General features: G+C 42.2%; 6 protein-coding genes and 1 long non-coding RNA gene across 9 annotated transcripts in view; 1 reads left to right on the top strand and 6 right to left on the bottom strand.

Annotated features, from left to right (window-relative positions):
• The first annotated feature begins 12,168 nt into the window (after positions 1-12,168).
• On the top strand, positions 12,169-52,965 carry adamtsl2 (ADAMTS-like 2). 3 transcript variants are annotated; one of them, XM_021313529.2, is made up of 19 exons: positions 12,169-12,349; positions 23,120-23,225; positions 28,570-28,712; positions 31,005-31,080; positions 33,397-33,499; positions 34,034-34,179; positions 36,310-36,433; positions 36,646-36,726; positions 36,843-37,018; positions 37,104-37,407; positions 40,245-40,575; positions 42,854-42,957; positions 44,848-44,974; positions 45,052-45,265; positions 45,528-45,653; positions 47,853-48,023; positions 48,188-48,364; positions 50,275-50,419; positions 51,738-52,965. In XM_021313529.2, the coding sequence occupies exons 2-19, from the start codon at positions 23,121-23,123 to the stop codon at positions 51,854-51,856; spliced, it is 2,772 nt and encodes a 923-aa protein (XP_021169204.2). In that variant the 5' UTR covers positions 12,169-12,349; position 23,120; the 3' UTR covers positions 51,857-52,965. The 3 variants fall into 3 exon arrangements, with proteins under 3 accessions (XP_021169204.2, XP_036000188.1, XP_012713136.2); XM_036144295.1 differs by having other exon boundaries at positions 12,192-12,349; positions 31,009-31,080; positions 45,498-45,653; XM_012857682.3 differs by having other exon boundaries at positions 12,193-12,349; positions 45,498-45,653.
• A 1,665-nt stretch (positions 52,966-54,630) lies between these two features.
• Positions 54,631-66,293, bottom strand: LOC105921717 (protein FAM163B). Its single transcript, XM_012857576.3, has 3 exons — positions 65,566-66,293; positions 57,307-57,422; positions 54,631-55,533 (listed from the first exon to the last, which is right to left on the bottom strand). The coding sequence occupies exons 2-3, from the start codon at positions 57,397-57,399 to the stop codon at positions 55,102-55,104; spliced, it is 525 nt and encodes a 174-aa protein (XP_012713030.1). The 5' UTR covers positions 57,400-57,422; positions 65,566-66,293; the 3' UTR covers positions 54,631-55,101.
• A 19,097-nt stretch (positions 66,294-85,390) lies between these two features.
• On the bottom strand, positions 85,391-93,199 carry LOC105921682 (natterin-3). Its single transcript, XM_036143746.1, has 3 exons — positions 93,191-93,199; positions 87,837-87,909; positions 85,391-87,592 (listed from the first exon to the last, which is right to left on the bottom strand). The coding sequence occupies exons 1-3, from the start codon at positions 93,197-93,199 to the stop codon at positions 86,484-86,486; spliced, it is 1,191 nt and encodes a 396-aa protein (XP_035999639.1). The 3' UTR covers positions 85,391-86,483.
• A 5,062-nt stretch (positions 93,200-98,261) lies between these two features.
• On the bottom strand, positions 98,262-99,908 carry LOC105922588 (natterin-3). Its single transcript, XM_036143747.1, is given in 3 exon segments — positions 98,262-98,320; positions 99,225-99,500; positions 99,503-99,908. Coding segments are annotated over 3 exon segments (741 nt in total).
• A 19,948-nt stretch (positions 99,909-119,856) lies between these two features.
• Positions 119,857-122,763, bottom strand: LOC118564903. Its single transcript, XM_036144296.1, has 2 exons — positions 120,177-122,763; positions 119,857-119,977 (listed from the first exon to the last, which is right to left on the bottom strand). Exon 1 carries the CDS (start codon positions 122,692-122,694, stop codon positions 120,400-120,402), a length of 2,295 nt encoding a protein of 764 aa, XP_036000189.1. The 5' UTR covers positions 122,695-122,763; the 3' UTR covers positions 119,857-119,977; positions 120,177-120,399.
• A 10,638-nt stretch (positions 122,764-133,401) lies between these two features.
• Positions 133,402-133,888, bottom strand: LOC118564904. Its single transcript, XR_004932083.1, has 2 exons — positions 133,722-133,888; positions 133,402-133,522 (listed from the first exon to the last, which is right to left on the bottom strand). It is a non-coding gene; the product is annotated as an uncharacterized LOC118564904 (long non-coding RNA).
• Positions 133,889-140,475: 6,587 nt separating this feature from the next.
• The window catches only part of LOC105922587 (natterin-3), a 9,366-nt gene continuing 5,662 nt past the window's right edge, over positions 140,476-144,179 (bottom strand). Inside the window, exon 4 of the mRNA XM_036144297.1 lies at positions 140,476-141,611. Within this exon, the coding sequence (XP_036000190.1) occupies positions 140,512-141,611 (1,100 nt within the window). The 3' untranslated portion in view covers positions 140,476-140,511. The remainder of the gene's footprint in view (positions 141,612-144,179) is intronic.

Raw genomic sequence — 144,179 nt, forward strand, 5'->3', positions numbered from 1 at the left:
AATGTCTGTGTGAAAAAACATACTGGGGTTCTCAGGTACCGGTTGTGTTGTGTTGTTATGAGAACCCAGAACTGAAACTGTAAATATTTCTCTGCCTTTTAGATTAAATACGGTAAAATATTGTTACGGCTTGAAGAGTCTTTTTATTACTACAGAAGTCTACTTTAGAAACACCACAGTGTCAGATAAAAGAACCTGGGGCGACCGAGAACAGGTCGGTAATTTAACAGCATTTGTTGTTACGTTTTGTTTATGGTATTAAAAAGCATGGCAACACATTTGGAAGTTCCAGGATACGTTCCTGAAGGAAAAGGGGTCATGTGATGTGACATTACCCACAATCATACAAGTTCATGCCCATATTCAGAGCTGTACACAGACAAATATGCAGACACCCAGTTTCTAACGTTGAAGGAATGCCAAAGTGGTTTTGACAAGTTTTTATGACATCACACGTTCATTTAGTCATGACGTTCATTGCAATGGGAGTGATAAAATACATAAAAAACATGAGTTAGCAAAAAATGCCTTTTTGCCCATTATTCCCATAATAGAAGCAAAAACTAGCTGTATAATTTAGTTTTTTTTTAACGAAAAGATGTCTGACAGGATTAGAAATTCCTTCATTAAGCGATGAGGGCGTTCTTCTGGTCCGTTGTGATGAAGAGGAGGGTACTGGTGCAGCTATGTGCCGACCCTCGGCTACGAACATGATATTTGGGTCATGATTTAAAGAGAGTGAACCCAGATAAAAATTATTGAAACTACCTTCCTCTGTGGGGAGGCTGGACTCAGTAGTTATGTTTACATGCACAAAATTTCACGATCGGATTAAAATATACTTGGATTAAATAATCGGATTGTACCGTTTATTTGGGCTCACAATCAATTAATCCAATCATAATGTGTGTGTATATGCGCCTGACTTTATTCAGAATAGAACCACTCTGACATGTGCCGTTATCAAATTCCCCTAAAAAAATCACAGAAGAAGAACTTCCATCTTTGCTAAACAATAAAAAAGTAAACAAAGCAGTTTTATACAAGTTTATTTGTCTTCTTAGCGCCCAGGCTGGATTTGCACGATGTTCTAATTACGGTTGAAATGTTACTGAGTAAAGCAACGATTTTGATCTTTTATTTTTTCAAATAGAAAGGTTTTATCGGGAGCTCCGATAATTTTACTTCCAGACGTATTTCCGCCACTCACCAATGCGGAAATATGTCACGTTTACGTTGTATTCCGATTAGCCCTTTATTCTTTTTACTTTTGTTCATGTAAACATAGATTGTGTTGGGGGTATAATGAGAAGCTTGGAGGACACCTACTGCTCCTTCACTAGTAAACTTTGGTGGTTCTGGGAACTGATCGGGTCGCTTTCTGGACCCCAGAGTACACCCAGAACTCTCTCAAAGGTCTGTATCTCCTTCTATGCTGGAAACTTCTGCTGGAGGAGCTGGAGAAAGGGATATTTCTACTGGACATCTTACTCCATGAGCTGTTCTTGGAGAACTGAATAACAAAAACAAAAAACAATGGAGGGACAAGCTGGGTGAGAACACAGATGGATAAATGAATGTATGGACAAAGGGAAGGATGGACCCATGGATGGACAGACAACAAGCCTGAAAAGGTTTCTAATCTACATGTTAACCAACGGTCACACTGAGCCGAGCTGCACAGAGCAGGAACAAACAAAGCCTGAGGACAGCAGGACACTGGTCAGTCTGCAAAAATCAGATTTAAACCTGATTTCAGTCATTTTTGGAGAAATTATCCTAAACTGGTGGCTGTTCTCGTCTGATTTCTGTGCCACACAGGAGCTGTGGAGGCCATGTGTGACTGGGACATGGACACCAGTTTATAGAGTCTCATTCAAACGCCCACATTAGGAGAAATTAACTACCATATTGCAGCAATAAGGGTGGCAATATTTTGCCTTATGCAAGCTTTGTCCTGCAATTATAAAAGTGGAATTTTAACCACTTTACTGAAGCCACTCTGAAACTTGTTGAAACATTTAAAGGATTTTTACCCATAAAAACGTTCCCAATGAGCCATGGTCCTCATGGATGAGCAGGAAGAAACTGCAGCTCGTTGTGAATTAAAGAAAATGTTTCTGTAAAGAAAAAAAAAAAGTTTCTCTATATTCATTTGTCCTCTGAGTCAAATCTTCAGAGTCATTCTACAGCAGTGCTTTGAGGCCAGTCTGATGATTTATGTCTACAGGAGAGAAGCGTAAGAAATGCAGAGAGTGAGCGAGTCCAACTTTGCTACTTGGAGGGAATTTGTAGTTTTTATTTGTCACTTCCTGTCGGGGAGGAGATTTTATAGCCTGCTTCGCTCTGCGGTTGCTCGTCTCGGGCTCGTCACATGGCTGTATGTCTTCATTATGGGGTTTATAAGTGTTGAGCTGAAATCCTGCTGAGTTACGCCCCTGAAAGTGCAGACGTCCGCTGGGTGCTCTGGGGAAACCTTCTGCCGCTCCAGGAGCGAGAGGAAAACCGTGTCACAGAGGAGTTATTTAACTTTTTATTGTTATTTTTTGTTGTATTTTATTTTCAATTCAATTTTATTTATAAAGCGCCAATTCATGACACATGTCATCTCAAGTCTCTTTCCAAAGTCAGACTCCATCAGATCCTCCAGGTTGGTCAGAAAGTTTCCTCTCTAAGGAAACCCAGCAGGTTGCATCAAGTCTCTCCAAGCAGCATTCACTCCTCCTGAAAGAGCGTAGAGCCACAGTGGACAGTCGTCTGCATTGTTGATGGCTTTGCAGCAATCCCTCATACTGAGCATGCATGAAGCGACAGTGGAGAGGAAAACTCCCCTTTAACAGGGAGGAGAACCTCCAGCAGAATCAGAGCCAGGCTCAGTGTGAACGCTCATCTGCCTCCACCCACTGGGAGTTTATGTTTTATCACTGCGCAACACTTTGGTTTAACAAATTTCTTTTAAGAAGTGTGCTTTATAAATACTATGGATTTGTATGATTACCACAAACTTTAGCAATCAACTTCATGGTTCTTGGTTTTCTTGGAGAAAGAGAGGGAATTAAACCAATTACATTTCAGTTCACCCACACTATTATAAACAGAAGTTGATCTTCTTTCCTTCAGTTTCACACAGAACTTATCAACATTTAAAAGAAAAAATAAACACTTAAAGGAGGAATGTCACCTCAGGTATCATAAAGATGAGACAAGTAAATAGATTACAAAAACTGATAAAATATATATTTTCAGAAATTTTTGACAAAATCTCCAAACACCATTTGATACAGCTGTATGACTACCGGACAGTTTATATACAGAGGGACGAGTGGAGAAATGCACGGTAACACAGGCGGCAGAAATGAAGTGGAAGATGAGGAACAGCTAAAATCAATGAAGGCAGAGGAACTGAGGGGAGGAGAGTAATGAGCAGGACCTGAGAAGAGGGAAACAGAGATGATCCAAAATACAGAAAAAACAAAAAAAAATTACTAAGAATCTAAAAAAAAAAGGAACTAGAATGACAACTAGAGAAAAGAAACAGCAGAGAAAAACAGACAGAAAAGAAACCCAAAAACTCAGAGAGCACAGGATCACGACAGACTAGTCTGTTTCCAGTGAAGATGGAAAAACCTTTAAAAACAGAGTAATGTCATAGTGCTACAGTGACCCAGATCAGACATGTTTGGGTTCAGAGGGACTACAGCGTGGGGACCATTACAGACACACCAGGAAGGTTTGAAAGATTTTAAACAACATTATGCAGGGAAATGGATCTTCTGGGTTTCCAGCGGGTTCTGGGTTCTGCACAGAGGAGAAGAGGCAAGTGTTTAGATAATAACTAACAGGTAATGATGAAGCAGGCGGCGGAGGATTCTTACTCCTGGTGGTGATGGAAGAGGTCCAGGAGGAGGTGAGTAAATCCACAGCGTCTGGGTTTGACAGGCGGATAATGGTGGTTCTGTAATACTGTCTGTTCTGCTTCCTTCCTTCCAGGAATGGCTTGTGGAAGAGCCGGTAGCATCGGATGGTGGACAGGCAGGTGAGTGTGTTGAAAATAGCCGAGTGATCTGACGTCTGAAGGACTGCAAGAGGAGGAGGGAGGAGATTCATGGAGGGGATCCAACCATCAAAGGAGTGAGGACGCAGAAGAACCTGAAGAACTTTTCCAGGATTAAAGGACTGATGTCTCAGCAGGATCTGGAAAAACGAATCCATCCGTTTATCTTTAGTAGAACTGATCACTGCAACGGTGTTTTCACAGGTCTGCCATGTGAAGCAGGGTTACCATGAACCATTGCAATCATCATTTACCACAGTAATCCGTCCAGGGGCAGATAGCACCTGCTTCTAACCAGTCTAGACACCAACCAGTTTGACCGTATGATGTTCAAAACTGTGTAATGTTTATAAGCACCATGTGACACATCAGGCTAATCGGGGTTTACCTCGTCCCAATGAAGCCGTATTTGACTCTGATCTGCCCAGGAAGGATTTCTAAACACGGCGTGGCAGCAGTTGGCCACTGCTGCTCCCCACTCAGCTGCTGCACCTGCTCAAAGGCCCGAGGCAGCAGCACAAAGGGTCCAGTATGACAGGAGTCTCACCACATGCCTCAGATTCCCAGGGGGTTTAATCTACCAGAGCTGGCAAAGGACGATGGGCGACAAAGCTCGCGGGTTTGATGGTTTAGGAAAGGCTGCCGAGGCTAAACCGCACCATCTGCCGGGCATTAGCTGCAAATACGGACGCGAACAAATTTGTTGGGAGCTCTGGTAAGGATGTGTTAAAAAAAAAAAAACAATCTTCCAAGGTAGCAGCAGGGTCTCTCTGTGAAAACTTGACACACTTTTAATCCGACTTTTAATTTGAGAACATTTGGTGAAAAAAAAAATCTATTCCAAAAAAACTGATTTTCAGCAAAATCACTGGTTGCACAGTAACTATCACCCCTGGTGTCAGTACTTTGTTGCGATCCTGTTTTCCTCCCAAGACTGTACTTTAATGATGGTTAAAAAAAAACCTGCATCTGACCAAAGTTAAAGGCCCAGAAAAGTTTAGCAAACTCCACACATTTACATGTGTGACTGCACGGCTGTAAGCCCTTTTTGGGGAGTCTAATGGTTGTTGAGAAAACCCGTAGACCCTTAAAATGCTTCTCTTTGGTGCAGTTCTTCTTATTTATACCCCATGAAAACAGAGAGTCACGGATTATCAATTAGAAGTTCCCAGGAACTCTGAGTGACCTGAACTAAATTCAACATCCCTCTATAAACTGCTGTGATCAGTTGGACTTTATTTTTGTGTGTATTTGTTGTCAGTTTAGTAATTGACTCCTGTGTTTTGTTACATCTAGTTTGTTTTACTTGGGTTTAGTTGTTCTAGGCCTTCCCAGTTCCCCTTCCTCCTGTTTTGTGTTCATTATCTGTAATTTTAACCACCTTCTATGTTCCATTAGATGTTTATGATTTGATTCAGTGTAGCTCCTGTCTGCGGTTGGGTGCTCTAACAATTAAAAAAACGTGACAAAACATATTTTAATTTTTCATTTATGTAACAGGAATTCTTAGGGATGTATACCATCATTTAAGTAATTGTATATTCCTTTGCCGATATGTTTTCCAGTAATTTGTCTAATTATTAGAGGGGAATAATAATAACGATCTAAGGATATAACACTTATTTACCTGTGGTTTTATTAAATTGGCCCTTTTCCATTTCAGGGACATTGAGCAATTACCCAGGATTTTGAAGGCCCTCTGCACATTTCCACACAATTTTACACAAACCTCCCCAGTTAAAAGGTCCTGGTGTGGAGTTAGGACTTTCAGATCAAGCGGGGATTGATGAGAGGCGTGGTTGAAGTGGATTGTTCAAACAAAAGCACAATGACAGAAGACCCTGGGATTAAGGTTTAGTATATTACACTTTCTGTGACACAAATAAAAACCTTTACAATGTTATTAGGTGGGAAAATAGTTGTGTAAAACTCACATATCTGCTCGGATTATCAAGAGATTGTTCGTCCAGCTCTGTTCACCAGCTGTCAGATCGGATCTGATCAGGAGGTCCAGGTCAGTTATACCCAGAGAGAGCGCTGGATTCTTCACACATCGCATTCAAACTCCCACTGGTTTTCACTTCTGAGTGGAAGTTAATCACTGACCACTGAGGACAATTTAGTAGACCTGATCACTGCAACGGTGTTTTCACAGGTCTGCCTAAAAAGTGGATCAGAACGCTGCAGCTGATCCAGAACCTGCTGCCCGCGTCCTCACTAAGACTAAGAACGTAGAGAACATGGACCCGGTTCTGAAGTCCTCACTAAGACTAAGAACGTAGAGAACATGGACCCAGTTCTGAAGTCCTTCCACTAAGACTAAGAACGTAGAGAACATGGACCCGGTTCTGAAGTCCTCACTAAGACTAAGAACGTAGAGAACATGGACCCGGTTCTGAAGTCCTCACTAAGACTAAGAACGTAGAGAACATGGACCCGGTTCTGAAGTCCTCACTAAGACTAAGAACGTAGAGAACATGGACCCGGTTCTGAAGTCCTCACTAAGACTAAGAACTTAGAGAACATGGACCCGGTTCTGAAGTCCTTCCTCTGGCTCCCTGGATCTCAGAGAATAGACTTTAAAATCCTTCTGTTAGTCTATAAATCCCTGAATGGCTTAGCACCTAAATCCATCACAGACTTTAAGTACCCGTCTCTCGTCTTGGTGGAACAAACTTGATCCACTGTTGGCACTGTTACTTCAGAGTTCCCTGTTGAGCTGTTTTTTTTCAGTGAATATTACTAAATTACTTTTTTTAAATGAGTGGTGAATGTAATTTAGTTCAATTTTTTAACAGTAAAGCTTCATAAGCTTAAATGCAAATGGTTTTAACTGTGTTTTATCTCACATCCAATAGTTGAGCAAAGCCAATTTTCTTCCTCTGAATATTTTTCTCTGCGGTTCAGTTTATGACACATTTAATTGCTCTTTGTCTGGAGGCACTAACCCTAATGACTCCCAACACTTTGCATGCTGCTAATGGGCACACACTAAAACACACACCCATGGGAGTGTTACTAGTTCCCGTGCAACACGTTTACTCAACAACTTTCATGAAACTGTCACATGCAAGGTGGCAGGCCTAAATTAATGGTGACCGTGACCAGATCTGGTGGACGGTCTGAACTGCCTCCGTCTGCATAAACTAGTGACAAAAAGCTGAGCGACAGACTGATGTGTGTGCATATGTAAAGCCCAACAGTGATGCTTGAATCTTGTCTTTTTCTAATATGATCCTTATTCAACCTGTTTGGAGGCAAAGAGGAAGTATTAATTGTTCCTGCTTGCAGCAAAATCCTCCTTAGAAAAAACCCAGTGACCTTTTATGGGCTGAAAAGTGTCTATAAAAGCTGTCTTTCCATTTGTCCCTCCATACATTTGTCAAAATGTTAAGAGTTTAAAAAAAAAAACGTGTCTTAAGCATGAACCAACTATGACCTGTAAGGTTAGATAAGCACACATTATTTTATTCTAAATGATAAATGAAGAACTTGTTTGCACAGCAAACAGCTCAGGGAATGTCAGAAGGAGAGAGGAATCTAGGTAGAGGAGCTCAGTAAGTACTGCAAAATTTTACTCGACAATACACAGACCAAGAAGCACCTTGGATGCTAAAGACGAAGATTTCACTGGAGGACAGGTAAATGCCAGGAAGTTGATGGTTTGAATCCATTTCCGGATACATATGAGGATAGAGAAGAAAGTTGAGGCAAGTGGTTCAAACATAGAAGACCAGCAACGCACCTTGTGGAGTGTGGTGAGATTCCAGGTGAGTACCTCAGACGACACCAGTGCAGGGTCAAGCATTATTCCCTAAAAACACACCAACCTGAAAGTCTAGATCCTTGCAACTATAGATGGACAATCTTTTGTCACTCTGCTTAGTTCTCCTACTGCTCTCCAATTTGCATTGTTTGTGCACTTTTTGTTCTCTGTCATTTTTCTCTTCATAGAAGGTACACCTGGTCTGGCGTTCTGTTAGCTGTGACATCATCACGGGAGGCAGATCATCCTCTATTACCATCTAACATAGAAAGTACTCCTGGATCAATGTGAGCTTCTGAGCTTTCTGTGTCTCTGCTCTGTCTTCTCTAAGCCCCAGTGGGTGGAGGCAGATGAGCGTTCACACTGAGCCTGGTTCTGGTTCTGCTGGAGGTTCTCCTCCCTGTTAAAGGGGAGTTTTCCTCTCCACTGTCGCTTCATGCATGCTCAGTATGAGGGATTGCTGCAAAGCCATCAACAATGCAGACGACTGTCCACTGTGGCTCTACGCTCTTTCAGGAGGAGTGAATGCTGCTTGGAGAGACTTGATGCAACCTGCTGGGTTTCCTTAGAGAGGAAACTTTCTCACCAACCTGGAGGATCTGATGGAGTCTGACTTTGGAAAGAGCCTTTAGATGATATGTTGTGAATTGGTGCTATATAAACAAAATTTTATTGAATTGGCACAGACCGAGACTCCCGCTGGTCTTCTTAAACCAAGCGGTCCTGATGAACCAGATATGTCCACAAATCCTTTCTCCAAGAATCAGAATTAGGTTTATTGGCTCGTGCACAACTAAAAAGATTAGAGTTTGGTTTTACATTCTCACAGCATAGACATTAGGTATAAATGTATAAACTTTGAATGAAAGAGAATATCTTAGCTGCCCCTGTTCTGACCTTGGACCCGTGCAAGTCCTGGATGGAGGGAAGGGGAATATTGATGATCCTCTCTGCAGACCTGAGTATTCGTTGCAGTCTGAACCTGTCCTGCTGTGTGGATGACCCAAACATAGTGGTGGATGAACACAGCACAGACTAACTGTTGGCTGTGGAGAAGATTACCAGCCGCTTGTGGGTAATGCTGCACTTCTTAAATTGCTGCAGGAAGTCCAGGCTATATTGGGCCAGTGGATCAGCCTCTCATCTGTATGCAGACTAGAACCAAACATGGATTGACCAACCCTCTGAGTAGATTTAACACATCTGATGCATGCACAATCCTGATATTAAATACTTTGGGATCCAATTTGCAAATTGCAGCCCGAGATTGCTGATTAATGTGTTCAACGTTTCCTATTATAGTGCCTCCAATGGACCTTGATGTCAGCTAACAGTTCCAAATTTACACAAACTTTGAATTAAATCACTTATTTTCATTTACAGTAAATATGTTTGTAAAATGTACCCAACATCTTCATAAATTTGTCTGTGAAGAGCAAACTTTGAGCCCTGATGACTCAGTTTCTTCCTGTCTTATGAGTTCCTCTGTGTTCTGTACACGGGTCAACACATATTTTTTAGGCAGATGATACTCAGAATTACTAAGTCCAAAAAAGACGAAAGGGTTCCCTTAATAACCTTATTTTTGTCAAAAACCTTCTCGAAACAAAATATGTGCAAATATTCTTAATGTATGTACACATGTCAAGTTATTTAAGTTCACAGACATAAGACACAACTGAAAGCAAGACTGTGAAACATAAAATTACGTATAGCAAGTTGAACCCAGTGAAAAGACAGCTGTAGAAACAGAGGAGTGACTGAGGGCGACCGAGTGAGGAAAGGAACGTAGAGAGAGGAAGAGGGAGTGGTGAGAAACAACACCAGAGAAAAAGACACAGAAGATGAGCTGAAATCATAATAAAACACCAAGGAGTGAGACAGACGGGACAAAACGGAGGAGAGGACGACTGGCTGGAAAGACACGGTGGTCCTCAGACTTCTTGTCTTTTTTACGCCACTCACTGCTCGCCTCTCTGGACTGACTCCTGAGATTCTGAGTGTCCCTCATGTATCCTGAAGAATATTTCACAAAAGGAACGCGATGGGCCAATTTAGATTAACAAATATTGCACATTTAATGAATCCCCAAAGGGTATTAGAAGAAATAAACGAGACACAGGAGCCGATAGACCCATTAAGGTTTACAAAGAAGAACCAGACCCCTTGCTGAATTGGGGAAAGTTCTGGTCAAAATCCCACAGATGAAAACAGTCTGTAAAATGATATGCATTTGATTAGACAACTGATTGCTTTTACATTGATAAGATCTACAATTTGGACCAGTCACCTCACTGTCATCATTTTTGGCCCTTTATTAAGTTTTAGTTTTTTTCCTCATTGTATTTTTGAGACTCCGGCTTCCTCCCACAGTCCAAAAACATGACTGTTAGGTTAATTGGCTTCTCCAAATTGTCCTTAGGTGTGAATGGTTGTTTGTCCTGTTTGTCTCTCTGTGTTGACTGGCGACCTGTCCAGGGTGTACCCCGCCTCTCGCCCAGTGAACGCTGGAGATAGGCACCAGCAACCCCCGCGACCCCATGAGGGATTAAGCGGTTTGGAAAATGGATGGATGAATGGATGGATGTATTTTTGAGTTAAAGACCAGAGCAGAAAGTTGCAGCTGTACGGTGCCTTACAACAGTTTTCACGGCCCTCAAATAACCCTAACCCGTATTTTGTCACAATTTGAAACAGATATCGACATCGTCTTCAAACCCATCAAGCAAACTCCAATGACCCACCTCAGCAGTTTTGTGCGAGTAAACATTGATCTGCCCGCTCCTCGTGAATATGACGTTTAAACCTCCTTCCTGACAGTTTTCCAGTGGAGGCTGAGAAACGTGACGTGTTGACTGTTCAGATACCGTCTCCAGAGACCACCTCGATAGTCTAAAATTATTTCACTCTTCTCTCCGACACTGAAGATTTTAGTCAACAATACAGCTCAGCAATGTCCAGAACCTTCAGCGTCTGATTGAGAATCTCCTCTACTTCCTGCTCCCTGCATCAACAGGGGTTAAAACCAGCTAGACAGCCTCTGTCATCATGATGGCATCACCTTACCCAGAGTCCTCAGAGCTTGCCTCCACCACAAAGGATGACCAGACTGAGACGACAAACGGCTCTTTCCAACCAAAGATAAGGTCAGTCTAGGTCAGTGTTCATCCTCATCAAACCAAACACAACCTGGGGCGCTGCCTGCTTTCCCTTTAGGCCTCGTTTTCCTGACTTTTTGCTTCTGCAGCCACAGAAGCCACAGGCACTTTGCATTGTCTCTGTACTGTAATATAATAGTAATATAGTAATATCATCTTTATTGTCATTGAAACATACATTACAACGAAATTTGTTCTCTGCTTTTAACCCATCACCCTTGGGGAGCAGTGGGCTGCCATATGCGGCGCCCGGGGAGCAATTGTGAATTGTGCTATATAAATAAATTTGCCTTGCCTTGCCTTACCTGTCTGCTTAAGTCCGGGCCCTAAAGCGAAAGTTAAGCTCGATGGTTTTTACCCCATATTCCAACTTCCTTGCTAATCCTTTACCGCCTCTGCAGTGATCGTTGGACTGATCACAGGTAATAGGATGGGAACAAATAGCAACAATTCGTCCCCCACTGCCGACTTCCCGGCGTTTCCTGGTCCTTCCACCTCTCTGGAAAGTCCGCCACTAAGTCAAAAAGCGGAGTCTCTCTGATTGGTTGATGCTTTGTGTCCAGCAGCAAAGGTTCAGATTTTCCAACTCTAGCATCTGCTACTTCGGATGCTTGAAATCTCATAACGTGCTGCAGGACCTCTCCACGCTCCCAGATGTGCGTCCACTGTAGACTTTGCAGGTAAACCCGTTGCCCCTGACGCTCCAAACCAGTTTGGTGTGAACTCGCCATTAGCTTCGCAAGATACAGTTATTTATTTATTTAGTATTTATTTAACCTTTATTTGGCCAGGAAGGTCTCATTGAGATCAATAACCTAATTTTCAAGGGAGTCCTGGCAGCAAATTTTACACAACAATCACAACTAAACGGTTAAAATAGCAAAGTAAGGAAAACAGTTAGAATTTAAAGAGGTCATCTCTCAGTCTGGGCTTAAAAGTACTCAATGAAATAAGTTCAGGTAATTTCTTGAACTTTTCCTGAAGTTCTAGTCAAAGTAAACTAAGAGCACAGGCTGTGAGACGAATAAAGTGATTATTTAAAAAGTATCAGTCATAAAGAGAGCAGAGCAGTGAGCCAGACTCACTCCTCTGGTCCTCCCACCTCCTCCTCCTCCTCCTCCTCCTCCTCCTCCTCCTCCTCCTCCTCCTCCAGCCCAGACAGAGGAGAAGGAGGAGGAGGAAGAGGGATGCAGGGAAAGCACACCTTACCTCCCTCCCTTCCTTCATCCCTCTTTCTTTCCCTCCTCGCTCCACATTGACAGCAGCTCATCACCACAGCTCAGCGGTGCTGAAGCACATTCAAACACACACGCAGACTCTGAGTGGCATCTTCAGCGCACACCGGGACGCCCTTGGACTGCTGCAGGCGAGGTGAGTAAATATTTGGAACCTCCTGTGAGTGCTGCTGCTGTGGCGTTTCTGTGGTTTCTGTGTCGGTTCTCTGGATGCCTGCATGTGCTGTTGTGGTTTCCCCCCCGGCTCTCTGTGTGTGTTTACGAGGCACGCCGGAGCCAATGAGGCTTGTGTTTTGCACCAGACCAAAACACATCTACCAAATAATGCTGACTCGCTCTCAGAGGAGTGTGTGTTTCTGTGCAGGCATGCGTGCATGTGTGTTCCTGGAGAGGCCCGGAGTCTGACTGGAAACTTGTCAGCTGTTGGGAGATGTGTGAGTGTAAACCGGTGAGGTGGAGGCTCGCTGTGGAGTTAAAGGGATACAAATCCTCTCCTTCCAACCTTTTCAACCAAACATTTTCTGCCTGGTGCAGAAAAGTCATGTTTGCTTGCAAAAAAGAAACTTGTGTTGTTTAGAGAAAAACGCGTTTCTGGTCATAATTAAAGCCAGTCAACACAGATATGATGCTCAGTTTTAAAATATAATATATAAACGTGTCTATGAAGACATTAATCTGATTTACCATTTGCTTACCAGAAAAACTTATTTAATTATTATCTAGACAGCATTTAACATAATCTGGGAAGCTTTTATAAAGCAGAGTTATTTATGGTACTTATGAGTAGACAGTATCTTACCTGTAGTGCAGATTGGACAGATGGAGGATAGTTTTAACGCTCAGAAAGCTCCTAAAAAGCCGACAGATCTTTGTGGTTCTTCTGTGTAAAAGCGTAAAAGATGAATCCACCTCAGTCCAAAAGAATGGTGTCCTCTTTGGATCTGCAGGTCAAATTTCATCTATTACAAAATCCACCTGCTTAAAACTCTAATCATTTAGAGGCACAAACATGTTCGATTCAGTGTCTCTGAGCTTTGAATTTAAAAGTTCAGGTTAAGCGAGATTTGTTGGTGCGCTTTTCACGCCTCATGGCCGGGCTGCATATTCACCTTTGCAGGTATTCCCACTTTACGCCAAGGTGAGCTTCTACAGGAGCCCGGCCGCAGAGTAAGTCCAGAGCTTGGCTTGCAGGCCGAAAAAAAGGAGGAAAATGGGGTTTTAACAATGAAACCATTTTACAAGACAAGGACAAATGTGATATTATGTTCATAATATGCCGTGCTGTAACAAATGTTTTGGGAAAAATCAAGAATCTCCATTTCTTTTTCTTCTCCATTGTGAGAGCTGCTTTTTTTTTTTTTTTTTTTTTTTTTTTTTATAAAAGCAACTTTAACCTACATCTGACTAAAGGGAGTTTGCACTAAATGGAGTGAGACTGGACTCAAACCTTGGAGCTTTAGAAGCTTCAACACTGCTGAACAGAATGTCTCTAACTGTCACCCGCTGATTTTTCAGTAAATGGTAAACAGCTTCATTAAGTTCAATGACCCTAAAATTGCTTTACACTGCAGTCGTTCACACCCTGACGGTGGTGAGCTATGTTAGCAGCCACAGCTGCCCTGGGGCAGACTGACAGAGGCGAGGCTTCCATATAACGGGGCCACTGGGCCCTCTGACTAATGCCAGCAGGCGATCCGGGTGAAAGCAGGGGATTGAACCAGCAACTCGCCAATTGCAGGACAAACGCCCCTAACTCCTGCACCACAGTCGCACCAAGTAGAAGACAACAATGCTACAGTGCACTGGTCCTTCAAAGTAAAGGCTTCACAAACCCCAAACTGTGTTTTAACAAATCTTTAATCAGTGTGATATAATTAAGCTCAGGTCTGAACTTTCCATATGTCGAGAGTTTTATGCTCATCTACGATGATTCCATCTCTAAAAAGCACTGTAAAGATTTATTTAAGCCTAAAGGTGTTGAATGGCAGGAATCAGGCTGGAGCAAACTCAGGATCCACTGAAAGAGAGAGATCAGATTAGCGGCTGTGGGGAACCCAGTGGATTGTAGAAAGGTAGCCACCAACCTTCCCTGTATCCAGGAGGTGGCACTGGATCCGATGTGTGGGTTCAAGGGCTCCACTTCCTTGTTGCTTCAGAAGAGCAGCACAGGCCTGAGATAGCTAGTGAGCAGCGTGTCCAGGGAACAGTCCAGGGTCATAGAGGGAGAAACCGAGGCTGGCAGAAGTACCAGAGGCCAAGGCAGGATGGCTAAACCAGAGAACGGTCTGGGGTTTGTTTCTCAGGTATCATAAAAGCAGAGGTATCAGAGGGAGAGAGGCTTGGTCAGAGTACGTGCGGCAGGTTCAGTGTCCAGAAGCAAAAAGCCAACAGGTGAATCCGCCAAGGGCAAAGCAAACAGTCACAGGAAGGCAATCACTGGATCGTCTACTCACACAGAGAGCTTTCAAGAATCTGGCAGTAGCAGAGTCAGGTATTTATAGAGCTCAACTGTCACTAATTAGAGGCAACAGGTGTGGCTGCTCAGCGTTAACGAGGCAGAGCAGGAGCAGAGCAAAACAAACGGAGTCTGCAGCATTACACCTGCAGGTGAATCCTGGTGTGATTCGCTTACAGCGGGAACGCAAACAGAGCAACGAGACATCTGGTTTACAGACGACTATGGCTACGTTCACACTGCAGGGAAATGCAACTCAAATCTGATCCTTCTGCCCATGTGCAGTCCATATCTGTGTGAACAGCCCCATTCTGATCTTTTAACCAGTCTGAATCGTTAAAAGATCAGAATGGTCTGATCAGATTAGTGACTTTTATTTAGTACAGAGATTTTTTTTTTTTTTACTTTTTGATAAATAAGGTTTCCCCTTGCCACAGGCTTTACAGACAGGTTGTTTCCCCTATCATCATGTCTTTCTGTATGCAACGGGTGAACATACCATCTACTGCTATCTTTCTAATCCTCCGTTAATTTCTGTTTAGCTAGCATAAACACACAAACTATTCTTCATTATTGTTCACAATACCGCACACTACCATCAACCGTTTATTCTCTTTTTACTGTATATGTTGAGTACTACCCACCCGGTGTGTTTGGCAAATATGTTGGTGAAGATTCTCAGTCATCCAAGTCATAATCAATCCAAGAAAAAGATTAAAAAATAAAACAAACTAGACTTTTATTCTGAAGATGAAGATGTTTCGCTTCCCATCCACGAAGCTTTCTCAATTAAAAAATGTCTGGTGTAGTGAGGAGTTCCAAGCTTTATAGACCTGCAGGTGAAGCCTCGTTAGAGCTTAGATTCACAGGTAGATTCACCTGGAACTGGTCGCCCCAACAATGGAGAGTCGTTAGGCTCCTCGTTAGCCTGGCTCACAGGAGGAATGTTGTGGTCACATGCATGGAGGTGTGACTTGTGGTGAAAGGTTTTGATAGTTAAAAGCTGAGCCCTTCTCCTCTTGGTAAATACTGCAACTACGTCTGTGTGGCTTGTGCCCAGTCCCAACGCATGGGTATAACTCAGCTTTTTAGGCGGAGGCATGTTATTTACAGCGGACAAGTATTCAAACGGTATTACAAACGTAACTGTATTTTAAATACCCAGGGTTAAAGTAGTATCTGTATCAGTACACAATTGCTTGTATTCCATTACTCTCCAACACTGTAACTGCATACGCCATAACTTCCGTAAACAGCGCCGTTGTGTGACGTTTTCTTCTGTTTTCTGCGCATTTGGGTCGCTGTTGGGTCTTGAACCGTTCCGACAGAAGTCTGACTGCGGTCACATTTAATTAGTAGTAGGAACACATAGATAATCTGATTTCTACAAAAAAAATAAATTAAAAAAATCTGAATTTTGCATCGAGACCTGCAGTGTCAATCTAAGAGATCTTAAAACTTTTAATCCTCGATCAGCGTCTGTTTAACCACAGCGGCATCTTAACGCAGGTTTATGTTTGATGCACAAACGTTTTATGTGGAAATGAGACGATACAATGTCTGCACTGTTTATGCCCCCTGCAGCGTTTCTTTAGTAGCACTATTCTCCTAGACTCTAGAGGGCAGCGTCGTGCTCCGGGGCCAGGCGTACAACAGCTTGCTACACATAAGTAGAAAACACAGTTGTTTCTAACATTTCAGCCTCTAACTTTCTTCCAAGAGTGACGGTGATTTCTCTCCAGTAATTGTTAACAACTTGTTGAACACACAGATCTTTATGGGCTGAAGCATTAAAATGTTTATGTTTACAAACCTTCGCCAGAAGGAGCGCTTGCTCATCTACTGTGTTTTAACCATGTAAGGACGATAAGCCAACACCAACCAATTGGTGAATGTCATCTGGTCCATCTGGACCAGGAGTCTGCAAGCTTCAGGACAAATAAAACATGTTGCTTTTCACTTTTATAGAACCTCCATTTTATTAAAACTTTTACATTTTAAAATAAAGAAAAACATTAAACTTTTGCAAAAAAAGAGGATTAATAAATTTTCTTTAATTGGATGTTGATGTTTATGTGAAAGATATGAAAAAGCACATCTAAAAACATATTACTGGTACTTTTAGTGTCACTTAGTTGGACAATTACAATACAATTATTCCATGGGAAAAAAGGAAAACTGCTAAACCCTTATTGTATCTATTAACAATTTTAGCCATATATGTTGTAGAGTTTGCTAGTAATAATGATAATGACGACTATCCAGCAGCCCTTGCGACTGACCCAGCCTGTTGGGACATTATATTTTAAAGAACCTCTGTGGACAGTACAAAATCACATTTTCTTTATTTTTTTATTTTTTATTTTTTTGTGGTTGGGAACAAGGACAGAAGCTGCAATAAATGCGGCTGCATCTAAACAGAAAAAGATCCGGGTGTCGGGGTGTGATTCAGAGCTGCTGTTCTGCAGAAGGAGCTGAATTAATGATACATTTGACGGGAAGCGGTGATTAATGTTTATCTATAGTAAATCTAATCAATGAGATGCTGATTTGTGTAAATAAGAGCTTTAACGTGCTGCTTTTGAGTTATATTTGATTGTGACTGAAAGATTTCTGAGTACAGTGTTTATTCTGCGTGCTAGTCGTGTTAAATTTTGCGATTAGGAATAACGTCAGTAGATCCCAGTTACTCTACCCTCTCAAGACGCTGCATTAAGCACCTGTAGGGCTTCTTTTTTTTATTCAGATGAACTGAACATGGTTGTGTTCATGGAAATCCCTGAAGGATAAATCTCTTTATTTCGCTAAGAGCATTCCTCGCTCCTCCTCTGGTTCTCTCCTCTCAGCCGGTCCTCTGATCCGATCCGTTTTTCAGTCGTCATTCCTGTGAGAGGAGACCGCGGAGGGTTTTGCTGGAATGAGCCTGATTCTCGACAGACACCCACAACCAGCCTCTGGCCTCCCAGCGTCTGAGCGGTCCTGAGGGTTTGTCTAATTACCAATGTAACATTTGGCTTTTTGTTGTTAAGAAATGATAAACATGCAGCGGTCGTCTAACCAACGCTCAGCGGCTGCTCCGCCTGTTGCAACTTGCAGGCTTCCTGAGAGCCACCCGAAGCCCCACAGGTGATGATTACTTGATTTTACATGACTAAACACATTACTTTTAACGTGCAGACACCTTTCTCTTACAACCTCCTAGGAACCGTGATTCTAAGATGGAAGTGAACCAGCAACCCTCAGGCTGACATAAGAGATCTTCATACTCTCCAAATAGTTCTGGTGCTTCTTTTACTGCTAGAACATTTCTTTCTAATTATGTTTCTCAAAGCGACTCAAAGTCTCAGTAATCAGGATTTAAGATCAGAATGTGGGAGCTACAAGCTTTTAGGTCACTGGCTTTACTTTAAATTTTAAATTCTATCTGATCTTATAGCTAAAATAAAGCGGCACATTAAGCTTCTTAAATCTCTAGTTTTACCCTAACCGACTCTCATCTGTTACACCGTTTACTGTTACACACTTTGTGTTGAACTGCTCCTCAACACGCTGCAGGTCCTGGCCTGGAGACCCAAGAGAACAACATCATCTGCATAGAGCAGAGATGAGACCCTGAGGCTTTCAAACCAGGCATCCTCTTCTCCACCAATGCACCATGAGATACTGACCACAATCCGGATCGGACACCTGGGTGGGGGGGGGGAGTCCAACATGCTCTGGGAGCGAGCCTGAATGCTAACAGCTTTCACTTTGGTCACACGCGGACCGGTAGCCTTAAAAACATCCCTGCCCTTTCAGGCAGCCTTTGTTAGACCTGGGCAACCTGCTCAGCAGCGGCAAAGCTCTCACTTTGCTGGTTTCTCTTTGCTTGGTGTCCTCACCTATGGTCATGAGGTGTGGCTGGTGACCAATCATGTTTCTCTCTGGGTATCAGCATGCACAATGAGGCGACCTTATCTTTGCTTCTTTGGGAAGCCCGATCGATCGGAGAAAGCTCAAAGTGGAGCTGCATGGCTCCTTTTGGAGGTTTGAAAAAGAAGTGCCACTGGGAGGAGACCATTGGTCAGACCCAGAAGAGAGCTGGAGACCTCATGAACCAACCTAAGATAGGCGGATGACATTAAATGGGTTCAAGGACGTGTCAACAGAGAGACAAGCTCCTGGTGATTGTTCACTTGAACTTTTCCTCTTTCAAACGTCGGCCATCTGTGCAGCATTGTCGCTGACAGGATTTGGGCTGACAACCTTTGGAGCGTGGAGCAGTTAAAGGTGTGGAAGCAAATAATCCCGAAAACTTCAGAAACAGAAGTTTGTGCTTGTTTTAAGGCAGGAAGACTGCCCAGAAATCTTGAATCAGTACATTAATCATAGACGGACGGAGTGTTTCAGACGTCATCTACCTTTTTTAATTCAATAAAACAATTTATCTAAACAAGCTGTTTGAAACAACCACCGTTCCTGGTCTTTTACATCCTAAACTTCTGTGAAACATCTTGATGTGAAACCAAGGTGTCCCACAGCGTCTGGGTGATATTCAGGGCGAGGACACAAATGTTCAGCACAGCTCCAGTCCGGCCTCCCGGGGGACGGACCTCTGCTGTCCGTCTGTCTCCCAAGGTTACCAGTGCTACAAAAACAAGAGGTAGAGGCGAGGGGCCCCAGGGGTCCATCAGGGTGGGGGGGTGGGGGGGGGGCAGCGCATGGAAGGGGTGAGGGAGCGGGGAAGACGAGGGAACTGTGTTTACTTTTGTCTTCTTCTTTTTTTTTTTTTTTGTCTGCCCTGCTCGGCTGCTGGGAAACGGCAGCAGAGTGAGGAAGGAAAGAGGAAGACTCTGTCTGGACGGGAGCGAGCCAACAGGCCGGCTTCTGTCTGCTAAATTCACAGAAACCTGCGGGGAGGTGGGAACGTGGAGCAACTCAGGACTGCTTTCCTATAGCTTAGCCTCGGCTTTCTGCGGTCCTTCATCTCAACGCTGTAGAAACTAAACGTTTCACATCAACGAGGAAAGATCCCGATGGACCAGACTTTTAATGTTGAGTTTGTTCAAAGTATTGAAAAACTAACTTCATCGCAAAGCAATCTGAAAGAAAAAAGCTGAAATTTAGATGAATTTCTTTACAAAATATCTATCCTATGTCAGGAAATTCAGTCAGCTACGTTAAATCTGGACTTGTTTCCACTCCCTGCTGCTGAGCAAGCATGAGGAGACAGTAGAAAGGAACAGTTTTCCTTTCAACAGGAGGAAATCCTCCAGCAGTACCAGAACCAGGGTCTGAATTGAGTACAGCTGTAGTAGAAATCAGGGAGAATACAACCGGACTGTTAGTGTGTTTTAGGAAAAATGATCTGAGACGTACATATTTTCAAAGTTGCACGGGGATTCAGACTTTATGAGAAAGAAATGTTGCCATTGTTTGTCGAATGCATCCCACAGTGCAACAGAAACCTGGCTATAGGAACGCTTTTGACTCAGCCTTGCAGCTTTAATTTCCTTCGTTCCCCTTTTGAGTTTTGGTTGCTTGTTTCTGTAATTAATATTTCCTTAATTTCTGTGATTTTACGGAAAAATCTAATGTTTGTGTTTTGTTGCTTTGTTTTTTGGGTCTCTGTTGGAAGATGTTGGCAAATAAAGTTCAGAAAATAGAATGAAGCGTTTTCTCGTATCAAAGATAAAACTGTTTATCCCAAATATTTCATTTCAACAGCGTGTATATAAAAAAAAAAAAATAGAGGAAACTTTTCATTTTTCCAGATTTACGTGCCTGCTTGTTCACACCAGCGACATTTGTCAATGGGAATCACGTTAAAGCTGGGAACATGCAGAACAGAGATAAAAGGGATTCCCTCTGCAGGTGAATGCTATTTTAACAAAGCTGGAGTCTGTAAATGATGTTCGTTAAGAAGAATGAAGCATTTAGGCCAAATTCCCCCCAATAAAACAGCTGCAAAGCCTTAAGTCTAACTCTAGACTTTGGTTGCAGTTATTATACTAATATGGGTTTGTGTAAGCTGCAGGGAGGTAGAGTAGGGGATGCCTGCGTGTGTTTTTAGGATGTCTCCATACCTGAATGTGCACATGGCTCCATCATGAGCGTGCACAAAGCCCGCAGTGTGTGCACGCACTGAGTCACGCCGCTGGCTGAGCGTGTGTGCACGTGTATCCGTGTCGGACAAAGCGTCCGTCTCCTCCCTGAGTGTGTGTTTGGCAGCTGGCCGGGCTCCAGCTGCGTCTGGTTGGATAATGAAGTCCAGGTGTTACTGCGGCTGCTTCAAGACACCTGTCACCAGCGCTTAATGCCAGAGAAAGCCAGACTGCAGAGAGGGTGAGACGAGCTGTTTGCTTATTTTAATAAGGCTGCAGAGCTGGACCTGAGGAGACAGACGGGTTTACATGGAGATATTTCCCTAAAACTCTGTGTGAAGGGATCAAAGGGCCTGTGCTGGTAATCAGCATCCTCCTCTGGAACAAACTTAAAAACCAACAGCCAGCTGACGGCTACACACAACACGAGCCGATGAGCACGAACGGCTTTGTAATGCAGAAGCAGGGTTAGCGCACACTAAAGCTAAGCGTGCATGCAGGCCTGTTCAAAGCGCATTCTTCATACGTTTAAAACCCTGAAACAGTTAGGAGAGCAAATTTACAGGGAACAGTTTGTGCAAAAACACCCAGAGGAGAAGCAATGGGAGATAATTTACTCTGCAGGAGGGGAGCCGTTTCCCAGCTCCAGCTTTTGTCTTCAGGGGAACCTAAACCTGCTACGGTTGAAGTTCTCAGAACATCAAGAAGACATTTATTGGTGATTACATCACAGTTATTACTTTTCCCACTGCGGCGTTAACGTGACTCTATTTGTAGTAGTAATTGTACCTAAAAGTGCTGAGACAGACGTGGAATAAGGTCCGAGTCGTCAAGTCATCAGAGTCCAAAGACGGAGGAAGAAGCCACTGGTGTCAAGACAAGCTCCTCCCCCAGGGTGGAGTCCAAGCCCAGAAGATGGCATGCCAGGATTACAGAGCATCAGAACCACGATCAGGAAGATAGCGGACCGCTGAAACCTGATTCAGGAAGTGGGTGATGACCCGGAGTCCTACCCTACACAAGGTAGCGTATAATTAGGACGGTGAAATGAGGGTCTCTCAGTGTGGATGCATTGCTGCTCACCTAACTACCAATAAAACAGTGTCTTGCTACATATTTTCAGTCAGATTTAGGTCAGGACTTTGACTAGGCCATGCTAACATGATCACGCTCTGATCTGTATTGAGCTCCTCATCAATGCTGGTCAGATTAATTCTGTGAAAAAGGTTGAATTTCTGAGGGTTCCCTACACAACATGCATGATAACTCAGCATAACTGCGTTCTGCCACTGGATTAATCGCCTTTATTTCTGTGTAATTTCCATCTGAATCTTTGGGACTTTTACCGACTCATTAAATTTCAGGAAACTCCTCAGAGAACCTCCTTTTCCTGTGAGTCTGCTCCCGCTGCTGCCAGCCTTTACATTCAGACATGTACATTTTCCCGTGGTCTGCGGCGCTAAACAAAGGCCTACCTGTGCAGCAGCGCGGGGAAACTTCCCCTCATCCTTCCAGCACTTTAGGGCTTGTTTAACTTTTTTTTTTCAAACGGGCCCTTTTTGCCGTCCAACTACACCCGTCTGCACCACCTGCGGCCTCTCGGCAGCCCATCTGCGTCACGCTCCACCTGCCAGCTGCCGGTCTGCACGGTCCGAGAAAACAGATGTTACTTTGTGTTTCGGCTGCTTGGAATTCACTTGTATAGAAATGCGTCGCGTTTAGATAAAAGCTTTATGCGATGCAGGGATTCTGAACCTCAAGAGGACCCATCAGCCATTAATTAGGGTTTTACCGAGGGGTGTATATGGGTTAACTGTTCAAGAATAAATCTTCTTATTCAGCTCCACGTGCCGGCCTACCCATGTAAGTCTGCTGTCTGCTGGGGAATGTTGGCTCAGCTCCTTGCTACCTACTTCAGGTATCCCCTCACGCCGCTACAGATGTGTTTTAGCAGAAAGCGATATCGCTGCAGAGTCAGAGAGGAAACATTAAGACTGCTAATGTGTTCTCTGTGCATGAGGGGAAAAAAAAGTTGAGACTCTTCTGTGGGTTTGGAAGCTGGGAAGCCTCAAATTGGAGTTGGGAGAAACATGAAAAAAACCCACCCACACGTCTCGGCCTGAAGGTTTTCATCCACAGCTCATGTGGCTGCTGCAGGAGGTCATTAGTGGTGGCGATACTTCCCTTCAGACCCCTCCGTCTGTGTCAAACCATCATCGCTTTGCTGTTTTTGTCCAGAAACACATGGAGGTCTGTGGCCCAAACGTTGATAACATGTTCTGAATGTTTCCCTGACAGCTATGCCGGAGACCAGCATACAGATTGATGCTGAAACTGGATCCGCTTCTTCTTTCCCTTCCTTGTGCAGGATGAGGGTGTGGTCATGGGAGCAGTTTGGGGAGACAGGTGTGGTCCTCCTTGGCTTCCTGACGCTGGCGATGTCTGTGGGAAACCTGTCCACCAGAGGCCTGCAGGTACACGCCGACCCTCGCTACCTATCACATTTCTGCTCCAGGTCAGATTATTTGTAAAGTCACACGAGGACGGATCATGTGGGACGCTGAGTAAAAAAAACAGAGTGCTTTGCAGAAATCTTCAGCATATTGTCCCAGTTTGTCCAACTTTTATGGGGGATTTCATGAGAGAGACCAACATAAAGTGTTTTTGATAAATACCATCTGATGAATTTGGTGTACATTTAGGCAAATGCCGTCTATGTAGTCGATGCTTCATAGAAACCCCTTCTCCCAAATCCACTCCGGTCAGTTTCTTTAGGTCCGTCTCCACCAGATTTACTCACACGGAGCTAGAAATCTTTGTCAGGTTTTCTTTCCGAAGCGTCTTCAGCAAAGTCAGAGCGGAAAGAGAGCGTCTTGCCACAGATTCTCAGATGCATTTTTGTGTGAACTTTGACTGGGCCATTCTAACAAAAGCCAAACATTTCCATTGTAGCTCTGCTGGAAGGTTGGACCTCAAGCTGTAACACAAAGGTGTCCAAAGGTTTTGCACCGTGGACCTAAACTGGCATGTTGAAAATGCTCAGGGGCCATAAATTTTCATCCCCCATTAAAAATGCTGAATAATTTTGGTGTGAATTCTATCATTTTATACCTGCTTAGCAATAAATTAAAGGTAGAGTTAGGATTTTTTCTGGGTAAGTCCCTTTTTGAATAACTGCGCATTCGCAAGACCATCTTACCTGCTCTTCTGTTCCTTTAGGGAGATGGCATGAAAAAAATCTCCCAAATCCTCTCTGGTCTTATTTCTTTCTACTGAGGCCTTCCTCTTCTTCTCATAAACATGAACGCGGTTCGCTTCTTGCAACTCTCAGCCATGTTTAAAGTCTACGGTGAGAGCAGCGGAGCTACAATGAACAGCTAACACTGAAGCTAACTGCTAAGCTAACAGCTAAGCTAACCGTCTGAAAAGGTTCTCTTAATAAAAGAAAGGTGTCCAGTTTCTGAGCTTTTTTGGGTTAAATGTTATTTTGCTTTTTCCTATATTTCCAGACACAAACAAACTTTCTTGAAATAATATTGCTTTATTTAGTCAATTTTAATTAATGTGCCCAATATGCTGGGTCTTTATAGCCCAACATACTGTGACATAAAAAAGAAAATATAAAAAATATGGCTAATAAAAGAAATAACACATTCTATTTAAGAAGATATACATTTTTCAGTTAAAAATAAATCTTGATCTAAACTAAGTTTTTTTAAGGGCCTCAAATGGCTGTGGACCTTCCTGTTCTTGCAGGTTTTCTTCCAGGGTTTTTCTGGATTCAACTCCAACTGTCTTCTTATCAACTCAGACCAGCTTCTCTGCCCCTGCTGAAGAGAAGCGTCCCTACAGCATGATGCTGCCACCATCGTGGTTCATAGTGGGGATGATAACTTGCAGATAATTTACAGTTAGTTTTCGTCCCCACGTAGCATTCTGCATGTAGGCCAAAAAGCCCAGTTCAATCTGAAAAACTCACAGAGAAAGAAATGGCAATTAGAAGGATTTTATTGATACAATATTTTAAGTCTTTGGCGCTCAGACCTCGGCAGGAACATTAATGCTGAATTATACTTTAATATGCATAAGTAGATGTATGAGAACAGGTATGTTCCCCCCAGGTCTGAAACTGGTGGTGGAGTGGAGATAGAAGAAGTTTGTTCAGTCCATATGGTGATCTGTTTAAGATAGATGTCCAACTTGATAAACACAGGTTTGCATGAACTGTCCATGATGAGCAAGCTTGAAGCGACTGTGGAGAGGAAAAACTCCCCTTTGGGAAGAAACCTCTGGCAGAACCGGGCCCAACATGGTGGTCTTCTGCCGGACCAATAACAGGCGATAGGGAGTGATGAAGACTGAAGGGAGAAAACACTCTGATGGGTTGAGGATGGAGGAACGTCTTGGAAGCTAGATGAACTCAGCTATGATGGTGGAGAAGGGGTTGGGGGTGGGTTGAATCGGACATCTGATTCGAAATCCAACATGCAATCCGTTTGCGCTTGCTGGTTAGCAGGCTGAGACGTGGATTTGAAGTTGCTTTTAAGATGAGCGTGGGATGCTGATTGGCTTCATGGAGGTGCGGTTCGTAGCTGATTGGCTCACATCAGAGGCGTATCGGACTCTGATTGAATGGAGGCAGGCGATGAGTTTCTTCGATTGAACTTGCGCCTTCAGCTTCATTTTTAGTCTCAGAGCAGATCACCTTCTTGCAACAATGGATTTGTTCTGGTCACTTATCCATAAATTAGTAAAGTTCTCATCTCACCAGACTCTCCACCAGAGCTGCGGTTCTCTGCAGCTCCTCCAGAGCCACCATGGTCCTCCTGCTTCTCTGATCAATGCTCTCCTCTACCAGCCTGTCAGTCCAGGTGGACGTCCATGTCCTGGTAGGTCTGCAGGAGGTCCATCCTCTCTCCAGGTCCAGATGATGATCAGAGCTCTGGGAGATGTTGCTGTAGAACTGGACCAGAACTTTCTCCCTCACCCGTCTGGGTTCCTTAGTTTTCATGAGGCTGCTTTTCAATTTAAATTTAATTTATTTACATAGCGCAAATTCACAACATGTCATCTCAAGTCTCTTTCCAAAGTCAGACTCCATCAGATCCTCCAGGTTGGTGAGAAAGTTTCCTCTCTAAGGAAACCCAGCAGGTTGCATCAAGTCTCTCCAAGCAGCATTCACTCCTCCTGAAAGAGCGTAGAGCCACAGTGGACAGTCGTCTGCATTGTTGATGGCTTTGCAGCAATCCCTCATACTGAGCATGCATGAAGCGACAGTGGAGAGGAAAACTCCCCTTTAACAGGGAGGAGAACCTCCAGCAGAACCAGAACCAGGCTCAGTGTGAACGCTCATCTGCCTCCACCCACTGGGGCTTAGAGAAGACAGAGCAGAGACACAGAAAGCTCAGAAGCTCACATTGACCCAGGAGTACTTTCTATGTTAGGTGGTGATAGAGGATGATCTGCCTCCCCTGATGATGTCACAGCTAACAGTACGCCAGACCAGGTGCACCTTCAATGACTATGCTTGTTCTCTAATGTTCTCTGAAGAAAGTATGAGACCAGAAACAGAACCGCTGCCTCTAAATAAAGTAAAACTACAATCAAGAAGTCCCCTAATGAGCAATTAGGGGACTTCTTGATTGCATGGGATTGTATTTATCGGAATGAAGGGGGCTGAATATAAATGCATTCCATTTTAACAGATGAACATTTTGGAAGTCGTCTATCTTCTTCCGTCACAGTAACAGGCCACATTGCGTCGCTCTGTCTCATGAAATCCCCATAAAATAGTTTGGAGTTTGTCTGCAGTGTGGCTGAAGGTAAAACAGTTCCAGAGGTCTCAAACGTTTGCATTAATGCTCTGTGAGAACGTCAAACTGTCTCCAGTTCCATGCAACAGAATCACCATGTTCAGGTGTTTAAACTCCCTCAGAAACAAAGGAAAGTTAGTAATTTAGAGCACACTGAAACGTTTATGTCGACATCAGCCGTCAGCCTCATAAATCAGGACCTCGCTCTGGACTCACGTGCTCCTCGCTCTGTCTCCCGCTTACAGTCTGTCTGGTATTTGCTGAGTTTCCCTCACAGCTGCTCTGTCTCACACCTTTACAAGAAGCTCAGTGTACATTCCAGCGATCCCTCCGATGGATCTGTTTGAATAAATGGATGCAGCCTTGGGCCTGGGTTAATGCTGCTAATCCACACCAGGAATGTGGAAAACGCTGGACGCCTTCACACACCGGAGCCTCCGTACAAAAACATCGTGACGCTCACTTCATCGGCCGGGATTTGTTCTGGTCCCTGACGCACGCTCCCGTGACAGTCCAACAATCGTACAGCTGCTGTTGTTACTGTCAGGGGTGGCAGCGCAGCTTAGGTTCTGTACACACAACATGGATCGTTTGCAGAACAAACCTGCTCTGCTGTGTTTGCACCTGTCTTCCACACCAGGAGCTGGAACACATTTCCACAGTAAAAATAAAAAAGGTTATTTTTTTGGTAAATTGTGAAAGCACTTTGGTTTTCATTGTCAACAAAAACATTCATACCTTTTGCCACCACTGTCTAGTAGCTGAAGTTCCCTCCAGCCCAACCTGCTATGAATTTGGTAACTTCTTTATGCAGAAAATTCAGAAAACCAGATCAGTCTGTACGTCGGTGTCGTATTCAGGTCCAAAGTTGTGTCCAATCAAAACTAATTTGGACAAATCGACACAACTCTATCAGCTCAACTGCAAACGCTCAGAAGAAATCGTTCACCAGCTAAGTTCCTCCTCCTGCTGTCTCAATTTTCTACCCACAACTTTTTTAAAGAAAGTTATGACGTCTGATTTGACTCAGATAATAAACACGTCCCTTCTGTCAGGTGTTTTCCTCCAGTCTCTAAAAACAGCAATTATCAAATCACTGCTGAAAAAGAACAATTTAGACAAACTACTACTCCAGAACTACAGGCCCATCTCAAACCTCCCCTTTATCAGTAAGATTATTGAAAAAGCTGAGTTTCAACAATTAAACACCTTCTTAACAACGACCAGCCGCTTTGATGTTTTCCAGTCAGGTTTCCTCACCACAGTACAGAGACCGCCCTTATCAACGTTTTTAATGACATCCATATAAATACAGACTGTGGAAGAACCACAGTGCTGGTTCTGTTGGACCTCAGTGCAGCATTTGATACTGTCGATCACTCCATTCTGTTAGAACGCCTGGAGAACTGGGTCGGCCTCTCTGCTACAGCTCTCAACTGGTTTAAATCCTACTTAAAGGACTTTTTAGTGTCAGTAGGTAACTTTACATCAGAGATTACAAAAATCACATGTGGGGTTCCCCAAGGGTCCATCCTGGGTTCCCTCCTTTTCAATATCTACATGCTCCCTCTTGCTCAGATAATAAAAAACAACAACATCAGCTACCATAACTATGCAGACGACACACAGCTCTACATCACCATGTCACCAGGTGACTATGAACCAGTTCAGGCACTGAGGAAATAAAAGAAATCAATGCATGGATGTGCCAACATTTTCCACTGCATTTATAGCAGCCTTTGTTTTATTTAAACAATTAGCTGAGACATAATTAATATCAGTGATGAGTCCAACTTGTCTTTGCTTTTCTTTTAGTTCTGTTTTCATCGTGTAAAACACTTTGATTTGGGCTACTTGCTGAAATGTACCAGATAAATCAACGTGCCTGGCCATGTGGCATTCTTACTCATGACTGATTCAGATATCGGAGTAAAAGCAACTCAACAGAGACGTGGGCGGCCATTAACTACATTTATACTGTGTGTGTCTCTTTGCTATTTCCCAGGAGGAGGGCGCGGCGTCCAACAGCCTGGAAGATCAGCAGGAGGCGACCACCTACTGGTGGGGCGAGTGGGCCAAGTGGACGGCCTGCACTCGGACCTGCGGTGGGGGTGTGATGTCCCAGGAGCGCCACTGCCTCAAACAGAGGTCAGCCACTCAAACCCAAACACCATGAATTCACACTGAGAGAAAAAAGAAAGCGCACCCTCCATTTTCACATTTTCAGCTCTCAGGGGATCCAGTCTTCATCAGCTCTTGAAATTATTTAACGACAGACTCCAAACTGTCATAATTTACTAACTAATGCCAAGAGGAAAAAGCTGGATGGAAAACCAGAGCGTCTGTGAGGCGAGTTCTTCCTGCAGTCACAGGGTTTAAGACGAAGAAAGTTACATCTAGCTGCTGCTGAGCGTTAACAGCTTGCAGGTCTGTGCTAACACAATATCGAGGCAGAAAGACATCAGAAATATGGTTCATCAGCCCAAAACATCTCAGACAGCTGTCAACCTTCCCAGGACTGGACGTCCCAGCAGATTCAGCCCAACGTCAGCCGGAAGATCAGAGAAATGGGCAAAGACCCAAGAGCTACTGGCTCTACAGGCCACAGTTAGCAGGGAAAAGGTTTAAGGTCATGACAGGACAATCAGAAAAAGACAGAACAAGGGCAATGTGGACCCAGAATATATCATTATGCTCTTATGAAGCGCTTTTGATAATCATCACAATCAAGTTTTTATTTCTTTATGGATTAAAAGTGAATAAACAAACCAGTTTGCATGTGCAGATATGTTTCAGCACAAACATAAACGCTTACAATACCAGTTGATATCTCAAATAAAAGGGGTCCTATGAACTGCCTGATAGGCGACGCAAACAGTGGTTTACTGAATTTGAAGCCTCTTAAATTTCTTGAGGTTTTGGTCCTCAGACCAATACTGTCAGGACTTTATTTAACGGTGTTTGTACTTGTTTGGTTGAGCGAGAAAAGCTCTGCTATCCACACAGAAAACTGCAGCATGGCTTAGATTCGTCGGTCACGAGACCTCTGAACAGAACTGAGGTGTGCAGACTCTGGGTCTACCTTAAGGTCCGCTGCATGCCTAAGTTCTGGAGTCAAATTTAAAATTATTTGTCCAACAACAGATGCTTGGCCTAAACCGGGTCGCCAACTGGACCAGGATCCCACACAGATATTAGCTTGACCCATTAAACTAATCTAGTGGCACGCTCAACATTAAAATCAGTAATTCCGTTCCGTTCTTTATTGTAAAATAAAAGGCGAAGAAAACAAAGGAGTCCAAGATGAGCAGAGAAAAGCTGGTCGGACAGCCAGATGACAGGTGATGCTGGCTGAGAGAGAAGTGGAGAACCAGGCAGGGTTTTGTGCCGCTGATCAGCATAAACAGCCCAAAAGGGTGAGACAGGAGCCCAAACCAGAAAACAGTCCAGGGTCACGACCAGAACCAAAAGCCAACCAGGTCTCCAGTGATGGCAGGACGAGCCGAGAACCGGCACAGGACCACAGGTCGGGCAGGCGGTGCACAGAAACACCGGACTGCAGCTCACACACGGCGCTGATTGGCTGTGAAAGGCAGGTATTTATGGGCGGAGTCCCGGGTGAAACAGCTTGGTGATAATTAAACAGCAGCAGGTGCTGCAGATTGTGATGAGTGGCAGAGTGTGAGGAGGAAACAGTCAGCCAGCCCTAAAAAAGCAGATAGCATAATAAAGTCAAGGCACTTGACTTTGTAAAGTGGCTTGAGATGACATGTTTCATGATTTGGCGCTATATAAATAAAATGTAATTGAATTGAATTGAATTAAGCTGGTTCCAAGCCTTGGTTCCACCTATTTTCTCTTTCCCATCTCTGACAAAACGGGCTTTAGAACCCAGAACTAGACCATAAAATACATTTTCTTTGGTCTTTCTAAATGACTAAAAAACTCCTCTTGGTTAGAGAGAACCTCAGAAGTTAGTTAGTTTATCTTTGGATAACGAAGGCAGCACAGTGGCAATACTACCTTGCAGCAAGAAGGTCCCAGGTTCAAATCCCAGCTTGGGATGTTTCTGCATAGAGTCTGCATGTTCTCCCTGTGCATGCTTAGGTTCTCTCCAGGTACTCCAGCTTACTCCCGCAGTCCAAAAACATGACTGTTAGGTTAATTGGTTTGTCTTTATTGCCTTCAGGCATGATTATGTATCTCCATGGTTGTATATCCTATGGTCTGCCTGTGATCTGGTGACCCATCCAGGGTGGAGCCGCCTGTTGCCCAATGAGTGCTGGAGACAGGCACCAGCTCCCCGTCACCCTGCGTGGATAAGCGGCGCAGGATCTTCTTCTTCTGCTGCGTTTTTCTCACGTCCTCAGCCTGATCTTCAACCCGACTCTGAGTTTTAATGGGCTGCCGTTTCTCCAAATGTTTGTTTTCTGTCCAAAGAAAGAAAGTCACCGCTGGGAAGGACAACATGACCTGCACAGGAACAGCCAAGAAATATCATCTGTGCAACACCATAGTGAGTCTCAGACTTCCTCTTCATCAATTTATTTCCCGTCTTTATTAAAGCAAACATGGCTGCTCCAGCTGGCTCCTTGTAGAGGAGTCTGGTTGTAGGGAGCGGGATTCAAAATGTTAACCGTTCCTGAGCAAATGTGTGCTTTAAAGATTGGTGTTTGTAAAGCAAACTGTAAAAACAGAGTCCTGGTTCTGTCTGATAGAGGGTCCAGCTGGGAGCTTCCCGTCTTCCTGCCTCTGTTTAGGCAAACGGCCAGAAGTTGTTCACCCAAGTGTTCACGGTTCAGTCAGGACTTACACCACATTACCAAAAGTATTCGCTCACCCATCCAAATAATTCATGGCCATAGGTGTATAAAATCAAGCCCTTGTAACATCTGTGAATAAACCGTGTCGCTCTCAGGAGCTCAAAGAACTGCAGCGGGGCTCGGTGATGGGATCTTCTCGCTCCTAGATATTCCCCGGTCAGCTGTCAGTGGGAGTGTTGGCCTAGTGGTTAGAGCAGCGCGCTTGCACTCATAGAAGGATGCAAGTACCCGGTTTGATCCCCAGTGCCTGCACTCTGGGTCCCTGAGCAAGACCCTTAACCCCCGATTGCTCCCCAGGGTGCCGCACATGGCAGCCCACTGCTCCCCAAGGTTGATGGGTTAAAAGCAGAGAACAAATTTCATTGTAATGTATGTTTCAATGACAATAAAGATGATATTACTATATTACTATTTATAAGTGTCAAGGGATCAGCCACCAAGTGGTCGGCCATCAGCGGATGCTGAGGAGCACAGAGGGCATCGGTCACCATCCTTCTGCAGAGTGTCGGATGCACGCCACCACTGGACTCTAGAGCGGTGGAGGCGTGAGACAAACTCTCACGCTTCTCTATGGGATGTACGATTCTGGGTTTGATGGTTGCCCCTTTAGCTCCAGTGAAAGGATCTCTGGATACTTCAGCAGACCAAGAGATTTTGGAGCACTCCATGCAGAGACTTTGTGGGAACAGTTTGGAGACGGCTCCTTCCTCTTCCAACATGACTGATCACCGGAGCGCATAGGAAGGTCCCTGAAGACCCGGATGAGAGAGTTTGGTGTGGAGGACATTGTGCACAGAGTCCTGATGGAACAGCTTTAAGATAAATTAGAGCGGGGGACTGAGAGCCAGGCCTTCTCGTCCAACATCAGTGTCTGACCTCATAAATGAGCTTCTGATAGAATGGCCAAAAATTCCCATAAACACTCCAGAACCTCATGGACCTTTACAGAACAGCTGAAGCTGTTATTGGTGCAAAGGGTGGACCACCGTCATACTGGACCCTTTGGATGAAGAATGGGATATCACTGAAGTTCATATGGCAGGGGAGTGAATACTTTTGGCAGTACAGTGTTCCTGAAACAACCAGGACACTCAAACACATCATAGATTCATTAAAATAAAACTGAAAAGCTGTTTTTTTTTATTTAGTTTGAATTAAAGTTTTTTTTTAACCTAAAATTCAGATTTCTTTACTTCTAAAAGCCTTAAAAACTTTTACATCTTATCGGCATCATTCATTATTAATTCCTCATATTCCTCATTCAAAGCCGGATTATCCAAACTGCGGCTCTGGGGCTTTTTGCCACCCTTGGAATAATTTTGGATGCCCGACTTCAATCGAAGAATATTACAAATATGGCCCTCCAGTGCAGGAAAACAATAGCTTGGAACATATTTTTAATATTCTTAAAATAGAAAATGTTTGGTGCTACACAGTTTGTACCTTTTATTAACATTTTTAATTTTTTTGTATATTGAGTTCATGGGAAGTTGGATCACAAACAACCAGCAACGTTTAATGAAATAAACACTTGGGTGTGAAGACTTTCTTAAAGGAAGAGTTCTAGTTGATGACAAAAGTAAAAAAAATTAAAAATTAAAAATTAAAAAAATTAAAAAACTACAAATAAAAATGCAAGCCTGATCCCCTTTCTTGTTGCAGGTCTTCAATTAGTTAAAGATGTTTTTTCTAGAAAAATTAGACTCAGTTGTTTGGTTCATTAAAACCAAACAACTGATTCTGATGTTGCCTGTCTTATTTATTAATTTAAAAAATACTAAATTACCTTTACTGTTAACATACAACGATTACTTTACCACTTTAACAAAAAAATGGTTGGTTATTTGAATTTGGAAAATTTGGATACCACTGATTTAAAGCAACATTATTTTGTCTCAAGATGACGTTTTTTAATCTGATGGGACCAGAATGCTTTATTTTCACACCTTTAATTCCCGCTCCAGTGAAACGGACGCGTTTAAGTGATCCCTGGTGTTTCTGTTCCCCAGGAATGTCCTGCATCTGGGAGGAGCTTCAGAGAGGAGCAGTGCTGGTCTTTTAACTCACAGCGTTACAGTGGGAGGAACTACCAGTGGAAGCCTCTCTATCCCGGTAAGATTATCCAGAAAACCCTCAGGCCAGAGCCGGCCCAAGGCATAACCGAACTAAGCTGCTGCTAAGACCCCCAAATCAATGAACTAAAATAGCAACAACTGCAGATTAGCAGGCCCAACTTCTGCAACAGCAACATGTCTCCTCTGACCCGTAGCATCAGACAGAGAGGGGAAAGTCAGGGTTTCTGGGCTGCCCAACGTTGTTTGGTGCAAAATTAACCACAATACTTTTCAACGTTACTGAAAACCTTATGTCTGGCCGGACATTTCCCTAAAAGTAAACAGACATTTAGGCGTCAGAACTGCTGAAAACACTTTCTCCAGCAGTCATTGGGTGAGACTTGTGGATGTGTTGCTCGTGTTAACAAAAATGAAAATGAAAGTTAACTATGTCTTAGTGTTTCTTTCTATTTTATGAATAAATTTGGCAACGGGTGCCCTTTTTTGGGTCTGAACACCAAGATTGTCTGTGCTTGTGCCTGGTGAGTAGAGAATATCAAACGACTCTGACCTGTCTCCTCCTCGTCTTCAGACGATTATGTTCACATCTCCAGCAACCCCTGCGACCTCCACTGCACCACGACCGACGGCCAGAGGCAGCTGATGGTGACGGCACGAGACGGCACTTCCTGCAAGTACAGCAGCTACCGCGGCGTCTGTGTGGAAGGTACGTGTGAGGTGAGTCCGAGCCGCTTCTAACCGCCCAGCCGTCCGCTTCTAGTGGCATGCAGGACACAACACGGCAGATCTGCTGCTTCTCTCCGATGGGCTCTGGCCTGAAACCCAGGAATGGATGAAGACTAAATCTAGCATACAGACTGTGTATTGTCAGAAGCATTGGCCTTTCTCACACATATATCTCTCACACTTGAGTGTCATCCTATTATTAGTAAAATGGGTTTAATATGTTAACCTGCAACAGTTTAAACAAATAGCTTGATTTAAAGGAACTCAGCCCTTTTACAGTCTTGTGGGAGTTTCTACGCTGATGCACTGATAACAAGTCTGTAATGTATTTAGGTGCTAAGCCATTCAGGGATTTATAGACTGATAGAAGTATTCAACTGGCTTTTCATAAGGTTTAGTTCTGTGTTTAATGGATTTTTTTCATCATTCCTCCAGAAGTGCATCGATGAGGTCAGACAGTGATGTTGGCAGAACTGACTTGCCTCTAATGGTGCGTTCAGACTGAACGCGGATGAGGCGGTGGGAGCAGTGGATTTACATTTTGTCCCTGTGCAAATGGCACGGTCAGGAGCGGTGAAGCAGTTTGTGGTGAAATCCGTCGGCACGGTCCGCGCAGATCGAGTGAAGCGGTGGATTTCTCTGCAGTTAAAAAATCTGAACTTTTCTGTTGAATCGCGTCGCGGAGACCGAACAGGGAACGGATTGTTATTGTGACACACAGTGGAGACAAAGCTTTTTTTCAATCAAAATAAGAGATAGAAAAATTATGAAGTAAGGAATGCTCTTGTCTTGCAATCGGAAGGTTGTGGGTTCGATTCCAGCTTCCCCTTGTCATGTGTCAGTGTGCCATTGGGCAAGGCACTTAACCCCCAGATGCCTACCGAGTTGCATATTGGTGTATAAATGTGTGTGTGTTAGTGAATGTGGCTCTAGTGTACAGCGCGTTGTGTGGTCAGTATGACTGGAAAAGCTCCATATAAGTTCAGTCCATTTATTTATATTAGGGACAACGGCGCGTTGTCCTGTTTTCCCCATTAAATGCAGCATCGTGACTCACTTGGTAAAAATCCCGGTCCGCCGTGCTGAGCTGATAGACAAGCGGATAGAAGCTTCTCCTGTTTGATGGTGCGGTGAACCTGATGTCACCCGTTTGTTTTTCCTTTTTTATTTTTTCCCTTATCACCCGTTTGTACATGTGGAATGCACAGCGGTCAACACAACGCGGTGCAGGTGGAAATTTTTAGGACACCGGACGCACCATTAGAGGCAAGTTAGGCAATTAGTTACCCTCTAATTCTTCCCAAGATGCTCCCTATATATATAGATATGAGATATATATATATACATATATATAGAGATATATAGATATATATATAGATATGTATAGTATATATATATATATATATATATATATATATATGTATATATATATATATATATATATATGTATGTATGTATTATATATATATATATATATATATATATATATATATATATATATATTAATGTGTGTATAATGTATGTGTGTGAAGAGCTCAAAGTTGAGATCTGAGGACTGTGATGGCCTATCCATTATAGACAGAATACTACACTGACAATGTCTAGACTGTGTTTCTGAATAATTTAATGTTGTTTTAATAGAAAAAAATTGTGCTTTTTAAAAGTGACCCCAAACCTTTGAGCGGTAGCCGGACATTTAACTCAAATGATACCAGCATTACTTCAAAATATTATTAAGTTAAGTAAAACTCTTCCTTGAAATACATTAAAAATGTTACTCAACTAGATTTAACTATGTAATCACTGACACCTCTGCCTATCGTGGTTCCACGCTGTAATAATAAAGTTTATTTGTGGGGTTAAAAACTAACAATTATGTCAGTTTGATGAGAACAAAAAATCAATTCAACCACGTAAACACTTTTTTATGTAGCTATTCTTCCACTGGACCACCTGAATTTCATGAGAAGTATGGTTGACTGGATGCTGTTAGCGATGTAGTGTGCGAGGTCAGGCCATACAATACCATACCATGCAATGTCATATACAATAACGACAGCTAATGTCAGTGTAGGAAGTTTGTTTTCTGTATCCATTTTGACTTCCCACTTTGGTGCCCAGCCGATCGGATGTGATGGAGTTCTCTTCTCCTCCAACACGTTGGACAAGTGCGGTGTTTGCCGGGGAGACGGCAGCAGCTGCAGCAGAGTCACCGGCAACTTCAGGCGAGGAGCCTCGACTCTGGGTGAGCTTCTGTGGACTTTCATGCCATAATCCATTCAGCAGACACCAAAACACACACACCTCCACACTCATTGAGACCTCCGGTAAAGATGTGCACCTTCTAAGCGTTGTAAAAATAAACAGTCTTAATGAATTTAAAATCAACAGAAAGCCACTCAGAGACGGAAAAACACAAGCAATGTGTCTGATCACGCTGTATTTTGTCTTGTTCAGGTTATTCTTTCATCACCCAAATCCCTGAAGGGTCCTGGGATATCCAGATCATTGAGAGGAAAAAATCAGCTGATGTTCTCGGTATGTTCTCGTCACTTTTACGTGTCTTCATCGAGCAAATAACAGAACAGGTAATCTGGGTAATGCGCTTTTTCCTGTATCTTACACACGTTTTGCCCGTTTTCCTTGTGTTCCAGCTGTGACCGACCAGGCAGGAAACTTCTTCTTTAACGGTGCCTACAAGTTGGACAGTCCCCAGAACTTCCACGCAGCAGGAACCATCTTTAAATACCGACGGCCCATGGACGTGTATGAGACTGGGATCGAATACATCGTCGTCAAAGGCCCCATCGACCAGGCCATAAATATCCTGGTACTTCAGCATCAAACTGGGTCATTTTATGTGTTTTGAAACATGAACCATAAACAGAACCTCATTAGTTCTGCTTTAAACTCAGGTGTGGAACCAGAACGGCCGAACACCCTACATCACCTACGAATACACCGTCCTCCGGGACTCCCTGCCTCCCGTCCCGCCTCCTCCGGTCTACACAGGATCAGACACCTCGATGGGTGAGGTGTCAGTGGAAGAAGACGGCCCGGTGGCCCCTAACGGCAGCATTTACGACCAGAAGGTCCCTGGGGGCCAATTGGAGACGGGCCAGGCTGACGGACAGAAGGGCCAGGAGACCAACGAGGTGTTTGAAGAGACGACAGCGATTGACTGTGATGAGGACGAGGCAGGGGTACCAAAACTTCCAGGTGAGGTCAAATCACACACATCACATCTACTCATATAAATGATAATGAGATGCAGCACATTTACGATTTATTCAAACTAAGATGATTGAACCTTTACGGCTGAAGTTGCTATTTTTGCATCATGTTGCTTCACAGACGTTTGCTGGTTCAAATCTGACCAGGGGTCTTTCAGAGTTGCTCCACAGTCCTAAAATATGACACATTTCTGCACATCTCTGGCTCCATGTCGGTCATGTGATGGAAAAGGGACTTGTCCACGATGCTCCTTCCTCACCCCATAACTGCTGGGATATTCTTCATGCTCAGACGATTCACAGCTCAGCACTTTGAATCGTCTTCTCACTGAAAAGTGCTTTAGAAATAAACTTGTGAGTCCTTGCATTCAAGAAAATATCATGAAATGTGTTATAAAATATAAAGACCTGTAAACTGTTATGTCAGATAGATAATAGAAAAAAAGAGTCAGAGGAAACGCTTCCTCAAAAAGCTTTTTGAACATTTTCTAGACAAAGTTATTTCAGTCATTCCAGTTTCAACAACTACAAGGCCTTTTGTCTCCCTTTTTGCTATTTTCAATAAAATATGAAACTAGATGTTATTAATCAAAGAGTGCTTCTGAGTTGAAAAGAAACTGGCCAACAATAAATATACACAGTTATAATAAAACCTAAACTGGCTTTAAATAAAATTCCTGCCATTAATAGTTATAATGCTATGAAATACAATTAAACATTTTTTGTTTTTGTATTTTTTTGTGTTCTGATTTAATCCTAAATCAGCTCCATTCAACCTGTGATAAGAAGATCCTCCATGCAGATTCATACTGAGGCTGGATACTTTGTGTTTCTCTGTCTCTTTGGCGGACAAGAAAAGGTTTTACTGAGATTCTTTCATGCTCCATTTTCTGCATGTGTGTGTGAGATGGCCCTTCAAGCCTTGCATTATTCATTCAACAGACACATAAAGGAGACCAGCAGCCGATGAAAAATTCACAATTTTGTGGCGTTTTGGTCTTTTAAAAATGGCTGCATCACAAACATGAGCACTAATGGCTTCCTGTGGGCTCTCAGCTCGTTCAGCTGCTGCTCGGCCCTCTTACCGCTGCAGGACTGAGGCGCGTTCTGCAAAAGCTGGAAGCTGTATGAGCCTCAAGCATTCTTTGTTTTCCTCTTCAGTTTTGTCTCATTCCTTTAAATCTCTATAATATTGCATTTCACCGTGCTGCTACAAAATGTTTCAGTGCAGCTTTTCCTACTTTGTAACCTTTGTGGTCCTTCTACTGACTCCTAAAAGACATTCTGCATCTGAGAATACCAAAAGAGGAACTTGTCCCATTCTTACTTGAAAAAACATCTAAAGAAGACCAACAGTACCGAGTCATCACAGTTCTGGTTTATGAATTGTCCAACATTTTCTACTTTGGACAACTCCGGGCTGCAATTCTCATTTCTTCTAGGCATTTATTCAGTGCTTGAACTGGTTCATAGTCACCTGGTGACATGGTGATGTAGAGCTGTGTGTCGTCTGCATAGTGATGGTAGCTGATGTTATTTTTATGATCTGAGCTAGAGGGAGCATGTAGATATTGAATAGGAGGGGACCCAGCAGGACGGAACCTTGGAGAACCCTGCATGTAATTTTTGTCATCTCTGATGTAAAGTTACCTACTGATACAAAAAAGTCCTTTAAGTAGGATTTAAACCAGTTGAGAGCTGAACCAGAGAGGCCGACCCAGTTCTCCAGGCGTTCTAACAGAATGGAGTGATCGACAGTATCAAATGCTGCACTGAGGTCCAATAGAACCAGCACTGTGGTTCTTCCACAGTCTGTATTTATATGGATGTCATTAAACACCTTGATAAGGGCGGTCTCTGTACTGTTGTGAGGAAACCTGACTGGAAAACATCAAAGCGGCTGGTCGTTGTTAAGAAGGTGTTTAATTGTTGAAACACAGCTTTTCTATAATCTTACTGATAAAGGAGGTTTGAGATGGGCCTGTAGTTCTGGAGTAGAAGTTTGTCTAAATTGTTCTTTTTCAGCAGTGGTTTGATAATTGCTGTTTTTAGTGACTGGGGGAAAACTCCTGACAGAAGGGACGTGTTTATTATCTGGGTCAAATCAGACGCTATAACAGGTAAAACTTTTTTAAAGAAAGCTGTGGGGAGAACATCAAGGCAGCTTGAGGAGGAACTTAGCTGCTGAATGATCTGCTCTAAGCTTTTGGAGTTTATTTGGCTGAACTGGGACATTTTGTCAAGATCAGTTCTAGTTGGATACAGCTTTGGTTCTGGAGTTGATATAGATGTACAGACTGATCCTCTCATCTTTTGGATTTTTCTCAGTAAAGAAGTTAGCAAATACATTACAGGCCCTGGTGGAGTGAAGTTCAGATGCCACAGTCATAGAAGGGTTTGTTAACCTGTCAATTCTTACTGTTTTTGCTGATAAAAAGTGGGGAGCGTATGGAAAAAAAATCTAAAAACAAAGCAACTCTAATTACATAATAATGAGGAAAAAATGCTGTATTTAGCATGCCAAAAAAAGGTAAAAAACAAAGCAACTGGACTTGTTTTCCGTAGTTGAAACTGCGAACTATTTCAACTACGGAAAACAAGTCCAGTTGCTTTGTTTTTTACCTTTTTTTGGAATGACCATGACCTGGATGACTGAGAATCTTCACCAGCATGTATTTAGCATCAGAAATCTTGCAGGTCGCCCCAAATAAAAACAAAAAAACAACAGAAAAGCACCCAGGATTGAAGAAAAGCTGCTGTAATACTGAACCAAATCCCCACCAGTGATTAAAGTTCACATTCTCCACTTTGATCCATGTCAAGGAAACAGCAGCCAACCTCACAGCACCGACAACCCTCCCCCTGATGGTGGACCTCTGGACTCAGGCCCAGATTCTACCAACCTCATCTGGCGGGTCCTGCTGGATGGACGGATCAGTCCGGACGAGCTGCTGATCAACATCTCCACCAATCAGCTGCTGACGGAGGGAGACGCCTTGTTCCCACCCGAGGTGGGCCTGGGGGACCCGGAGCGGGCCGTCCCGCTGGATCTAAACGAGACGCTGGAGTTTGCCCTGGGACACAAAGGCAACGACAGCGGAGACAACCAGAACAGGACGGCCCAGACAGGCTCCGGCCGTTCCAACAGAACCAGGTGAGATCAAACAGATGTCACTCATCAAAAGCAGGTTCTTCTTCTGCAGGCAGACAGAGAAGCAGACGATGCTGAGGACGTACGGGCTGTAAAGCTGTCAGTGAGGTCGTATATCAGGCAGGCGGGAAGACGGTAAATCTGTCGGGTCCGACTGTCAGCAGGTGGGTTTGGAGATAAAAACCATGTGAAGGAAAGAAAGCCACAGTCAGGAGGGAAGACAGGTGGGCGGACCACTAATATTTCACTTTAGCTTTACCTGTTCGGTATGGAGGACCAATCCTGCCATAGTTAGGAAAACATTCAGGGATGAATAAATAACTCAAGAAAACAATCACTTGCCCAATAAATACTTTACCAAATTAATTAGAGTTCAATTGAATGCAAATATAAGAGCTAGGATTTATTCATATTTCCATTTTAATCTATAGATGTAATAATTTATCTTTGTGCCATTATTGTTATTTTGTTTTTTAACATTTTTTTTAACAGATGTGAATTTATCAACATATAATTTTTCCTCAACTCTTAATTTTTTTTCATATTCCCTCATAAATGTATTTACAAAATTCGTTTTACATAAAACTGTCTGGAGTTTTTCTTCTTCTTGTGTGTTTCTGTTTCTCCGGTTCATTGCTGCACATTATGGCGTAGACTGTTTAGTGGACAGCTTTGGTTTTTCTTTTCTTTTTTTCATATTTTATCTTAAATTTTTTATTCAGAGAGTACCTGAGGTGGCCATGCGCCCATTGTTTGCACCACAGATCAGCTGATCTGCTAGCTCTCTGTAGTTCCACTGTGCTTCTGCCTCCAACTCACCGAGAAGTAGGAGACATATACAACAGCGGCATTGATTGGTCATTCAGCCCATCCTCATGGTAAATGTGAGATCCCTTCCAAACAAATTGGAGGAAATGGCGTCGTTAACCCAGCTACAGAGATGCTACCGGGGGAGTGACTTAGTCATGCTAACTGAGACGTGGCTAACCACGCTAACTCAGACATAAACATGGGTGGTTTTCATGTTCTCTGGGCCCACAGAACTAATGAGAATGGTAACAAAGGATAAAGAGCTTTGTAGACCGGGGCCAGTGGAACCACGTCCTGATCAATGGGGAGAAATCAAAGTAGTGGATTTCTGCCAGTTCAGACCCAACACAGCAGCACCAGTGAACATCCAGGGACCTGATGTTGAGACAGGGGTGTTCACCTGAACACTAAACTGGACTAGAGTCACGACTCTGATGTTCTTTACAGGAAGGGTCAGAGTGGACTCTACCTGCTGAGGAGGCTGAGGTCTTCTGGACTGCAGAGGGAGCTCCTGAAGACCTTCATTGGCTCTTTGGAGACATCAGCCATCTTCTATGGTGTAGTTTGTTGAAAGAGGAGCTGATCTACAGCTGACAGGAAGCGACTAATTAGATGAAACCATCAGGAGAACCCCTTCTCTCCTAGGATGGCCCATTGACCCAGTACAGTTTATGGGAGACAGAAGGACTCTGGCAAAAATACCATTACTGAAGGTTTCGTCCTGTTGAAGGGAAGTTTTCCTCTCCACTGTCGCCACATGCATGCTCGGTATGAAGGATTGCTGCAAAGTCAATGACACAAAGCCAGCGATTGAATACTGTGGCTGCATGATCATCCAGGAGGAGTGAATGCTGCAAGTCAATGGCTGGATGCAACCTGCAGGTTTCCTTAGAGAGGAAACTTTGAATCAACTTGTCTGAAGTATTCAATCGAATTGACATTGTAATGAAACTTAAGATGACAAAGGTAGTGAACTATTGGAATATAAACTAAATTGAATTTAATCTTTTCACAATATTCAACGTTTCAACATTTGAGAGACTGAATTTTGTTGTTTTCTTGTCTGCAAGCAATAACCATCAACGTTACAAGAAATTTGGTTTGAAATATTTCAGTCTGTGCTTTGCATCTACATATAATGAGTTTCACTTTCTGAAAGTAATGACAAAAATTACTGTACTTTTTAAAAAAAAAACTTTTTTTAGATGTACCTGTATATTGCAGTCTGCACACACCGATACAACCGTACTAGATAGCAGCAATTGTCCCATTCTGCTTGGTTTTCCTTTGTTCCCAGGAACATATTTTAGTTTAAAATGAGTCTTTAAAGCTCCAGCTGATGTCTTGGAAGGTTTCTATCTACAGGGATTTCAGGTTTTCAGCACAGCTTGAATTTGCAGTGCACAAACTTTGATGTTCTGACATTGCATGGGTGCAGGTGAAAGCCACTGACCGTGTCTGTGTTCACCAGAGGGAATCAAAGGTTCTACCAGAAGAATCTGAAGCCCAGCGCTGCCGACATGTACCGCTGGAAACTTTCATCCCAGGAGCCCTGCAGCATGACCTGCTCTATAGGTAACCATCAGGATCAGCCAGAATCAAAGTGTAGCTTTGTTTGGTGCAAAGCTTACAACTCTAAAGGTTCAGTGTCTTAAAAGCAGAGGTTTGGACAGATCTTCCTCACAATTAATCCAACACAATATCAGCATATGCATTGAATATGTTTTATTAAACTGAGCTTGAAACAAGTTTGCAAACAACTAAAATCAAAGCTGTGTACAAATGTGTTTTTTGGCATAACTGCTTTGATTTATCATTTTCCTCATGAATTTTAGGTTTTATTAAGGGAAATTGTGAGAGATTTGTGATTTCAAAACATACTTATCGAGTTGATACTTTATCCATATTGCCTAACCTTACTTAACAAGCATTCAGATTTATAAGCAGTTAAGTAAAAAAAAAAGCTAAACAAATTTCAACCAGAACATTTTCCTACAGTCAAACAACTAGTTAGACTATGAAATAAATATATCATTGATAACAAGGTTCCTTTAAGTTTCCAACACTAGTTCTGTTTTGTTCCTCAGACGTTCTTGTATGTTGGTTTTAGTCTAACAGAATGAAGTCGTGTCAAAGTGAGAGTTAACTAAGAGGTTAACAGTCCTGCCTCCCTGCTGTATTGGGTTGATGAAGGTGAATAAGTGCTCAATGAGGGGATGAACTTGCTCACCTCTTCTGGAAATGATGATGGGCTTCCGTAAAGTTTCCAAGCCTCTCAAAAATCCCCAGTTGGTACAAAACAGCTGTTTTTATTTGATATTATTAAATTCCTGTTTCTTTTATGGCCATAAAACATCACAATAACTCAAAAGTACCATTCCAAAACAATAGTAACGCCGTGAATTTCCATTAAGTCTGTTGTGAGTGAATTTGCTGCTTGTGCTACAATCACTGGATTGTTAAATAGACTACTTTCCAGAGGTGGGCAGTAACTAGTTTAACATTTAGTTGGGTACCTTTTCAAAAATAAAAGTACTTCTATGAGTAGTTTTACTGCACCGTACTTTTTACTTCTACTTGACTAATTAAGATGTTTTGAAGTAGTCTTACTTAGGTACAATTTCTTGCTGCTCTTTTACCTCGAGTTATTTCACCGAATAAAGAACAAATATGTTTTAACCATACAATACGCCAGGGGAATCGCATACAGAGCAGAGAGGAGACCTGCTCAGACTGCAAATGTAAAACACAAAGCTGCCGATGATTCCGCCCTGGATTATAAAGCTGGATATAAATATAATAAATATATTTTTTATCTACTGTAGTCTCTTTTTTCCTCTAAAACCTAATACCTGATTATCACACATCTTGAATCACTAATTCACCTCATTCAATGCTTGTGCCTCTGATTACTGTGTTTTTGGTTAAATTAGATGTACATAGTGTGGATCCTGGCAATGCATATAAATTCATACATTATTTCATTGTTATCATCATTATGCACAAAGTAACGTTAACGTATGTTGCATTTCAATGAGATATTAACCACAGTTTATTTCTGTTGTGCTTGATCTAGCCAACCAATCAGACGTTTTCATGTGCAAGTGCAGCGAATAACAACAGTGTCTGATTAAAATAGCTTTGAATGAGACTTTAATTGACCAACAGGTGGTTGTTTTGTGTGAATACTGACATGGAGGAGAGTCAGCAAACGAACAGGAAAATACATGAGTAAAATAATTAAAATAACATCTTTAGGTGGGTTTCATGTTCTTATCAGCAGCGAGAGTTTTTTTTATGTTCCTGGTCAAAGTTTAAATCCACTAAGCAGCAGCATAAAGAGAATCTAGGGAACATAAAAGGATGAATAGATGTTGGTAATACCAAACAACATTTAAGGGTTAGCTTTTTAAACATGCTATGTTGCCTTTCCCCCAGTTCTCATTCATCTTCATCCTCATCCAGGTGTGTCCAAGTCCTTCGTCACGTGTGTCCGTTATGACGGGGTCGAGGTCCATGACATGTACTGTGATGCTCTGACCAGACCAGAACCGGTCCATGACTTCTGCATTGGTAGAGAATGTCAGCCCAGGTAGAGCCAGCTCAAAAACGATACTCCAGTCCCGAGCTGCCCGTCTGCACCAGCTTTACGTTAATGTGCTTTTCCAGATGGGAGGCGAGCAGCTGGAGCGAGTGCTCCCGAACCTGCGGGGAGGGTTTCCAGTTCCGTCAGGTCCGCTGCTGGAAGATGCTCTCCCCGGGCCTGGACAGCTCAGTTTACAGCGACCTCTGCACCATGGCTGACCTTGAGAGACCTTTGGAAAGGCGAGCGTGTAAGAGCCCCACTTGCGGCCCACAGTGGGAGGTAGCAGAGTGGACAGAGGTAAGACTCTCCCCAATCAGGTGTGGATGTCACTCAATGTTTCTATTTGCTCTTCATTGCGTTTTAAGGTTAACTGTGAACCTGCTTCCTTGTCTGGGGGTCAAAATCTCTACATCTGCCTGGGATGTTTTGTATTTTCACATGAATTTTGTCGTTGAAAATCCTGTAGATGTCCTTGTTAAAGGTCTTATGTTGGTAATATTAGGGATGATAGTGTCTGTCTTTAACACAGTGCCCTGCTAAATGTGGCCGTAAAGCTCAGGTGACCCGAGATGTCCGCTGCTCCGATGAGACCAGATCATGTGACCCCATGACCCAACCACCACACATCAAAAACTGCACCGGACCGCCCTGCGAACGCCACTGGACTGTGTCAGAGTGGGGCCCTGTGAGTGTCTTCACCCTGCATCGTCTCTGTTCTCCTGTAGAGTTCTGTGTTGAATAGTTACCTCCTAATTCCCAGCTTTAGATTTACTTATCTGTCTTTTCTCCAGCTCCACTTTGCCCGTTTCTCGTTTGTAATCAACACGACTGTCCTTATTCAGCACCTGACTTCTCAGCTCTTTGTCAAATCCTCCTGTTTGCTTCCTTCCTCCCGTTTCCTGTCCAGCCGGTTAAATTACAGAGATCCAAAAGTTTTGGTGGTGGAGGGGTGATGATCTGGGCTTGTTTTGTAGCCAAAGGACGTGGGTACCTTGGAGTAGGTCCAACAGCAGAAGCTTGGTCCAAACTGGGTCAGCAACAGAACAATCTAAAACACAGTAGCTAGTCTAAAGAAACACACAGAACCTGTTCATTCAACTCAAGTAATCAGAACTTTAGAGGTCCTGTCTTGAGAAAAGGAAGATCCAAAACTTGGAGGCAGATTTTAGACGGCAAACAATGTCCAAGGCAGGAACAACAGACAGAATGAACATAATGATCCCTGAGCAAAGGACAAATAAACAGACAGTTAGACCGCACAGAGTAACATAACCAACCCGAACAAACATGCTTCCAAACGGCTGACCAAAATAAAACCTAAAACATCACTAAACCCACAACTATGTTGTGACTGTGTTCACTGTGTCCATCCAAGATGGTGCACATGAGGCAGACACTCCGTCTACTCTTAAGACTTGGCTTAAAACTTTCCTTTGTGACAAAGCTTAGTTAGAGTGGCTCATGTTACCCTGAGCTATCTCTATAGTTATGCTGCTATAGGCTTAGGCTGCTGGAGGACATCATGTCTATTTCTCTCACTCTGCTGAGTTCTCCTACTACTCTCCAATTCGCATTGTTGTTATTTCTACTTTTAACTTTTTGTTCTCTGTCATTTTTCTCTTCATAGAAGGTACACCTGGTCTGGCGTCCTGTTAGCTGTGACATCATCAGGGGAGGCAGATCATCCACTATTACCATCTAACATAGAAAGTACTCCTGGGTCAGTGTGAGCTTCTGTGCTTTCTGTGTCTCTGCTCTGTCTTCTCTAAGCCCCAGTGGGTGGAGGCAGATGAGCGTTCACACTGAGCCTGGTTCTGGTTCTGCTGGAGGTTCTCCTCCCTGTTAAAGGGGAGTTTTCCTCTCCACTGTCGCCTCATGCATGCTCAGTATGAGGGATTGCTGCAAAGCCATCAACAATGCAGACGACTGTCCACTGTGGCTCTACGCTCTTTCAGGAGGAGTGAATGCTGCTTGGAGAGACTTGATGCAACCTGCTGGGTTTCCTTAGAGAGGAAAGTTTCTCACCAACCTGGAGGATCTGATGGAGTCTGACTTTGGAAAGAGCCTTGAGATTACATGTTTCATGAATTGGTGCTATATGAATAAAACTGAATTGAATGTTCATGGACTATGGTGTCCCTGGGTTTGGGACCAGTGGGGCCCTACCAGATGTCACTGTGGAGCTCTGTGTTCACAATAATCAGTGGGACAGGACCGTTCTTTATAGAGTAATATTGTAAAAAAGACAGATTCCCTTACTAATTAAATTGTGTTATAAACATTTGTATCTAAGTCTGCCAGAAAACTAACAAGCTCAGCAGCTAAATCCTCCTGAGAAGCCTTCATATTGGGGACGGTCCACCACCGTTTGTTTAAATAATGAACATCTGAAATCACAGTGAGCATGCCCAGTACGCTCTCAGTAGACAGCTGTGTGGCACAAAGCCTACGGTCCCAAGCTCCGATCAACCAATCAGAGTGCTGGAAATGTTACGTTCTGCTGGATAGTGTGAGACCCTCTAGTGTTGGTTGTCCTTGTTAGCTCATTGAAGGATTGATGTGAATCTTTTCTTTTCAGTAAATGACCATTATTAGTGAGCCTTTATTTGTAATTTTATTAATAAAAATTAAATTACATTTAGCTTAAATAAAATGGCATTTCCAGTTTGTTGGTTTGTGTAAATTTTATCTTTGTAATTTAAAATTGATCAAAGTAAGGTTGTATGCATAATAAAAAAAAATGTTGCTGCTAATAGGTATTGAGTTTTTGTTCCCCACTTTAACTCATCATGCCAAAGACGTCACTGTTCATGGACCATGATGTGACGTCTTATGTAACTCAGCAACGGTATAAGTCATCCAGCGTCTCCCTCCTCCCTGGCAGTGCTCTGGCTCGTGTGGCCAAGGCAGGACGGTCCGACACGTGTACTGTAAGACTCCGGAGGGCCGCGTGGTTCCTGAAAACCAGTGTTCCTCAGAGAACAAACCACTGGCCATCCATCCCTGTGGAGAGCGGGACTGCGCTCCACACTGGCTGAGCCAAGACTGGGAGCGGGTGAGTTCACGGGTCAACGGCAAAATCAGTACATAAAACCCAAACATGATTCATCTTTTAAACATTCGCTGAGTTCACCACAAAGTGCCATAATAATGGAGTTGAGCGAGTTTCTAAAGCCACCCCTCTGAATCCCAGCTGCTCTTTTGCGTCTTTATCTGCAGTGCAACACGACATGCGGCCGCGGAGTGAAGCGGCGGATCGTCCTGTGTGCCGGCATCAGCGGAGGAAAGTTCCAGATCTTTGATGAAGAGGCGTGTGGAGGCAGCGAGAAGCCTGAAGACGAAGCCACGTGCTTCGAGAGGCCGTGCTTCAAATGGTACACCACCCCTTGGTCTGAGGTATTTTGATTTCACTTTTATTTTATTACAAGTTGTTGCATTTTCTGTATATACATTCAGGCAATTTCATGAGCGCTAAAAGCAAAAAAATAAAATAAATTTTGATCACAGCGTTGGCTTACACTGCAAAAACAGAACTAAAAAAAGGTAAAATTTTATAAAAAATTAGTGTATTTGTCCTTGATTTGAGTGGGTAAAAAAGATGATCTGCCAATGGAATAAGATTTTTGCACTTAAAATAGCAACAAACCATCTCCGTCATCTTATTTCAAGTGCAGGATGTCTAATTATCTTAATTTAGGGGTCAAAATACTCATTCCATTGGCAGATAATCTTATTTATCTGCTCAAATCTAGGACAAGAACACAAAATTTAAGAACATTTTACTCATTTTTAAGTCTGTTTTTGCAGTGTAGCACTCCACAAATGATAAACTACAGATGAATAAAGCTGATGAGTTGTACAAAGTCTTTTTTTTTTTTCATTTCTGAAAATTTTCTTTGCCACTGTCACGTTTGAATTTCCCCATTGTGGGACAATAAAGGAATTTTTTATCTTATATTATCTCTAATGAAGTTATGGACAAGAGTAGTGGAAGCTAGACAGGTCAGAAGTGAGCATCTGTGAGCAGCAGTATGGTTTCATGCCAAGAAAAAGAAGAGCAGATGGACTATTTGTTGTGAGGTTGATGATTGAGAAGTACAGAATGGGTCAGAAGGAGTTCCCTTGTATGTTTTTAGATCTGAAGAAAGCATACGCCAGGTTGTCAGGAGAGGAGATGTGGGATTGTGTGAAGAAGTAGCAGAAACAGATATTAAAGTGGTGCAGGACACTGTAGGACAGTGGTGAGGTGTGCTGTAGGTCTGACAGAGGAGCTTAAGGTGGAGGTGGGGGTGCATCAAGGATCAGCTCTGAGCCCCTTTGTGTTTGCTGTGGTGATGGACAAGTTGACAGAAGACGTTAGACAGAAATCTCCATGTACTATGATGTTTGCAGATGACACTGTGATCTGGGAACAGGTGGAGGAAAATGTAGAGAGATGGAGGTTTGCCCTGGAAAGTAGAGGAACGAAGGTTCGCCCCTAATTACTTAGGGTCAACAGCCAAGAGAAACAGTGAGTGTGTAAAAGAGGTGAAGAAACGTGTCCAAGTAGGTTGGAATGGGTGGAGAAAAGCGTTACGTGTGTTGTGTGATAAAAGAGTCATAGAAGATGTTGGTGAGACCTGCTGGTTTAGAGACAGTGTCACTGAGGAAGAGAGCTAGAGGCAGCAGAGATAAAGATGTTGAAGTTCTCTTTGGGAGTGATGAGGACGGAGAAAACCAGGAATGAGTTTCTCAGAGGGACAGGTCATGTTAGATGTTTGGGAGATAGAGCCAGAGAGGCCAGACTGAGATGGTTTGGACATATCAAGAGGAGGGATGGTGAGGACATCGTTGGAAGGATGCTGAGGCTGGAAATAAATCTCTGCTAGGCAGGAGATTTATGGATGGAGTTAAAGAGGACATGAAGGTAGTTGGTGTTAGAGAAGATAATGCAGAAGATTAGAATGAGACAGATGACTCGGTGTGGTGACCCTGAAAAAAAAAGATGTCTTGTTTACAATAATATTAATGAAAGAAAATACTTTATTACATCTTTAATTTATGAACCAGCAAAGAAAAAAAAGTTTTATAAAAAGTACATGAAAACATGTGGAGTGGATGTAAGTAGTTTTCTATGAGTTTTGGTACTGATACATTTTTAAATGTTCATAAAAAACCTGATCAAGACTCTTTCACCTGGATGACCTGGCCCAGATCATCAAAACGAAGATACCAACAATGGCAAGAATCTAAACTGTGCGTTCCTCTTAGTAACAGTACAGGACTTCTTATCCAGTGACAGTCTGCATTGTTCTGTGTGCCCTTAGTGCACAAAGACGTGTGGCGTGGGAGTGAGGATGAGGGACGTGAAGTGTTACCAGGGCAGGGAGCTGGTCCGAGGCTGCGACCCCCTCACCAAGCCGGTGGCCAAACAGACGTGCACCCTGCAGGCCTGCCCCACCGAGCCTCCAGGTAAGGAAGCAGGACGCCTGAGGGCTGGTGTTGAGTTGTTCATGGGTGGTTCGTTCAAACAAACAAATCATTTTTGTGTAAGAACTGAATCAAATCACTTCATTGATTCCAAGCTAACAGCTAAAGTTAGCTTGGAATAACTCAGATTTTCCATGCCAACCTAGTGGACACTCAGAGAAATGCTGCCAATGACTGATTGACCAAGTAGCACCGTACTGGAAATGGCACTGATTTATTCTTTTATTGCAAGAATCAGTACGTGATTCATTCACGCTGTGACTGAGTCAAGATTTGCAAACCTACCGAGTACTGCCGCTGACGAGTCATTCGGCAACTAGTACTGTGCTGCTTCGTCCGTTTGTCTGATCCAAGCAGTACGCGAATCGCACTGAAAGTGGTGCTGTTTCACTGACTACATACTACACCAACGGAATAAAAATTTCTCACATAATCTGAAATTATATCTTTTTCAGAAGTGATAGATTTTTGATCCAAAAATCGTATTTAAAGACGTGATTTCTCCTTTTTCCCTCTGAGATGAATTGCTCAGTCGCTAGAATGGAAAATAGGAGAGAGCCTAAAGAGTCAGTCTGATCTTTATTACCTGTTTTAACTTTAAAGGAACAAAATAGGCAGTTCTATAAATAGCACAAATAGTGTCACCAAAGCCATGTTATGTCTGCCTGGAACTGAAAATGTAGTTACATAAACTGAATGATTCAGTGAACAAATCTTTTGAGCGAATCATTTTAATGAACTGATTCCAGTGATTCAGTACACTCATAAGAACTGCCGCTCCCATCACTACTGCGGGCTGTGGAGCGAAGGTTCAACACCCGCAGGACATCAGACTGAACTTACGTGAACCTGGTACCACGGTGACGGTAATCTGCTTAACCGGCCTGCTCAAATTTAGCTGCTGTTGCCTCTGATCTCAGACCATTCGGCGCATTTGCCTCTGATCTCTACAAAGCATTTTCATCCACACTGCTGCTGCTCATTGGATATTTCCCCCTACGTTCAAAGACACTTAAGTCCGGTTTCGTCCTCGTTGTGACGATCAGGCTGAACTTGAGCAACTTCGGCATGTCTACATAACTAAATGCACGGAGCTGCTGTCATGCAGTTGGTTGATTCGCTGTTTTAAGCAGCAACCTGTGACTCTCTGTTAGATTCTTCTGGTTATTCATGCTTTTTTTTGCTTTAATTTTGCTTAATAAAGACAAATCAAATCACTGAGGCAGCAAAATGATTTTTTTCCCAGTATGTGGGCCTTTGAGTAGCTTGACTGGCTGCCTTCTTCCTGACTGTTTTCCAGATGAGAGCTGTCAGGACCGACCCTCCACCAACTGCCTGCTGGCTCTGAAGGTGAACCTGTGCAGCCACTGGTACTACAGCAAGGCCTGCTGTCACTCCTGCCGGGCCGTTCGACCCTGACAGGCCAGGACGCCCCCACTGCCGCATCTCTCCATCTCAAGCTCTCAAGACCACCACGAGGACCCACATGACGCTTCCTGACCAGCGGGGCCACGGTGGTTTTCTGCACCTCTCAGCCAGATGCCAGCAGTGTTTCGACTGAGAACTTTTCTTCTTAATGTTTTCTTAAATTAAAATGTTCCGCATCTGTCTTTCTGTGCAAACCATTGCTTTGAGTCCTCTGTGAAAACCACAGCAACACGTTGACCTTTTATTTTGTTGTTTAAATTGAAGTTTATCGCCCCCTATTGGCCTGGCATGCTTATTTCTCCACTGTTTGGATTTCTTTTCCAGATTCTTGAGATATTTTAGTCCTAATGGACGGGAAAAATCTGGGATAGTCCAGTTGAGGCCTTAAGTTTGTAGAGCAGCTACTGTGAATAATGATGAAGCGTTTATAAAAAAGCAGAAGTTTGTTAGATAAGTTAGGTTAATTTTTTATGTTATCATTGAGTTTCCTTTTTGCTATATAGACGGTACGCCCTCAGCTGTTGTTGAATATTTAATCGGTTCTGCTGTCGAGCCGGAGGTGAAGAGGATTTTACACCTTCTGTCGTGTTCATCGCAGCAGCGAGGACTAAATTATTCCCCAGCTCAATATACTGCATGACTTTAATACAGATACTGTTTATAAAATCCCTATTTAAAGTCGTTTCGGTGTCCGGCTCGCTGCAACTTGATGTGAGCAACATCCCCGTTGGACCCGCTGCTGTTTGGCGCGGCGCCGGTACGCCTGCACGATACGGGAGCGTATTTATTAGTCGTAGCACATTTACATTTATCACGACGGTCCCGATGCCAGCTGGCGGTTTTTTAATCGGGTCAATTGATGCCAGTTCTGGTCTGGTCTCTCTGGAGAGGGTCGATGGGAGCACAGACAGAAAGATTCCTGACACTTGAAGTATGGCTGAAATGTATTCAGATGTGTATTTTTAAACTGTTGTGTACTGTGTGTTTTTATATAACTGATACCTCTTTGTACAAAACTGAAGTATGATCATTGTGTACTGTTAATATTAGCTGAAAACATGAAGGTACTTTTATTGCCATTAAATCACAGTTTGAATGAACAAATCTGCCTTTTTGTTGTTGATATGAATTTATACACAGTGGACTTGAATCTAGATGTAAGTTTATGGGTGTTTTTAATATTCTGGAGCTGTGTCACATATGCGCTCTGACTCAAAATCTTCACTAAAATAAAATTAAAATTTTCTATTAAAGATGAAAATGTTCCAGTTTCACTTTCAAACAAAAGAAAACGAGCTGAACAGGTTTTATGACTGATTAGAGGTTCCAAAACTGTTACAGCATTTTATTAATGGATGTTAACAGGAGCAGCTGTCGCCACCTGCTGGTAGGTGGAACAGCCTGTCATCTTCCTCTAAAGTGAAATTTAAATGCACCTGATCCAGCCATTGTGTAGAAAGAACCCCCAAAATATTTTAAACATAAAGAAAACTAAAAGCCAGGGCTGTACAGAGGTCTAATGGGGCCTTGAGTAGAGTTGGATTTGGGATATAGATTTGGAGAAGCCTAAAACCAATGGGTGATAATTGGTTATTATTTGCTATTATTAGTGAACAAACCGAGCTAATTCACACAGATTAAACTCATAGCATCAGATTGTAAACCTGCAAATTTCTTTAAATCTTGAATTAAAATTTTAAACAATTTATAATCTTTTTAATATATTTACGCTGAAACCGGCAGATCAAATTTAATAGTTTCCTTATTCTAAATAATCAAATAGAATTATTGTAGATCTGTGGTCTGCGATAAAATGCAAACCTTTTTACAGGCCTGACTGCTGTGAAACTTCTGCCCAAAGCAACAGTATTTTTACCCTTTGAACGTTTTCACACGTCAGACACATTACAGCAGCAAACTTTGATGTATTTTATTATTATTTTATGTAACAGACAAACACAAAGTATGAAGTGGAAGAAAAACGGTACATGATCATTAACATTTTCACAAATAGATTTGAACTTTTTGTGTGCATTTGCATTCTGCTCTCTTAACTCTGATAGCCCTAAAAAAATCCAGTGCAGCCGACTGCTTTCATAAGTCACATAATCAGTAAATACAGTCCACATGTGTGTAGAATAATCTCAGTATGAATGCAGAAGATCGGTCAAGGCCTCAGAGGTTTTGTAGAGAACATCAAAATGAAATAAATGAACCAGAGCTTTTTAGTTGGGATCACTGAAGATTTTAAACTTCTACTTTTCTATCTTCCTGCAGCCGCCAGCTGTGCTGCAGTGCAAACGCTAAACAGACTAAATTATTTGGGTTAATTTCATTGCTTGTCTTCTTTGCAGTACTTCTACAACTAAGAACACCTTAATTAATTTCTCAGATTAAGAAAACAACAGCATACTGTGGTTCTTTATTACTAATTGGTCATAACTTAACATAACGGCTTAGCATGAGTGTTAGCTCATAGCTTCCAAAGAGGTCATCATAGTCAATTTCTACAGAAGTTACACTTTATTTGTGATGTTTTTGTGTGTGTGTGTGTGTTTTTGTTCAGCTGTTAGAAACGTCAGTCCCATCAAAGATCGCTTCTGGATCAACAAATACTTCTCATTTCAGTTTTAAAACCTTGACCCACTCTTGTTCGTCACATTAATTATCTGAATTAACGGTTTACTGTTCCCGGATAATAACTGAGAACTAAAACAGGCTCATCCAGTGAGAAATATCTTAAAGAAGCTATTTTGAGGACCGGATGAATAAAACTTTGTGTTTATATGGATTTGAGTGAAAACAAACACGAAGTGAAACATGTGCTGATGAAGCTGAGTGAGCAAAGTTTGAAAATGGTGGATGTCCGTCACATACAGGGATAATAAAGGACAAGATCTGAAGCTAAACTTTCTTTATCTGCTTATGAAGACAGTTCTTATTCAACAACACACACAAAGCATTATAAGCATTATATTATTTTTCTTTGAACAAAGTCCATCCTAAATCTACTCGTAGGTTTAAATGATTATATTTTAATTCGCTAAGAAACATTAGTAAGCCACTCATTTGGTGGTCTAGCTAACACAGGTCCAGATATATTGGTCATACATGATCGGTTTGAGTCTGATGGACATGTTCTGGTCCAGCTGCAGACCTCCATCCTGGCTGCAGACGCCGGTCCCAGTGAGAGGTCGCTATCTGTGCAGCCACAGCTTGAGTTCAGGCGGCAGCAGCTAGACGTCGGTGCTCACGCTGTGGCTCACCACCTCCTTCATGGTGTAGGAACGGATCAGTTTCTGGTAGAAGCTGTCCAGGTCGGCGGGCAGCTCCAGGTCCTGCTGCTGCACAGTCCGGTAGCTGATCCTGCGGCCTCCGTTGCACAGGCGCTCCGGGTGCTGCAGGTAGAAGGGCAGCGAGCAGCGGGCGCAGGACGGGCAGAAGGCGTGCACACGCTGGCACCTGCGCAGGGGAGGGGAGTAGCTGGAGGGCCCGTTGGCCTCCGTCAGGAAGGTGGGGGGGTAGGTTTCGGGCTCGTCGCTGTAGTGCTCCGGGGTTGGAGGCGTGGAAGGAGCACACAGAGCCAGGGGTCGAGAGGGCGACATGGTGGAGAGTTCTGGTTCCTCGTCTTCCCCCTTCTCAGACTCCTCCGGCTTACAGCAGTAATACTGCAGCCAACAAGCAAAACAGCAAAGAATCAGGTCAATTCTATTCATATAGCGCAGATTCTCAACACCTTATCTAAAGGCTCTTTACAAAGTCAAATTCAATCTACTTAGTTTTACATTCTGATTTTTCTGATGCAACTTTTATAGGGAAGGTTTTCAATTAGTCGTCCACAACCTCGTGTTTTTTTGGGGGTATAAATATGCTGCAACATTTTCCTGTAAAGACAAGAGAGCATGGCATTCACGTAGACATATGTTCATCTTTCTAATAAAGGAAATGGTAACGAGAGAGTATCTGCTGGCCTAAACTTGCCCATTTCTACAGTCTGGAAAAGCATTTTAAGTTTAAAATAGTTGTAACCGTGACGAGGCTGGATATTCTTCTGAGCTACAGCAAACAGGGGAGCCTTGGGGTCACCAAGTCTACCTAAAAACTATTCAATTCAATTCAGTTTTAGCACCAATTCATGAAACATGTCATCTTAAGGCTCTTTCCAAAGTCAAATTCAATCAGATTATAGAGATTAGGTCAGAAAGTTTCCTCTCCAAGGAAACCCAGCAGGTTGCATCAAGTCTCTCCAAGCAGCATTCACTCCTCCTGAAAGAGCGTAGAGCCACAGTGGACAGTCGTCTGCATTGTTGATGGCTTTGCAGCAATCCCTCATACTGCATCTATCACACACTATCTATCTCCATGCCAACGAGTTGTTGGACAGGCGGGAAAAGGCCTCGTCTCTCCCACCATCCTTAGCGTGGAGTTCAGAAAACGCTGCCCATACATTCATTGGAGCCGGGTCGTGAGATGAGACTAAGATTGTGCTTTTCAGCAACAAGCCCTCCAGGGTCTGGTGTGACATAAAATATGAAGATGTGGAAAAGCAGCTCAGGCACTCTGTTTAGTATGGCGGATAATCTATGATGCCGTGGGTCCATGAGAGCACACAGCGTCATTTGAAATACCAGGACTGCCTTGACAGATGTGTCAGAAAAAATACTTTCCTTCCCTACCATCACAAATGTAAACACATGAAGTTTGCTAAACTCCACTGAGATCTTGACGGGAACTGTACCTGAGTATAATTAGTAAGTAATTATATTGAGTAAATAAAGGAACGGTGCACCTCTTCCCCACTGTTAAGTATGGTAAAGAACTTGTGGGTCGGGGATGCTGTGGGTCGGGTTCTCCTCCAAAGGCACCAGGAGATCTTTGAAGAAATGGAAAGAAAAATGTGGTGTGCTCTGTCACAAAAGTGAAAATGGGTCATCATGGAGTGTTTTCAGAAGAATAATGATTCAAAACATATGGCCAGAGAGTCTACCTTCTTTTCTGGTCATCTCAGTCCACAGACCTAAAGCACATATCTGAGCTGAGGAGAAGAGAGCATCAAAGAAGACCCTGGTCCATTCTGACCAATCGTACAGATGATGGGCTAATCCTGTGTTCTCTGTTCTGCTCACACCTGAAAGTGTTACAGGAAAGTCGTGCCCTTTCCATAAACTGGGATTACACATCAAATTAACAGCAAGAGTGCCAATAGCTCTGGCAGGGAGGCTGTTTTCCACCAAACCTGCGGTGGACATCACCACATCGTGATTTCCTCATCTTCAAACTGCTCAGATGTCAGTTTGCAACCTGGTCTGGACCCAGTAAAGGCTGAAAAAGACTCCCACTCACTGACCAACTGCGCATTCACATCTTTATTGTAGGTTGCATGTTTTTTTTAGGGTAAGTTGTGATACTGTTGTAGCTCTAACTTATTTAGAATGACATACCTGCAACCTACATAAACACAACACAGCGACGATGGTCAGTAAGATGACTGTAGCCAGAATTCCTCCTGCGATGACCACTGTCCCGGCTGACATTCGAAATCCTCCCCATCAACCAGCTGCAGGCCGGGGGGGTAAAACAGAGAGATGACAAGGCAGTTAAGAGGGTCATTCATGAAAAAAATTAGGGACAAAGGAACAGATGGAGTGAGAATAATGAAGAGGAAGAAGGGAGGGAATAAAAATGGAAAGTGGTGATGAGAGAGGAAATCGTTGTGTTGAAGAGGAACAAGTATTTGTGACAATAAGGAGAAATAATTTAGATGAAATATAGGAAGGAGAGAGGACAAATGCGAACAACGTAGAAGGTAAAAGAGAAATGGGACGTCATTAAAAGACCCTCTTATCAACATGCAATACTTGAAATATTCGGAATATCTTCTGGCTTTAAATAAAAAGGATATTATTTTTCATCTTTGATTTACAGGCTGGTCAGCACCGGCAGTCAGAACTTTCTCTGCCAAATGAAGCGTGACCAATGGTTCCCAAACCGGAAGAAAAGGTGTTGAGAGGATTAAGTAGACCGAACACGTCTGCATGATCCTGCTTAACCGACTGAATGGTTGTGAAATCCGGCACTGTTCCTCAGTGGGTCACACCATGTCAGACATTATGGGAATACCAGCATCTAGGCTTCATAAAATGATACAACATTCCTCATAGCTCAGTTTAAGGACCCACACGTTTTAATTCAGACATGTAGCATCCAGAAAACATCATTAGAAGACATGGCGACACTGTCAAGGGTTATGCCGATGACACTCAGCTTACACCGCTGTGTTCGTGCTGACCCAAATTTGACTTGTTAGGCCAGAGCAGCTAAAAGCTGCGAAGGCTTATTGTAATTCTATCGTTTCTTATTCTTCTTATTCTCCCTGATGGAGAGAAATACTAATTTGGAGGCCTTAACATTTTCAAAAACTCACCCAAAATTGTCCCCCTGGTGAAATGTTTGTGTGGCTAAACGGCGCCACAGCGCCCCCTAACGCGAGGAAGAGAAACTGGCAAGTCCTACAAATTTGAAATTCGGTACATATGTAGATCTCCCTGATTCAAGAGAAAAATCTCTTGGAGATATGCCCTAACACACACAGTAAGTCGGCCATTTTGGGTCAAAGTGTGCTTTTTGGTAATTTTTCATTTTCATACACGTGGAACTTTAACAAACTCCTCCTAGGTTTTTGAAGCTATCGGCTTCAGATTTGGTCAGTATGCCCTTTAGGCAGAGGAGATTAAAAGTTATCAAAAAATATACATTTTTGTATATACTGAGGGGGGACCAGGCCTCAAAGTTGCCCATTATTGATCCCCCTTAGGTAGTCAAATGGTGACATCACCAAAGCCACAGCCCCTGGGAACAGGAAGTCACTTTTTTCGGTTGGAAATGTTCCCTCTGGGTAACCTCGTCAACTTGAAACTGTGTCAGAAGACAGATAACATGTCTTACTTCATTTGGAGCGATGATAGTTTTCGTTTGAGGGCGTGGCATTGCGAAGTGCGGTGTCATGCCATGGCCATACGTTTGGCTCTAATGTCCACATAGATCATTGGATCTACCCCAAAATAGACATTATTGATCCTAGTCCTGCCCCACACAAGAATCCACCCCAACATTTGGTAGCTCTGGCCTATTTCCTCCATAGTGCCCTCTATCAGCACTATAAGGATCAGGCCCAAGTCATGCTTTGTCCGAGAATTATAAAACTACGTACATATATGTAACTTGGAGCAATGGTCCAAACCCTACAGGAAGTCAGCCATTTTTAATTAAAGCTGGCATTTCGTCCCTGTCACTCGTGTCGTATTTGAAAAACTCCTCCAACAGCTTTTGAGTTAGAGACTCAGGATTGTCTTCACCCGTTGAGGATCAAGTTATCAAAAGCTTTTTCCTGCATGTGGGCGTGGCTAAGCCTCAAAATCTGACTTCTCACCAAGAAAGACGAAGCTGTAATAACTTCAACTCATATGGAAGCACCAAACCTTCTGAGTCATCTCACATAAATGCTCACTACAGTGTTGTGCTGATTGGATTACATCACTTTAGCCCCACCCACTTTGAACAGGAATTTTCAAGTTTCACTGATGGATTTCCTTCTAATCAATAAATTGATTAGATCGAGAGTAATTTCAGATGGCTCATTTAACAGCTTCTGTTTAACTTTTTGCAAGATTAGTTGTTAGTCTCCAGAAACTTACTACATAGTTTGCTGGAAGGTATCATGTATTTTCCTGGCACTTTCAAGAAATGTCCTGGTTCTTGTTGCAGAACTGATCTGGAGCTTTTGTAAAACATACTGAAAAGAACTAGTAAGTTTTGTGAAAGCTCCTCAAAAGTACCATATTTTTCGGACTATAAATCACTCCGGAAAATAAGTCACATCAGTCAAAAAATGTGTCACAAAGAGGAAAAAAACATCTATCAGTCTTACTGGACTATAAATCTAATTTATTTAGACATTTATTTCACACAATCCAAGACAAAAACTTGGACTGACATTTAATCTGGTAAGCCAATTTAATCAATTGCTTACCAGAGGAATGGGGTAAATTAGTAACTCCAACTCGTGCATAAAAGTTGTCAAAATTATGCCTAAATCAGACCCTGACGTAACGGTGCTATATACTAAGCTAAAAGTACTGAACATTCAAAACTGTAAGAAAATGCCACAATATAGAAAGTGCTTTTTCAGTATGGGATATGCGGAGAGTGCGTAAATCGTGTACTTGAAGAATGCTTAAGAAATTTGCAAAGAGTTTCTGATTTACTTTCTGCCGAAACATACAATGCACTGAAAAAATGCCGTACACCCTTATTATTTGCAGCTGAATTTAAGTTGCAGGATCGCCCAAACTATGAAAAAAAGTGTGACTTATATATGTTACCTGGTAAGTTCCAGGAAAGTGATCTTTAAGTTTGATATAAGTGCAAGTTGTAATTTGCTTAACTAAAAACCTTCTCAGTCTAAGGGTTTTAACAGAGAGTTTTTGAGCCATATATCTCCCTAAACTGAAGGACATAAGACAAAAAAAAGATGGGTGCACGAAAGCAGAATTAAAAGAAACACGAGGGATTAAGATGCAAACAGAACTGTACAAAACCAGACCAAAAATACATGAAAATCATGGTAATGGAACTTAAAAATGAAAATCAAAATGGAAACCACAGAGAGCAACACCTTGTTTGAACAAGTCAAGCAGTTTAGGTTACATAACAGAGACATTTTGCTCTCAGTTATTCTATCCCATCTTTAATGCAGATGATCCTTTTTTCCCCAAACCTGAATTAATTTATCCATTTTTCTGGATAAATTAGAAAAATAAAAGGGCATCAGTAGTTCTTCTCCTCATAGTTTCCCCTGCAGCCCTCTGAGTTATCGTCCTCTGCAGTTGGATGCCGTCCTGAACATGTAAATAAGGAGCTGCTCATATATGACGTTCCTTCAGTGTTTCTAAAATTAAGCCAGAAATGCAGGAGACAAATAATTGTGTGCTCACTGTCCCACTTCTTCAGATTATAGTTTGTGTTTCTGGTTACAGTTGTCTTATTGAATTTAATCCTTTTGGAAGATGAGGCTTGAAATGTAAAACTAGGATCCAATCTGTGACTGGAAGGGGTTTAAAATAAATCTTAATAAGCTGGAAATAAACATTTTAGTTCAGGTGGATCAGTGACATAGAAACCGGTTTATTTTGTTGAAATATGGCATTAATGTGGCCTTTTATACTTTTTAATCACAATTTCTCATTGGTTTATTTTACTGTTAATTTACAGATTATTGTCTCCAGATGCAAATTAACTCCTAACAAAGAGTTTTATAGTTCTGGTTATTTATAGTTATTATGTTGAGATTAGTGGTTTGGATGCTCCTCTGGATGAGCGGTGCACCAGAATCATGTTGCCACCGGTGCAGAGCTTGCACAACAGTCGCTCCAGGTGGGATTGAATCTGCAGGCACAATAAGGAGAAGACTTTTGGACAAGAAGAGCAGCCACAAGAAAACCATCAGCTGTGCAAAATACTTAGAAAAAGAAGACCATATGAACTCCTGCATCCTCTGGGACTATTTGAAGGTACACAGATGAGTCAGAGTCCATGACCAAAGGCCTTTAAATTTAAGGCTGATCAAATAGCTCTGATTAAAAACTCTAAGAATGACGTCAAGGCTTGAGATTGCTGTAATGAGAAAGTCTTCTCAAGCTGAACAAAGAGGCTATTCTGAAGCTTAGGCTCAGCTACAGAAAAAGCAAAATCTCCTCTGAGCTGCCACACCGTGGAACACAGTCACCAGACTCAGTGGCTGAAAAGAGTTTGTTAAAAACGTTCAGAAATGCAGAATCAGTGCTGTGCAGTCGTTTTAAACCAGATGGGAAAAGTTCAAGGATATCCTTCTGTAAAAGAAAAGCCGTTAACTGGGTGAACACAAGCTTCTCCAGCAGCTTCAATATAAAAGGCAATTTGGAAATAGGTGTAAAATGACTAAGAAGTGCAGCTTCCAAGCCAGGATTTGTAGGCAGATGCTGAACAGCTGCAGAGACCACTGCTGGAGGCAGTCTGCTGATAACAACTGTCAGAACCGGAGAACATAAAGTGGATTTCAGCTCCTTCAATAGTCTGCCAGGAAGGCAGAACATGGGAGAACCAGGAGGGTTTAGATGACCAACAGTCTCTTGTAAGAAGGATAACGAACGATGCCTTGCAAAAGTTTTCTGGCCCTTGGTATTTTTCATGTTTTTTTTTTTTTGCCTCACAACCTGGAATTAAAATGGATTATTATTTGCACCATTTCATTTACAGAACATGATGACAACTTTAAAGCTGTAGTGTTTTTTTATTGCAAAGCAAACAGCAAATAGGACAAAATAACAGAAAACTATAGCATTCATATCCCCTCTTTATAAAAGGTTGTAGAGCGTTTTGCAGCAGTTCCAGCTGCCAGTGTCTCTGCATCAGTCTCTATCAGCTCGTCACATCTGGCCTCTGGGATTTCTGCCCATTCATCGACACTATGGATGGTTTTCACTTGAGAACAGAGATCTTCAAGTCTAACCTCAGACTCTCAGCAGGATTGAGGTCTGGACTTTGACTAGGCCATTCCAACACATTTAAATGTTTCCCCTTAGACCACTCCAGTGTTTACATAAAACTTTCTATGACTCTGTGGTGGCCTCAGCCCTCCTCTACGCTGTCGTCTGCTGGGCTCCAGGCAGCACAGAGCGGGACAGAAAGAGGCTGAATAAGCTGGTGAGGACGGCCACTTCTGTCCTAGGCTGCACTCTGGACTCTGTGGAGGAAGTGGCTGAGAGGAGGGAGTTGTCCAAGCTCACATCCATCATGGACAACACCTTCCACCCCCTGCACCAGACTGTAGAGGAGCTGAGCAGCTCCTTTAGTGACAGACTTAGACATCCTGTCTGTAAAAAGGAGCGCTACCGCAGGTCATTCATCCCTGCTGCTACCAGATTATACAATGCTGCACTGTAACTGTAATAACTAATGTGCAATTCTTTTTAATAACCTGTGCAATAATCCTGTTAAATAAGAGACTTCAGCTGTTATAGTTATCCCACTACTTCACTGTTGTTCTTTACCTGGTACCACTTTAATGTATGTCAGTACATATGTATATAAGTCACCTTAAATGTACATAAGTCATCCTAAATCTCTGCTTTATTTCCTTTTCATATTTTTATTTTTTTTAATCTTTTTTGATCCATTGTATATATGTGGACACACTGTATATGCCTGATGCACCTTTTCCTCCTTTTGGCATCTTCTTTTGATTATCGATTATTGAGCCGATGTGTGACAAGTGAATTTCTCCACTGTAAGATCAATAAAGCCTATCTTATCTTATCTTATCTTATCTCATCTTATCTTATCTTAGCAGTGTACTACAGGTCATTGTCCTGCTGGAAGGTGGACCTCCATCCCAGTCTGAAATCACAGGTTTTGCTCCAGAACATCCCTGTCTCCATCTTTCCCTCGACTCGGATCAGTTTCCCAGTCCCTGGTGCTGAAAAAAGGCGTTCTTTGGGTGATGGGATGTGTTGGGTTTCCATGGTGGTCAAAACTTTCTGTTTTAGTCTCATCTGACCAGAGCACCTTCCTCCATAAATTTGGGGAGTTGCCTGCGTGCCTTTTAGCAAACTCAAACTCTGCCTTCTTATTGTTAAACACTGAGTAATGGCTTTTTAATGTCCTCCCGTCCATAAGGCCCAGCTTTATGCGTACAGCTTATTGTGGTCCTGAGGACAGACCCTCCCGTCCTCTCTGATTCATGCCCTCCTGGCCCGGTCTGGGGGTTCTGGTGGGCGGTCCTCTCTGGGAAAGTCTGTTCTGGTACCAGGTGCTTTCCATTTGAAGATGATGGATCTGATGGTGCTCCAGTGGAACATCAAAGATCTGAAAGTTTTTTTTTAACTCCACCCTGACTTGTCTGGAGCTCCTTGGTCTTCATGGTGACGCCTCCTGCTCAGTGCTGCTGCTCCTCTGGAGCCTTTCAGAATAAGGTGTGTTTATTCTGACGGGTCATGTGACCCTTATGTTGCACACAGGTGGACGTCATTTCAATGATTAAGTGACTTTTGAGGGTATTTGGCTCAACCAGAACGTTTAGGGGCTTCATAACAAAGGGATGGATACATATGCACATGCTATTTTTCTGGGTTTTTAATTTTATATATATATATATATATATATATTTTTTTTTTTTTTTTTTTTCTAATTTCTCTTCACCTACTTAGACAATTGTGTGAAGACTCATCACATGTGATAACATAAAAAAAAAACATTTTAATTAAAGGTTGGAATTTTTTTTTTTTGAACAAAGGTAAAAAGCCAAGGGGGTGAATACTTTAAAAAGGCACCGTAACAGGTTCAAAGTGATCCAAATAAGCAGAACATGAAACTGGGGGATAGAAAACTTGACAGTAGTCGCCTTCTCCACCCAAACAGCAGCTGAGGTACGAGCTTTGCTGTGGATTCTACACCACATAGGTTATAGCAGAGCGTAATGCTCTATGGAGTCTAAGGCAGCATTGACTAGGGCGCCACTGATGCCTGAAACTGCGTTTTCTAATTTTCAGCACATCCACCGCGCAGCATTACGCACAGCTGTGTTTGACTGTTTACAGCAATTAAAGTTATCGCCTCACACCTTGTCACCATAATCTGTTAATCTGTGGAACACCTGGTGATAATTAGGGAGGAACGTAATGGTAGAAAACTGTTGTGCAGACTTTGATTTCTGATTTAAGATGCTTGTGACCATTTTTTTTTTATTTTATTTTTTTTGCTTATTTGAAAGGTCCTTTGGTGTAATATGTGTCACCAGCACAAGCAGGAATAACACAAGCTTTGAATGCTTATGATGAAGTCGATCTATGATTAGAGTCTGATGTGGAGTGAAACAGAACGTCTGCCATTCACCACTTCACCATCTGCGTCGCCAATTTCCACCTTCTCCAAAATTAGCGCAAAGCTGGGTCAGAGTGGCCCAGATTTTCATTTTATTTTCTTCTTTTTTAAAAATAGATCACGACTTTGCGTGAAAAGTGACGTACGCAAGTTTCAGGCCCAGTTTTGTGCGTACGCAACTTGAGGCTCCTGCTCATAACAGCCGTAGAGTCAGATATTTATTGTAGAAAGTCCTGATTATTATAATAATTAATGAATGGGTTTAATTAATGTCGGTTATGCAGCATCTGAGGGACAGAATTCACTGTTCTGACTTTTTAAAAGTGAAGAATATCCTAACCGCACTGTTATATATCCTGTAAAATGTCCTCCAGGTCTTCACGTTAAACATTTGCACAAACACAAGATGTGACAACGGGAACTAATGGGCGACTCAGTGAGAATACAACAATCTGAGGAAGATGACGCTGTTTGAAGATCGTATATTTTTTTTTACGGTTTACAGGGAAGTGTTGGTACAAACTACAGACTTCTGACCAGAGGCGACAGGATCATGTAAAACATTTTCACTAAAATGTATCTGTGTTCATCTGAAGCCATATAACCTGACAAATAACTGAGCCCAAAGAAGATCGATCCAAAATGACTCCTCCTCTCCAAATGTTTGGCAGTTTTACGCAATTTTTGGCGCTCTTTTTAATTCACTAACCGCCCAGATATTGATCTGAAACTCTTGTCATACCTCACTGGCCCACAGATACTCCCCAGAAAACTCTGAATCTTACCCGTCACATTAGTTTTTGGGTGGTCTCATGGCTTCTGCCACTTCAGGGCGCACCGGGTGGCGGGCAGCGGCGCAGATGCTCGGTTTTCAACTCCAAACTGAAACGCGCTGGTTTGTCCGCAGTCTGGGATCTGACAGAACCGCAGGCAGAGGCGCGCAAAGGCTCCAAGAGTTACCGTGGATGCGTCAGCGCCGTGGACATGGGGAAATGTTCTTCACCGATAAACTGTCTCCTCCAATGTATGTTCCGTCACTGGAAGTTCATAATTCAGGTCCAGAACAGTTGCAGCAACAAAAAAGTTCCCCTCAATCTAAAAAAAAAAAAAAAATCCCCAGATTTTCATGTAAACATGTCCAACACGCAGAGAAGGAGACAGGCGCACCAGCACATCAGACTCGCTGATCAGTGACTGTGCGTGTTGTGCGCAGAGGATCCGGTCTCATCCTGTCCGTGATGCTGCGTGGAAGAGACAGTGCGTCACAGCAGAAACACCAGTGGAAATACTCCCAGCAGCATCACACCAGAAATGTCCTTCAAAAGTTTAAAAATCCACCGGAAGGGATCTGCTTCACAGCCTGAAACTTTAATTCACACAAAGTTCCAGAGACCCAGGGAATAAAATCCACATCAGAGACCAGAGCTGATGAACCTGTGAAGAACCTGGTGGACCTGGTTGCTTATTTATGGTGATTTTAGTCAGAAATGCAACAACACCGAAAAAAAGGCACAACCTTTAAATAAACACTTTATGTTGACTCTGAATCTATATCTACAAAAAAGCCACAATGAAAATGTTATAGGGAATTCTACCCCAATTATAGGGAATTCTACCCCAATAATTTTAGTTTCTTTGTTAAAACGGAGACATCCTATTTTAAGAGAATATTCCTCCTAGGCTACAAGGACGGTTGGAACTTCTGAGCATGAATGATCTTTGACTTTCCTGACTTTCCTCTCTGCTCAGCACCACAGCTCCTTCACATGGGTGGAAAGATGGAGGAAGGTGGATTTAGTGTCGGCTGAACTGCTCCTGTGTGGTTTTCTGACCCAGTGATGAGCCGTTCCTATTTATTTTGCCCTCTAGGTGTTTATTTAAAGTTTCCTGGTATTTCAGAATCCCCTGATAGCCGGCTCTCTAACAGGGCCCCCAGGCAGCGCAGCTCTCTGACAGTAAACTGCAGCCATGGTTTCCTCCTTCCTCCCCGACCATCCTGCTCTCTGTGCACGGTGGAAACTGCTCTGTCTTTCATTTTTATTTCTCTCCCTGCTATTTTCTGACTTGTGAAGATCAACCTCGGTCTGCCCTCACATTAAAGACTCTCGTCCCGGTTTGAAGAGGGATGGATAGGCCTCTGTGTGCATCGAGGTCTAAATGTGTCCGCTGCTGAAAACCACCGTAGAAAGAGGGAGAAAACGGGACATTTGTCCACATACTGCACTAAAATGGAACGGATGGATTAATGCAGTAATATAAATAATAAAAAATAATTAAGTAGCAATTTTCATAAGACATCTTTTGAATGGAATTCCTTTTCAAAGGGAGTTTTAAAGAGATGAAACAGGGGAAATTCTGGCTTCTCGGAGTCTCTGAACTGTTTTAAAAGTTGGCATTAAGCAAAAAGCTCTTCCCTAAACCAGTGAACCGAGTTTCAGCCTCTCTCTGCATCGCTCCACTCTGAGCACCAAGAAAAGTCGACTTTAAGCGACCGGGCTGAGAAAGGAAATATTTTATTGTCTGAATTATTCAAGGGTGGAAGCAGGCTGAGATTCTGCTGTATTGTGCCGACAAGAGTTTGTAATATTAATGGAGCTGAGAAGTTAGAGGTTATTTCCCCCTCCTCCTTGTTTCTGATGCTTTGATTCAACACTTCAGCCTCCAGCTGCACCGGAGGAGGAGAAATACTGAAGATTTAGGTGGAAAAGAACAATGACTGTGGATTATATTTTTACTACAAAAGCAAAAAAATAGATGTTTGTTTTGGCTTCAACCATGATATTCATTCAAACCTGAAAAGATGAACCTTAAGCTTGGTAATGTTTCTGCTAACAGTGGCCAGCAGGCTGCTGGTGAGATTAAATAGTTTGTAATTCAGTTTTTTTTAAATAAATACCTTTGAAATGATTCCCATTAAGAGTGAAGCTGATGCAGCTCTAGGATGGAGAGTCCCGGTGAAGATGATTGGCTCCAGCCTGGTTCTGCTGATTCTCGCTACACCTGGTAAGGTGAGGTGAAAGATGATGTTTTCAGTCCCACAGATCCTTTAAAGTTACATCAAACAACATCTAAATTAGGGAGTTGGATGTTATCCTTATATTTATTTGTACTTAATAAGATAAAAAATAAACTATCAGGATACTGGACAAAGTTCATGTGGGCTCCATCTGATTTCTAACTCGTCATGTTCTGCTTTTGCTGAGGACCCGTATGCAGAGACAAGGCAGCAGGAGTGCGGTGAATAAAGACGAGTTTAATTAGCAGAATGGACCTGAAGCAGCAGGGTGAGGAGAACCGAGGATCCGGTCCGGAGTAACTGAACCAAGGAGGTTAGTTACCGGATGCTACACAGGAAACAGACCAGCAAACAGGGTAATACCAGATTTCACAAACACAAAACAGGATTAGACTCAAACTTATGATCCTACAACAGAACCGAAAGGATCAAACTGAAAGTCCAACAGATCAGGACCGTTGGCTGGACTAATGAGGGAGTGTCCTTGTTTTAAACTGTGGTATGAGGTTAATGACCCATACAGGTCTGGGGAATAAGTGGCAAACGTTTAAGAAATGTTTACAGAACCCAGTTGGGACCCATCATGGGGTTCTGTGTGGGTAGGGCAACTACGTGGGACAGAAATCGGGTTGTTCTCATTGCAGACCCCGTTTTGTTTTGTTCCGTTTGGGTTAGTGTCGGGATGGTGCTGGGAACCAAATGGGTCCTATTTGGGAAACACAGAATGTAGAACCCATAGTTGTTTCTGTGGGGTTCTGCTTGATAAGAACTATGTTTTTTTTTTTTTTATTAGGATGTATGTCGTGTTAATTGCTGACATGGGTTTCATGTGGGATAACAGCAAGAACTAAATGGGACCCATCAAGGATACCTGTAACCATCGGGGTCTGATCACACTGCATGGACAGAAATACGGCAGATTTCCTGCTTATGTTCATGCATGAAGATGTTTTATATCTTTGGGTAAACGACAGCCCTCCATCAGACAAACGTGTTAAATTAGTCGTTGTATTTTACTATCCTACCTGTGACAGGGTTATGGTTCCCAGATGGGGTCGCCCTCCTCTCTCCAGACGATGATTTATCTGATGGTTGTTTCAGATCGTGATCCAGATGCTTTCTGCAGCTTCAGCATCATCGCCCCAATCATAACGTTAAGTTTTCAAACTCAGTCTCCTCCTGTTTAGAGAAAGATGGCCAACCTTTGCAAGCGGCCGTGCTCCATGTGAGGCTTTAGACTTGGACCGAGGTCTGAAACCCCTGGAAGGAGATGCAGGCAGAAGTCAAACATGTTTTTATTTCACCGTTCCTCCTCTGCGGACGTCTGTCCATCAGAGCTGATTTCCGCCTCACGTTTGTCGTCTGAGGCTCCAGGAGTGGATGGTTTTCTGTTATTTAGTCTAGAGGTTGTATGTTGAGGCGGTCTGTGAAAGGACAGACCTCTCAGGGCTGCGGTGAGACACACTCTAACCTTTTCCTCTGCTTTCCCACCAAACCTCAGTGTTTATAAGACACCTGAGGTTTTCCCCGTGTTATCCTCCGTGATGTCAGGCTGCGTCGCTCTGCGTCATCGCCGCAGAACCCAGTCTGGGTCCGTTCAGACTCCTTTAGATCCTCAGCGCAGCACAAACAGAACCTCAGGACCCAGACTTTGGACCAGAGCTCCTGTTCTCACTTTCCTTGATTTGTTTGGACGAAGGCATTTAATGTGATTTGAAAAGTAAACGTGAAGCCCATTAAGGCTCTTCTGTAGCAGAGAGTTCAGGCTTTAGAGCGGTCAGATGATTGTTTTTGTTACATTTTAAGTCTTCTTACCCATGTTTTCAGTCCAGTTCAGTTAAGTTCCTAATTTGAGGTTCAGACTCTTACAGAAATCCGCATATTTTCACTGGTTTTACATGACGTGTGCTGGAAACAAAATCTCTTTACTTGGATTTTTTTGAGTCTTGATTTGATCTGCTGAGATTGGATGCTTTCATGCATGAGTCTGGCTGACCCATCAGTCAGCAGAGCAACAAAAACAATCATTGACTGATTGCTTGAAGGACCCTTGGAGCACCGGCTCCATTAAACTCAGAGGACCTGTCTGAGTGAATTAAACGCACCTCATGATGAGAAGTCAGTTACGGTTAAGGTGCAAAGCAAAAAAAAGCAATGAGAGAGCTGTGTGAGACAAACTAAAAACACAGAGACTGTTTCCAAAAGATTTATCGATAAAATTAACACCAGTGTGCAGCTGATCAAATGCAGCAACTAAATAATCAACAGGAAGTGAGTCAGCGAAGTTCGTTTGCTGACGAAACAACGCAGAGGTAGAGGAAATCAATAAGGTGTTGATTATGCAACAAAAATAAACTCACAAAAACAAAACCAGGGTTTAAAGATGTGAACTGAAGATCATGAGACTTAAAAAAAAACAAAAAAAACAAAAGAGGAACATGGAGGGAAGGCAGCGGAGGGCAGAATTAGTGCAGAGTAGAGCAGCTGAGAGTCCAGTCAGGAATCCAGAACAGGAACCAAACGGAGCAGAAACAAGCAGAACACAGCTAGACATAAGACTCAAACCCAACAGCGGACCTGAAACCCAGAGACCGTAAGACGACAGGAAGGAAGGAGAACGCAGAACAGAAAGGATCCGACCAACCAAAACTAAAACCAATAACATGAAACTTAAATACCCAAACCAGATAAAGTGGTTATAACAGCAGGAGTTTGGGTGGTTTGCAGGTGTGTTTTAGCTCCAAACCCAGGTGGAAACCTGAGAAAAGCATTTATTGCTGCCTATCAACCTGAGAAGGGCTGTGAGGAAACTTCCAAAGCTCTGGAAGTCCTTCATGTTTCCACAGGAGTGGACGTCCCAGCAGACTGAGCCCAAGGTCAGAGCGGTCAGACAAGCAACTAAAAAACCTCCATCTCTGCCTCTGCAGGCCTCAGTGAGCATGTCCCTCCTCTTACCAGCCCAGAACACAACCAGCATTGATATAAATAATGAAACAAAGATCTGCGGTTTATACTACGGCTTTTTCAGACGCTCTGACCCCACTTCCAGAAAAAAAAAAAAGTCCCAGAAAGGCTTCTTTTTAAAGGTATTAAAGATCATCTCCGCTGAAGCGCGCAGAGAGCATCTCTGTTTCAGGCTTTTACGGCACACACACACACACACAGGCGAAGAGTGCTCGGATGTCCTCGTCTGTCCGCGACATCTCTGCCTCTTATTTCCCACACAGACCGCAGGAGATGGTTCCAACATGTTCAGCTGTCAGAGGAGGGCAGGATTACAGCTTCTGCTGGAGCAAAGCGTCTCCAGCTGCACGGTACCAGCATCTCTGTATAAAACACGTCAGGTAATCCAGACTGTGAGAGAAAATGACTTATTTATCAGATGCCTTTAGCTGTAGAAAGATTCAACCTTACCAATTAAACAGACTGTTTGACGTTTAATGTTGAACAGATTGGGGAGATTTTTAGGCTCACTGCAACAGATTTGTATAAAAATCAACTTTACGTACTTCTCCTCTCAGCTTCCTGTAAAAGGCTTTTCTGCTCCTGCTGTCCAGGATATTTTATAAAGTGACATTAACCTGTGGGGAAAAAAAAAACACAGAAACTGGAAAAACTGCAAAAACAAATGATATAAACACAGTTTGGATGTTTGGATATAGTTAAATAGCTAACAAACTAATAATATAGCTAACAAACAATTAAAGCTGCTCCTGCGACCCAGCATGAACTTATCTAGGTTAGTTCTTAAATGCATAGATGTTTGCATTTACTATTGAAAATGTTTTAAACATTTACAAACTAATTATTTAATAAGTGTTAATTTTTATGAACTTTTATTTATTAAATTTGATTGGGATTATATGCGATGACATCACCATGTGGAAATTATGTGTATTATTTGATAAGGTTTAACATCTTAGCCACTGTGGATAATCATATTTTTTATAGTTTATAGTTACGTGTGGCTGGCTTTGCCTGGTGATGGAAATTAGCTCTGGTTATTGTCTCGCATTCAACGCGATGCATCATAATTTTACAAATAAATACAAATACATAGCTGGATTTTTGCAAAGAAATAGGAAAGGATTATAAAATAGCACCAGTACAGGTATGCCTCCTTAAAGAGCTGCACTTCCTGTACATTAATTATTCAAATTAGAGCTTCATCAGAAAGTATGACCGAGCAGGAAATGTGATGCTTGAATTAATGAGAGTTTAAAAACTTCATCACAGTTGATGCCGGGGTGTTTATGACACGCAGCTGAGCATTAGGTGGGAAGAACTCGGTGTGTAATCACCTAAACAAACCATGCATGAAGGTGTCACCTGCATGAAGGTGTCACCTGCATGAAGGTAAAGGTCAACCAAACAGCTGAAGCTCTCTGAGCGATCCTGCTTCTTATCCGTTCTGCTTCACAGCATCACAGCCAACTTACAATCTTTCTAAAACGGATAAAAATAAAGCAAATATGTGGGGATGAGTTGGATAGGAGAAACTTTATAAAGCTCCGTTATTTCTCTGAGCCTCCTCAGGTTTAATATCTCCGTCCCATACCTGATTCTGGATAAATTAGGCAGACGATACAGAGAAATCAGAACAAGAACCAACCGTTTTAGAGACAGTTTTTACCCGACAGCAATAACAAAACTAAATGCAACCAAAAATAACCATTAATTATCATGGATGATGTGTGTGAGAATGTGCTATTTTTAATTTTTTTAGTTGTATCAGTTAGTTTTTATCAGTTATTTGTTATTTATTTCTTATATTGTGTGTAAATTGAGGGACAGAGATTTATTTATTATTTATTTATTATTGTTTTTTTAAACATATGCACGGATCGATGGCACTTTTTAAATTTCGTTGTTCTTGTGACAATGACAATAAAGTTTTCATTTATCATTCATTCATTCAATTAAAAGCGTGAAAAGGGGAGGACGTACTGCCCCAAGTGGAGGAGTTCAAGTATCTTGGGGTCTTGTTCACGAATGAGGGGAGGATGGAGCGGGAGATGGACAGGCGGATTGGTGCAGCGTCTGCTGTGAAGCGGGCGCTGTACCGATCCGTTGTGGTGAAGAGAGAGCTGAGCCAAGAGGCGAAGCTCTCGATTTACCGGTCGATCTACGTTCCTACCCTCATCTATGGTCACGAGCTTTGGGTCGTGACCGAAAGAACGAGATCCCGGATACAAGCGGCTGAAATGAGTTTTCTCCGTAGTGTGTCTGGGTTCTCCCTTAGAGATAGGGTGAGGAGCTCAGTCATACGGGGAGGACTCAGAGTAGAGCCGCTGCTCCTCCACGTCCAGAGGAGCCAGTTGAGGTGGCTCGGGCATCTGGTCAGGATGCCTCCTGGACGCCTCCCTGGTGAGGTGTTCCGGGCACGTCCCACCGGGAGGAGGCCCAGAGGGAGACCCAGGACACGCTGGAGGGACTATGTCTCTGGATGGATGGAGGAATCAATGAGGAGAACTGTTCAAACTGTAAGCCCCACCCCCAAACTTCCCCTTGGGAACCCCTCCTCATCTTCTTTCTGGTCTCCGTCCCAGTCGACATGTACGAGACTAAACACACACCTCAAGCTCGTGCACAATCCTCCAAATGAAACAAAGGTTCATCCAGGGATGATTTCCTTGACATTAATGGCTACATCTTGGTTACGCCCTGGAGGAGCTGCTGCTCAGCAATGACTCTGCACCTCCTGGTACCGCTGGCAGAGAAAGTTGTCCCAGATTGTCCCCGGTTTGATGCTTATTTCTACTAAAAAAGCCTTGACTTGCTTTATCATGTAATCAATTAGTCAGTCGTTATTATCAAATTAGATTTTTTAACTCATAATACATTGAGTAGAAAGCGTTTCTCTTAACCAGACAGAACTAGATTCAGGTAGGTTCCTTTAAACTGATCTTCTGTGTTCAAACGCGCCTCGTTTTCAGTTTGACGTTCTGTACAAACACTTAATGTCATGATTTGAGGGTAAACCCGAACACAACCACAGACAGAGATACATTATAAAGGATTTTATTAAATGATGATGAGTTGTGGAAGAAGGAGACCAGAGAGGTAGAACCGGACTGGAGCCAAAGGATGTAGACGGCAGGACCCTGAGTACTGGAGAGGGAGCTGGAGAGGTGTGGGTGATGCGCCAAGAATCAGCAGCACGGCAGAGAGAATACTTGAAGCGCTGGGCAGGACAAGGAAAGAATGAGGTGAGCAGTAATGAGCAGACGAACCGACAGGGAAGAGCTGACTAAAGGAAGCTTAAATAGGGAGGATGACAGGTGTGCTGAGTTCTGGCTTGATTAGTGGCTGACAGGTGTAGATGATTATTGAGGTGCGGGACCAGAGCTGTATGGGAGGTGGAAAGTGCCCCTGAATATGTCCATGATGCAGCAGGCAAAGCTGCACCATGACACTTAAATCTGTTCAGTTTGCTGCTCTTTCCTTAAACTCTGCCGTGTGTGGGCCTGGTGCAGAAAGTGGGTGAAAACATGAATTTTGAACACATTTTGACGTCACGCCTGTGATGCCAGCTGACAGACGGAGAAGCCGACATGGGAGCCAGACACAGTGTTGTGATAAAATGCTTTAATAAAACTGGTGAGAAACTCGAGACTTGATGCACACAGGAACAGCTCTGCTGGAAACTACTAAGGAGCCAGGCAGCCAGGTTGGCAGAGGCTTGGATCAGCGCCACAGGCCGGCTTGGGTCATGCAAGGGAGGACAGAGACAGGCAGACTGATCCGTAGGGCTCGGTTCGGGGTCAGGAGATCAGTCCAGGTTGTGTCCAGAAAACAGAAGGCTGCATAGATGTCGGACACAGGTTTGGCAAGGAAAGAATAATCGGTGGAACGTGGTCATGGTCAGAAAATGTAATCAGGCGGGAAAACCACTGGACGTCTATTGGGTTCAGACACAAAGTTTTCAATAATCTGGCACTGTCTGTCTGCTAAAGTCCAGCAGGTATAGGTGGAGGACCAGGTGAGAGAAATGAGCCTGATTGTGCTGCAGCGGGAGGCGACTCAGATTCATCAGATGATAACTGCTGGAGTGCAGAATGAGGGAGAAACACGCAGACAGGAGCCAGAACATGATAAGAACAGGTGAATGAGCTCAAACACTCTGGAGCTGCACAATATATCACAAATCTTCAATGCAATATCAGTATGCACAATATTAATATAGGAAAAGACTGTTCACTGGCTACAACTGTTAAATGCCAGGAAATTCACACTTTGCATGCAAGTAACCTTTGGAGCTTGCTGCACAGAGTCTGACTGGAACAGAGCAAAGATGCAGAAGGTCAGAGCGCTGAAAGCATTAAAATAACGGCTGATAAAGCGCGATGACAGGAAACGTTGAGGTGCTGCAATATCTTCATCATGATGTTTGGAAGCTGCCACAGCAAAGGCAGGAACAGGTAGGCAGAGAGCAAACTCAGAGAAACGTGAAAAACCTTCAATTTCTGAGAAAATAGTGATTTTCGTTTTATTGGAAAATATACATGCTTGTTGACATTATGAAGAAACACCATGTAAGGGACCAGACTTAAATAAGGACAAAAGGTGTTCCAAAAGTTAGAAAAACCTCAATTTAATAATGTCAAAAATTCAATACGAAATAACTCAAATAATAAATAGCATGAATTTGGGCCCAACTCAACTGAGGTCAACTAAACAATAACAAAACTGACCTCTGGACAAAAAACAGAGGCTGCTTAAATAGGAGTGGAATAACCTAAACTTTCCACACGAGGGAGGCACAACATAACAGAGGAACAACAAACCAAAAATATGAACACAAAAAACAGATAAAGAAAAGACACATTTAACTTAGCACAAATAATAAAATAAAATAACTAAGGTCAACTTCAACAAATAAAGTTCCTCCCCCCTCAGTCTTTTGGAGTAGTGGTATGTTCTTGGCTTCCCCCTCCAGCTGATTTGTGTTTGCAGACCTCAAAGAAAAGAACAAGTGTAAGTAAACCATTCTGGCACATATTAACTAAAGTGTTAAAAATATTTGTCTAAATAAAATAACTTGAACTTAACAGACATATACACAGTTCAATCTGGATTCAATAAATGTAAATTATAATTAAAAAAAACAATACTAACACTTGGTGGTGGTGCTAGAAGCATCCACCACACACCATAGTGCCTAAAATGTTACCGTAACTGTAAAGTAATTCAAATCAACAGCTTTTGTTATCACTCCCCTGGCTGAGGGTGATTCTAAAGAATTTTGAGGCCTGTTTTCTCACTAATCTTCTTTGCAGAGCGCAACATTCAAAAGGTCTTCTTCAATTCTTTGTTGATTTCCACAAGTTTGGCATCGATCGGAAGCTTAGATTCCACTTCTCCTGAATCTGTAAATAACTCAAAACGGCCCCGGGGAGACTTGTTCCTGGCTTTGCTTTGGCCGGTCACATTTATTATTACTATTGCCATAACATGATTTCTAAATATTGTGCAGCGCTGAGACTCATCTAAAACTGGGTTTGGAATAAATACACTCGGTGTATCGTTAAGCTTCCAATAAAAGCTCCAATCTAGGGCCTGTATAAAATCCCTAAAGTGGGGTTTAAGGAGGGCTCTGTGCCTGTAAAATAACTAATCTGAAATAATTTCACAAGTTCTGCCAAGAACAGCCAGAAAGATACCAGAAGTTCACTGCTAGCTAAATAAATCTGTGGTAATGGTGCAACCTTCTGAGGGACATTTGAACAAGCATTAGTGGTTGTATATCTATATATTTTAGCATGCGTGTAAATTTATATGGTTGTTTATAGAAATTATTGCTGTCAAAAAAAATATTTGCAAAAGAGCAAACAAAAAAATTTAAATTGCAGTCGTATAATCAAGATTTAAAGTTGAATTAATTAACGTCTTATTTTGGTTCCTCCAACATTTACCAACATCAGGTCCGAGTTCCCAGCTGTCGCCCTGAGAGGACTCCGGTTAATGAATATTCAGTGGCGTTTATTAGCATATTGCTCAGGATATTTGTGACAGAAACGTCAGCGTGAGAGGAAAAGCTGAATCAGAGGACGCTCAGACAGGATCAGCGGGCAGATGGTCCTGAAGGAGACTGCGGGGCGGCGCTCATCACACCCAGGAGCTGAACGGGACACCAGAAGGTCAGACAGGAAGGTGAAGCCAAGGAGAACAAGAACTTCAGACTGTTTCCCCCGTTTGGTTGAATCAGAGACGTCAAACTCCTGCTTGTGAGGCCTGGAGACGTCTGTATGATGTCCAATAAGATGTGATTTATTCTGTCATGTTGTTTTCAAATGTTGTCGTAAAAAACAGATTGAAAGAATCATTGATGACAGATTTTAAACTGAAAAGTGTTTATAGGTAATTTGTTATGTTCTTGTGAAAATATGGAATTTAATTTGTTGAGTGATGCTGATCAGTTCTCAGCTGAAAGCATCCTTTCTTATTTCCTGTTCTACTGTGAGCTCCACTGTTTAACTGAGTTAGTGACTTAACCAATAAACCAGTCTTAAAGGGATGGATAACGTGTCTATTCTTCCTGTATAAACCAAACCCTGCCTCTGAACTTTATGGCCATTTTGCCTCATTATTTTGCACTGCCAACGTTACTGAACGTTTATAATCAATCTAAATTTAAAAGTGCACAACTGAACGTTTACTGCATTTTTGTACCACTATTATTTTGCACTGCCAACACTGAACGTTTCAAATTAATGCCTTTTTTCACCATTATTTTTGATCTATAAATATGGTTGAACATTCTTCTGCACACTTTTTTGAAACCTGTTATTTTATTTCAATTGCAATCTCATTACACTGTCGTAAAAGTTATGCAACGAAATGTTGTTTTGTATGCACTCTTTGCAAATAAAATGACAATAAAGTTTAAAGTCTGAGTCTCATGTCTTCCCCTCCGTCAGTAAAACCCGGGTCACTTTTTACGTTTGGTGTTTCTTAGCTGTCTCCATGTTGGTGAGATACTGCAGCGACTTTCCTCAAGCTGCAGGCATGAAGTCGATGCTGCCTGTGCCTCATCACAATGGCCATGAGCTGTGGGTTTATCCGGCCTAAACGAGCCGTTTGGGAGACCTCTGTGGGCACAGAGTGATCCGGGCCTCAAACAGAACCGCTCGCTCAGCTAAAACCAAGCTTGATACGACCTTCATGGAGACGACAAAGTGCAGGCTCACCTGAAACCCAGAGCTTTCCCCTCTGTGACCTTCTGTTGGACAAACTGTCAACCCTGTCTGCAAAATCCTCTGCTGCGTTGTTGCCTCAGTCTGCTGAAAGCTCACATCGGTCCCCAGACATGTCCTGTCAGATCGTCACTCAATCATCTCAAAAGAGGGATCTTTCTGGCCATGCCGGTAGGGCAGGGGTAGCGTGTGTGACCCATTCCAGGTTTGACTCAATCCCGTGGACCTTTGCCAGATTTCCTCCTCCTCTCTCTCAGCCTACTTTCATTAAAGGCCACTGGTGCCACAAAAAAGGGTCAGCAGTGAGAAACGGTTTCTGCAGGTCGGACTGAATCTTTACAGATCCAGATCACATACACCAGAGCTAGCAGAAAGTCTTTCAACAGAAATAATGGAGTAGTTTTTCTCAGTCTCTCACGTCATTAATAAGGAACTTTGGTTTAGTTAATTAAGGTTTGCAAACAATACTTTCTGCCTAATTCTCAGTAGTTCCACCTGCAGCATTGTAACTAGGTTGAGGTCTGGACTTTAACTGAATCCATCGCAACAAATTTATTTGTTTATGTTTAAGTTCAATTCAGTTTATTTGTAGAGCGCCAGTTCACAACGCAGGTCATCTGCCTCGACCCACTGGGGGTAAGAGATGACAGAGCAGAGACAGAAAGCGCAGAGAAGCAGGAGTACTTTCTATGTGGGAGAAATGTAAAAGGGTGATGGTAGCACTAGCTCCTTAACTGGCTTTATCTAGGAGAGAAACACAGCTAAGCAGATAAACCTAAAGAGAGCACAGACAGTTAACTACATTTCCAGAAAAATCATCCATTTTTCCGTTAAATAAGGCGATGTAATCATAGCTGCACCTTCATATCAAAGATTAAGAGGATGACCTGATTTATAAACTTCCACGTTTAGCTGCTTCATCAGCTCCAACACTGCGGACCAAGAAGCTATGAGAAACTTATAAAGTTCGGAGGCATTTCAGTAATAAATCTGGTTGTGTTTTTTTGAATTAACATGTCAAAGCAGACATGTAGCCCAAACAAGAAGGACTTTAGTGCTATACATCTCCGACACCGAGCTGCTCATGTGTTGAAGGATCAGGGTGATTTTAAAGCTACACTATATGATATCAATTGAAATATAATTTCATTTATCATGGTTTCTGGTACCGCCTCAGATGGAGGCGGTGATTACTCACATCATATATTCAGAAAAATATTTATTGTAAAGTTTGCAGGTAATGTACTGTAGGTTTTTGGGACAGGGTTCCAGGATGGCACAAGAAAAGGTAAGAGGTTAGATATTGTTTCAGGAGATAATTAAGAATTAAGAGCCTATATTGTGATTATGTCACCATAATGAAATGTTGGTGAGACGTCGGCTCAGAATTCATGCATAACATTAATTTGAATGTGCCGGCAAACACCTCTGAGAAGCTAAAAGGGATACAAATTAGCATCTAATGAGATTCAAATGTTCATGTAAAAAGAAAGAGAAATGTGACGGAGAACTTTTAAAAGACAGATGAGTGGAAGTTAAGCTTGTTTAAATAGACTTTTAGTTATATTTCTGTGTAATGGGTGGCTCAGAAAACACAGACATTAACGTCCCATCAGGGTGTAAAACCCTCATGGAAGTAGAGTTTGTTATAGCCTTAAAACACAGCCCAAAAATATGCTAGCATAGCTTGGTGGCCTGTTAGCACTAGCTTCAATGTTAGCATCAAACTCAGTATAATCAGAAATGTTGAGACACATGCAATGAGCATGAGACACATGCAATGTTCTGACTCCACACGCACTCACGCCACACACGACATTCCTCATGCAGAGAAATAACAAAGCCCATACGGGCTGCAAGTGATCCGTCTGTTCAGAGCGAAGTCTAATCCTGCCTTCTGGCGGCTGTTTTTACAGCTGCTGCAGCTGAGACCACGCATCCTCGGCCAGTCACTGAAAAGCAATGTGTTTACATCAAAACTCCGCTTGAGTCCTCTCGGTTAGACCCAGCTCCTGAGCAGGGCCGGAGAGACCCGGGTCAGCTCTTTTCTGGTGGAAAAGTCGTTGATGTTCTGTGGGGAGTCTGGTGTCACTGTGACAGAAGTTTATAAGAATAAAGGCTTTATATACAACCTGAGCGTGTTTCTTTAATGATGCTGATGTTCAGCAGGAGCTGTGGATGATTTTTATGTTTGAAACAAAGGAACATAGAAAGTTTGGAGGAAAGATGTAGCTCACAGCTTATTTATTAGTGGAAATGTGTCTGAGAACTTTTCTAATGAACAACTGGAGTATCTGGGAGAAGATTGTCCTGAAAACAACACAGACATGTTTCATCTTAGAGTCACATCTATGCAAATAACATAAACCCCTGGTCTTAAAAGTACTGTGCATCGTATACTACTAGTAGTACTACTACATCCAATATTACTACAATGATGACTAATAACAACATCTCAAAAGCTGAAACCTTGATCTCTATTTTCTGTCTGATGCTGCCTCCTGCTGGTTCTCTTTTGTAAAAGCTCCTCCCCCACATTATAAAACCATGCTCTGCTACTTAAACTGACAAAAACAAAGGTGCAGATTACAGCAGATTACTCATTTTAGGTGAAAAATGTTGACAGTGTCCTCTTAATTATTTCAGGCTTAATTAATAAAAGTTAAGGAACAGTTTAAAAACACATCAGATTTCCATTAAAAAAACGAATTCCTTCTACATCTCCACAACTCATCTCCTGACACTTTATCTTCACATAGAATGTGTAATGTGTTAGGAGCAACAGATTGTGCTTAATCTGAGAACTTGATGCAGCAGGAAGGTCCAGTTTGCTGAAATGTCATTACAACAGCTCTGATTGGTCCTAATAGCCTCTTTATTCTCCAAATGCTTCTATGTATGCCTGACAACGTCAGGGCTCCTTATGAAATGATGGCTGGTGTCCTGGGCTATCTCCTCCAGATCCAGACCAGGGCATCATTGAGCTCCTGATCAGTCTGAGGTTCAACCTTTTGGCATTGGACAAACCTAAACATGATGTCCCAGAGATGTTCTATTGGATTTAGGTCAGGGGAGTGTTGAGGCCAGTTGATGGCATATTTCCTTCATCCTTCATCCTCCAGGAACTGCCAGCAGACTCTTACCACATGAGGCCGGGCATCATCATTCACCAGGAGGAACCCAGAACCTCCTGCACCAGCAAAGGCCCTAACACTGGGTCTAAGGACTGCAACCCGATACCTAATGTCAGTCAGGGCGCCGACATTTATCCTGCACAGATCTGTGGAAGCATAACATTTACCACAGATTCTCCAGACCCTTTCAGATCCTTCACATGAGCTCAGAGAGAACCTGCTCTCATCTGTGAAAAGAACACGGCACCAGTGCCGAACCTGCCAGTTCTGGTGTTCTTTGGAAATACCAGACGAGCTCCACGGTAAAATACCGTGGTAGAGAGCACAGGGCCCACCAGAGGACGTCGGCCCTCATGCCACCCTCATGAAGTCTGTTTCTAATGGTTTGGCCAGATTGAAAACCTCAAGGTTTTGATCTTGAGGTTTTCAAAAAAAGTAAATGAAGCAATGTTCCTCTTTTCAGATGTGTGACGTGTAGAAACAGTGATGGGAACTCAAGACATAAAGGCTCAACCATTGCAACACATGCTTGAAGAGGCTCACTGTTCATTTCCTGTCTGCTATATAGTTTTAATTCATGTAATTTTAAGTAAAAAGGGTTGAAGTTATGCTGCAGCACCGTAGAATAAAAGGTTTAATTGATCTAATCTGGCCAACAGCAGCAGTGGAGAATCTGACTTTATTCTTGTTGGGATTATGTACATTTCAGTGGCCATCACTGGACATGGAGTACAGAAGACAAACTATGACTATTTACTATGAGTCCAAACATCTGGTTATAGTTCTGATCCTCGGGGACTTCTGTCCTGTATGCTTCAGCTGTGTCTCTGATTCTCCAGAGCTGATTTAAAAGACTGGAAAACCTCCTGGGCAAGAGGAGGCTTAAGGATGCAGGCACTCCTGATCCAGATCTTATCTGGTTCTAAGAACTAAATTACCAGAAGAGAAGCCTGAATAAAGAACCTTAATGAGAACCTGCAAGCTGAAGCTGAATGCTGTCTGTCAGGTTCAGATTTCCCTTGAAGACCTCAATGCAGCACTAAGCTTTAAGCAGCTGGGATGTAGATTACAGTAACTAGGAATAAAACATTATTATAAATAACAAAAGTGTATTTTATAAATTAACAATTAAACATTGCATGAATAAAGAATGTCTCATTTTAAAATGGATTACATTAGTCTGTACCATAGACGTAGGATTACGTATAAAGCCCTTAATAATCAAGCTCCATCATATATCAGAGCTCTGATTACCCCGTATGTTCCTAACAGAGCACTTCGCTCTCAGACTGCAGGTCTGCTGGTGGTTCCTAGAGTCTCTAAAAGTAGAATGGGAGGCAGATCCTTTAGCTATCAGGCTCCTCTCCTGTGGAACCAACTCCCAGTTTTGGTCCGTGAGGCAGACACCCCGTCTCAGACTGAGGTAATCTTACAAATCTCAATAATAAGAAGAATCATCTTCACAGTCATCGCAATATTCCATTTAAATTCATCTTCTGCATTTACCCCATCTCTTAGGAAGCATTGGGCTGCCCCTGTGTATGCCTGGGGAGCATTCTGGTGCTAAAAGTCTTGCTCAGGGACCCTGTGTAGCCGTCTGTCTAACCAGGAACCTTGCAGCTGTCTAACCACAAGGCCACTGCTTCCCCGCTAGGCTTTTGACGAAATGCATCTGCAGAAGTTAAAGATTACTGCAATGAATTGAGAAAAGGAAACCAACATATCGGCAAATGCAAAAGATTTACTGATGCAACTGCCTTTGGTCCACCTAACAAAAGATTAATGTCTCTTGGTGAACGAGCTGCTCTCCACACAGTGAGAGGTTCCCTTTAATTCTGTGGTAAATGAGTACAAGAGTATAGCTGTAAATGGCGTTGTGGTTCATGGTCATACATTCAGAAAAACTGGATGATTCTGTCCAACTAATCATTATTGTTATGACCACAGTTAGCTGGAAGAACAGGGTAACATAAAATTAAAGAGTCCAGTTGGTAAACTTGATTAAAATTTTATTTATAAGGTTTCTAAACAAAAAGAGACAACGTCATACATGTTAAATCAGATGAAACACAATAAAGGGAATTAACCATCTTATAATAAATACAACAGCTTCTAAGCAAAACAAACCCAACAAGAAGAAAACAAAATGGGAGAAGCACAAACAGTGTTGACTGTTCAAATGCAGCTCCACTGAATGTGGCTGCCAGAGTCTTTTAAAGGGTTGAGGAACGTCTGGATTGGTCCATGGTTTCTGGAAATGGTCCAATCAGCTCAGTATGTCGGAAGCGGGTCCAGTGTCCTTACAGCCAATCCCAGGTATGTGCTGCCACAGTTATTTCTACATGGTTAAAGTAGGGCCCAGTCTGCACCACTGGGTGAAAATCGACAACCATAACCATTACCTACAAATTTACTAATATTTGGTAAAAAGAGAAAAGGATACGGATTAGTTCTAGTTTTGGTTGTTGTCCTTATGTTTCTTAATACAGGCACCCACTGGACTGAAGGTAAAGTGCAGTTTATTACCGTGAAAGTTTTGACCCAAGTTTTAGCTAAATTTGAAAAACATTTATATAATGATTTTTCAGATCAATATGCAGCCCTGGTGCGTTTGCTTGATGCTCAGTGTGGGCTGCCCTTCTCAAAAACTCCTCTATGTAATTTGAGAAGGTCAGATCCATCACTAAATGGGTCATCTCTAGGTGAGATTACCGCATCAACATAATTTTGGTTATCTGATGTAGGATTTAATTTAGAGGGCTGAATGTGGCCTTGTCTTTAAAAGTAACTCAAGGACTTCTTAATCTGCTGGTCCAAACTGATCTGCTATCAGATTCCAAAACATGGAGGAAGACTGTTTAATTTTGCAACAGTGCAGTGCTGCCAGTGGCCTCCAGGGGCGCTAATCCTGGAGTTACAGGTCTAGTGCCCCTAGTGTCTAAAAGTTACACGACGCTGCTTTAGATAAATGATCCCTTGCAGTGGAAACGTGGCTGCTTTAAAGCCCCAGGTTTTCATTTACCCGAGGAATCCCAATCCTGGGGCTTTAAATTCTGGGGCTAAATTTGGTAGGATTGATCCATCTCAGGTGACCAACAATCTTATTGGGTCAAATGCTGACTTCATGAAATAAAACCCCCTGAGAACAGAAAGTCCCTTTTTTAACTTAGAAAGGTCCCTCTCCGACCCTTTGGACTTCATCAACCTGTATTTGTGTCAGAAAACATGTTTGTCTCCCTTCCTTTAGAGCCCAGACAGTTGTTAATGGAGGGCATAGCCATGGAGGAGGCTGTGAGTGTGCCGTTACTCCATGACCATATGCTTGGCTTTAATTTCCACATAGAACATCGGATCTGCACCAGAATCAATGTGCTTGATGTTCTCATCACTGAGCTATATTATACACTGGAGTGCTGATTTTGCCGACAAACTGAAGTCACTGGCCGCCATCTTGCTCCTCCCTACTCTCACAGAATCCCATAGGATTTAGTTGCAACAACAAGCAGTTTTCTGGCTGTGTGAAAACGTTTCACAGGTAATTCTACAGTCAGTGGATGTACTAACACTATCAACTACTAGGAAATTAGGTGGTGAAATATTTTACATGTTATTCATATTAAATATATATATATGTATATATAAGTATGTGTATATGTATATACGTATATATATGTATACATATATGTAAATATATGTTTTTGTATATTGTTATTTATGTATTTATAAATGTTATATATATATAATTAAATAAATAAAATGCAAAATATTTCAGCACATGACTTTCTCAGTACTTGATAGTTTTAGAACACAACATAAAAGTATATGGCATTTGACATTTTAAAAGTTTTAAGCCCCCCCTTAAAATGAGAAAATCCTCGTTATTCAATGCTGCAGCGCACATATTCCCTAGTTACTGGGGGGAAATAGGGAGTACCAATATGGCGGCTGGTGGCTTCAAAGCGTCTCGTTCTAACAGGCGGCGATTAGCACTCCAGTGTATTATATAGCTCAGTGGTTCTCATCCTACTCCTTAATAATTCCCCACAGCACCCCCTAGCTGCAGCTAAAAGAATTAGCCCCAAGCTAATCAGTTTGCTTTAAAATTTAATTCCTTGTTTAAATCTCATAATAAAAATAGTTATTGTACTGACATGAATGAGAAGTGTCTTTTTAAGGCAATGTGATTTCATGCAACATTTAAAGAATGAGGAAGTCATGTTTGTCTGGCACAATGCATGATCTTTATTTCTATTGCTTACAAACTTAATAACAAAGAAGAGGTTTGAAATTGCATAGAATGTACATTGATAAATAGGTAACTGACTGGATCTGGATTAACTTTAAATACTTTAATTATTAATAGAAAATGTTTATTCTTCGTCAGACATGAAAAAAAAAACTCAACTAAGTAATCATTTTATAGACTTTTAGATAAAACCTTTAGTCCAGTCATTTATCTGTTCACAAGAATTTCAATATTATTAACCAACAGATGATTAATAGGGGTGTAGTGGTCCACAAAAACCACGGTTCTGCACATAAGTCACAGTTCAGGATATTTCAATACATTTTTTATTCTTTATCTGACACTTTAGATTGATGTTAAGATTTCTTGATAATAATGTGATTTTTAAGTCTATTATTTGCTGGTGCTGCTGTTTCACTTTTCTAAAAAAGTGATGATGATGAAGATGATGGTGATGAAGATGATAAACTGACTTGGCTTGATTTTTATCAGTTAATAAAATCATCAAACAACAATGAAATAAATCAAAAATGGTCAAAGTTGTTATAAAAGAAATTTCTAATATCTCAATATTTGATTTGATTACTTTGTCATTACTTGTATCCATAGACAATCCTGTGTACCATTGTACCTGAATGCACCTTAGGAGCGTAGCTTTTGGTGAAACTTTCCTGGTGTCTTGGACTGATTGAACGTTACAGGCAGATTCCTCTTATTACTTTTATTTTAACATGGTTTAGGTGAGTGACTAACTTGAGTATAAACTGAGAGACATACCATATTGCTGTTGAAAAAATGCTTTGGTTTCATTCACCTTTTCCTTCACCATCATCATGGTAGCTGAATGAGAAAACATAATGTACCCAAGCAGCAGATTTCAGAGAGTTTGGAGCCCTCTCTGTTTTATTCTGGCATTGATTTTTAAAGCTCCGCCTAATAATTACCTTCTATGAATTTGTGCACGTCGAACCAAGATCGGCACCGATACACGCACCCTACACCCTACTGATTACATCTATGACGAATATGAATGAAAAAGCATAAATGAAGCTGAGGAGCTTTGAGAAATAGCAGATAAAGTTGCACTAACTTTTCCAACATTGCAGATATCTTATCTCATTTCAGGAAACAGCATGGAACCAGATAATGGTTTACATCGTTCCACCTCTGACACAACCTCCCCGGTTTGGACTCCATGATACGTTCCAGTGATGGTAACAGATCTGGTTTCTCCATCCTCATAGGTGCGACTGAGGCGGGCGGAGTAAGGAATGTCCATTTTGTACCGATAACCAACCATTTTGACCTGGCAGCTGTGGTTCGGTGGCACATCTAGCTCCAAACTGACAGAGTGGGAGACTTCCTCTATCCAGGTGTTTCCTCCTGAGAACGTATGGGTTGTCTCAGCACTGAGTTCAATATTTCCTTCTACAATGCCAGGAATGCCCGTCTTGATGGACGTTCTTAAACCAATACTTATGGAGGAGCTGATGTCCCAACGTCTCTCATCTGTGGTTGTCTGAGTCAAGGTCACCATTTTCTTCACAGGACTGAGGGCATGATTGATAGCAGTAGAGGTTTTTAGGGTTTTTGGAGGCTCCTTAAAAATTTTAGTTTGGTCTGTGCTATACTTGACATCAGAGAGAATTTCTTTTTCAGCCTTCATGTTGGTAAGTACCTCATATTTTTTGTACTGACATTGCTTACCCTTCCAGGGAAGGTAGAAGCGGCCATCTTTTGGATACACCATCCCCAGACCGTACTTGTTCTTCCCTACATAGATTTCTTCACTGGAGCAGGTTCTGATTGAATTCTTTGGAACAGAACCCTTCGAATCCTCTTTCCACTCGAAGATCTCCAAGTTACCTTCATTCACAAGGATTTGAAAGGAGGAGGAAAGATGCTCTTTCTTTCTATAAGGGTAGTGGCAGTAAGCACCGATGCTGGGGTTGTAAAAGCCAGAATGGCATCGAACTTTGCAGACATAGTCGGTGCGCTTAGTGTACTTGTTATAAATGGAAACAGCGCCATTGGGGAGAAAACCCTGCCATGTCACCCATAGCTGTTTGCCATTAGTATCAAACTCAGAGAGCTTTGAGTTAACCTGACTTTTCAGAGTGAACTGAGCAGGAGGCAGAACACGTCGGACTGTTGAGATGGATTTGTTGGATACGGTCATTTTAGCCACACCATCCACTGGATCTGGGTTCAGGGAGGAGCCTGTAAAAGAACCAGACAACCCCATTTTCTATAGTTGGTTCTGGAGATGTTCTACCCTTTAATTTTTGCCACATTACCTTATAATTTAACCCTAAATCTTATGAAGTTGGACCTAAAATTTTTAAAAATCTTCTTTTTCTACTTGCGGTAACATACTAACTACAACAACAGTTTACACGGTTTGTAAAATAAAATGAATCAAACACTTGTTATTAGGATAAGAAGGGCTTAATTATCTTTTTACCATTTTCATCTGACTGGTACCTAACAGCGTCCTGCAGACTGGCCGACCACAGTACCAGGAGCCACAACAGCAGCTAAAAGTAACACAAATAAAAGTTATCAGTCACATGACAATTAAACAAAACATCACTTTCATAATAAAGGTAAAGCAAGTTTACTTGTATAATACATTCCAGTATCAGGGCAATTAAAACAAAAACAGAGAAAAGTACATTTGTAGTTGCATGACAGGGGCAAGTAAAGAAAGGTTGGACTCCTAATGATGTTTCACCAGTTTAAATAAAAAAAATAAAGGCAACTCTAAACAAATAGATTTTTAAATATAAAGGAACTCAGCAGTTTTGTAACTGAGGATGGATGTGGCAATTTTTGTCTCTATTTGAGTTTGCATTAAGGAACGATGTTGAATTAGTAAGGACAGTGAAAACTATTCCTCGCAATGCTATAATAAGAGAGCAAAAAGTGAAATAAGTTAGTAAATCATTCCACACATTAAAAACAGATGGAACCACAGACCCAACAGGGAGAGACAATATATCCATAGCTCTCTGCTTTCTGAATGAACTCTAAGAACCAACTGAGCACCTCCTATCGACAGCCACTGCCGAACAAGGAGATGCGGTTACAGCGACTGACACCACAGGAGAACTGACCACAGCGGGCCTGAAGCCTGAGAAAATCCTCAGTCAGTGTACGCTGGTGCCTCATTCATGGCAGGTAAACAAGGAGGGTTACAGAAACTGCTGTAGCAATAAACCGCACAGATACTGTTACAATCATCAGGGGCTTTTTGGGTCACCCATGCCTGGGCAGTTAAAATGGGTCATGATCGACTTCTTCAGTGTTTAACATGCTGTAAAGGTTCTGCAGAAAACCAAGGAGAGACACTCAAGCGTCTATTGGACCAATGTTGGAGTGGGCATTTTGCTACATGTATGTTCATCTGGACTGATTAAGGTGATAATGATAATGCTGTATTGTGCGAGAGACTCTCCCACTTAAAGATATTAATATTTATTCTCTCTCTTTTCTCATTTCTCGGAATGTCTCATCCATTCCGAGTTAATTTGATGACCAATCCACACTGTTTTATTACTAGAAATTGCTTTATAAATAAACTTGCCTTGGTCTGAGAGCATTTGGAGCAGGTCGCATATCTGATTGCAAACATAACTGGGACCTGATAGAGTCCCTTAATACCCAGGATCCTGTGCAAGACACATTTCTGGATGTTATCAAGGTGAAGCCTTCACTCGACCTCACCAAGACACCTGCTGTGGATTCTGAATGTGAGGCGGTCCACAACTTTCTCATGACACAAACGAGTCTTCTCCACAAGATGAGAAGAAATTAGCAATGAAACAGGTGATTAAGGCTACAGGTAAATGTTCAGTAATTCAGTTCAATTTTATTTACATAGCACCAATTCATGATACATGTCATCTCAAGGCACTGAACTCCATTCGGACTTCAGTGGCTGTCTCCTCGGTGTGGACATCTCCTCAAAGGCCCACAGACAAAGAGGAAAAAAAACCTGGAGGAGCTTGGGACATAGCAGTGTTTCTTTTTAGTGTCTTTTTGGTTGATTTATGTTTCAGAAATTATTGAATTCAAGTCAAATGCTTAATAGAAGACAAGTCAGGGTGAAAGTTCTGAAGAAATTTAAACTAAAGTATTGAGTCAGAGGACTCAATAACATGTTTTCCATACTGCAGATTGTTATCTGCAAAAGGGCTTCAAAAACATCAATCTTTCTCTTTCCACATTGTATGTATGAACTACTTTATTTTGGTCCTTCACATAAATTCTCCATAAATACAAGTAGAAGGGGGGTGTTAGACTGGCTTTATATCTGAGGGGCTACATTTTTACAATTGCAGTTTGAAGAGTGAGGAGGACATCATCCTCAGTAAACAAGTCCAGAGCAGATTTCCTCTAAAGAAAAATAAAACCTCTAAAATATCCCAGCCTTTCAAGTGTCAACTAATTTGTTGCTTTTCATACCACATTTCTTTTGCATCGGGGTTGATTAAAACAGCCGGTTTTGCAAAACAGGTTTTGCAAAAACAGGTTATGCAAGCAAAATATTGCAATGGTCTGCGAACAATGCCAGTCTTCAAGGTAAAAACACACACACACACACACACATGAACACAAGGCTATTTCTGAAATATCTGATGCAGAGGTGGTGCGCAGTACAGTTTTAAAACACTATTACCTTGAACCAATGCGAAAACGACTTTTCTGGTACTGTCCATGGCTTGTTAGTGCAACTTTTAGCTGGACTCCTTCATAGGAATTTGTTCCTAGTTCTGGAGTTCGCTCTGAATCTCGTTTACTATCAGCTCCAGGTAAGATACTGACTACTCATTCCTGTGAGTCAGCTCAATATTTAAACGCAGAAGCATTACCTTTCTAAATTATTTCAGACAAAAACAAGCATTTTTGGAGGGCACAGGGCCTTTTTCAGATATGTTTTTTTTTATATTTCTGTTTTATTTTTTCAAGCTCAGTTTAGGTTTAGATTGCTTTAATAATTTGTCTGTACATTGATCATCATAATCTAAAAATCTTCTATTTCTGTTTATTTATTGATTTTTGTGTATACAAATCCATGGCCAACATTCCACTTATTGTAAAGCATATTATTCCATCTCTCGAAAGTCTCTTTATTTTCGGATTTCTGAATTTGGAGCATTTATGAACAATTTTCTAAACATTTTTCAGATATTTCCATGTTTTTAAATCACTAAACTTGAATACATACCATACAAGAGAGTTCCAACTTTGTATAAAGTAAATTATTCAGCAATTTTTGAAATTATTATTATTTTCTTAATGTTTATAAAACGTTCGGATGCGACGTTTATTTTACCATTTCTGTCCGTTTAGGGTTTCTCCTTCACACCAGTGGCAGCTGTAATTAATAGAGACAAGTCAGTTCTTACCATCAAGAAATGCCAAATTAACCACCCAGTTACAGAACAAAGCTAGCTGGAAATTTGTTTTATCTACAAATAGATCTATCTTAATTCCCTTAAGGAATCAAGATATTAGATTAGTTTATAATTTCAGAGAATACAGTTTAGAAGCCGAAGCTCTTGCCTGTCTCAGATGAAGATTTTTTCCAGGTCTTCTTTATTCCAGTTGGTCAAATAAACCTGTAAAGGTTTTGTTTTAGACATATAGGTTCATCTCAGCGTGTTGGTTCTAGTCGGTTCTTAATATGTGATTGTCTGAAGGAGGTCTTTTTGCAAGAGCCTATCAGTGTTTAATACATCGCACAGAACCAAATAAAGACATGAGTTCTGGATTCATGAATACCCATAAGGAAATTTAACTTCAGACACAGATGATTGGTTGTTGGTCATTATTAGGCCCTCCACTCCACAGTGAAAACACATTAAGTAAAACTTCTAAACTTTCCCTGTTTATTTCTTCAACTCAGTCTGATTTTATTCCTCATTGCTTGATTTCACAACATGCAACTGAATGTTTTTTTTTTTTTTTTTTTTTTTTTTTTTTGCATTTACACATTTTATCAAATGAAATAAAGTTGAAGCAGATCATAGCCCAGATAACACTCACCCATGTCTGAAATAAAAACGGACTAAAGGTTTTAGGTCAGTTCGGATCACTTAAATAAATTCCTTGGAATGATGGGAGACTACATGTTAGAAATGTTTAAAACTTGTGCTTAAGGTCTATATTTAGAACAAATTACTTAAATCAGGGTTTGTGGAATGACATCCAAAGAGTTTAGTGTCATCCTGACTCTCATTTTTTTTTATTAATTAATTAATTTATTTGACAGGGACAGTACAATTAAACATTGCAACCAAACAGGTGGCCGATGCCCAAGTACATAAGGCTTGTAGCCACGGGCTAATTTGCAGCCTTCGTCCCTGGTTAGGCTTTTAAAAGGTGTAAGCATTATGATTTGGGTTTTTGTTTATTTCGCCTTTGGATTTATCTGGACTTTTCTTACTTAGCCTGTCACCTCTCAGCCACCAGCCAATATCCAATCAGCTCAGCCGCCCCCGCAGCCACCACCCTATTCTAGATCATTTCCACCTGTTGCCACTAATTACATTCAGCTTTGGTCACCTGTTTTCCTGCCAACTCATCCCTGCCCGCCTGCACCGTCTGCAGAGATTCCTCCGCCTAGTCCGGTTCTGTTTGTCTGCCTCACCCACCGCTACTCATCCCTCGCAATAAACCTTTTAAACATAACTCTGTGTCCGGCTAAATTTCGGGTTCACCAGCAGTAATCATTACACCAGACTATATTCTCCTAGGTTTCCTTTGGCTTTTCCAAATCTTCAGCAACAAATTTTCAGCAAGCTTCAATATGCTTTTTCTTGTGTCCTGAGAGTGCAGAGAGGCCAATTGGTTTTAGTGCATTTCAACCGTTTTTACTGTGCCTGCTGCTCCCAGTTCATTACGGAGCTCACTGTGAGAGCTCTTTGTCTCTTGGACAACCCTTTAAATCATTCTTTAGAGTTTAGACCCTTCTGTGAGGTGGATTTAAATTAAAATTCAATCTTCCCAGTCCTGGATTATAGCTTAAATGGCACTCGCTGGAAAATTTAGAAATGTGGGTGGAGGCAGATGAGCGTTCACACTGAGCCTGGTTCTGGTTCTGCTGGAGGTTCTCCTCCCTGTTAAAGGGGAGTTTTCCTCTCCACTGTCGCTTCATGCATGCTCAGTATGAGGGATTGCTGCAAAGCCATCAACAATGCAGACGACTGTCCACTGTGGCTCTACGCTCTTTCAGGAGGAGTGAATGCTGCTTGGAGAGACTTGATGCAACCTGCTGGGTTTCCTTAGAGAGGAAACTTTCTCACCAACCTGGAGGATCTGATGGAGTCTGACTTTGGAAAGAGCCTTTAGATGATCATGTTGTGAATTTGCTCTTGAAAACAACACAGACATGGTTTAGCTTAGAGTCAAACCTGTGCAAATAACCTAAACTACTTCTCTTAAAAATACTGTACACTGTATATTACTACCAGTCCTACTACAACCAATGTTACTACAATGATGACTAATAAAAACATCTCAAAAGCTGAGACCCTGATCTTTATTTTCTGTCTGTTGCTGCCTCCTGCTGGTTCTCTTTTGTAAAAGCTTTTTCCCCACCTTATAAAACCATGCTCTGTTCTACTCTTAAACTGACAAAAAAGGTGCAGGTTACTCATTTTAGGTGTAAACTGTTGACAGTGTCCTCCTTATTATTTCAGGCTGACTTTTAACAGCTCAAAAAAAAATAAAGGAACACTTTAAAATCACATCAGATCTGTTTTGAAAAACAAATCCTTCTGCATCTCCACAACTCATCTGCTGATATCTTACCTTTTCCATGACATAGAATGGGTAATGTGTTAGGAACAAAAGATTGGGCTTAATCTGAGTTACAGAGAACAGAGGACCCCCTGCACCAGCAAAGGACCTAACAGTGGGCCTAACAGTGGGCCTAAGGATTGCAACCTGATACCTAATGTCAGTCAGGGTGCTGTCATTTATCCTGTACAGATCCGTGGAACAGCGATGCTAGCTAAGATGGCATTGCTGTTTTCTCCAACTTAAACAGATATCTATCAATACATGAAATACACACCCACTACCTAGATAAATGTATATTAATAAGATATTTCACTGTTAATGTCGGGTATTTCGCTCTGGTGATGGATGGCTGATAAATATCACTACACGAGTCATGACTAGCTAGCTGCTACCTCAAGTGACGTGAGCACAATTTGCGCTGCTGCTGCACAAAACATACCGTAAATAATCATGCAAACATACCTTTATCTTGCTCTTTTTTCTCGTCCTCTGTCCTTTTCTTTTTTCTTTTTTCGGCACCAGAGGGATACGTCCTTTTTTGTGACATGGCTTAGGCTTATTTATTATCGTGACGTGACATGCGCACCCGTGTGAATTGTCAATGCACTCGCACGAGCCGCGAGCCGTGCGCGATAGCTGTCGCGAAGTGTATGCGCATGAGCAGTTGTAGACAAATCTGATTTTTTTTGTCTTGAATTTTTCATTCATTAAAATAAATAAACAAATTGACCAGGGCCTGGTCAATCGTCCAGCGGCCGCTTAGTTCGCTTGGGCCTCGGGCCGGCCCTGTGTGGAATAACTGAGGATGGACATGGGCTATTTTTGTCTCTATTTGAGTTTGCATTAAGGAATGATGGTGAATTAGCAAGGATAGTAAAAACTATTCCTTGCAATGCAACAAGCAAAAGTTCTGACATATAAAATAACTGGATTTGACGAGTGCGATAATAAGAGAGCACATAGGGAAATATGCTGGTGAATCATTCTACACCTCAACAGCAGATGGAACCAGAGACCCAACAGAGAGAGAGAATATCTCCATAGCTCTCTGCTTTCTGAATGAACTCTAAGAACCAACTGAGCACCTCCTATCGATAGCCACTGCTGAACAAGGAGATGCGGTTACACCGACTGACACCACAGGAGAACTGACCACAGCGGGCCTGAAGCCTGATAAAATCCTCAGTCAGTGTACGCTGGTGCCTCATTCATGGGAGGTAAACAAGGAGGGTTACAGAAACTGCTGTAGCAATAAACCGCACAGATACTGTTACAATCATCAGGGGCTTTTTGGGTCACCCATGCCTGGGCAGTTGAAAAGGCAATGATCGACTTCTTCAGTGTTTAACATGCTCTAAAAGTTCTGCAGAAAACCAACTCTTGCGGTCTCTACAAAGAAGAGACACTCAAGCGTCTATTTAACCAATGTTGGAGGGAGCATTTTGCTACATGTATGTTCATTTGGACTGATTAAGGTGATAATGATAATGCTGTATTGTGCGAGAGACTCTCCCACTTAAAGATATTAATATTTATTCTCTCTCTTTTCTCATTTCTCGGAATGTCTCATCCATTCCGAGTTAATTTGATGACCAATCCACACTGTTTTATTACTAGAAATTGCTTTATAAATAAACTTGCCTTGGTCTGAGAGCATTTGGAGCAGGTCGCATATCTGATTGCAAACATAACTGGGACCTGATAGAGTCCCTCAATGCCCAGGATCCTGTGCAAGACAAATTTCTGGATGTTATCAAGGTGAAGCCTTCACTCGACCTCACCAAGACACCTGCTGTGGATTCTGAATTCTGAATTATAGGTCCGCAACTTCCTCATGACACAAACGAGTCTTCTCCACAAGATGAGAAGAAATTAGCAATGAAACAGGTGATTAAGGCTACAGGTAAATGTTCAGTAATTCAGTTCAGTTTTATTTACATAGCACCAATTCATGATACATGTCATCTCAAGGCACTGAACTCCATTCGGACTTCAGTGGCTGTCTCCTCGGTGTGGACATCTCCTCAAAGGCCCACAGACAAAGAGGAAGAAAAACCTGGAGGAGCTTGGGACATAGCAGCGTTTCTTTTTAGTGTCTTTTTGGTTGATTTATGTTTCAGAAATGATTGAATTCAAGTCAAATGCTTAATAGAAAACAAGTTAGGGTGAAATTTCAGGAGAAATTTAAACAAAAGCATTGACTCAGAGAAGCTGAAGACATAAGTTTTCAATACTGTAGATTGTTATCTGCAAAAAGGCTGAAAAACAATCAACCCTTCTCTTTCCACATTGTATGTATGCACTACTTTGTTTTGGTCAGTCACATAAATTCTCCATAAATACAAGGAGAAGGGGGGTGTTAGACTGGCTTTATATCTGAGGGGCTACATTTTTACAATTGCAGTTTGGAGAACGAGGGCATTCTGCTCAGTAAACAAGTCCAGAGCAGATTTCATCTAAAGAAAAATAAAACCTCTAAAATATCCCAGCCTTTCAAGTGTCAACTAATTTGTTGCTTTTCATACCACATTTCTTTTGCATTGGGGTTGCTTTAAACAGCCGGTTTTGCAAAACAGGTTTTGCAAAAACAGGTTATGCAAGCAAAATATTGCAATGGTCTGTGAACAATGCCAGTCTTCAAGGTAAAAACACACACACACACACACACATGAACACAAGGCTAATTCTGAGATATCTGATGCAGAGTCGGTGCGCAGTACAGTTTTAAAACACTATTACCTTGAACCAATGCGAAAACGACTTTTCTGGTACTGTCCATGGCTTGTTATTGCAACTTTTAGCTAGACTCCTCCATAAGAATTTGTTCCTAGTTCTGGAGTTCGCTCTGAATCTCGTTTACTATCAGCTCCAGGTAAGATACTGACTACTCATTCCTGTGAGTCAGCTCAATATTTAAACGCAGAAGCATTACCTTTCTAAATTATTTCAGACAAAAACAAGCATTTTTGGAAGGCACATGGCCTTTTTCAGTTATGTTTTTTTTTATATTTCTGTTTTATTTTTTCAAGCTCAGTTTAGGTTTAGATTGCTTTAATAATTTGTCTGTACATTGATCATCATCTAAAAATCTTCTATTTCTGTTTATTAATTGATTTTTGTGTATACAAATCCATGGCCAACTTTCCACTTATTGTAAAGTTTATTATTCCATCTCTCGAAAGTCTCTTTATTTTAGGATTTCTGAATTTGGAGCATTGATTAACAATTTTCTAAAAAAAAAATCAGATTTTTCCATGTTTTTAAATCACTAAACTTGAATGCATACCGTACAAGAGAGTTCCATAAAGTAAATTATTCAGCAATTTTTGAAATTATTATTATTTTCTTAATGTTTATGGAACGTTCGGATGCGACGTTTATTTTACCATTTCTGTCCGTTTAGGGTTTCTCCTTCACATCAGGGGCAGCTGTAATTAATAAAGACAAGTCAGTTCTTCTTTTTGCCAAGAAATGCCAAATCAACCAAGCAGTTATAGAACAAAGCTAGCTGGAAATTTGTTTTATCTACATATAGATCTAGCTTAATTCCCTAAAGGAATCATGATATTAGATTAGTTTATAATTTCAGAGAATACAGTTTAGAAGCCGAAGCTCTTGCCTGTCTCAGATGAAGATTTTGTCCAGGTCTTCTTTATTCAAGTTGGTCAAATAAACCTGTAAAGGTTTTGTTTTAGACATATATGTTCATCTCAGCGTGTCAGTTCTAGTCGGTTCTTAATACCCGATTGTCTGAAGGAGGACTTTTTGCAAGAGCCTATCAGTGTTTAATACATCACACACAGAACCAAATAAAGACATGAGTTCTGGATTCATGAATACTCATAAGGAAATTTAACTTCAGACACAGATCATTGGTTGTTGGTCATTATTAGGTCCTCCCCTCCACAGTGAAAACACATTACATAAACCTTCTAAAGTTTCCCTGTTTATTTCTCCAACTCAGTCTGATTTTATTCCTCATAGCTTGATATCTAAACATGTAACTGAACATATTTTCTTTTGCATTTACACATTTTATCAAATGAAATAAAGTTGAAGCAGATTATTGCCCAGATAACACTCACCCACGTCTGAAATAAAAAACGGACTAAAGGTTTTAGGTCATTTCGGATCACTTAAATAAATTCCTTGGAATAATGGGAGACTACATTTTATAAATGTTTAAAACTTGTGCTTAATGTTTATATTTAGAACAAATTCCTCCCCGCAGCCACCACCCTATTCTAGATCATGTCCACCTGTTGCCACTAATTACATTCAGCTTTGGTCACCCGTTCTCCTGCCAACTCATCCCTGCCTGCCTGCACCGTCTGCAGAGATTCCTCCGTCTAGTCCGGTTCTCTTTGTCTGCCTCACCCACCGCTACTCATCCCTCACAATAAACCTTTTAAACGTAACTCTGTGTCCGGCCAAAGTTCGGGTTCACCAGCAGTAATCATTACACCAGACGATGATCGACTTCTTCAGTGTTTAACATGCTGTAAAAGTTCTGCAGAAAACCAACTCTTGCGGTCTCTACAAAGGAGAGACACTCAAGCGTCTAGGACCAATGTTGGAGTGGGCATTTTGCTACATGTATGTTCATCTGGACTGATTAAGGTGATAATGATAAAGCTGTATCGTGCAAATGACTCTCCCACTTGAAGATATTAATATTTATTTTCTCTTTTATAGTCTCAGCTATTCCGAGTTCATTTGATGACCGATCCACACTGTTTTATTACTAAAACTTGCTTTATAAATAAACTGGCCTTGGTCTGAGAGCATTTGGAGCAGATTGCATGTCTGATTGCAAACATAACTGTGATCTGATATAGTCCCTCAATACCCAGAAAAGACACATTTCTGGATGTTATCAAAGTGAAGCATTCACTCGACCTCACCAAGACACCTGCTGTGGATTCTGAATGTGAGGTGGTCCGCAACTTCCTCATGACACAAACGAGTCTTCTCCACAAGATGAGAAGAAATTAGCAATGAAACAGGTGATTAAGGCTACAGGTAAATGTTCAGTAATTCAGTTCAGTTTTATTTACATAGCACCAATTCATGATACATGTCATCTCAAGGCACTGAACTCCATTCGGACCTCAGTGGCTGTCTCCTCGGTGTGGACATCTCCTCAAAGGGCCCACAGACAAAGAGGAAAAAAAACCTGGGGGAGCTTGGAACATAGCAGCGTTTCTTTTTAGTGTCTTTTTGGTTGATTTATGTTTCAGAAATTATTGAATTCAAGTCAAATGTTTAATAGAAAACAAGTCAGAGAGAAAGTTCAGGAGAAATTTAAACTAAAGTATTGACTCAGAGGAGCTGAAGACATAACATGTGTTCAATACTGCAGATTGTTATCTGCAAAAAGTCTTAAAAAACATCAATCCTTCTCTTTCCACATTGTATGTATGCACTACTTTATTTTGGTCCTTCACATAAATTCTCCATAAATACAAGTAGAAGGGGCATGCTATACTCGCTTCATTCTGCTCAGTAAACAAGTTCAGAGCAGATTTCATCTAAAGAAAAATAAAACCTCTAAAATATGCCAGCCTTTCAGGTGTCAACTAATTTGTTGCTTTTTATACCACATTTCTTTTGCATTGGGGTTGATTAAAACACCTGGTTTTGCAAAACAGGTTTTGCAAAAACAGGTTATGCAAGCAAAATATTGCAATGGTCTGCGAACAATGCCAATCTTTAAGGCAAGGCAAGGTAAGGCAAATTTATTTCTATAGCACATTTCAGTACAGAGACAATGCAAAGTGCTTTACATGATTAAAATAACAGAATAAAAGCAAGCAGGAATAAAATGTAGAAAAACATACAACATTAAAAACAGTTGGACTAAAAAAGTTGAACTTTTGATGTTTCAGTAAAACAGTTTAACTAGAGCAGTCAAAGGGAGTCCTAAACAAATGCATTTTAAATCTTGATTTAAAGGAACTCAGGCTTTCAGCACTTTTACAGTTTCCTGGAAGTTTGTTCCAGATCAGTGGAGCACAGGAAGTAAATGCTGCTTCTCCAGCACCGATTGTTTTGGAGGACTTTGAGTCCCATCGTCCCTCATTTCTGAATGACTTGGACAAAGAAACTGTTTTTATCACAGGACCTAGGGCATTATTGGTAGTAGAAGTTTGCAGGGCTTTCAGGGAGTCTTTGATAAGTTTTGCTTTGTCTGTGATATACTTGAAATCAGAGATAATCTCTTCTTCAGCCTTCATATTGGTCAGAACCTCATAGATCCTCTTATACCAATACTCACTGCCTTTCCAGGGAAGATAAAAGCAGCCATCTTTTGGAACACCAAACCGTACTCGTTCTTCCCTACATAGATTTCTTCACTAGAGCAGGTTCTGACTGAATTCTTTGGAACAGAACCATAAGAACCTTCCTTCCACTTCAAGATGTCCAAATTACCTTCATTCACAAGATTTTGAAATGAGGAGGAAAGATACTCTTTCTTTCTATTGGGGTAGGGGCAGTAAGAGCCCTTCCTGGGGTTGTAAAATCCAGAACGGCATTCAAATTTGCAGACGTAGTCGGTGCGCTTCTCATAGTCATTGTAAATGGAAATGGCTCCATAAGGAAGGGAACCCTGCCATTTTACCCATCCCAGGTTACCATAGGGTATGGAGGACTTGTCGAGCTCCCTTTTCTCTCTGAACTTGGATGGAGGCAGAACACGTCGGACCGTTATGACAGAGACATTCATATTGATTTAAGGAACTTTATTCTCCAAATCGAGGTCCACTGAAGAAACTGAAACAGAATAAAATAATGAACAGACTTTTCAATTCAAGTCATAGACATAATCATATACATTTTAAAGTTTTTAATAAGAAAGAGAAACTCTTGAAGAAATGTTTTGATATCTGAAACTGGTGTTACTGTTTTGGGGATTTTTTTATGACACCAGTGGCCCTTTTATTAAACACAGGCTGACATTAAGCGAGCTAAGAAATGGGGACGTCACTTCCTGTTTGCGGTAAGGCGTATTGTATCACTTCCTGTTTTCACTGCGTGAGCAACAGTTTGTTGCTCCAGATTATCTCGCTTTTATCTTTAATCTCTTTGCTGTAACATCTGTTTCTAACACATAAGCACTTTTAAAACATTTTCTGTTGCTGCACATCACGCTTGGGAACTCCTCGTGTTTCACGGTTTGCTCTCTTGGCGTGGTAGAAGGGCGCTAGCCTAGCTTTAGCCTAGCCTAGCTTTAGCTCCACAATGGCTTCCTCTCCTACAATTACTTCAGCTTCTCCGTCTCTGACTAAGTCTCCCCTTATCTCCTGCTCTCTGTGTCAGATGTTTAGCTATTCCTCTGCCTTCTTTAGTGATAATGGTACTTGTAATAAATGTAGTGTTTTTGTAGCTTTGGAGGCGACGGTGTCAGAATTAGAGACCTGGCTCCGTGCTATGGAAAGACCAGCTGATAGCCGCCCCTCTGCTAGCGCGGAGCCACATAGACCTAGCGTTAGTTCACTTAGTGGTCCTCCAGAAGCACCCGAGCAGCCGGGTAAGCAGGCCGGCTGGGTGACAGTTCGTAGGAAGCATAGCTCTAGATTTCAGCCCCCAGTTCACCACCAACCCGTCTGCGTTTCTAACAAATTTTCCCCACTCAGCGACACACCTGCTGAGAAGCCGACCCTGATTATTGGGAGCTCAATAGTCAGAAACGTGGCACTAGAGACACCAGGGACCATAGTTAAATGCCTGCCAGGGCCCAGAACGGGTGACATAGAATCTTACCTAAAACTGCTGGCTAAGGATAAGCGTAAATACAGTAAGATTGTTATTCACGCTGGCGGTAATGACACCCGGTCACGCCGATCGGAGGTCACTAAAGTTGGTGTTGCTTCGGTGTGTGAGTTTGCTAAAGCAATGTCGGACTCCGTAATTTTCTCTGGTCCCCTGCCTGATCTGACCAGTGATGACATGTTTAGCCACATGTCACAATTCAACCGCTGGTTGTCTAGGTGGTGTCCAGAAAACGACGTGGGCTACATTGATAACTGGAGAACTTTCTGGGGAAAACCTGGTCTGATCCGGAGAGACGGCATCCATCCTACTTTGGATGGTGCAGCTCTTCTTTCTAGAAATCTGGCCGGATTTATTAGTTCTCCTAAATGCTGACAACCCAGGGTCCAGACCAGGAAGCAGAGCCGTAGTTTAACACACCTCTCTGCAGCTTCTGTACTGTTACCCATCCATTATCCTATTGAGACGGTGTCTTTCCCACGGCCAAAACTTAACAGATCAAAAACTTATCTAAAAGGAACAAATCATAAAAACCTAATAAAAATCAATACGGTTCACCTTGAACCTAAAAATAAAACAATTAAATGTGGTCTATTAAATATAAGGTGTCTCCCTCCAAAGACTTTGTGAGTTAACAAATTGATTTCTGATAAACAGATTGATTTGTTTTGTCTCACAGAAACCTGGCTACAAGAGGACTACGTTAGTATAAATGAGTCAACTCCCTCCAATTATTCAAATTTCCACATTGCCAGATCTGTGGGAAGAGGAGGAGTGGCAACCATCTTTCAGTCTGATTTATTAATTAGTCCCAGGCCAATTAATAACTACAGTTCTTTTGAACATTTAACCCTCAGTTTCCCTCATCCAAACTGCAAAGCAATAAAACCTCTTCTGTTTGTTGTTTTGTATCGTCCACCAGGCCCTTACACTCAGTTTTTGGATGAGTTGTCAGATTTCTTATCTGATTTGGTGTTAAATACTGATAAGGCTATCATAGTGGGTGATTTTAACATCCATGTTGACACAGAATGTGATAACCTTAGTGTAGCCTTTAAAACTATCCTAGATTCAATTGGTTTTGCTCAAAATGTGCACAAACCGACGCAATCTTGGCTCCATACTTTAGACCTTGTGCTGACATATGGCATTGATTGTGAAGAATTAACAGTATTTCCTCACAACCCTGTCCTATCTGATCATTTTTTAATAACATTTGAGTTTAATCTAACTGAGTTCTCCACCCCCAAAAGAGGGTTCCATTATAGTAGATCTTTATCGGATAATGCTGTATCAAAACTTAAAGAGTCTGTCCCCTTTTTAATATCCTCCGTATTGCAGAAATGCCCTGTAGATGGCAGCAATGTTGTTTCTTCCAATTCACAAATTGATGTCTTTGTAAACGGTATGACTTCGTCATTGCGTTCTGCATTAGACAATGTAGCTCCCTTGAAAAAGAAGGTGATTATTCACAGGAAGCTGGCTCCTTGGTTTAATTCAGAACTGCGTTCCTTGAAGCACAATGTTAGGAAATTGGAGAGAAAATGGCGCTCTACACACCAAGAGGAATCCTACCTAATCTGGAGGGACAGTCTATTGATGTATAACAAGAACCTTCGCAGAGTTAGAGCAGCATATTTTTCATCATTAATTGAGGAGAATAAGAATAATCCTAGATTTCTCTTCAGTACAGTTGCCAAACTTACCCAGAGCCACAGCTCTGTTTATCCATCCATACCCTTAGCTCTTAGCAGTAATGATTTTATGGGATTCTTCATAAATAAAATTGATTCCATTAAAAATAAAATAATTGGCATCCTCCCAAACATGATTACCTCGTCCTCAGTAAGTGAGGCAGCATTGGAGGAATCCTTAGAACCTGCGCAGTGTCTGAACTGTTTAAAAGCAGTAGAGCTTTCTGAGCTATCTAAAATTTTAGCTTCATCTAAACCTTCTACCTGTATGTTAGACCCAATCCCAACCAAGTTGTTTAAGGAGGTATTCCCTCTGATCAGTGGTCCTATTTTAGACATGATTAATCTATCCTTGGTAAATGGATATGTACCACAGGCTTTTAAAGTGCTGTTATTAAACCTTTACTTAAGAAACCATCTCTTGATCAAGATGAGTTAGTAAATTACAGACCTATATCTAATCTTCTTTTCTTATCTAAAATTCTCGAGAAAGTAGTTGCTAATCAACTATGTGAACATTTACAAAGTAATGACCTACTTGAGGAGTTTCAGTCAGGCTTCAGAGCTCATCATAGCACTGAAACAGCTCTGGTGAAGGTCACCAATGATATTCTCGTGGCCTCAGATAATGGACTTGTGTCTATACTTGTTCTGTTAGATCTCAGTGCTGCATTTGATACAGTTGATCACAATATTCTCCTACAAAGACTTTACTGTAGGGATTAAGGGAAAAGCATTAGGCTGGTTTAAATCTTATCTGTCGGACAGATTCCAATTTGTCTATGTTAATAATAAATCTTCCTCAAACTTTAGGGTCACTTGTGGAGTACCACAGGGTTCAGTCCTTGGACCAATTCTATTTACTATATATATGCTTCCAATTGGCAAAATTATCAGACAGCATGGGATTAATTTCCACTGTTATGCTGATGACACTCAGCTATATTTATCCATAAATCCTGATGAATCCAATCAGTTACTTCGACTGCAGTCATGTCTTGATGACATCAAAAGCTGGATGACTTTAAATTTCCTGCATTTAAATTCTGACAAGACAGAAGTTGTAATCTTTGGGCCAGAGTCTTCAAAAAATAAAGTTCTTAATCAATCACTTAATCTGGATGGCATTAACTTGGCCTCTGGTAATAAAATTAAAAATCTTGGTGTTGTTTTCGACCAAGACATGTCATTTAAATTCCATATCAAACAGGTTTCCAGAGTTTCCTTTTTTCACCTCCGGAATATCACCAAAATTAGAAACATTCTGTCCAGGGGTGATGCTGAAAAACTAGTCCATGCATTTGTTACTTCAAGGCTGGACTATTGTAATTCTTTACTATCAGGAAGTCCACAAAATGCAGTTCGAAGTCTTCAGCTGATCCAAAATGCTGCGGCAAGAGTTCTGATGAAAATCAACAAGAGGGATCATATTTCTCCAATTTTAGCTTCTCTTCATTGGCTTCCTGTTAAATCAAGAATAGAATTTAAAATTCTCCTTCTAACGTATAAAACCCTTAATAATCAAGCTCTATCATATATCAGAGCTCTGATTACCCCGTATATTCCTAACAGAGCACTTCGCTCTCAGACTGCAGGTCTGCTGGTGGTTCCTAGAGTCTCTAAAAGTAGAATGGGAGGCAGATCCTTTAGCTATCAGGCTCCTCTCCTGTGGAGCCTGTCTATTTTTAAGACTAATCTTAAAACTTTCCTTTGTGACAAAGCTTATAGTTAGAGTGGCTCATGTTACCCTGAGCTATCTCTATAGTTGTGCTGTGATAGGCCTAGGCTGCTGGAGGACATCAGGGTCTAATTTTCTCACTCTACTGATTTCTACTGTTCTTCAGTCTACTGTTCTCCAGTTTTGCATTGTATTACATTGAAATGACTGTCGTCATTTCAGCTTTTAACTTTTTGCTCTCTCTCTTTTTCTTCATAGTAGGTACACCTGGTCTGGCGTTCTTTTAACTGTGACATCATCCAGAGAAGTCGGCTCACCCTCTATTACCATCTAATGTAGAACAGATTACTAGATCAATGTGTGCTTCTGTGCTTTTTTGTCTCTCTTGTTGTGTCTCTGCTCTGTCTTCTGTAACCCCAGTTGGTCGAGGCAGATGACCGTTCATACTGAGCCCGGTTCTGTCGGAGGTTTTCCTTCCCGTTAATGGGGAGTTTTTCTTCCCACTGTCGCTTCATGCTTGCTCAGTATGAGGGATTGCAGCAAAGCCATGTACAATGCAGACGACTCTCCCTGTGGCTCTACGGTTCCCCAGGAGTGAATGCTGCTTGTCGGGACTTTGATGCAATCAACTGGTTTCCTTATATAGGACATTTTTGACCAATCTGTATAATCTGACCCAATCTGTATAATATGATTGAACTTGATTTTGTAAAGTGCCTTGAGATGACATGTTTCATGATTTGGCGCTATATAAATAAAATTGAATTGAATTGAATTCAAAGTCATGTGGCAAGAGGACCAAAGGCCAAAGACAAACCTAGGCCAGCCTCACCAAGGACTCATGGCCTCCCTACGTGGGCAGCGCTCACGTAGGGAGGCCATACACCCCTGCACCACCACCACATCCAGTGTTTCTGTTGATGATTGGCCAAAAAAAACCCTGGCCAGAACCTCACAGAAAATCTCTGGGCTGTTGTCAAGAAGAAGATGACAGACATCGGAGTAGGTAAAGTAGGTAACTTTACATCAGAGATGATAAAAATCACATGTGGGGTTCCCCAAGGGTCCATCCTGGGTCCCCTCCTATTCTATATCTACATGCTCCCTCTAGGTCAGATCATAAAAAACAACATCAGCTACCATAACTATGCTGACGACACACAGCTCTACATCACCATGTCACCAGGTGACTATGAACCAGTTTAAGCACTGAGTAAATGCCTAGAGTAAATCAATGCATGGATGAGACAACATGTTCTTTAATTGAATAAAAACAAAAACTGAAGTAATAATTTTCAGACTAATAGAGGACAGATCAGAATTTAGCTCACAGCTTCAGCTGCTTCAGCTAGGAACCACTAATCAGGCCTGAAATCTGGGAGTAGTGATGGAGGTTAGGGTTAACCAAGTATCTCCTCCCCTGTAGGCTGACTGCAGCTTCTCCGCCGCCGGCTTCATCAGGGAGTTCAGCCTCTGAAGGTCCTGCTAAGCCGCTGCCAGCCTCTGAAGATCCTGCTGAGCCGCAGCAAGCCTCTGAAGGTCCTGCTGAGCCACCGCCAGCCTCTGAAGGTCCTGCTGAGCCGTCTCCAGCCGAAGCCCCGCAGTCCAGCGAGGGGGTCCAGGGGGACCCGCCTCCAGCTGAAGCCCCGCAGTCCAGCGAGGGGGTCCAGGGGGACCCGCCTCCAGCCGGAGCCCCGCAATCCAGCGAGGGGGTCCAGGGGGACCCGCCTACAGCCGAAGCCCCGCATTCCAGCGAGGGGGTCCAGCTAGGGGCTTCAGGGGGACCCGCCTCCAACCGAAGCCCCGCAGTCCAGCAAGGGGTCCAGGGGGACCCGCCTCCAGAAAAGGACAGAGGAGTTCCAGCGCGCTCACAAGCTCCTGAGTTCCAGCGCGCTCACAAGTTCCTGAGTTCCAGCGCGCTCACAAGTTCCTGAGTTCCAGCGCACTCACAAGTTCCTGAGTACCCCAGTGCTCTCTACATTTTCCGGGCCCTTCAGCGCTCCCCAGTGGGTCTCTGAGCTCCCCGTGGCCGTCGGCCACCTGAACTCTCTCGGTTGGACCCTAACCCGCCATCCTTAGCCTCCCTCTGTCCACCTTGGGTGGGTTGTTTTGAGTTATTTTTGGACTTGGTTTTTGAGGCCGTCTGGGATCTGGCCTTGGGGGGGGGGGGGGTGGGTGATGTCAGGGTGCAGTTTTACCTGCTGACCCTGAGCAGTCAGCTCCTTCTTCCTTCAGCTCTGACTCCACTCTGCCTAATCATTCACACCTGTCAGCCTCTAATCATCCTGGGCTGTTTCCACCTGTCAACTCCACTACAAATACTCAATTCAGTCAGCCCTTCCCCGCTGGATTGTCTGCTCACAACTGCTGACTGCTACCCATGGACTTCTTCCTTGCCTTTGTCAATGACTTACGTTCCAGGTTATATGTAGTTTTATATTTTGTTTTTTAATGCAAGTTTTCATAAAATGTTATATTGGAGGAGTTTTACACATGAATCTGTTGTGGGCATTCTTGGCAGCCTTTCTGGGGGTTTTATATCAATATCGTAATTATACGGTATATATCGTGATTAAAATTTTCTTATAGCGTTGTCAGGTCTAAACACCTAAAACATCATACAACAAAGGGAAAGAAAGGCACAAGGACAATTAATTGGTTTTACTCGCGAGGAGAGTAGGAAGAGACCGTACAGTTACAATCTCCAACCCACTCTGCCGGTCTCAGCGTTCTCCTCTCGATTTTATTAAGTTTGGGGCGTTTCCCTAGTTACATGACTGAGGCTGTACGGAAGGGTGGGAAAACAAGATAGTTGCAGCGTCAATTTTCAACAAAGGTACACAGCTGAGAGATCACGTTCAGTAAGCACACAATCTTGTATCTGAGTCTTCTTGTTTCAGGAAGCGAAGAAACGGAGCGTCTTCTGTTTCTTCGCACGGACATGATTAAGCTATCATGTGAGTAATATGATTATATCAGAAGCTTACATTACTACATCATAACATAAAACGGTTAATGAAGTATAAACATTTATCCCAACATTTCCCCCTGTTTATGGTGTATAATGTCAGATGAAAAATGCCATTACAAATTTCACTAAACAGACACTTCATCGATGATTTTTGGCTGCTAGATCATGGAGTAACAGCAACATTATCACGTGCACTCGGAGGGGTTGTGAGTTTACACCTGGTCGACAAATACAGTTTCTTTAATTGGCTTCTTCTTCTTGTTATCTGTATAGTCACTGGGAGCAAAAATAGGATACTGTTCCTGCGGAGGAGCTATTGCAGTCGTTATTAACTGCTGCGTTAAACCTCGAAGACATGGAATGCAGCAGCAGCACCCACAAAGGGTCAAGATGGCGGCAAACACAGCTGTACACACAAGTACTGATGAAATGAGGGTGCGGTAGTTTCCAAAAACATCCAACCATGAGTCCCACATGGACCTGTCCACACCGGAATGCTCCTTCATTTTACCATTCAGTGATCGTAGGCCTTCGATGGCGACAGTAAGACTGCCGTTTGAGGCTGTGTTGTTTGGAATAAAAGTACAACATTCCTCACCAAAAATTGCACAGACTCCACCCTTTTCTGCTAGTAACATGTCTAGAGCAATTCTATTCTGAAAAGCCATGAGTGAAGTTGCAGCCAGTTGTTCATGTACTGCTTCAAAACCACTCTGTGTCCAATTTCCTAGTCGTTGCACATTGTAATGAATGTAATTTATTCTGGCCACATTTGTGTTTACGGTACACCACGAGCAGAATACTGATACAATCCCTGAGCCGACTTGATTTACTAATTTGTATTCGTCTGGTACCCCTCGTGGGACCCCCAAGGCATCTATATATGTGGGGTTGCCAGCTGCTTGCCACGAGATGTCTCTCTTTGCTCTAAAACTCCACTTTTGTGGTAAAGCCCTTGCTACATGCATCATTAGTTCTGTGACAGTCATGGGGTATACTTTAACAGGTAACAGGAGAGAGACTAAACCACATGTTCCTGATACATTTCTGGGTAATTTATCAAACAACCGGTCATCTCCACACCACCACCAGACGTCCGCTCTAGAAACAGGGGAAAAATGGCGACTGACTGTGACTATAGTTTTACACCATGTTGAGGTCAAATTTCCAAACTTCTGTCCAGTATTGGTCATATTAATGCAGGTGAAATTACTAGGAGCAATTTTGTTCGAGAACAAGGGTTTTTGTTTTTGTGCTATAGCCAAAGGGTAAATTTTCTCCCATTGTGAACAGTTGGTAATTGGAACAGTTTTGTTCATTACCTCTAGTAAACATTCAGCATCCATTACTGCTGGAACAACTTGGAGTAGCGGCCTGGGACCCATACACACTACGCAGCTTTGTCCAGACATGTTAGCAGCTTGCTCTACCATTAACAGCCAGTTGTTTGTTTGTCCTGAGACTCCTGTTGTGACCTGAAACCATTCATTGGTAGTGAGGGCGCTGTTTATCATTAAGGGTATCCTCTCTGAATCTGTTTTGGGTCCCCGTGTGAGTGTTCCTTCTTTAGAGATTTTGTGATCCATTTTGCTTACATTGAAGGCAGTTACATTAGGACAAAATCCTAAACGAACACAGGGGTCCTGTTCGTGTTCTCTCCAAATACAAAGCATTAATACATGACAAGGAGGACTTATGTATTGACCGGAGGATTCAGGTTTTTCTGGCAGTGGTTCACTAGTTGTATTGAATTTAAAAATTAAATCTTTTCCTGCTAGATGCATTGTCATTCTTCTTTTCCATATTTTGGCTCTATTGGAGTGGCCATATGATCTTTCTGGCCATCGACCAGTGGTTGCAAAAACATTTCCCCAATAATGTCCTGACTGTTTTAGGCCGGTGCTGTCCAAGTACCAATCATACCCTTTCCAGGAATCTCCGCTGTAGCCTCCTATCTTTATTTTGCTGATGTCCTGTACCAGAACTGCCTGAAATCTTGTACTGTTATAACAGAAATACAGATCTTCTGTTCTTCTATGTTCTGTTTTTAAACATGGGTTCGGGAAGGTTGTTGATGATTCGGGTGATTTGTCATAATAGTCTATTGTGGTTTCTACCAGATTGAAGAAAACGCATGCAATTATCAGTAAAAGGGTATTCATTTTTCCTCTTTAGTGTAATACAGCTTAATGTACAAATGAGATAAATGGATCCAGGTGGACCTTCCTGCTATTTTTACTGCTGTAGGGGTTGTAAGGAGCACTTGAAAAGGTACTTCCCACTTGGGTGAATGCCAGTGTTTCCTTTTAATGCTTTCGATCAGCACGCAGTCCCCTGGTTTCACTAACTGGATCTCCTGTTGAGACACAGAGGGAGACTCATCAGTGCTGTGCAGTTTCAGTTTTTCCAACATTTTTCTCATATAATCTGCTAAGTCGGTTTCTTCTTTCAGTTCCCATTCATTAAAATATGGCAGCCTGTACTGCCTGCCAAACAATATCTCATAGGGGGTTAAACCTGCTGATGTTGTAATATTATAGTGTAGCTAGATCAGGTCTAGACACTGAGTCCATGGTCTTCCTGTTTCTTCCATGCACGTTTTAGTCTGTTTTTTGTATGTGCCGTTAATTCTTTCCACAAGTCTTGCGCTTTGAGGGTGATATGAACAATGATTCTTTAAGTCTATGTGAAAGTACTGTCCTATCTTTTTGATCACCTGGTTTACAAAACGAGTGCCATTGTCACTGTAGATTTTTTTCTGGTATACCATATCTAGGTGTAATGTCTTTGCACAAAGCTTTAGCTACTGTCACTGCATCTGGGTGCTTTGCTGGAACCAGGTCTATCCATTTAGAAAAGGCATCTATTATCAAAAGGCATCTATACTTTTTTCCTTCACTCTGATTTAATTCAATGAAGTCCATGTGAATTATTTGAAATGGGTAGCTGGGAGATGGAAACTTGCCTTAGTTCACAGTGTGAACTGTTGAAAATGCATACTGTCTGTGTAAATAGTGGCTCGTTTTCCTTTCATTAATTTGCAAGCTTCTGTGAGGGCTACCAGTTCTGCAGCTTGTGCAAAGTAGTTTGATGGCATTTTTTTTTTTTGCTTTTCTGGGGAGTTTTCTGCAAGTATTTTGCCACACTTCCGGACATTACTTGTGAATAGATATTTAGACTTTCACACAGTGGCGGCTGGTGCTAAAAAAACTGAAGGGGGCACACACAAACAAACAAATGAAAAACAAACAAAACAAATCTTAAAAAATAGCACTATTTGAACATGAATTTTGCCCTCCTTTCCTTCTGCCCAGCAAATTTCTCAATTATATTCTTGTTAAAGTCAGTCATCTCTGTGACTAGTCTTTTCTCCATTGACAACATGGCCAATGCATTCAGCCTGTCCTGGGTCATTGAGTTTCTCAGAAAAGTCTTGATTCTTTTTAGAGTTGAAAAGCACCTTTCAGCTTCTGCTGTGGTGATGAGGATCTTCAAGAGCGTGACAGTTTCTGAAAAGACTTCTTCTAGATTGTTTTCCTGATTTTAATAACATTTGCTGCCATTTTTTAAGGCTGTGTTATGAAATGTGTTACAGCATTTTTGTGGGAGAAGATTATACAAAATTCAGTAACCAAATGTTTTATTCCCCATTACCATAAACTTCAGTACAACTTAAATAATAAAATATCTTGCTGACAAACATTATATCAACATACCTACACAGCATAGACACAACTAAAGGTATTTCTAACTACAACGCACATCTTCCTAATATATTAAATAACGTTACTATAAAGCAGTGTAACAGTGATTTTCCACAACAACTCACCTCTGCAGCAATCCTTTCATGGTTTTCTACACTGAGTGTCCGACGCTTCTTCACTGGCTGACTACTACCTACACTGCATTGTCCAACCATGGAGTGGAGAGATCACTTGCCTGCTGCTGAATTTGTAAATTCAGCAGACGATCCGGTCCAAGCTCCTTTATCCTGTTTTTTTCTTCAAGTGAACGCTTTGTAAAAGCATTTTTTTGTAAAGACAAAACAGAATTTTCTCTCATTTTGAAACTACTCCACTTTGCAAACGTAAACGTGAATCAACCTAACGAACTGCAGCTGCGCTAATGAGTCGAATCGGGGATTGTCCAATCACACAATGTTTTTAAAAAAATTAGCCAGTACTGACACTCTACCAGTAATGACACAACAGAATGGGTGTGTCCGGGACGCAGAGCGATGCGCCCTGTGGAAAACCCTAAATAACCAATTAAAAGTCAGCCTCAGATCACGTGCTTGCCCAAGTATGAATAAATACATTTCTAAGTACTTTGCAGTTCAGAAATCATTTATTATCTAAACGATTTAAAGGGGGCGGCGCCCGAGCGCCCCCTACTGGCCAGCCGCCACTGCTTTCACAGTAACCTTGGGGTAGCCTGGTGTAAGTATATATTTGACCTTTAAAGGTAAATGCAAACCAGAACTGACTCGTTTTGTCCACTGGCACAGAAAATAATGCATTGCTGATGTCCCGCATGTTAAAGTATTGAGAAGGATCTGGAAGGAAAAATTGTAGTGTTGCATGGTGAGTCATCACATTTAACAATTGCTCCTGCCGTAATGAGATCTTTAATCACTGGCTCAATTCCTTGTTGTGCATCAGGCTTCAAAGGATATTGTCTGACACAGGGTCTGTAGACCAATTTGGGTGTTATTTGCACGGGTACTGCTCCCTTAACCAGTCCTACGTCAGTGGGACCCTGGGACCAGAGGGAAGATCTTTTAACAGAATCTCCTCTTACTTCGTTAAATTCATCATAGATCATGTTTGTGATGTTTCTCCATCTAGATGTACCCCAAACTGTACAGGCGTGGTCCAAAACAAAGCTTTCTTGGTAAGCCCTGTGCTCACACTGGTCCATGTATTAACTAAGGTGCTTACCCAGTCCTCTCCCCTTTGTGCACGATACACTACCTGTCTTAACTGTTACCACTCACTGTGGGAAAATGCATTCTGTTAAACCTTTTTAGTTTTTCTGGCAAGATTATTCCTGCTACCGCGGTGCTTTGAGCATCCGAGCAGAGGAAATCCACTGTTATTGTTGCCGGTGTACACTTCTCAACTTGTTTTTCATAACCTGGGTCCGATCCTTTGCTGTTTTTGTACCAGAGAGTGACATGCACATCTTTTTTTGTCATTTCATCTTTTATTTTGCTTATAGCTTGTCTCCCTTCCTTTTTCAGGGCTGAGGCTGATTTATGTGGAGGTGTGTTTGGGATGTCCAGAGTATAGTAGTAGTTAGGATTTCCTGAACCCCTTTGCACAAGTATGTCTTCATGTTGTCTTTTTACCATAATGCTTCCATTTGCTGTGGGCATCAGGGCCAATCCTAATTGATACAAACCATCTCTGCCCAAGAGATTAACTGGGCAGCTGGGAATGTATAAGTATCTATAAGAATGTCTTTGCATTTGGCTTTTTTTTTTCCTTTTTTCTCAGGGTCATCCAGAGTTACTGGAGTGGTGACTGGGGTCCTATTAGTAGTTCCACTTGCATTTCTGACCAGAATGGTTTCATCACTGAATTTACACAATGGTATTCTTTCTTTCATTTCTTTCCCATTTACCAGTAAGTTGATTTCTGGTTTAATTCACCCCACCAAAAATAATTCATACAGATTTAGCATTACTTCTTCCTCTGGGGGTTCTTTTGCATTTTTCTCTTCATTGGTTTACTCATGCTAAATGGTTTTTCCCTTGTTTTGGATTGGGACAATCTCTAGAGATGTGTCCCACCTGTCCACACTCCCAACATTTATCTGATAAGTAAGGACGACCGTGGAATCTTCTTCTCCCTCCTCAGCCTCTGCCTCTGTTATCGCGATAGGCTCTATGGCCTTGATAAAACATTTCTTCTTCTGAGAGGAAGGTGTCTGACTTTGTTTTAGTTTTTGTCATTCTTTATCCTTAATTAATTTTTCAGCACGAAGTGCATGATTAATGTAATCTTCCGGTTTACCAGAGGCATGACTTCTTCTCTGGATTTTGTTGCTTTTTCCCACCATTCTAAATCCTCCCATCCTTCTTTTGCCATTTAGTTCATATTATTTTTGCACTTTTGTGTTATTTTGTCTTTTATTTATGCAATTTTTTGGGAATTGAGGCTTCCCTCAAATCCGTATTTTTCTATCCATTTGTCTAAGTGTTTAATTTTATCGGGATCCCTGGCTTGCACAAATTTCGTTGCATATCAATCCTTCCCTTAATTTGCTCGAGCTTTTTCCCATTTTGAATCAATTTGGTCCAGTGTGTTAACACCTTGGGTGTTCTAAAACACTGGGGTTTGTTTTTCAGCAGGACAATACTAAAAACTATTGTGGTAATTTCTGCTTCAACCTTTTGACATGAGAAATTCTTGCCTTTGCATCCACAAAAGTCATATTGTACTTTTCCTGCTGTTTTAGTATGGAGCAATAGAACCTAGTGGTTATATTGTTCCCAATCAACTCTCAGTCACACTTTTAAGGCCTATTTACCTGAACTAGTTCCACTTCTTTTATAGACAAAAAATATCCTAATTTTACCACAGACAGTTTCGGGGGTCTGCTCGCCTGGTAGGAGTTATTTAGCTATATTTTGTTTTGCCTGAACAGGGTCTAGAATTCCTCAGATCTTTTTCTTTTATAGACGTAAAATATCTACTTTTACCACAGACAGTTCCGGGGGCCTGCTCCCCTGGTAGGAACTTATTTTACTCTATTTAGTCTTTTTCACTCAGGTTTTTGTTTTAATGAAAACCTACTTACGGAATTTACAGGACTCCGTCGTCCTCCTTTGTGCCTTAATCCCTCGGAGGAAACCCAGTCCTGTTAAAGGGTCTGAAGGGCTCTTCAGTCCTGTTGTGGCCACAGTCTTGCTGGATTTCACCAGCGTCCACCAGTATCTTCAGCTATGTTGGTATCCGGCTCGAAGGACCAAATTAATGTCAGGTCTAAGCACCTAAAACATCATACAACAAAGGGAAAGAAAGGCACAAAGACAATTAGTTGGTTTTACTCGAGAGGAGAGTAGGAAGAGACCGTACAGTTACAATCTCCGACCCACTCTGCAGGTCTCAGCGTTCTCCTCTCGATTTCATTAAGTTTGGGGTGTTTCCCTAGTTACATGACTGAGGCTGTACTGAAGGGTGGGGAAACGAGATAGTTACAGCCTCAGTTGTCAACAAAGATACACAGCTGAGGAAGCGTCCAGCCCTACCTATAGCATGAATTATTGTCAAGTTTTTATTTTATTTAATAAAAACATGAAGGGTGAATCTCTATTATTTAGCAGTATTAGTAATTTAAGTAAAAAACTCTCACAAATCTGTCCCTCTATGTCCTATCAAGTTGCTTACCTGTTGATTTCAATTTGATTCAATTCAGTTTTATTTATATAACGCCAGTTCACAACACGTCATCTCAAGGCTCTTTCGAAAGTCAAATTCCATCAAATTCTCCAGATTGGTCAGAAGGTTTCCTCTCTAAGGAAACCCGGCAGGTTGCATCAAGTCTCTCCAAGCAGCATTCACTCCTCCTGAAAGAGCGTAGAGCCACAGTGGACAGTCGTCTGCATTGTTGATGGCTTTGCAGCAATCCCTCATACTGAGCAATGCGTGTCAGGTAGAAGAAAAATTTGCAAAAAGCTCTCACTCTCAATCTGAATACATGGAGAGTGAAATATATATGTGCCCGTGTAGCAGACTAATTAGAACCAAACATGATGTAGAGCTGGCAATGGGTTGGAAATACCATGTCCTTTAATTAGGCGCCCGCCTATGCATTGAAAATGCATGGCGGAGGCCTTATACTATGCACCTAATAAGGGTTTCTTTATTCCTTATTTATCTTCCGTCACCGTTAATACAGCTCGAACCGTAGGGTCTACCCCCACATACTATATATTGAAACGTTCGTCTCGACGCCGCAATGAGGGCTTTTTGTACTTGACGGCAATTCGGCTTACGGTTGGAACAAAATTTACCAAAAACCACTTCTTCAACACAGTTGACCTCTCAAAAATGCACGGCTGAGCACGGCACTGGTGTTTTGGTCGAGTGGGTTAGGTCTCGGGCTGCAAAGCAGAAGGTCTGAGATTCGAATCCAAGCTGTGCCAATTTCAGAGAATTACATTTTCACCCAATATTTAATTTCCCTTTGACTTTAAAAACGATTTTTCAATTTAAATCAATACAGTTCACCTCATGCCTTTAACTTTTTTATTCACATATTTTATTTTTTCATGCTACATTGAAGTATTTAATCATGTTTTAATAACACCAATTTTCTATGCTGCTTCGATGCAGACCTTCTCCTGTCGGCTGTTGGCTCATTAGCAGGTGCATTTGTTGTGGTCTCTTGTCATTCACATAGAACAATAAACAGTGCCAGCCGACATAAGTTTTAAAAACGGAAAGGCTTTGTCTTAAGCAGAAACGTGCCTCTACTCAGCGCTTCGTTCTCAGACCAGTGTGATGCGTCCGCGAGCGTCAGAAAGCTATGGTGCATTCAGGAGCATAGGACATTTCTAATTTACAAGGAAAGACACATAAAACCAAATAGAGCCCAACCGTAGGGTCTACCCCCAAAAACTATATATCAAAACGTGCGTCTCGATGTCGTGAAGTGTGCTATTTGTACTTCACGCCATTTCCAGTTACCATGGCAACGGAATTAGCGAAAAACCACCCCAAAAAAACCCATAGGAATGAATGGAGTCGGATAGAAAGAAAGCCTCAAAAAACCTCCAAATGACCATTTTCAACGCTGTACTGTATTGTCAGGGCTCTCAACTCTCACGCATTGACCGTGTGACACACGCATTTCACTAACTTTACACGCTCACACGCAACACATGGCATTTCAAACGCAAACATGGCATTTCTCACGCATAAAAATCACAAAGCCCCTCTAGGCTGCGGACGACAAAACTCCGGCTTCTGCTGAGCTGTTTCGGCTTCTTTCACAGCGTGTGGCCATCAGTAATTCCTGCTGCAGTTCGTGTTAACAGAGCAGCAGGAAGAGTGATCAGAATTATGAATAATTTTAGTCTTATCTAGTGGTGAAAGTAAGCCGGTAAGGTCCTGTACCGCGTACACAGGAGGGGAGGGGGCGGGGGAGAGCTGCTGCCAGATGACCGGTTCATTCAGAACCAGTCATGGCTGCACGCAGGATCATAAAACAGTTCTGCTAACCAGATGCAGTTTAAAACGCCACTTAGTCTGTTTATAAGTTTCGTTTTTATTAAGTCTGCATTTTTTAACTACATGCACCGTATTTCTGTGCCTCAGCGCTTGCTCCCCCCCCCCCTCTTTTCCCTCGGACCAGGTGCTTTTATCACTGTTCACCATTCAAAATGTAAATTACTAAGTTTAATGTCCTCACATCGGTAGCAATGTGTGCCAGTTAAAGTCAATAGGAGAGTTAGTAGCTGTGTTTCATACTCTTGTAGAACCAGTGGTGCTTCGGTGGGCTGCTGCCTTGCGCTTTAATTCAGGTGCGCACTTTTAAGGGTCATTTTAAAGAACTTGTAACATCAGGGCTTGATCTCAGATCTGTCAGTACCCCTGTTCCCTTTATAGGAGCCCTTTACAGTATTTAGTTATGCATTTCCCCCACTGTTTATCCCTCGCACGCAGCGCACGGGGGTAAAATCCGCCCACCTCATTGCCTAGAGCGCACTGACAGGAGAGCAATAGAGATTCGTCTGATCAGCGCGGCGACTGACTGAGAAACCTGTCGCTGTGAAAGGTGATGATAATGGGTATAAACTGTAACAGTCTAGAAGTGCATTGAGCTGAAAAGAGGGAGACGTCAGCAGCTGGATCGTGCGTAAAGACGCAGCGGGAACCTCTGTGTGCTTTAGTGTTGCTGCTGAAGGGAAAATGTTGACCATAAAGGCTTAATGAAACTCAGCCTGATTCACCAATCAGGTTATAGAACTACAATGATAAACAACCCATAGATGAATGTGTAACAGTGTAATAATTCGGTCAATAACTTAAAACTACTTAATTTTATTCAGTATTATTTGAACAATTGTGTATTTTTTTTATATTTTAATCCATTAACTGAACAATAAAGTATTAATACGTCTCTTTCTCTTTTTAACAAAAGTAAAAATTATTCACTTTTTTACATGGTCGCTGTGCCTACACCGATTTTTGTACAAACATAAAAATTAGCACCATAGTCCTCAAAAGCTTGCCGATATTTACAGTGAAAGAATTATTTTCATATGTCTTATACTTTTTCAGCTACAGACATTTGTTCGGGACAATGTTTCTGAGATTTTTCAATTTTCCTCAATATTACCTTTTTTGCATGATTTGTTGTGCCTAAATTCAAATATTTCCAGCAAAAACCTATAGCTTGTCCGGTACCCCTATCCGTTACGAAATAAATGCTGAAAAAATTACGTCTCTAACCTTTATCGTTCCAGAGAAACGAAGTGCTGCTCGCGGATTAAATCGCAGCTCAAACAGGATCAGAACTCCATGCCCCTAAATGATGCACTTTTTTACATCTTCGCTGTGCCTACACCGATTTTTGTACAAACATAAAAATAGGCACCATAGTCCTCAAAAGCCTGCTGATACTCACGGTGAAAGAATTATTTTTGATATCTCTTACACTTTTTCAGGTACAGCCATTTGTTCGGGACAATATTTCTGAGATTTTACCTTTACCTTTTTTTATGATTTGACCAAGGAACTCTGAAGCTTTGCCTTTGACGGTTACGCCCACCACCAGGCGGGCGCCTTCTTCAACTTCTTCAGAAGTTGAACGATTCTAGTCTAATAACACAATTCATAAAGGATGAATAACAGAGAGAATGTAAAAAGCCTGTACTTACTGCACCCGAAGAGATGAACAGGATGATTAGGAGAGAAGGGAGTGTGTGAAAACTTGTGGACAGATCTCCCTTATAAAGCCAATCCCTGTGATCACCTGACCTCTACCTAAGAAATCCCCCACCCAGAAGGAAATGTGCTAAAAATATGCTGAAAAATACTCAACGCCATATGTAAACAGTGAGCTGTACTCATATGTTGTTTTACAAGCCAAAAGATTTTTTCCTTTCACAGATGTTTCCTATTATGAATACCTAAAAACTGACTTTAGAATATTCTGGGAACAGATTGAGTTCACTTTGTAATATACCTAAATTCAAATCATACCAGTTCAGACATATATTAATAATTGTCTGTAAGAATCTTAATAAATATGTTAATACTCACTGCAATACTGTTATCATAATCAGCACTTAAGTTTTTTTGGTGCTTGGGCAAATGCTTTATTCTAATCTTAATTCATGAAGAATACTAGTTCGTTCTTAGATTATACTTACATTTGCTGTCAATTTATTTCTCTACTTTGCTCCTTCAATCAGGAGCAAATCTTTTTCTCTGCTCAAATTGACAAATATAACATATGATGGAGTAATTGAAGGCGAATCGTGGGTTGGAAGATGTACAATGCTTACGATCCACGAGACTTGGTATGCTTGTCTTATGATTCCTCCAGATTGGTGCACAAATCTTTACTTTTTGATACAGGCCTGATTGAAATTCTGTGTCAGAGTCTTTCCTTGGAGCATTCTCACAGCGGTAGTTTCAATGTGACACTCTCAGTCTTAATTGAGGCAACTGAGGCCTGCAGAGCTTTAAATGGCATTCTGGGCTGTTTCTATCACCTCTTGGATGAGCGGTCAATGCACTGCTGGCATAATTCTGGCAGCCCAACAACTCCTGGTAATGTTCTCCACTGATCAAAGATCGTCTACATTCCCTGAACTAAGATTAACAAGAAGTTATGTATACTTCTCACCAGAATTATCGTCAACATCCACATAAAAGGAGATGTTTTCTTTAAATGTTGAGTTTTCCACTTAAAGCAGGGGGATTATTGGCCTTTTCTTTTTTTCACAGGGAGAACTAGTCACTAGTTTTGTGACTGGGTTTCAAGCCAATTTGAATGAATAGGCCAAATAAAACATAGTACTGGAACGTATTAAGAAGCTGAATTGTGACAATTTCCCTTTGTGCAGTAATCAGTTGGGGGTGTGGCAGATGGAATAGAGCTCACCTGAGGGTGCATTTACATTTCCACAACGAGCCAGCTTGGTTTGGACAACCTTGTTCCTCCATAAGTAAAAACCTCATTTGAAAGCAGAATAAATGTCTAAGCTAGCAAACACTTTTTCACAGCACTTATAAATAGTAGAGGTGATATTTTTAGAAAGTCCTATGTCAGATGTTCTATCAATATGTGATTGTAATCGGCTGCAAATGGAGGTTTCTCTACTAGCATAAAAATCATATTGTCTTTTCGTTCACTGTGGAAATGGCTAATTGACCCAACTGATGAATTAAATCACTTAAAACCCAGGATGTAGATGAAACTTATGTAGATGTAAACCGCTGATAATAATGTGTAGTGGAGGTTCCACGTTTTAAACTTGAGGCTGGTGAAGAATTTACACTCGCCACTGTGTGTCGATCAGGACAAACTGAGGAGGGGATTTTCTGGTTTGAGTCTCTCTTTAATTGCAGTTCAGCAGCAATACAAACATGCAGTATGAGGTAGGCTTGGAGATGGAGAGGTAGGTAGGGTATTGGTACGATTGGGCATGTGTGTGTGGTCTAAACATAACAGAAATAAGCCCACATTAAGTCACCTCATACATTGAACAAATGCTACAACCGAGAGCTAGCAGGCTTACTCACATGGAGTAATTAAAAGTTGCAATAAACCGGCAACTCGTACACTACAACATCAGCATGTAATACAGACCGAACTACAAAGTAAACTGCCTTAATACATTCAACAACAAGCACTTACATTCAGTCAGGAACGCACATAGACCCCAACCGGAGCCGTCAGCAGCAGCTGCACGTCTCCTCCCTCAGAGCTACAGTGCTTCTGCAGCTGCTGCATGTACTATTCGAACTCGCCACCGGGTGGCGCACCTCCCCTTCCCAAACTAAAGTAATAAACACTAGAGCCTTTGTAACAGCCGCCCCCAAATGTATGAAGTACATTTGTTTCAAACAAAGGCGATGAACTAAGTCTTTGATGATGAATCATGGCCGCCGGCCTCTTCGGGTGTTGCCGGAAGAACAATCATCCTCGCTACCGGTCGAGTATAAACTCGATCTTTAACTCGAACATCTGCTGACCTGATGTGGCCGTCAGCGCTGGGGTGAACTTTAGTCACTCGTCCAACTGGCCAAAGGGCTCTGGGAAGTTGAGGATCCATGAGCATGACCACAGCATTTTCGCTCAGGTCAGGTTGGGTGGTCTGCCACTTCTGTCTGACATGTAAATTGGGAAGGTATTCCCTGACGAATCTGGACCAGAACTGATCGGCCAACGCCTGGGAGTGCCGCCAGCGGCGTCTGCTGGGAAGTTCAGTTGCAGGGTACACAACCTGAGGCAGCGACCCATCCGGCCGCCCCATCAACAGGTGGTTTGGTGTCACTGGGTCTGGATCAGCGATGCTGGAGGAAACGTAACCTAATGGCTTTGAGTTCAGAATTCCCTCCACCTCCACAAGAACTGTCCTCAGCACCTCCTCGGGCAACGGTTGAGCCCCGACGGTGGCATACAGAGCCGTTTTCACCGAGCGTATTTCTCTTTCCCACACTCCGCCGAAATGAGGGGCGCCAGGGGGATTAAACTTGAAAGCAATCTTTTGCTTAGCGAGGGCCTGCTGTAGGTCCGGAGACATCTTTGCCATGGCTTGAAGTAACTCTCGTTCCGCTCCACAGAAGTTAGTTCCTCGATCTGAGAGGATTTCCGAGGGCGTACCCCGACGGGCTATAAATCTTCTTAAGGCCATGAGGAAGGAGTCAACGTCAAGGTGAGTGAGGATATCAAGATGGACTGCCCTGGTAGTTAAACACTTAAAGATGATACCCCATCGTTTCTCGTTGCGCCTCCCAATTCTGACCTGAAATGGACCGAAACAGTCTGTCCCTGTGGAGTAAAAAGCAGGTTTGAAGAGGCGGAGACGCGCAGCGGGCAAATCAGCCATCTGAGGAACGGTAGGATTGGCCTTCCAACGTCTGCAGTCAGAGCATCGGGACTGATACCGTCGAACCGCTTCTCTTCCTCGCAGTATCCAGAAGTTCCGACGTATGTCCGCAAACAATCGCTCAGGGCCTGGATGACACAAACGTCGATCGTAATCCTGTATTAACAGTCTGGTGAATGGGTGGTTCGGATCTAGAACGATGGGATGCACCGCTCCTAGCTCCAGGTCCTTCGCGTATCTCAGCCGACCCCCTACTCTGATTTCTCCGTCTTCATCCAACTGGGGTGCTAAGGCACGCAACCTACTGTTGTTAGCAACCGGCTTGCCAGAACTCAGACGCCTGATCTCTTCGGGAAAGCTATCGTGTTGTATCCTCTTGACAAGGTGTCTCTCCGCTTTGCGATAGTCCTCCGCACTCAGGTGTCCATCTTTGCCATCCGCCGTATGCAGAGTCTGGGCCGTGGACTCAAGCAATTCCTGCCAGTCCTTATAGGTTTCAGGGTCGGCGTTCGAGGAGGTAATCGTTGAAGTTACACCACAAAAGACTGATTTCCGCAGCTCCGTGTGTTCCTCTTCCAGTGGGGTGGCTGGATCGGTAGGCCAGCAATCTGAAGTCTGGAGTAGAAAGGGGGGTCCTTGGTTCCACCGGTTCGGCTCAGACAGATCCTTTAGGGTCTTACCCCGAGTGATGTCGTCAGCCGGATTTCTGGCTGAATCGACATAACGCCAGGACTTCAAGTCAGTTAACTCTTGAATTTCGGCCACTCGGGTGCCCACAAATACTTTATAGCGACAGGAGTCTGCAAGGATCCATCTTAACACTGTGGTGGAATCTGTCCACAAGGTTGTAGTGTCGATCTTCAGGGTAAGCTCTGCGTTCAACAGCTTAGCTAGTTGGGCTCCTGTTAGGGCTGCAGAAAGCTCCAACCGGGGTATGGACAATTGTCGCCTGGGTGCCACCCGTGAGCGAGCGAGGATAAAGGATAGGTGTACTTGACCCTTACTATCCTCAGACCTGAGGTACGCCACCGACCCATAAACCTGTTCCGAAGCATCACAGAATATGTGTACTTGTCTGTTGATGATTGAAGCATCATCAGCTGCCTGTGTGTAATGTCTGGGTAAGGTAACTTGGGGAAGTAGTTGAAGTTCACTTTCCCACTGTGCCCACAGCTGCTGGACATCCAGAGGGAGCAGAGGGTCATCCCAATCCCGCCGCTTCTCCCACAGCTGACGAACCATCACCTTGGCACGGGTCGTGTATGGCAAGATGTAACCCAGGGGATCGTACTGGGAGGCGAGAACCTTGTAGATGTTCCTCATGGTCAATGTCCCATAACTGAGGGGACGGTGTTTGTAACCGATGAGGTCCTTTTGAGGGTTCCAACTAAGTCCAAGTGTGCCTTCCGATGGATCGTGCTTGTCTTGTGCCAGCCAGAGCTCTGTCGCAGGGGAACGGGCCTCACTTGGTAAGTGACTGATCACCTCCGTTGCGTTACTTGACCATTGACGAAGGTCAAATCCTGCGGAGAGGAGCAACGCCCGGAGCTTATCCACCAAGGCTCTGGCTGTCTCCACAGATGCTAAGCTTTGTAGCCAGTTGTCGACGTAGAAACACCGCTCCACCGAAAACCGCACATCCTCTCCCTCCTGACTGTGGTCAGTGACGTGACGCTCGAGGGCATATGTCGCACAACAGGGGCTACAGGTGGTGCCAAAGGGAAGCACCTGCCATTCATAAATGTCTGGTGGTCGGTCTTTAGCCTGATCCCGCCACAAGAACCTCAAAAGGGGTCTATCTTCTGGGAGGAGGCGAACTTGGTGGAACATCCCTTTTATATCGCTGCTGATGGCGACGGCATGTTCCCGGAACCGAATCAACACCCCCAGAAGCGATGCACTGAGGGTAGGTCCAGGTAGTAGGAAGTCGTTGAGGTTGAGGCCTTGGTACTGGTGAGAGCAATTGAACACCAGCCTGTTCTTGTGGTTATGGCTCACCATATGATGAGGAATGAGCCACGACTCCCCATCAGATGTAGTGTCTTGGGGGTCCAACTTCGCCACACTACCAGCCTGGACCAGCTTCCGAATCTCCTCCTGATATGTGTTAGCCATCGTTGGGTTCTTACTCAATCTTTTCTCATTGCTCCTCAAGTTGAACATCACTGATTCGGGAGAGGCTTTAAGAACAGGCATATTTTTCTTCCGTAGCAGTGGTGTAGCGTAACGAAGAATCCCATCCACGCACACCCGTTCCGTTCTCTTCTCCAACAGGTCCACAGCTTCTTGATCCAGCTTGGAACGAGCCACTGTCTTTTCGTTCTGGTAGGGAAGAACATCAGTCTGCCAGAGTTTCTCCACATTCTTCAGTAGGTCCGTATTAGCGTGGTAAACAGATGTAAACAAACACTGGGCGTGTTGGAGACCACTGCCCTCTGATCTCATCGGTCCTTGGAGAGCCCATCCGAGCCTGGTTCTGACTGCTGCTGGCGCACCCGGTGGACCCAACCTAACTGGCTCAATGGGGGTAATGAGGTGAGGGTTGTCTGTACCAATGAGGATCAGAGGCTGTGCATTCTTAAAAGCATGTAGAGGCAGATCGGACAAATACCTGAACTGCTTCTGGAGTCTGTCAATTGGGTAGGACTGTTCTGCTAGGACCAGACGATCGGCGGTGAAGGCTCCATTCACCGTGAAGCGGCTGCGACTGCTGAAGGAAGGAGATATGTGAAAAGAGACTGAAGCGCCTTTCAAAATTTGAATATCCTGCCTTATGGTTCTTAAATGCAGAGTCTCTGGGGTTCCCTGTAGACCAAGCTTGTGAGCAGCAGGGGGCAGGAGCATGGTGCGCTCAGAACCATCATCGAGAATGGCATATGTTTTGAGACTCTGATTTCCATGATGCAAAGTGACTTGGACCACCTTCAATAAGACTCTGCCGCCCTCTAGTGGTCGATCCAGGTACAGCATATCAGTGGCGGTACTGATAAGGCAACTCTCCTCTTTAGTTGTCTCCTTCTTATCTCTGGTGTTCACATCATGAAGCACCTGAAGGTGTCTCCCCTGACACAGGTTACAGGGTTTTCGAAGATCACATTGGGCTGCATGATGAGATCTTGCACAGCGCCAGCACCTATCGTGGTCCTTTATCCACTGCGACAGTTGGTCCTTGGACAACTTCTGAATGTCCGCACATTGGCTGAGATAATGATGAGTACTTCCACAGTATGGGCAATAACGGTTTGATTTAATGCCTTTGTTCCCCGAAGTCCTGGGAATGGAACCGTCTTTGGTTCCATGCAGCACCGTCGTGACTCTCTTCTTCTGAGTTCCTAATTTGTCTTTATTTCCTGTTCCAGAATCATAATTGTCTGAATTATGACACCAGGTTTCATACTGAAGCCATTCAGCAAAATCCACTAAAGTGTAGACTGCATTGGGATGGTGGAACATGGCTCGACGGAAGTCTGCACGCCGCTCTGCAGGTAATTTACTCAGCAAGCGGGCCACATGAGATCCACATCTCAGCTCGGCGTCACCCTCTGGTCCCAAGGTTCTGAGTAACCCAACCAGCGACTGAACTTCGAGGGCAAACCTCTCAAATGCTGCTGAGTCACCTCGGCGGACGTCTGGCGCATCCATTACCCCAGCAATCCTATTCAATGCCATCTGATGCGGCTGGCCAAACTTTTCACTTAGAGCCTCCATCGTGTCTGAGTATGGGGTGGCGGAGTTCAGATAAGAATCTGCTATGAGTTTGGCTTCCTCGAGTTTGAGGTGGTCCACCAGGATCTGATACTTGAACAGCTCTGTTCCATCAGGCGGTAATAGATTAGTCAGAGCTATCTTCAACCGAGCAAAGTCACTGGGGTCTCGTCTAGCGAAGTAGGGAATACTCGGTCTAGGTCCTCGATAGGTTTGTTCCGTGAGAACTGGCAACGTTGAAGGGGGGTGCAAACTCGTTCGATCCCAGCCTCTTGCCTTCGACGATGCCCGAAGATCTGTCGGCATCTTCTCTCGTGGCGTGGCGGGTCTACAGAACCGTGGCTTTCTGGCTTGTGCTGCCGTGCTCTGATCCTTTATGAGCTGTAAATCACTCATCAGCTTTTCCAACATGATCGAGACGGGCTGTGCTGATGGAGAACATTCAGCCTCCTCTTCTGTCTCGGGCCACGGGGGAGGATCAGGCCATTCCTCCTCCTCTTCCTCTCCATTTCCCCGCCATGTCGAAGGGGGTGGCGGTGCATATATTGGTGGTGGGATTTCGAACTGTTGCTGGAACGTAGCTGTGCTCTGTGTAGAATATCCCAGCCTCCTCCTCATTTCTTCCTTTAATTCTCTGAGTTCGGCCAACTCCGAACGTACTGCTTCTTTAGACCGTTTATATTCGGCTCCCTGCCTCCTTAACATCTCCAGCTCTGAGCGGTATGGTGAGAAGGTCGGCGTCAACTGCCTGTGATGCGATGATAGTGCAGAATAATCTTTGCTGTCCTCTTCTGCCACGCTCTTCCGCCGTTGTGGTTCGGTAATCGTCTGTTCTGGGGAACCAACCCACTCATCTACCGTAATTTCCCACTGACTACTGGGCCATCCGGCTCTAATAGATGGGGGGGTGAGGGGTGTCATCTTGGCAGCTCCCTCCTCTGGCGGCGAATACAAGCTATCATCACATCTCGTCTCAGCTCGTACTCCTCGATAATCAAATAGAGGCTGAAACCAGTGTCCTATCTCGCTGGTTTCATAATCCTTTAAGTATGAAGGTGGGCGGCAGTGTTGTGTTCAAGACCACCTAACCCGAGACCAAGACAAGACCAAGACCAGAGTGTATCGAGACCGAGACAAGACCAAGACTTTTAGGGTCCGATACCAAGTCAAGACCAAGACCGAGGGAAGTCGAGACCGAGTCAAGACCAAGACCAGCGCCAGTATGTGACAATAAAATGTGAAACATGATCAAAATCACTAAAATTGATCTAAAAGACCCACATTCACGTAAAAACACCTAGATATTTTACACAGAGAACTGGAATAAACATAAACATCTTTATTTAGTACTTCTATGTTGTAATCACAGAATTGCAAACAATCAAAGTCGATCAAAATAGTATTTTCTCTGCCTTTCATGAACAGTACATACATTTATGTTGTTTTTAAATGTGCTATTTCAAAACCATGTGCAAATATGTAAAACTGAAAAAATGCCAATCATTTCTCTCGTTTCTCTCTCGTATACAGATTATAGCTACATTATATAACTTTTCTTAAATAAATCTATATCTATCACTAAGTTGTGACAATATGTTATGAGACAGATAATTTGTTGAAAAAAAGATTGATCTCCTTCACTTCCTCCCTGAGCGACTACTGCCATCTGCAGAAATACAAACCCCATTGAAATACGTGCACAAAAACATGACTGACTTTTATCAGTTCTAAGACCCTTTTGCTGGATCAGATGGTTTGTTTTTGACCAAGCAGTGTATTTCTCCAGTTAGCACTGGGAACATGGAGAAAAGGCAGAGGAGCTCAATATTTTCACAGCTTGTCGGTCTCATAACATACTGACACAACATAGTGACATAAATATATAAAAAAAACTATATAACTTTTACAAAGGTATTTTTTTGTTTTAACAAAGTTACATACTGCATCTTTAATTCTGCTGTTGAATGGATGTAGCAACTTATACATAACATACATAATAAAGAAATCTGACATTTAGAGGCCCAACTGCATGCGTTTCAAAAATAAAATTATACAACTGGAAGCAGTTTCATAATACGCCAAAGCTTTAGAAAACGTCAATGGCAAAACTCGAGAACAAGGATAACCATGTAGTTGAACAGTGGTTGAAATAAAGTAGGTGATACATAAAATTAGTTTAAAGTAAGGTTTCATTGCACTTTAGAAAGATTAGAGACTGCAGCATTTTTGCACCTAAACGTGCACGATGGGGTCTCATTACAATGCCTCCTCGACTAAAAACCCTTTCCACTGGTGCAGAGGAGGCAGGGACGGATAGCACTTTCAAAGCCAAATTGTGCAGTTGAGGATATTTGGACTGGTTTTCTCCCCAGAAGGCAAGAGCATTGTCACTGTCACAGTCTCTTATATCATTAAAGTATCTGTTTAATTGTGTTGCAATACTTGAATTCTGGACAGAGGAGCTGTGCTTCTTATGTGCCTTGTAGCGTGACAGAAGTCGAGGGCATTTGGCTGGTGGCGAATGACTGGTTGGATCCACATTCATGGCTTCTGAGCACTTGTCATCTGTACTCTCCATGTTCTCCACCCCAAAGATCAATGTGTCTGAAAAACACAAACACAATGACTGTGTTAGTTTTCAAGAACTTTGAGTGTACAAAATAATGTTTATGACAAAAGTAAACTGATGAAAAGAAGACTATAAATTCCACTTTATGATTTAAGGCTTTATGTGCTACGAATTTAAGACATTTTAAGATTTATAATTTTGCAAATAAGACTTTTTTTTCAGCAAAGAAAAATGCATACCAACCTGTCAGTGTCTTCTTAAGTTCATCTCTGAACTTCTTCACCGATGCTGCATTACCTCCGTTGGTAACATCTAAATCCACCCAGCTTAAGCCAAACTGTGGATCCAGCATGGCAGCAAAGAAGTACACATCATGGTTAAAAGGTTCCTCTCTTCCACTGTCTTTGGCCATGTTTGGTTTTGTAAAGATTCCAGAAAATCTTTTCACCAGAGACTGCTGGAGGGCTCTGACCAACGGCCGGCACTGCATTCGGGTCTCCTCCATCTTGAGGAGGTGTGTGTTCAAGTCCAGTACAGTTGGAACCACCATACTAATAGTCACTGATCTTTCCCCTTGGGTCAGCTCTGTTGCTTCAGCAAATGGAGAAAGAACTATACATAGCTCCTTTAGCTGGTTCCACTCCCGCGCACTGAACACGACATCCTCATAGTCTTTGTTGCACATTTCACTGAGTGATTTGTGTTCTAGAGTTGTAAGGGCCTGTACTTGTTTAAATGTACTGTTCCAACGAGTTGTATTTGCAGCTGGAACACTTTTATTGGTGCCAAATGCAGCCTCAAACTTATCTTTAAATTGTGAGCTGCTATGTAAAAGGGTTGCGAACTTTGACGTTTTTGCTATGGTGCGAGAAATGGTCTTGACCTCCTTCATACCATCATGCACAACTAACTGGAGAGAGTGTGCAAAGCAGGAAAGACGTTCACCAGATGACCATGGTAAGTCAATGTCTTCCTCTGAATTAATGTCCTCCCACAAGTGCTCGTCATCTAAATTATCCTCTTCACTCTCACTGTCATCAGATTGCTGCTGGGGCATGTGTACTTTGAAAGCACATTTCATATTGGGTGCATTGTCTGTTATGATATAGCTAATTTTGTCACGAATACCATATTCCTCAGTGATCTCCTCAAAGGCAGACGCAATGTGCTCTCCAGTATGCCTCCCTGTAAAACGCCTACAGTCCAGCAGGTAGGATTCAAGTGCATAGCAATCTTTAGATTTGTAGCACACATGGGCAGTCACCCCAAGAAAGGAGCGTAGCCTGCGATCAGACCAGGCTTTTCTGACCAATTCTGGAATTCGTCTCTCAGAAACTGTTTTTCTAGAGATTGGTGTGTATTTACTGTCCAGGACTTCAAGAAAGTGTTTAACCCTCCTGTTATGTTACGGGTCAAATTGACCCGTTTTAAAGTTTGAAGATCTAGGAAAAATAGTTAAAAGTATTTTTTCAGCATGAAACTTCTTCTGCTTGCCTTAAATAGTGTAATCAACATATAATCTGAAAATGGTTCGTCTCACATATTTGCAACCACCCCCTGCATGTTTATATCACATAGATACTGTTCGGGTCAATTTGACCCAGCAGTCAAACTGGATGTAAAAGGGTGTTAGAAATGCAACTGTGAGACATGTTTCACCCCAATCTCACTCTCTCACACACACACACACACACACACACACACACACACACACACACACACACACACACACACACACACACACACACACACACACACACACACACACACACTCACTGGATGAAAGGCTGGTGGCATTCAGAGGTCGCTGCCCATTTAGGCAATACATGCCTTCCAAACCAGATAAATATGGGATAAAAATCTGGGCAGCATGTCATGCAAACACCAGCTATGCATTGAACATGCAGGTTTACACTGGAAAGCCGGTTGGAGGAGCCCCAGAGAAGAATCAGGGCACCATGGTCGTGCTCGACATGGCACAGGGTCTCAGGGGACAGAACATAACCTGTGACCATTTTTTTTACAAACTACAACTTGGGTCAGGAGCTTCTAAAAAGAAAGCTCCCAATGGTCAGAACTGTCCGAAAGAACAGGGCTGAACTCCATGCTGAGCTGCTGGTAATCAAGGACAGGGCCCCTCAATCTTCCATGTTTGCCTTCACAGACACCACAGCCCTAGTGTCTTACTGCCCCAAAAAGTCAAAAAATGTTGAGCTCATGAGCACTCTGCACAAAAATGCTGAAATCAGCACAAGAGAGGACCAGAAACCAAGGATGATCCTTGATTACAATGCCACCAAAGGGGGATAGACAACCTAGACAAAGTGACAAGGTCCTACAGCACCGAACGGATGACTGCGCGCTGGCCATTGGTCATCTTTTATAACATGATTGATGTATCAGCCTACAATGCATTTATCATCTGGACGGAGATATTTCCTGACTGGAATGTGTCAAAGCTGTACAAGAGGCGCATCTTTATTGAGGACCTGGGGAAGGCGCTTGTAACACCGCACATCCAACGGAGGCAGCACCTGCCAAGGACCCCAGCCGCTGCAGCCACGGTGAGGGAGATCCAGGAGAGAACTGCATCAAGTACACCAATGCGTGAGGTAAGTAAGTAAGTAAGTGTGTGTGCGTGTTTGTGCATTTGTGTGTATAAGTGTATGAGAGTGAGTTGTGTGTGTCTTGGGATCAGCAAAAAGACACCATAGTAAAGTAATCATGGTCCTCTTGTTTATAGGTTGCTGCTGAGGGAAAAGAAAGAGGAAGAGGAGCCAGGTCTGCAGGCCATCTGACGATGTCAAGACAAGCATAACCTGCGCGAAATGTGCAAAATTAATTTGCACGAAGCACAGTGATGACATGTCACTCGTGTGCTGTGTAGATGTACAGACAAACAGACAGACACACACGGACATACACCTTGTTCATATTGCAATAGCTTGTTTGTTGTATTGTATTGCGATTTTGTTCATTTCTGGTTCACAAACAGTGCATGTATGTAAAACAAAATTTAAATGTTAAGTTTCGATGTTGTGTAAAACTATTGTGTTTTATATGTTGGTCTTTCAAAAGAAATAAAGTGGTGAAACATTAAAAAATGTTTGAACATGCAGGTATTTTTTAAAAAAAACGAGTGAATTATCATAACTGGATCATTACCTGTTAAAGGGTAAGGAACACCATTGCACTAAATATTGATAGAATAGTTAGTACTGGAGTTAGTAATGAAATATTAACAATGCTTGTAAGGATTTTTTTGGTTTCAGACATCTTTTGGATAATTAAACATGCGCCGGGTCAAACTGACCCGCGAACAGCATTGCTGTTCCTAACAAATGAACATAACAGGAGGGTTAAAGTGTCCATTTCCCACGAGGGAGAGGGGCAGACAACATCCAATGATCAAATCTTGAACAATGGCTTCACTGATGGCTTGCTGCCTTGGCGATTGTGGGCTGTAGAGCTGCACTTTCTGTGTAAATAACGATATTGTTGGCTGTGTGACATCACTCTGTTGCCCTGCCTTGTATTCCAGGAACCTAATAAATAGGACATAGAAATCAGTTTATCTGATCATATGAACATCAATTACATAAGAAAACAACCTTAAAAATAAGTAGGAACTTTACAAATACATGTCAAATATGTGTAATGTAATGTTACTAGAAACGCATGTAGATAAACAAAATGCAAATCAATGGTATTTTGGCCATCACATTTTTGAAATGGATAAACAAGTAAGTTAAATGACTGATATGGTATGAACCATAGAGAGTGAACTGGTAAAAAGTTACTTATTGACCTGAAATTGTAAATGGCAACATAACAATGTGGTTTCTAAAAGTAATTTGCCTATATCCATACAAAGCAACTAATTTATTTATTTTTCATAAGGTGAGGCATATTAGTCTCTTCACTCTCTGCTTATATCTATAGACTAGTTCCCACAGCCAAACAACAGAGCATCACCTCCACGTCTTATCTTCAATGTCAGGAGCTATATCCAGCTCCTAAGGTCAATGTAACTTACATTGACCTTAGTTCATAATTATGAGACAGTGAATGAATTCATTCACTGTCTCATAATTGTTTTTCATGAGAAAGAAAAAATCTAACTTAGGAACAGGATGTTATTATATGTCCTGTCGACTCAGTCTCTCAGGGTTAACTGCATTTGCTTACTTCCCTTAATAATGTTAATTGTAGGACCAATGCAAGAAAATACAACTTATTTAAGGTTAAGCATATCAGGTTTGGCACATTAATAAATTATATATGATGGCTTTGGAGACATTGGGGTTACCCACCAGCACAAGCCAGCACATGCTGACAGAACCATTACGTTCTGTCATGGTTATGTTACAGAACGTAACCATTACGAACCATTACGTTCTGTCATGGTTACTTATTGACAGAACCATTACGAACCATTACGTTCTGTCATGGTGACTTATTGACAGAACCATTACGAACTATTGTTCTGTCATGGTTACGTACGTCACCTTATTATGGTTATTAAACATAGGTAGAGACTTCCACATCAGTCTTCTCCTTCATGAGAAGTATTGAACAAGAACCAAAATATATTACGATTATCTATTCAGACTTTTATTTTTGCTCTGCTTCCACCTATGTGCTGCAATCCACTCATGAAGCCGACAGAAATACGGAGACATGTTCAGGAAAGCTGTAATTGAAACAGCGTTGTCCATGCACAACACGAATCAACACTTCTTTAAATTAAATCAGTAATGTCCGACATGTTTTCACAAACACTACTAGGTGACAACTTGTGCATCAAGCTAGGTGGCAAATAGCGGATAAGAAAGGAGAACATTCACCCTAAAAGATAAAGCATACATATATAACTTTAGCTAACTTAATATGTGTAGCTAATATTGAAATAAGAACTGTGTGATGGCCGGGTAGAATAATTTTGATACCGAGGAAATTGCTTACGTTAACTTGCTAGCTTTCCTAATATCACTTTTACACACAGCTTACCTTTCTTTGTGCTTTCTTTCAAGGTGTCGATAAAAGTTGGACGTAGTCCCCACCGTCTCTGATAGTGAAGCACTGCAGAACTTACATTGCGCTGTATGCTTTTTTCTCAATGTTGCTTTACAAATGTATTGTTTGTGATTTAAATAGCCAAATTTTATAACCGATGATTTGGCCGACATCTTATCCCCTTCTCAGACAACCACTTGTAACTTTCAATCGAAGTGCTGCAGTCCGCGCTCAAGGTGAAAGGGGGTGGGGCGACAGCAGTTAAAAAAACAACAACATGCATTTACCAATGAGACGGGTTATTGCTTGGATTTGAATCAGGAGTGCATCCAATAAAAAGAAGGATCTTAAAGAAATTGATACTGATGATTTAGCGTTATTTTCACAGTTGTGGTCTTGACCGGTCTTGAAATAAAATACCGAGTCCTCAATGTCCGAGACCGAGACAAGACCGAGACCAAATGTGGTCGAGTCCGAGACAAGACCGAGACTATCAAAAAATGGTCTTAAGACCGGTCTCGAGACCAAGACCGTTTTCGAGTACTACAACACTGGTGGGCGGGTTTGCCGCTTCGGTCTAACTGCTGCATCACGGCTGAACTGCATGCTGAAACAGGGGTAAGTGTCCCAATCCGGCTCGAAGGACCAAATTGTAGTGGAGGTTCCACGTTTTAAACTTGAGGCTGGTGAAGAATTTACACTCGCCACTGTGTGTCGATCAGGACAAACTGAGGAGGGGATTTTCTGGTTTGAGTCTCTCTTTAATTGCAGTTCAGCAGCAATACAAACATGCAGTATGAGGTAGGCTTGGAGATGGAGAGGTAGGTAGGGTATTGGTACGATTGGGCATGTGTGTGTGGTCTAAACATAACAGAAATAAGCCCACATTAAGTCACCTGATACATTGAACAAATGCTACAACCGAGAGCTAGCAGGCTTACTCACATGGAGTAATTAAAAGTTGCAATAAACCGGCAACTCGTACACTACAACATCAGCATGTAATACAGACCGAACTACAAAGTAAACTGCCTTAATACATTCAACAACAAGCACTTACATTCAGTCAGGAACGCACATAGACCCCAACCGGAGCCGTCAGCAGCAGCTGCACGTCTCCTCCCTCAGAGCTACAGTGCTTCTGCAGCTGCTGCATGTACTATTCGAACTCGCCACCGGGTGGCGCACCTCCCCTTCCCAAACTAAAGTAATAAACACTAGAGCCTTTGTAACATAATGACACCATAATATTAGCTTAAATCTTTATTTGAAAAATAGGATTAAGAATTTAAGCACTTTTCCTGAATTGGATGAATGAAGCATCATTTTTCAAATGAATAAATGGCAGCAAAAAGTAATTATTTTGTAATGAATAAACTGCCAACGCTGGAGATAGGCACCAACAACCCCCGTGACCCCATGAGGGATCAAGTGGGTTAGAAGATGGATGGATGGATGGATGGATGGATGGATGGATGGATGGATGGATGGATGGATGGATGAATAAACTGCCAAGACTCCTGCAAAATCGGTGCATTTCCTCTCACCCTTTATGTTGTTTTCCATGTTAGTAGGTTGACAAAAGTATTCAATCTGGTGCAGTTGAAGGCCTAAATCTAATCCAATCTAGTCTGAGAGAGACCTAAGGTTGAGAAGCACAGACTGGCGTAGGCAGAGAGGAATGCTGCAGCCGCTGGGGAGTCGATCTTGAAGGCTGCCTCTAGTGAGCCAGGTCTGGGTATGAACAGTGGATGTCTCTGTCTAGGTACAACATATTGAACACCTTCCAAAGACTGTATTTGTTTTTCCCGGGAAGGATTCCATAAATGCTTTAAACCACTGAAATCTTTCTTCATTCAGGAAGTTAATGTTTTCCAACAGTTGTTGGCAGGAACTGCTTTACTAATTATGTGATGTCAGAGGGGTCGAATAAACCTCAGAAGAGCCTCACAGCCCAGGAAACCAACATACACATTCTTCAAAAAAAACCAAAAAACTTTCATTTACAGTAGACAGCACTGTGAGGATCGTGTTCTTTGATTTATCCAGTTCATTTAACCTATTCAGCCTGATTTACTTTGTCAGAAACTGAAGAAGACTCAGGTGGAGGCCTCAAAAAATCATCTGGATCAAAATCTACCTGACAAACAGCCCAGTTTGTGAGACTGAAGGGTTCAATCGAGTAGTCAGCAGCACAAGATCACCACAAAGGACTGTGATCTCACCATTCCACAAACCCACATGTTGGGACAAACCGTTTTGTCGCAACGTAGGTTTTGAGCTTTCCTCTTAGCCATAAATCCTTTCACTCTTCCTGTCATGCATGCTGCACCATCTGTGCAAAGACTGGCATACATATTCCAGGTCATACCAGTGGTGCCGGATTCATTTTTAAGGTGGGGGCACAAGGAAGATCATTCCAACATTCAGACAGGATCTGATGAGATACTAAAACAAGGAAAGTCACTATTATTCTTCTTTGCAGATGGAAAATCCAGCAAAGATCACAAATGTGATATTAAATTTGATGTTTTGGAATTCAAGCAAAATCCTTTTTCCAAGGATGTCGCCATTTAAATCTTATCCAACACAGTTAAACGCTAACCCTGACATCAATTTTGGTTAACAGCAGGCAGGGAATGATGACTCCTTCAGTGACACACTGATCTATGAACCTGATTAGTTACTGCAAAGTCCTCTTAGTATTTTGCTTGAAATAATTTTAGTCTTGCACCTCCAGTGAGATGATGAGGCATTTTCTGACCCTGAAATCTTGAACAAAACACTAAAAGTCAGACGTCTTCTTCCTGATAAAGGGTAGCGGGTCTGGTGAATCAGAGATGCCTACAGTAGCTTCTGGGTCGAGTTTACGACCGTTGTACCCTTGGAACAACTTTCAAAGTGCCCTTTCTTAGGCATGGTTTCTGTCCTGCCTCCTGGAAAGCAGTCAGGAGAATTCTTCTGAAAGGAATTCAAGATTATCAGTAAACTTGCCAATTAAACCTGCCCTCCTTTCCTTGAGGAAATGCTTTTTTTCCTCAGTGACCTAATGAGAAGCTCTCTGCAGTTTGTGAGCTCACAAGAACAAGATGTCCTCAAGCATGCATTAAATCATTTTAACACTGTTGATGCCCTTCTGGAGTGCTTGACAGATATGAATGTAAGAAGAGAGTTACTTCCAGAAATCTTAGATGAAATATCTCACAACGTTTGTCGTTGACTGCTGGAGGGGGGGTCACACAGCCATTGATTCATCTAAAGTATGGGGAACTGACCAAAATGTAAAGTCATCTCAAACCCGCCCCAAAGACAGCAGGAGGAATATTAACTTTCCTACAGAGATGACGTCCAAGCCGGCAGAAGTGGCGCAGCACCTGAACTGAAAAGCTTCATCAGAAAGCTTATCGAGGAAAAGCATGGAAGACTTTCCACTGGCTCTGATTTATTGGTATCTGGAATTATTAAGGTTGAGTTTACAGCTCAGCTATTACTATGCACCTCAAAACGTTTTCGGGAATGAATGCTGCCCATACCGTAGCGTGCACCCCAACAATATACAGTAGGTATCAAAATGTCTGGCTTGGTCGGGAATGGTGTGCTATTATTTTTATTGGGGTTTTGAGTTACCATGGCAGCAAATTAGCGAAAAACCACTTGCATAGGAAATGAATGGGGTCAGGTACAGAGAAAGCCTCAAAAAAGCCTCCAAATGACCATTTCCAACGCTGTACTGTATCGTCATGCTTTCACCTACGAACATCGTTCAACTTCCAGTTTGTAGATATATCTTTAAACTACACAGAAGTGAAAACGGGATGTAGATATCTTTTATGGTTTGCTTACAGTTACTCCTCAAAGCTCATGTCCAAAGATCAGCGGAATCATTGTTTACAATGAAAGTCAATGACGGAATTCTTCAACTGCCAGAGTGGCCCACTCTGGCGTTTTCAAAGATTTCACAACTCCGAACAACTTCAGCCTACTCGCTCAATTTTCACTCTACATAGAATAATTATACATAAAAATGTAGGTATTTTTGTCTGGATTCAGGAAATGTAACCCTTATTTGAGTAGGATTTATAGATTTTTCACAAATCCCCTTAGACCACAACAAACTCAAAACCCTCCTCATTCATTTCCTATGGAGCTGTTGTGAAAAATGACATCTGAAAATCCGAACAACACATGGCTTCGCATCGTCGCTACTCCTAAACCGTTTCATGTACAGGCATGATACTTTCACACATAAATGTCCCGACCCTTCTGGCAATCACAAAAAATGAATTTTGTGGATAGCTGTTATGGTTTTGGCGCAGGAACAATTTGTTCGGGAGTAGCGAATGTGCAAAATCCTGAAAACGTTTTGGACCTGCATACTTCCACATCATCCACTTTCTTACATCGTCGCTGTGCCCACACCGATTGTTTTACAAACATAAAAATAAGCACCATAGTCCTCAAAAGCATGCTGATACTCACGGTGAAATCATTATTTTGATATCTCTTATACTTTTTCAGCTACAGCGATTTTTTCCGGACCCTATTTAGAGGATTTTTGCATTTTCATTAAAACTCCCCTTTATATCATAATTTTTTGCGCCTTTAATAAAATATTTCCAGCAAAAACCGATAGCTTGTCTTGTTCCCCTATCCGTTACGAAATAAAAGCAGAAAAAATATGTCTCTACCATTTACAGTTCACGAAATATCGAGTGTTGTTCGAGACAAAGTATTCAATTCTATTCCTATTCCTATATAGGCAGACTCTGACCCAAAGTTTCTGCATGCGTGCAGCAGAGGTGTGACTGAGTTTCCATGACAACGGAGCTATGCTGGCCAGAAGTTACTACAGGTCAGGGACATGTGCCATTGACATTGCATGGCAACTTTCGACGCCCACTGCAGTGGCTGTGATGAGTGTAGGAATCTGAAATTCGCACAGTCACTTTCTCCTGTTCCATTGATTATCAGGCATGTGTGACTTTTTTGTCACTTTTTGGATTTCACATGCTTTCCTATCTGACCTCTGACTCCAACAGGACCTGGCAGGATGCCCAGACATGACCCCCCCCCCCCCCCCCCCCCCCCCCCCCCCCGGGCCGATACAGCACCACCCACCTGTGGGAAAGGGCACTACACACCATTTTGGTCAAATGTTGAGTTCTGGGCCCAGATTTGGTGAGGCTGAGTTGCTAAAGAAGGCCGATCTGACCCATGATCTTTGCTGACTTTTGGTGACATTAAGTATTTGCACCTTTTTTGAGGCACTTCCCAGTACAGGATTTGGACCAAACTAACAGAGTACCATCACCCAGTGATACTGAACACAACCATGTTAGCAGCTAACGGTTAGCATGTTGCTAACCGGAAGTAGCTCTAGGAAGGTCCTACCAACTTACCTTTGAGAAAGTCTGTACTTCCTTTAGAGAGAAAGCTCCACAACAAATCTGGGCCATGTCGGATAAAGCATGTCTATTTTATGAGGTGTCAAACACATCATAAAATACATCCCTTTTTGCCTCTGCTACATGCTGCAGAAATGCTTCAAAGACACCAAAATCACACATTTCACTCAGTACCGCACATGATAAAGATAATGATGAGTAACACAGGGCTGCAGCTGTCAGTGAGTCTCTATGACAACGCTGCTACCAAGAGGCTCCTAGGAGGTCAGTGACATGCTTTATTGACTTAACATGCCACCTTTGGACGGCTGCTGCGAGGGCTGTGAAGAACGTAGGAACCTGAAATTCGCAGTGTTACTTCCTGTCACTATTTTTGACTGTACGGTGTGCACCACGAGGCAGGCGCCTTGCTATATTTCTTCAGAAAGTTTCTAGTTTTCTCAATTATACAGAAACTGGGTGAATATTCCAAGCTATAGTGCAAACATTTTACAGATAACTGAAGGTCTTGAATGTTATATGTTAAATCTTTTCAACATTTCAATCACTGTTTTAGCTCCATTTGTCTACATGTCTGATTTCTGCGTAGAATGTATATGCATCCAACATAAATCAGCCTTTACACACCGAATTACTTGAGTGCCTCACAAATTTTTACATATTGTCTCCTATTTAATAATAAGGAAGATATGCAGGCCAGGGCTCTGGGAGAAAAGTTAAAATGGCAAAAATTTTGATGATAAAATACTGTGATTAACTGTATCAAAAGCTTTATGCAAATCTAAGAATACAACACCGACCACACCCCCATTTATCAAGCCTACATTTAATTTGCTCTATGGAGCTGATCCAAAACGCTGCTGCCAGACTCCTGACCAGCACCAGGAAAACGGATCCCGTGACACCGGCTCTTAAATCACTGGCCTGCCTCCCTGTTTGTGTTCCTCCATAACGAACTATGGTGAGTAAGAATCCTACTACCCGAAATATGATATAAATTCAGCCTAAAGTAATCTGACATGTTCAAAACTATGATAAAAGTAGTGTGATAAACTGCTAATAAAATAATTCCACAATAAAACTGATCAGTCCACTTCTAAATCTAATACCTTGTTGTTTTTCACCAGAGACATCAAAGGAAGTTTATTTTTGAAACTGTCATTTTATACAACAGCTTTTACAAAATGAGGAGTTCATGTTGGTCTGGCAGAATAAACCATTTTATTTTCATTGCTTACAAGCTTGATTAATGCAAAAGAAGACATTTTTAATTAGTGAGAAACAGCTTACAAGATGCATTGATAAACAAATAACTTCAGTGTTACTCCTTTAGTCATATGGTTTTATATATATATATATATATATATATATATATATATATATATATAGAGAGAGAGAGAGAGAGAGAGAGAGAGAGATAGATAGATAGATAGATAAAAAGTTCGAAGTCTATCATGTAGCTGCTCACAATAATATCATTATTTATTAACTGATAGATGATCAGTAGGAGTGTAATGGTCCAAATAAATCATTGTTCAGGGCGTAGCTCAGCTATAGGTCATGGTTCAGTATGTTTTAATCAAAAGACAATTATTTTTCATATTCCATATGTAATAGGTGCCTCCAAGATCAAATATAAAATTTTCTTGCATTAATTTGGTTTTATAATGATGTTTTCAGCATTTAAGAAAACCTAGCTGTATACAACTGACCTGGCTCAATTAATAAAGAACTCCAAACAACAATAAAATAACTCAAAAATGATCAACGTGATAACAAAGGAAATTTTAAATATGAATGTTCCAATATTTGATTAAATCACTTTATATGGTTTAAACTTTAAGACATTAATAAGACATCATGAGCGTTCCCTCAATCACACAAAAATGTCAGTTTACGTGTGCCAAAGCATCTAAAATGTTTTTTATAAATGTTCACTTTGTTTCGTGAAGGCATCAAATCCTGCAAACCAGCAACAACAAGGAAGTAAAACTTTTCTATTCATATAACACCTCTGAAGATAAACATCACAGAGTGCTTTAAACAGGTAATAAAACTTAATGAGGGGGATCCGAGCTTTAACGTGCTGGTAAGCTGCGATCAGCTATTCAATCTATTTTTTTACGTTAAAGAGAGCATCAAGTGACTTCAAGTGAAGACCCTCAAGTCCAACTCAGGTCACAAGTCATTACTATTCAAGTCAAATTCAAATCAAAATGTTTTTTTTTTTATATATAACTGAGTCAAGTCTCAATCTGTAACTCTAGTCTGATTTGAGTTAATTCAAAAAGAGAAAATCCACACCTCATGAACCTTTACACCCCTACTGATTACATCCATGAACAGTACGAATAAAAAAGCGTAAATGATGCTGAAGCTCTTTATCGAAGCGCGGATAACCCTGCACTAACTATGCTTGAGCAGTTCTCTATCATTGCAGATATCTTATCTTATTTCAGGAAACAGCATGGAACCAGATAACGGTTTACATTGTTCCACCTCAGCCCTAACATCCCCGGTTTGGACTCCATGATACGTTCCAGTGATTGTAGCAGATCTGGTCTCTCCATCCTCATAGGTGCGACGGAGGCGGGCGGAGTAAGGAATGTCCATTTTGTACCGATAACCAACCATTTTGACCTGGCAGCTGTGCTTTGGTGGCACATCTATCTCCAAACTGACAGAGTGGGAGACTTCCTCTATCCAGGTATTTCCTCCTGAGAACGTATGGGTCCTCTCAGCGCTGATTTCTATACTTGATTGTACAATGTCAGGAATACCCACGGTGATGGATGTTTTTACACCAATTTTTATGGAGGAGCTGATGTCCCAACGTCTCTCATCTGTGGTTGTCTGAGTCAAGGTCACCATTTTCTTCACAGGACTGAGGGCATTATTGACAGCAGTAGAGGTTTTTATGGTTTTTGGAGGCTCCTTAAAAATTTTAGTTTGGTCTGTGCTATACTTGACATTAGAGATGATTTCTTTTTCAGTCATCATGTTGGTCAGAACCTCATAGCTCATCTTATACCAATACTCACTACCTTCCCAGGGAAGGTAAAAGCAGCCATCTTTTGGATACACCATCCCCAGACCATACTTGTTCTTCCCTACATAGATTTCTTCACTGGAGCAGGTTCTGACTGAATTCTTTGGAACAGAACCCTTTGAATCTTCCTTCCACTCGAAGATCTCCAAATTACCTTCATTCACAAGGACTTGAAAAGAGGAGGAAATATACTCTGCTTTTTTATAGGGGTAGTGGCAGTAAGGACCGATGCTGGGGTTGTAAAAGCCAGAATGGCATCTAACTTTGCAGACATAGTCAGTGCGCTCAGAGTAGGCGTTATAAATGGAAACAGCTCCATTGGGGAGATAACCCCGCCATTTCACCCAATGTTTACTATCAAAAGAGGAGGGAGTGGAATCATGGCGACTTTTCAGTCTGAACTTGGAAGGAGGCAGACGACGTCGGACTGTTGAAACGGACAAGTTCATCTGGATTTTAGCAACTCCATTCTTCAGATCAGGGTCCAGGGAAGAAGCTGAAACTGAGGACAAGAAGGTAGAAACATGTTTTTAATGTAAGCCTTAAACAGAACCACACATTTTTTCAGTTTCTATCGACAAAGAGCGATTCTTGAAGAAATTATTTGATGTTTCAAACAGGGGCCTGTTCTGAATACAATTTCTGCCATGACTGTCAGCTCCAGTCTCAAAAATGTTTTGTTGATTTAATCAAACGTCTTTTTATATGAGAGGCCATTTGGGCCAAAATAGCTTCCTGCTTTTGCATGAAATATAATATATGCATATAATCAGTGTGCAATTTGCAAAAAAAAAAAAAAAAACAGAGGGGGGGGGGGGGATCATTTCAAAAGTTTTATTGATGAATAAAAGTTTTATTATTAATGGTTAGCTAGCAGGTGCTCTTTCAGGTAGCTGGCTAGATCCAGTAGGTTAGACTATTATTTTTAAACTTGCGCCATCTACTGTCGGGACTCGGGAGTGGGTATTAGTTCACTTTAACCGCTTTGAGCAGAAAAGGTAATAATACTCTTTAAAAACAAACAAAAAGCTGGTGAAGATTCTCAGTCATCCAGGTCATGGTCATTCCAAAAAAAGGAAAAACAAAGCAACTGGACTTGTTTTCCATAGTTGAAGACGTTTCGCTTCCTCTCCAGGAAGCTTTCTCAGTTCAAAAAGTCTGGAGTAATGATGAGTACCAAGCTATATACCCCTGCCCAAACAAAGGCCTTGCAATGGCTTAGATAACATGCAAATTCAACAGAAACAGGTCCACCCCTTAGTAATGGGCGGTCGTTAAAGACATTAAGCCAGCAGATTGAGCCGAAACTGGTCCACTCCTCTGTAATGGGTGACCTGTCCCGGATGGACTCTGTGTCCCCACCTCTCGCTCATTGACTGCTGGAGAGTCAACAGCCCCTCCACGGTCCTGTGCTACGTCAAGCCGTGTTTCTCCATCAGATACGGCATGACGTAACACCTGTACGGAAAAGCAGGTATAGAAAATACATGGATGGGAGGTTACATTTTTAAAAGTTTAGTAAAATTGCTTAAAGTTTATCAGAAAAAAGCGTAACTTGCTTTTAAAGACAAACATTTTTCATTAGAAAAATGTTGTTAAACTTCTGCGTTAAGTTAAATATGGTTTAAGGTAAGCTTAGCTGGTTTAGCTTGTCTTTCTGGCAGGTGTTTTTGGGTTGGAGTAAAATGAGTCCATAGATCCACAGGACGCTTTTTCAGATGTTTCTGGTGCAACTCGCTTCTACAGTGTCGCTTCACATCGCGCTCCACTCCGGGGAAAAATAACAAATAACTACAAAAACTCTCTGAGAATCGCCTTTCTCTGGTCTCACACAGTTGGAACCCGTTCTCCAGTACATGATGTAGCTGCAGTTTATTTTTTTCATTAGTGACTTAGTTTCCTTAATAATCTGTATGCATCAAAATCCTTGTCATTTTATTTAACGAGTGTCCTGGTTCAGCTGCTCATGAGGTGGAAGCTGCTGCTTATTGACTGACAGCAGCTCTGACTGCAGCTCTGCCTTCTTTGTTGCAGAAAAACGCAGGTTGAATAATATTTATGACTTTTTTTTTTTTTTACTTTTTCCGAATCAGACCCAGTCAAACTGGGACATCGTTTCACATTCCAACCCTTTTTTGTCAAAAAAAAAAGTGCGTCATGCTAAATTAGCCGAGCTGGAGCGTTGCTCTTTCAGTTTTAAATAAAACATAACAACGAATCATGGGGACATCCCTGCTGTTGAGAATTAAAAAATATATCTTAGTAGGGGTGTCTCCCCTCTCTGTTGCTGGGTAGAAAAAGAGGGCGGTTTATTGCCCTCCCCTCTCTGTGTAGTTTTATGGCTGTTAGGTCATCGTGGCCTGACCCCGTACTGGGAAGAGCAGGCCCTTTGTTTGAGACAACAGGTAGGTTACAGATTACCCCTCACTTAGAGGAGGAGGACAGACACTGTATTAAAAGCATGTCTTGGCAAAACTTAAAGTCAGACAGACTTCTCGACCGCGCGGGGAAAACATCTTGATTGGTAAATGTATACTCTGTCTCCATATTTAATTTCTGATTAATTAAATATGCATATTACACTGTTCTACCTCTTGATCAATGTTTTCTCACTCATTGTCAAATCTGGAACCGGGGTAAGATGGGCCTTTAATAGATATGCAGGAGCAGGCCGGTAAACATATTACAACACTGGTTAGTCGCTGCGTTTATCAGCTAAATTACTGAAGGCGAGGGAATAAACACTGACAGGTGACCTGGCCACAGGTGGAAATAACTCATCAATTAACTGCAAGTATAGCAACAGACACACTTACCGAGGGAAGTGTTGTCAGCTGTTCAATCCGCTGAATTTTCCGACCTGCTGGTTTGCATAAATCCAAAGAAAATATTCGACCACCGCTACTTTCCTTCATGCATCTGTGGTCAGTTTGAGATGTTCTTCCTAAAGTTAAAATGATTGAACACCGATAAACCTCAGACTGGCAGATCTCCGCTTTGCAAAGACCCGCCCTACTCTCTTTCTGATTGACTAATGTCCTGGCTCTGCCAAATTTCATTGGTT

This window comes from Fundulus heteroclitus, chromosome 12 (genome assembly GCF_011125445.2).
Source record: "Fundulus heteroclitus isolate FHET01 chromosome 12, MU-UCD_Fhet_4.1, whole genome shotgun sequence".
Lineage (NCBI taxonomy): Eukaryota > Metazoa > Chordata > Actinopteri > Cyprinodontiformes > Fundulidae > Fundulus > Fundulus heteroclitus.

Excerpts from the sequence above, each read along its gene's own strand:
- LOC105921682 (XM_036143746.1), bottom strand. Across the intron at positions 87,593-87,836 it reads GTACCAGTCAGATGAAAATG|GCTCCTCCCTGAACCCAGAT; the intron begins GTAAAAAGATAA and ends GTTCTTTTACAG.
- LOC105921717 (XM_012857576.3), bottom strand. The coding sequence starts at position 57,399 with ATGTCAGCCGGGACAGTGGTCATCGCAGGAGGAATTCTGGCTACAGTC. Across the intron at positions 55,534-57,306 it reads TGTGTTTATGTAGGTTGCAG|TATTACTGCTGTAAGCCGGA; the intron begins GTATGTCATTCT and ends TGTTGGCTGCAG.
- adamtsl2 (XM_012857682.3), top strand. The coding sequence starts at position 23,121 with ATGAGGGTGTGGTCATGGGAGCAGTTTGGGGAGACAGGTGTGGTCCTC. Across the intron at positions 37,019-37,103 it reads ACCAGGCCATAAATATCCTG|GTGTGGAACCAGAACGGCCG; the intron begins GTACTTCAGCAT and ends CTTTAAACTCAG. Across the intron at positions 45,266-45,497 it reads AGGTAGCAGAGTGGACAGAG|TGCCCTGCTAAATGTGGCCG; the intron begins GTAAGACTCTCC and ends TCTTTAACACAG.
- LOC118564903 (XM_036144296.1), bottom strand. The coding sequence starts at position 122,694 with ATGAGGAACATCTACAAGGTTCTCGCCTCCCAGTACGATCCCCTGGGT.